The following is a 144,179-nucleotide window of genomic DNA, read 5'->3' as shown; positions in this document are numbered from 1 at the left end:
TAAATTGTTTAAACTACTCTGACAAAACAACACTAGTGTGTGGTAAGGTTGTCAAAAGTATTGATACTTAAGTACCTTTCAATACAACGTGTTTCAAAACGATAGCATATCCGCATTTGAAAATATTAGTACCAAAGTATCAAATCTATACCTCATTGTGTATATGTGTATATATTTATCTTGATTTTTATATTTTACTATTTTTGTATTTTGCTATTTTATATTTTGCTATGTCCAATCCTTAAAAGCAGGATTAGATCAACAAACAGATTTGCAACCCAAGTCTACACAAATAAACAGGGAGAAAATCATGTGTGTGTTGGTATGTGTTCAGTGATTGTTTTTTCTTTTTGGTATCAAAAGAGGTATAGAGTATTGCTTTTTTTTCCCAGTATTGTATCAAAGTTTACAGCGTAAGCCTCTTTGGTTAGCAGCATACCCAGTGTGGTTTCATCCTTAAAGCACATGCAGCCATAAGGCAGTCTCAGAGGCAACTGGGGTCTTGGCTGTAGGCTGCAGGCAGTCTACGCTATAGCTGGTCCGCAGGGTGCCCGTCACAACACTGGCCTCTTGGTGCCTCAAGCCAAGTTTACCACAATCAGTCCTTAGTGTCATTTCTCTGTCATTTGCATCCATTTTAATGGACGGTTATCAGGACTTGCAGATCAAGATAAGCAGCATCATTGAAAAAAAGGTATTTCACCTGAAGTGTCCATGTCCAAGATACTGAACCCTTGAGCGGCATATCAGTTTAACAAAGCGTGCAGAAGAGATGAGTGTAACACGGGATAGCAGTGTCTTGTAATGTGTAATATTGGCTACTGTTTTCCCTAAAGGACACATTGTTAAAGGACACTGAGGAGCTGTTGTGTGGCAAGACTGCACAGAAAGATGGAAGAGAACGTAGAGGAGGGGGGGCTGGCATCACAGATGTGTGTAAGAGTATAAATTTGGCCTTTGGTGCTTCTTGAAAGGGCAAACAGAAAAATACACTAGCATTGTCCCTTTTCCCATACTAAAAATGACCTTAGAATAAGCCTCGTGGGAAAGAGGATAAATGTGAATTTGTGCCAATCCCTCAGCAGACTATTGTTGTTACAGCACAGCTGTTATGGTCTATAGACATTACAGTTACGTAACCTCTCTCCGCCTCTCTGTCCCCACATGAGATACAGCTGTTGTCCCTGTTAGCAGAATGAGGAAGAAGAAGGTTGTCTTTTTTCTTTCTTTCTTTCATTTTTTCTTGGTGACAGCCTCCAAACAGTGCAGCCTCGTCAATGATGTGGTTTGCACGTTGAATGAGGTCACTAAGGCTTTTGTTAACTCAAAGCACTCAGTTGCTCTTTCCAATATGTAATGATCACATTTCTTGTCTCTGTCTAAAAATGGCACCTTATTTTTTATTTTTTTTGCATTTAATTGACATTGTTTTATGTATTTTGTTTTCTAAAGCTTCACAGCAAAAAAAGCTGAGGTTGAACTCAAATCTATATTTTAATCTCCCAGCAGTTCAAACTCCTGTATTATATACTATATATATATATATATATATATATATATATATATATATATATATATATATATATATATATATATATGCACATATGACTTCAGGGCAGCTTGCAACAATCAGCCTTGCCCTAGTTCAGGTACAGGCTGTACCTGACATTTGTGATTACAGGAAAAGGGCATCAGGAGTCAGTTGACATACATGGGCAACTCCCTGCATTTCATTTTTTCCATCAACAACCTACCATAAGGTTTGTTATTCTAAAAGCAAGTCAATTGATCAATTCTTGCAACATAGTAAAACTTAAAATGAGATTAAATCCAACACCTGGGGTGCCATTTGACAAGATGGGACTTGACAGGCAGGAGGTATTCTTACAGATGGGAGCTGCAGCTGGAGGCAGAGTGGGCAGGGACCGGGGATGCACTACTGCTCAGACGTGTGTAGCAGCACGGAAGGAACAGAGTGAGCTGTGCAGGTTTTGACAGGAAGGATGGGTTTGCCTCTGGAGTCCAATTAAAGTGTTGAAGTTTCATAAAGCAGTACATCCTAGGATTTGGTCAACAAGTCATTGGCAGGATGTGAGCCAATGCTTTGGCAGGATTTAGTCATACCAGTGTGGTGTAGCAGACAGTTGAAAGACAATAGCTACAAAAATACAGCATGTAAAGAAATTGTGTTGTTGCGCTTTATTTTGTATGAAGCGTGAGTTTTGTATTTTATTGAATAGCTTTGTATAACAGTTCAGTGCTACCTGCATGGCCATCTAACCACTGCCGTCTGCCAGGGCTACTGCACATGCTAATCCTTGAGGGTAACAGAGTTGGAGTTATTCAGCTCATGTCACAGAAAGGGCGTTAACAGGTCTTGGATTTGGATTTTAAACACCTTCCTGACCCTGTGCATCACTGTGATGCTCCCTGAAGTGCATAAACTGCCAAGTTCAGGTGTCAGATTTAAGAATGTCATTTTTTCCAAGCTTTAGGTCAGTTGAAACTCCACTATACTGGAACTAAAGGCAGATGCAACACCGACAAAGTGTTCCCATGCTGTCAGAGCTGGTTGAGGAAGAATTACTTTATTTATCCCGCACAGGGAAATTGAATTTTTTCACTCTTATTATTAATCATGTTACACACAGGCCCGAAATACACGCATGCACAATACATGCAATTAAGGAGAGATGTTAGAGCGAGGGGGCTGCCAGTGACCAGCACCCCGAGCAGTTGGGGGTTCAGTGCCTTGCTCAACAGCACCTTAGCAGTGCCCAGAAGATGAACTGGCACCTCTCCAGCCACTAGTCCACGCTCCATACATGGACTTGAACCAGCGACCCTACGGTTCACAGCCAAGTCACCTATGGACTGAGCTACTGCCGCCCCGATTATGAACAGTTTGTCATTTAAAGTGGCTCTTGTAGCCCAGGGTTAGTGGTATACAGTGCAAAGCCACAAGGAAACAGTCAAGTCAGTTTACTTTTTTTTATTTTGCATATTTAACAAACTTGTGCATTCCAGATTTTGTTACAAAAACACTGCTTGCCAAGTGAACATTCACAAGTGGCCAAAGAAGGGTTACAAATCATAAAGTGTAGGTCCCTCAGTTGTTTCACATCTGCTCTTAAACGCCACAGAGACGCATCCACAGCATAGGATGACCAGGAAGCCATGCAGTCATCAAGCCACACTTCCTTAATTGTACAGAGGGTTCACCAAGAAGTGCAAGTGGCGTGGTGGTTTTACAGACAGTGTTGTCAATTAGCAAGTACCTCGATTTGGAATACATGTTGGAATAGCTTGAAAAAAAGTCAAAGCTGGTGGACTGTACAATTCACAGGAGGACTGGTCCTCATTTCGCTGCCTTCTCCTGGTCAATGGCTGCAAGAGGAGGAAGCACAGTTTGCAATCATTAGTTCAAAAGATTCCCTACAGCATCTAAATTGAGGAACATTAGATTAAAGCACATACTTTCTTTGGTTGGCAGCGTGTTTTTCTCTTGAACCTCAGTCTTCTTCAGCTTGGACTTGTCGAAGCTTTCGACTGCTGAGACGTCTGGTTTATCATCCATATCTGCAAGTGCTCTAAACAAGACAAAGGAGGAGGGGGATAAAACATGTTCAATCTTACACACCTGGGCATGCAGACAGCTAGGTCAGAAATAACAGAGCTAGAAGGGATATTTAAATTGATCTGCCTCATGAAACAACGAGGGCTGACAGAGAGAAGGACCTCTCTGCAGAACACGCAGCATGTCAAACGCCTGACTTGAGACACGCTTTGTGTGAGTGAACGTGAGCAGCTGAGGAGCCACCGCCCTTTAATGCAATCTGGATGATCAGACTGCCTTCAGCTATAGCGATCCCCCAATTGAGCAATTAAACTGTCAAAGACAAAAGGCAGCACGTCCTGAACATTAGGTTTACCGTGACTGATTATGATCAAGTTACTGACAACATGCGGCATTTTAGTTTCACAGACTACATAACAGATACCACACGTTGTGCCCTCAAGTGGTTGTGTAGCATCTTTGTCTTAATTAGGCAAGACTTCCTGATTTAAGTCCTGCCGTTTTTTTAAACACACTACGCGCAGCTGACACTCATAATGAGCCCGGACACGAGAGACGACGGGATGAAAATGTGAAAAACGACAACAAAATAGTCACCAAATAACGCAACAGTAAAGCTAAAATAAGAGCAGGCTTAAAGACATAGGCGCATATGATGAACTAACCGCTCACCTGGTTCTGAGTCAGAGGAAGTAGAAGTCTCGTTGGCGCAGAAGCAGAGTGATGACTGCAGCTCAATCACTCTTTATATACTGCGCGGTATGCAAATGAGCATCTGACGTCACGGCCGCTCTATCTGAAGGCTGCTTTAGTACAAATGTTTTTTTTTTTTGTTTTGTTTTTTTTTGCTATAAGAGTGACAGGTATGTTTCAAAGGCAGCGTATAGTCTACCGTGCATTTATTTGAGGGGAAATAACCGATGAGTGCATCTGATAAGTCAGTCAGTTTCCCTAATGTCTTCACAGAAGGTTGTCTTTATTATCAAAGCGGGTCCAGGTGTTTGTTCCTGCCAAAAAGCGAACACAAATGTAGGCTGCAGAGTGATTTATGTGAGTGGGACAAGAGTCGGCTGGTTTAGTTTCCGCGTGCACAAAGCGCCCTGTCAAAACTGTGTGAGGGGCGACACCTTGCGGTCAAACAGTGATAACCAGGAAGGGTAGATGGGGACCTTATATTTATTTATTTTTTTTATTTTACTTATATAATTGATGATTTTTTTTATGTGCAAATCTCTGCATTTTTTTAAAAATTTAATTCAGACAAATTAGCAATAAATACTTTTTTTAATGACATAAATGCAGCACGTTTTTTCTTTCTTACAATAAAATTGCCATAAGCAAATGAAAAGCATTCAACAGAAGAGCTGTAAGGCTCACATGAATGTACAAGGCTTCTTTTGTGGGCTTAATTTTTCTAGTTTCTAAAAATGTGCTTGTTTAGCATGTGCCTGAAACACAACCTACACTACACAAGTTAAAACGTGTCTCAAAAAAGTCGGTCCTCATGTATAATAATTCATATTTGAATGACAATAACTAAGACATGCTTTACACCACACCATGCAAATCATCAAACATGCATTATACATATTTTATGGTTAAGGACGACATGACAGATTGAAACATTTGCATCTACAAATGGCACAGATTTTAAATGGATTGATTTATTTATATACTTTGATATTTGCACATTAATTGCAAGACATTCAGTATCAATGTAAATAAAAAAGAATGAAAGTACTTATTTGTCTTTTGTTAGGCCCCAGACAGAGTGATAAAAGTTGCGAAGAACCACGTCAGTGTTGATATAGAACAATATTAAAAAAACACATTTCAAAGTTTTAAGTCATTCCCAGACTGTTGTCATTGTTTCACTTGCTGGGGAAGTACTTTGAATAAGTCTTGCTGTACATCGACTCGTTGTCCACTCTGACCACATTCCTCAGGTTTTGCCAAAACCAGGGCTCTGCGGCAGCCGTTCTTGGCCACTCCACGACACTCTTCCCGCACAGCCTCCTCCTGAGGCGCAGGAAGTGAGAGTGCTGCAGGACAGGTTCCAGCATCAGCAGCACAATCACATCTACGTTTTCATCAAGCAGTCTTTGGTGGGCCAGATACATCGCCAGCTTGAAAACCCCAGTCTTAACGTAGCCCTCCGTTAAGACGAACAGGGTCTTGCGGCTGTACTGGATGCTCTGAGTGAGGTTGTCTACCAGTGGGACTCCAGGGGGCCAATCCCTCTCCTCCAGACAGAGAGGAAGATGCTTCTCTCCTTCCTCTTCCAGTTTCACTCGCAGATTCCTCATCACCCACTCAGAGACACGTGGATCTCCGGTGTCGTAAGTCACAAACACATTGTAAGCACCGTCTAGTGAGTTCAAGGGTCTGTATCCCTTTAGCTTAGCTTTCATATAGTGTAGGACATAGGAAGCATCCCAGTAAAATAAGTGAGCCACCGTTGCCACAAACATAAAAACAATAATAAAAGAATTTGTGAGAATGTAGATCATGAATGCCTGACTGTCATTTACACACTGGTTGATGTAAAAGTAGATGAGAACTCGACCCTTCTGGTCTGCTGGTGTGTCACATGTAACCATGGTGGTCAGTCTTGGGATCTTCACACCACTGTTTTCCATCCACAGAATGAAATCTAAGGAATCGCAGCTACACTGGAACGGGTTCCTCTGCAAGAATAAAGTCTGAATTTGAGATTCGGGTTTCGACGGGAAGGTGGATTGATTGATAATAGTCAGTTTATTGTTGCTTAGGTTAAGAGTTGTGAGGCCTTTTGCACCCTTCAGAAAACCATTGTCCAAGTGGAAAATGTGATTGTGACTCAGGTCAAGGAAAGTCAAATTGTGGCTAAAGTTTGTGGTTATACCTGTCACATTAGATAAGGAATTGCTGCTCAGGTCTAACATTTGAAGTTGATGGAAAAACTTGAGTTTGTCCCATGTAAAATCAGTAAGCCTGTTGTGACTTATGCGTAGTATGATGAGGTTACGTGGCAAATATTCACTAATATCACCTGGAATTTTTAAAATGCTATTGTAGGATATGTCTAATATTGTCAAATTAGTAAGATTAGTAAAAAGCCTTTTATATGAGCCGTCCTTTTCTTTCCAAAGTGTCCCGAGATTATTATGTGTAAACTGGAGCTCTGTTAATGATTTGCTACATATCTGTTTTGTTGTTAATCTGGAAATGGAGTTATGACTCATATTGAGCACCCTCAGAACAGGCAGATGTTTGGTAAAATCTAAATTATGCGTTACCCCGTATGCTTTAAAGTAGTGAGGATTGTTACTGAGGTCTAGCACTTGTAGCTTCTGTAGTTCTTTGAAGGCGTAGCTGTAGGCCAGGTCAATCTTATTGAATGACAGGTCCAGGTATGACAGATTTGGCAGTAAGGAGAACTCTGTTCCATTAGGTGCTGCTGAAAATCCATTTCCTGAGAGGTTGAGACACGCAATATCTCCATAGCCCCTAAATTGTTCTGGAGAAATGAAGAACAGATTATTTGAGCTGAGGATTAGGACTCGTCCGGAATCAAAGCACTCTTCCTTGATAAGGCCGTGTGACAGCTCATAATCAAAATCTTTCGGATGGGAATTCATGAGCGGCGAAATAGAAAGGTTCGACCTCTGATTGTATCCATAACTTAGATGTGGGGGGCTTTTCCCTGGAATGGGATACAGCCTGTTTTCTGCAAGGTATATCATTTTCAGGTGGAGGAATTTGTTGAATATGGTGGAATCAGAGTGAATAATGAAGTTAGTCCCCAAATTCAGTGCAGACAGATTTTTGAGCTCGTACAGAGGTCTGAGTGTGTCCGGTCCCATATTCTGAAAGACCAAACCCTCTAAATGCAAAGTTTTGAGTGACACAAGATTTGAAAAGTCTTTTGAGAGATTTACTGTCACGGGGTAGAGCTTGAGCGCAAAGTTGAAAGACAGATCAATTACTTCTAACCTTGGAAGATATCTTAGAAATGTTGCCTCTCCGGTAATTGTCTTCAATAGGAAGTTGAATGACAGTAACAATTTTTTAAGCTTGCTCAGCCTCTTAAACCAGGAGGGATTCAGGTGGTCTAGTGAGTTTCCTCCCATGCTCAGTGTCTCTAGCTGTGTAAGATTGTGAAGTGCATCAGGGTGGATAGCAATAGAACCATTTGGGCAAGGAACACAGGGAAATGGAGCATTTTGACATCTTGGACAGTTTCCCTCTATTTTCAGGACCTTTAAATTTTGTAACCCAATAAAATCGTCTTCAGATATGTGCTGTATGGCGTTCGAACCCAGGTATAACACACTTAATGATGGGGGTAATCCTTTAGGAACTTTAGTTAAGTTGTTAAAGGACAAGCCCAAAGACTGCAGCTTGATCATAGCTTTAAAACTGTCTTCCATAATTGTAACTGATTTATTACAAGGATTCCAGAAGTAGCAGTTTTTGGATAACCATAAATGTGTCACGTTTGTTAAGCCAGCAAGGCTCCTGTTATCCACCAACATAATCTGGTTAAGCTTCAACTCGAGGATTTCCACGCTCAGAGGGAGATTGGCGGGAATTTCTTTCAGATAATTTCCACTCAGTCTCAGCTCACGCAGTTTTGTCAGATTTTTAAAAGCATCCGCAGCAATGATCACTGCATTGTCCTTGTTTGCCCATCTGAGATTGAGCTGAGTCAGATTCAGCAGGTTAGAAAATGAATCAACTGAAATTTTCTCAATGTAATTTTCTGATAAGTCGAGCCCAGTTGCATTACTGGTGATCCCGTAAGGTACATGGTGCAGATGACGCCCTTTACAGTCAAACAGGACCTTAGAGGCATTGGGTGTGACATCACAAGGGAAACGCGGTGACATCCATGCAGGTTTACATGCGGCAGGTTGGATCTCATGATGGCAACACAGACAGAACAGCAACAATGGTATCCACCACGTGGCGGTCTGTAGATAAACAATAGATATAGTGAAACGCAGCAACTTAACTTATAGTCAGTAGATCATAAACATACTGTTTATATGAGGTATAATTAATGCAGCTAGCAAACCCTTTATCAGTGTCCATTTAGGCAGCTCACTGTGTTTTAGGACAGACATGGCAATTAGTGAACCTATTCTAATATCCTTATATGATAATATTGAAAACTGCTTTTCAGAATGGTATCCAGCAGGTGGCAGCACTCTAGTTTAAATATTATTCAAATGGCAATACAGGGCTTGGTATTTTGAATTCTGAATTCTGTTAACCCCCTAGTCACTATGTGACTTTTGTAATGGCTATGAATACTTAAAGCTACTGCTACCCCTACCCCCTTTGTTTACTTGCTTAGTATGCTCATGAAATCATGACTGTGTTATTGGATCCCATATATACTTAACAATTAAGTCAAGATAGCTTAATATTGCCGTTTGACATAACTTCACACTACAACAGATAATAAAAAAAGTCTATCCTAAGGAAAAACAGTAACATTTTCCCCAAACTACTGTATCTCTTTACTTTCTCTTTAATCACACACAAAGTCTATTCTATGTGCTCTTCTTGTGATAACTAATGAAATAACTAATGTAATATGTTTCTCTTCCATTCACTAAGCCTCCCCTGAAACCGTTTGAAGCCCTCCCGGAGAGGCTCACCTCCCACTTTGAAACCCTCTAATCTAAACAGTGTTGGCCATAACCATAAACTACTGGTCATACCAGACCAAGTAAGGCTGTAACAGCAGACCTCCTGCGTGTACTGAACTAAGCAAAGGGGTGTTGTCTTACATAATACAAATTCAACTTTTTTTATTATTAAGTAAGTTATCTATTCCACCAAAAGCTACACAGTTTCACTTTAGCATCAGTGTTTCCTTTCTGTAATTCAAAATAAGCATCTGTGGGTTTGAGCAATGTGTGGTTGCACATCATGAGTTTTTAATGTCTAGTAGAGCGATAGACTAAAAAGATATATTATAAAGTTTTTTGTGAGTAAACTTTAATGTATCATATTCACTCTAGAACGTTATTAAAATTACAGTTTTCAATAAGTCAAAGTTTTCAGTCAAAATAATTGCATACACAGTTAATCTGAATATTCTCTTCTTGATCACAGCGACACAACATAATTACAGAATATACATCTGAAGGATTATATATTACAGAAACATCCAATTAGAAAGAACATGCAGGTAAGTAAATTCATAGCAAACGCTGACGAAGAAAACTGAATAAAACATTTAGTTAACTTGCAGCAGGTACATACAGTATTATCTGATATACATAGAGCAAAGCTTTAAAAGGCATATACAAACTTGTATCGATAAAACTCACCATTGTGCATGTATTATATTGATTCCTTGTAATCCTTGAATAAAAAAAAGAGGTGACTCTCTGGCAATCTTTTTTTCAGGTTAAATTTGTAAAAATTGTGCCTATCTTGTGTGTCATGAAGTCACCACAAGTTCAAATATCCTACTGGCTATAATATTTGTATTCTTCTCCTTTAATATACAACACATAAAAAAAATGATGCACTGATGCTGAAGTCAAACAATAGCAACAAACTCATTAGTTCTCACAAAATGGCTCTGGGGCAGAAGTAGCATGTCAGTTGAAGAAGTGCATCTGTTTCATTTCCCTTTTTCATGATATGCTGGCAGTTTTGTTGCCGTGCCACTACTAGATAAAGTTTAAATTAGAATTCTGTGAAGATGGCAAAGAGTGGCAGCTAGTTCCTTATTGGCTGTTGAGGAATTTAAAAGTTGCACACAATTAGTCGTTCATATTACAACCATTTTCTTTTTATTACATTTAAATAGTGGGATGTTAGGACGCTGTAATTCATAAACAGAAGTACATCCAGAGTATTCTTACATTAAAGGAGGAACCACGACAGTTTATTGTTTCACAGTGTCTCTCTGAAGAGATTGTTGTATTGTTTGTGACTTTCAGTGGCTAAAACACTCCTCAGGCTGAACCAGAAGTACAGCTGGGCTTGAGGGTTTGTTGGCCACTCCATCACAGAGCGCCTATACAGTCTCTTCCTTAATCTCAGATACCTTGAATTGCAAGGCATTTTCTCCAAGAAGATCAGTACAATAACGTCATTTTTTTCATCCATTAGCCTTTGGTGGGCCATGTAGAAAGCTGTCTTGAAGTTGCCACTTTTGATATACTTGCTAGTGAGAATGAACACGGTCCTCTTGCTGTTGTGGATGCTCTGAGAGAGGTTGTCGATCAGAGGGCATCCAGGGATCCAGTCTCGTTCCTCTAGACACAGTGTCAGGCGGCGATCTCCGCAGTCCTCCAGATGACTGCACATTTCCTTCATCACCCACTCTGTCACCGCCAGATCCTCCTTGTCATATATCACAAAGGCATCATAGGTGGATGTCTGGGAGTACAGGCGGCCATAACCTTTGAGCTTTGCCCTGCAGAAGTGGTAAATGTACCAGACATCCCACAGGAAGAGATGGCTGGAGATTGACACGGTGAGGAAGCTGAGGACGAGGGAAGTCATGAGGGTGTAGAGGATGATTGACAGGTAGCTGTGCTGGCAGGCGAGCAGGTCCACTGAGATCACAGGATGACCTCTTTGGGCGCCTGGGCTAGCACAAGTAACATCCGTGGCCAGTCTGGGGATATTCACTTTTGTCCTGTTGAGCCATCTGATAAACCAAGTGGCATTGCAAGTGCAAAGGAATCTGTTTTTGTGCAGAAGCAGCGTATCCATTTTATCAACAACATCATCTGGAAAGCTAGATTCGGCAAAGTATTGTATGTGATTAAAGCTAAGATCCAGATATTTTAAGTTGTAGGCATCCTGGAGGAATTCTGGCGTGAGTTTAAGGATTTGGTTTTTATGTAAAAGGAGCTTCTTGAGAGTTTTGGTACAGACTGACAGCATGGGTGGAACAGTAGTTAAGCTGTTCCCACTGAGATCTAAGACTTCAAGAGAAGGTAGAAGTTGTAGTTTCTCCCAATCAAATGAATTATCTTTTAGTTTGTTGTTTTTGATGTAGAGCTCAGACAGTCTGTCTGGCAGGCCACCGAACACTTGCGGTGGAATGAAATTGAGGTTGTTATGAGAGATGTCAAGGACAGTCAAACTAATTAATTTCTTGAAATAATTGACATACCTGATGTCCCCATCCCTCCACAACATATCTAACCGGTTATCTATGAACTCTAACCTCTCTAGAGATTGACTCTCCAGCTCCGTGTTAGTGGAAGTAGAGATCTTGTTGTGGTTCATGAGCAATATCTTGAGATTTTTCAAATTTCTAGTGAAGTTAAGCATGTGAGTCAAGCCCTCTGACTCAAAGTAATGGTTGTTGTTACTTATATCTAAAACCACCAGATTTTTCAGCTCTTGAAATGCAGTGGAGTAGAGCAGGTCCAGGCGATTTGAGGAGAAGTCTAGATATTGTAATTTAGTCAGATAGCTAAATTCAGAGCCATTCAGACTTTGGCTCATTGCATTTCCAGACAAATTGAGGCACCTCAGCTCTCTGAGATTTAAAAATCTTGAATGCAAGAAGAATATGTTGTTTCTGCTCACATCAAGGGTTTTGCCGAACTCACTGCATTTCTTCTTGACAAAGGAGGTGACAGTTCCAAGTTCTTTATCTTTGTATTTGCAGCTGCGTGCATATTCATCATATCTGAAGTAATGAATCTCTCTCACTTCCTTACTTTGGTACTGAGCTGCAGCTGACATGGGAGACCAGTACAGGGGCTCTCCCCCAGAGAAACCGACAGCATCTTGGCCGTCAGAGGGGGAAGATATTTTGTTGTCAGACAGACTGATTATTTTAAAGCTTTTCAATTCCATCAGAATGCTAAGGTTTGTCATTTTGATAAAGTTTGTGCCCAGATCTAGAACCTCCAACTTTGTGAGAGTTTTTAAAGGAGCAATGCTCTCTGACCTCAGCTGCTGAAACACATAGCCCTTCAGTCTGAGAACTCGGAGGGATTTGAGGGAAGAGAAACTGCAGCTCAGTCTCAGTGTTTCTGGGTACCTCTGAAGCTCATAGTTAAATGAAAGGTCCAGTTCTTCCAGTTTGCCGAGGAAATGCGGGAAGTCTGTGACTCCTATCTGTTTTGCTAAAAAGTTTGACGAGAGATCAAGCACTCTCAGCTCTGTTGTGCTGGCAAACCACTCAGGCTGCACGCATGTCAAAGAGTTACTCCGCATTCGCAACGTCTTTAGTTTGGTCAACATTTTAAAAGCTGAAATGCTGATTTTGAGCGGGGAATCATTTGGGCACGGGTTGCATGGGAAAGGAGAGTTGTAACATCGAGGACAGTTTCCGCTAATGTCCAGAATCTCAAGGTTAGTTAAGTTTTTGAAATCCTCATCAGTGACTTCTTGAATATTGTTGTTATAGAGATACAACTCCTTCAGACTAGTGGGTAGTTGATGTGGAATAAATGATAAGTTGTTTGACTTGAGACATAACAATGTTAAATTACTAAGCTGTAAAAATGCACCATCCTCTATAACATAGGAAACATTACATGGGTTACGGTAATAACAGTTTTGACTGAGGTAAAGCATCTGAATATTTCTAATCTCAGAGAGGTTTGCTTTTGAAATATAATAAATGTGATTCACTTCCAAACTCAGCAGGATCAAGTTTGGAGGGAGGCCTTTAGGTATACTGTAGAGCTGATTGCCGTCTAGATACAGTGCTCGCAGGTTCCTCAGGCTGGTAAAGGTGTTTTCCTCTATTACCACACTCTTAGTGCACATGCGATCCTTGGGTCCGATTTTAATGGGCACACAGTTGCACCTCATGTCGATCTCAGTCAGGTTCTCCAGACCGTGAAAGGAGGTGGAGTTTAAAAGAGGAATATGGTTGATGGTGAGCGTCAGATTGGTAGTGTCTCTGGGGATGCCATGGGGAATATCTTTAAGGCTTCTCTCAGTGCAGTCCACTGTCACCTCGCTCCCGTTGATGTCCTCTCTGACGTCACACGGCAGAGTTTTGGGGTAAGAAACTCTAGCTGTCGATATGGCGAGACAACACCACAGGCACAGTAGTGCCACACATATCTGTACAGAAACACAGGCAATTCACTGAAAAATGTTTGTAGGTGGAAAGGTGATAATACAGTTACATTACTGAGAAAACCCACAAAATGCAAGGATCACATCAACCAACATATCCAGTAAGGTATGTACACATACTGTATGCTACCTCATAATACATTTAGGAACTGTTACAAGCTAGTGTTTCATTTTCACCTCTCCATGCAGCTTACAGCCCTCCTGATCAAAGCCAACCTGTCATTTTACTACTTATAAATACAATATTAATACAGTACTAATACAGTACATGAAAACAAAGATAAATGATACTTACCAGGTGGAAGAACATTGTTCATACGGGAGATTTATAAGCGATCGTCCGATGAGTTCTGTTGAGGTCGAGTACTAAAAGAAGTGTAACACTGATGATCAGCTCTCAGGGGATGAGATGAAAGTAACAGGTGGCTGGGTTATGCCATTGTGTATCATTAGCCAGCATCACTTCCCTATTGTCACAATAGCACACACATTTCAATCTTCCACCTTTTATAATGTGTGTTTACAAACTGATCATGTTTTAATAAAATGGCGTAGATGTGTAGATTACTATGAAGAAGTGTCCTTTTTGAATAGAAGGGTCAAGGATGATATCTCTTTCTTAATGTACAGTATAACAGCACAGCTGGAGAATCTGTGGGTTATTCAGTGGCCACTAAAAGCTGAAAGACTTTCATTTCTTATTATCCTGCAGGGGAAAGTGAAACCTACACTTGGGTTTTAGGTTTACCACCTCACATGGTAAACATGCTATTTTGGTACCAGGCAGAATCTTCTTCCTTCATCTTTGGTGATTCTGCGGCTGTACAGCTGAGTAACTCTGGCCAGGCAGTATGTGTGTATGTATGTCCCTTAAACCCAATGCAGGAATAGACACTGATCAATTTGATTTAATCATGATTACAAAGTGGCTTTTTAGCCTTGCTAGTGGCAGGGTTCTACAGATGGTAATGTCGGTCAGTCTGTCAGTCCACCACTTTGGTCCAGACGGAAGCTCCTAAACACCTACAGGATGGATGGCACCGAAAACGTGTACAGAAATTTGTGGTCCCAGTAGGATGAATTATAATGACTTTGGCGACTGTCTAACCTTTTCATCCCACACCATCATCAGGTCAAAATTTTTATCCAATGCTTTGATTTAGGATTAGGCTCATCTTTACTTTGTGGCTTGTGCCAACTAGCTAATGTAAGCATGCTAACAACTTGAACTTGATGGTAAACATTAGCGATGGGTACTGAACTTTGCTACATTTAGGTTCCAACCAAATTGCCTCCATGGTATCGATGATTGAAAAACGCCTTGTCACTCTGTACTAAATTTCAATAACTAAGGAGTAAATCTCATCAGCGTCAGTGAGGGAATAAGCATGCAGCATGCACGTACCAAGATCTAATAAAACTGGTGATTGGTCGTCTAACATTACACGTTGTAGAGGCAGCCCTGGTAACCAACAGCTCGTTAGCATGCTGACATTAGTATTTAGCTCAAAGTACAGCCTCACAGAACTCCTAGCAAAGGTGCAGACTCTGAGCAACATGTGCATGAGCTACTCATATGTAACAGTATGCAAACACTCTTCCGCCCCGTAAGGGAAATGGGCCATCATCATTATTAATGCAAAAAGTCTTACCACCACTCAGGCTTGAGTATGTGGTAGAAAAATAAATATATATATATATAAATATATATATAGTTATAAGACTAAACATGGTTCAGGCTCATTTTCTGTATGAATTATGCAATTTCAGGGGCAAACTTTTGAAACTAGAGAGGCCATTCTGTTTTTTTGTTTTTAATGCTTCAGAGATCAACTGAAAAGAGAATTAAAGATCATGAATTTGCATGTAACACTGCACCATACTCATGCTAATTAAAAGACAAAGAAAAATAATTTGAGAAGACTTTTTTTAAAGTTTTAATCTTTTTAATGATGTTGACAAAAAATAACAGTAAAGTACTCAGTGTTCATGTGTAAAGTATTCATTAAATTAAGGTGAATCCAGCAAATGTAAAAGTCATATGCGTTACTTGATTGATCACGTCTTGTCCTGTGCAATGATTTGTCTAGAGCTGTATATAGTGTATGCATTTCTTCAACATAATATATATTCTTACAATATATAAACAACGTACTTATAAGATTGCAATAATCTACATGTTAAACCCCTAATATAACCAATAAATCATTAAAACAATCCCTATTAGATAATATCAGATAATATACTTGAGAGGAGGGTCATATGCTTATTTATAGAGGCCTACATATAATCTATTTAAAACTTTAATGATTCATATAATTTCATTTTTACTTTACATAATAAAATATTGTATACACAAGGCAAGTTTTTTTTCACAGCAGTTCACATTGGTTGTTAAACCCATGTCTCTTATGTATGGCTTCAAAAATCAATAGTTAGGACAAAATAACAACAGTTTATTTGTTGAGCAGTGTTTTCAGTGATTGAGTCAGTGCGTTTATAATAGCAGACATGGTGGCAGAGTGATGTGTCAATGCATTCACACTTTGGTCACTGGGGGAGCGCCCCGAAGCTGACTCAGCAGCTTTCAGCAGCCACACATAGTTCATGACGACCGCATCCACCTTGGCTACCACCTCACGCCGCTCGCTCTCGGTGCTCAGGCCTTCCACGAGTGACATGCAGGCTTGCGTTAGGCAGCAGAGTGTGTGGAAGCTGTGCGTCAGAGTGAGCAGTAGCTCCTCTGGGCTGCTGTACTCTACACCCATCTGACTGCAGGCGCTGCTCAGCACTTTGGCCTGCATGAAAAGCAGCTGGGAGAATGTATCCGTGTCAGCCTCGTTGACCTCAGATTTCTCGCCTCTGGGCGAATGGCCGACGCTGGAACGCAACACGCCAACCATCTCTAAGGCATCCTTACGTGCAAGTGCGAACCCTGTGTGAAGGCTGTAGGTTTTTCCCTTCATTGAGTTTACACGAGCTAGCCTTGCTTTGAGGCTCAAGTCATTCGTAGCTGCAGCCCTGTTACTCTGCTCAGCTTTACGGTCAGCTGAGTTTTCCTTGCGATTGAAAGAAACTGAGCGGAAAGAGAACAGAGGATGTGAGGGCATCTCTCCGTCTTCATCATCACCTTCAGTGTTTTTCTTTCTCCGCAGGAAGCAGCGACTGAACGTCCCACGGCACTTCCACGTACCCGCATCTAGACTCGGTACTGCTGACCCTGGCAGCAGCAGAGAGGCTCCTCTTAGCAGCCCTCTACTAGAAGAATTAGAGGGGACTAAACCCTGGGACAAGCTCTTGGGCAAGGTTTTTGCAGAGAATTCCCTCTGTATTTTGGGGGGATCTTGAGACTGTAAATTCTGACCACCACTACTCCTTGTAAGTGTGGCTCTGGTCTTCTCTAACAGCGTTTCTAAGCTCCTGGAACCTGGCATCACGGTACTCCAGCTCCTTCTGAGCATCCGATCCCTGCGTGGCTTCCTGAGGCTGCTTGTTTTATGGTCACATGAACATTCGTTTGAGGGGAAAGCCAGGGCGTGTGGGTCGGGCTCGGGGCTGGCCTGTGTTCGCCCGCTGGGCTCTGTGCTACTTCTTAATGATGATGGTGACGTGGATGTGGTGGTGGTGGTGGTAGTGGTGGTGGTACTGGTCTCATTACAGAGAGCTAAAGATGACTCTTCTTCAACCTTCTTCAGCTGTGTGCAAGCTACACTAGGGGTAGTAGGAAAACAAAGAGAACTGTTAAGCATCTCCCTGACAGCACACATTCATCTGCAATAAACTGTTTCACACAAGTTAATAATCATAACACTTATACGTACATGTACTTTTTCTTATAGAAATGAAGACATGCATCTTTCCCTGAATTTTCATATTCAAAAAAAGGGCAGATAATTATCGTATTTGTACGACAGAATATGAACATTCTTCCAGTTGTGTTGTGTTATTTGATTTTGTAAAGGTAGGCTATTACAAATACTGTCAAATATTTGGGCACATCCCCCCTTCCACACATTAGCTTGCTTTAAAACGACAACGATGTGGGTAGATTTCTAGGCGTGTCAAAAAGCTGTTTAAATGTCTTTTGTGAAATTTCACATTTACGTCTATTTGTTCTTTCTTATGTGCGATAACTTTCCTCAAAATACGCCTCTAGTATGATAGTTTAACATTTAACATCTGGCAACCCTGGCAGGAATATATTTGTTGTGGTTTGTAGTGGTTCCCAATGTTTTTTAGCTTGTTACCCCTTAAAAAATCAATATGTACTTGCGAAGAGGTGAAGGTATTTTAATATTTTCAAGAAAAATTCAAAGCAAATGAAAATAATTGTGCGCAATAGAAATGTGATACAGCTAACATGCTAAACCAAAAAAAAAACATAGTAAGAATTATACTTTATTCACATCAGAATGTTAGGATTATCATAGTGAGAATTTGAGCTTCAACAGTACAGCCTCACAGAGCTGCCCGCTTGGCTCTGTCTTGTTTTTTTAAGTAAAACATATTGATGGCGGATGCCATGAGCTGATTGAGAAAATGTTGTGATTTGTGAGTGACTATAGTAAATGCCCCCTTTTGTTCCTTTCATGCTCTTAGACACAAATAAGACAGAGCACCCTCCTGTTTAGTTTTACCTGTGGTTTCTTTTATTTTGGGCATTCGGTGACTGCCATCCCGTGTAATCCCAAACCCAGGCTCAGCACTGGTAGCTGCATGGATCTTCCTCAGTAGGGTGGGGTCCATGGGATGACCGACCCTCCCTTGCCCCGGGGGCCCATAAGCTTTCTCCTCTGCAGTTACGTAACTCAGCCCCTTGAGCGAGGACTCTGACAGTACATGCATATTTTCTGTGGCACAAAGAGGAGAATCCATGGGGGTGACACAGCTGCTGCTGCCTGTGCTACAACCGGCATCTATAGAGGAACATTGTGAGCTCTGGAGAGAATGAACCCCTTCACTCTGTATCGACGACATGCGCTTGCTCACGTGGTATTCGTATAACCGCGTGACGTCTTGCTCTGATGTCGGAATCTTAATTTGTTGCTGCTCATTGACTTGTGAAGCGGCATCATCTTCTGCAAGGATCGGCCCTTTGGACGGAGAGTGGAGATGAGTATTTAACTGCTGGCTTCTTTCATCTGAGTCATGTTTCTCTCTCTTTACTGTCAACATGTCTGCGTGGGAGGCCTGTGACTCATTCACACATTCTGGAGAGAAATTTTCTGCCATTTTGTTTCCGGGCGTTCTCTGTTGCCATTTTTGATGCCTCTCTTTCAAGTGAGTTCTCCCCAGGTCGAGTTGATTCATGTAGTAGGAATCTCTCACAGTGAACGCATTATACTTCCCAACAAGATGAGGAGGCTCCTCTCTAGGTGAGTCGTGAGAAGTCATGTGAGATCTGTCAGAGGATTCAGAGATATCTCCTGGGATTTTGCTCTCTGCCTCCCTCTGTTTTCCTCTCTGCCTGCTCATTACTGGGCCCATGTGCATCTTAGTGAAGTACTCACTGACTGATTTTATTTCCATTGTCTCTGGCTCCATCTCACCACCATCAGAGTGAAACATCTGTGAGGAGGTGACAGCAGATGATTTCGCCTCCTCATCCTGATGCCCTTGGGGGTTGTACTGCATAGCTCCCGCGCAACCATCAGTGGGTGCAGTGGCCTCTGCCTTTTCTTCGTTCACAGCCTGGTATCCTTCTGTCATGGCTACATGCATCCTCGGGTGGTTCTCCAAGTGTCTTTGAGCGGTAGCCAGCTCAGAGCTCTCCGTCATCTCGGAGGAATTTGTCTCGTTGCCAGAATCTGAGGACTCAGGACTAAATGCTCGTGATATTTCTACACCTGTGTACCAAAGAAAGACAAAAGCTTCATTAACAACTCAATTTAAGGCACGAGAAATATAACAGATTAGTGAATGAGTCAAATACAGTTTATGATGACAGTGTAATGCAGCATGTAGGGGAGAAAAGGACTGAATAATGACTTTGGAATGACACCGTCAATAATAAATATAAATCAATATATAATAACCACTTAAAATTCTGATCAAATTACGGCATCAAGAAAATTTTGATAAAGAACAGTCAAAGGCTTAAAATTAGCGGGCTATGGGTGGCTATTTAAAAATGATTTGTTTTCATTAGCAACAAACATCTCACATTGTGCAGTGTGCAATGATCAAACAAAATGATCCACAAAACAACACATCTTGACAAAATAAATGATAGTGTAATGAACAAATGCATGAAAAATGAAAAAATACTCACACAAATGGAAACATAGGACAAAATGGGCTTTATTGAAAAAAAAATCAGCAACAATGACAAATCAAAAGTGAATGGCTGGAACATGTGTGGTGTTAATGGATGAACGTTACAATAGTGTAAGGAGAACCTGTGCTACTCTCTGACTGAGCCGGACTCTGTTCCTCAGACGCAGCCAGGGCCTCGAGTGCCTGTAAGGTGGAAACCACTGCATCGTTTAGAGGCTCCACTTGGCCCTCTGCTCCGAGGGCTGGCACTGAATCTATGAGAGATACTGGGATATCATTGCAGGCCCCCTGAGCCCGTGTGCCAGCCCCGTGCTGCTGCTCCTCCTCATCAGAGCTGTCCCTGAAGCCGGGAGGAGGAGCAGCGATGGCCAGGTTAAGAGAGTGCAGCAGTACGTCATTGTCCTCTTCGTCATTGCCCTCCGGTGGGGGAGGTAAGGAGGTCAAGTCAATGATGTCATCACTGGACCCTGACAGCGAGAGTAACATAGGCTTGTCAATGTCACTCATCATCATGTCCTCCTCGCAGCTGACGTCATCCTCATCCTCTGCGTCGTCTGTTGTCTCTGCATAGCAGATATCGTGCAGCAGCGGCTCCTCGATGCATTCAGCTGGACCAAAGATTTTTGTGGAGTAATGATACCCATCCCCGTCTTCTATGGCATCCATCATCTTATAGTCCTCCTCGAGGCGCCTATACATGTGGCTGTGATTATCTAGAATCTCTGGGCTCTCATCCATCAGTCTCTGGTAGCCCAGGTTTTGGGGGTTTATGCTGTCTAATGGAGGATCACCAAATATGAATGAGACCTTTGCACTCCTGGAAGAGTCTTGGGGTTTGGGCCTGGGAACATTGAGGTAAGTTTGGGAGCAAGGGATTCTGCAGCACTCTGCTCTCTCTGCCACGTGCATTGAGTGCTGGGGCTGGTGCATCTCAGTTATGTAGACTGGTTGGCCATCATATCTCCCGTGCTCGAGGTATTCACACTCCTGGTCAGAATAGTCTTGGCTGCATCTCTGGTTGTTTCTGTCTTCACATCCTTTATGGGGTGTGCTGTATGTGCACTCGATGGCCTGGTAGGTCTGCTTTACTCTTGTTGCATGGCCTGCAAAGAGGAACCAAAAGATGAAACAGGTCTATTTTAACACATGTTCCGATGCATCATCTTGTGATCATTTCAAACATACTTGTTTCTGTGTTTTTGGCCACATTGAAGATGGAGCGCCGAGAGTCCACCAGTAATCTGTAGTAGCCAGCAGTCAAACAGGCCAGATTCATTGCATCAACAGACTCCATTAAGAGAGTGATGGGCTGTGAAGGAGGCAGATAAGCAGATGACAATGGGCGCAAAATAGATGGAAATACAGGGCTGTAGAGTAACGTTACTATGACTGCCAAACAGACTTGGTATTGTAACTGTGAAACCATAGAAAATATCCACAAAGCCAGTCAGCAAAGGTTTTATTTTTAAAAAGAAGAGGGTTTGTTAACCTTTACGTCCAGAACATGTAGTTCCACTCTAACCCTCTTCTCATCTTCGGTGTACATCTCAATGCGGTTGACATGACTGAAATCAGCCAGAAGTGCCACCAGGTTTGTTTTGGTGTTAATCACATGGCTGATGCCATATTTGGGCCCCACCAGCAATGTCACTTCTGTGTGCTTCTCGCCTTGCTGTGAAAGGGAAGAGAGAGTCATCACATTTATCACTTTCTGCATACAAATGCACAACGTGTGAGTTTTTGTCACACCCTGTTACATATATTGTGAGAAGAGGGTTTCACTTACAATTAGTGTGGATTTAAAGACCCGTCCTCCGTACAGCCTCAAATCACTGAGATACTTCAGATAATGGACCTTTGCCTGCAAGGCAGTCAGCTGGAATGGTGGGGAGGGGGGGGGGGGCAGAAAGGATGAGACACAAGCTAAAATTATTGAAACCAGGTATTCGCATATATTCACATATTTATATCAAATATAATGTGTTCAGAAGGGTAAAAAAAAAAGAAAAAAAAAAGAGTGCGACATTGTCTGTTCAAGCAACCACCCAGCATTTTAAAACCGAACACTCCACTGGGTGGTAGTAAAGAGTCTTTCCTTTAGATGAAGTGAAAAGCAAAGAGAGAGATGAAGAGACCTAACAAATACAAAGAGGGGAAGAAAGCACAAGGACTCTACCTTTTTACCAGGCGGCACCAGGTTCTGGTTGGTTTTAAGGATGTGAGTGAGGGCTTTTTTGATGTTCTTCTCTTTCATGCTAGACAGCACTGCAGGAGGCAGGAACAACGCCAGACCCCACTCCTTCCTGCAGACGCACAATTCATAAAAATTAGAGAAGGTCACTCAATCCCTATGAAAAACAGTCAAGTCATCACTCTTGAAAGCTGATCGATTTACTTCACCCAGAGGTGGTACATTGATTAACAGAGAGTGTACAATCAGAATCATTAAGTAACCAGTAAGGATATATCTTCTGGCATTGCAGTGACAATCCTAGTGAGATCATTGTTTATTGTATGAGAGCATTCTGGACTTAGCAACCAAACAACAAAATGAATCTACAGTTACACGGCACAGTGTGAAATCCAATCTACTTACTCAATATACTTGAGGGAAACTTTCTGGGACTGCTTGGCATTGATGGTTAGAATATACATTTGCAGAGCAGCCAGATGGAGGGCCGTGTCGTATTTCAGCTCTGACCCAAATCTCTCCAATACCACATCATTACAGCTCTGAGGAGCCAGAGGATAAGAGGACAAGGAGGAGGTTACACTTCAGTTACCCTTCTTATCATGAAATGACAGGACAACAACACACCTACAGAAACCATGTGTTTTCTAAAGTCCTGACCAGGTCTGAGTTCTGAGGAGTTTTCAGATTAGCATTGTCTGGTTCTTTCACCATAAACTACATTGTATGATATCTTTATCTAGTGATATTCACCTGAACATAGAGGTACTCAAATGCTACTGCGTCTCTCCTCAGCAGTTCCACAGGATCCTTTGGGACAAAAGTGATTCGAAAAAAGCACTTCATCTTGTTTGACCCTGGCCTCTGTGTCACCTAGAGCAGAAGTCAGAAGATAAGAAGGGTCCCATTAGTAAAGTTTTTGCCTCGACAGCATATCTAACAACAAGCGCTTAGAAATTTTTCTCCAGCCATCGCCATCTTGACTGCCTGATGTGGCCGAACTCCCAAAAAACAAAAATGGGCAAAGAGGTGGAATGTGGATGCAGTTGAAGTGGACCAAATGTAGCCTACAGTCTCCTGTGACAGCAACACCAGCCCTTAATTACGGCCTTAATTTAAGCTTTAATACAATTTAAGTGGGCAAGTTGTCATTAAGGGTAATAAAGGTTAACATTTTTTTGTTGAAGGCAGTAAAGTGGGGCATTTTCACATGGGGGTCTTTGGGAATAGACTTGATTTTGGAGCCAGACTCAAGTGGCCATTCAAACTTAGTAAGCTTAGCTTAGCATAAAGACTGGAAGCAGGGGAAAACAGATGGTCTAACGCTATCCAAACATGAAAAAGAAAATCTATATAGCTAATTAGCATCATGTTTTATTTCTTTTTTTTTTTTTTTAAATCAATCTGTACAAACATGCAATATAAAAACAAAAAGTAGTGGCTTTTCAGATATGTATTCATCTTCTCTAACTCTTGGCAAGAAGAGAAATAAGCATATTTCCCAAAAATGGGCAAAATATAAATGTATTCATTCAGCCATTTGTCATGTATAAGAAGTCAAACTGATAAAGAGCCTGCAGTGTTGCTCCTGTTGTACTACAGCATGAATACAAAAATACTTGACTGTAACTGAAGACAAGTGTGTTATTCTTCCTCAGTTTTGTCACCAAGTCTATTATTTAACTGCCTCTCCCCTGTTTAGCAACACTCAAGAGCTGTCTTACCTGAGTTAGCATCTCCTGCTCATGCAGAAGCATGAGTTTGCTGGCAGACCCCTCAGCTCTTTGCTCCAGCATCAGAGAGAAGTGCTCGATGCTCTTAATGGATAGCTTTTCTTGAAGGGTCAAGATGACATCCTTTCACATAGACAAAGTGATTATAGTTAATACAATATGACAACCATGCAGATGCAGCAGCCTGCTCGGGCTCAGCTCAATGCCAAAATCATGAATCGTTTTCATGGCTGAACACATGCAGAAACATGAAATGAAACTATAATCAGAATTTCAACTGCAATAGAAAAAAAATTAAGGACGTGAATTGCTGACTGTTAGGAGACAGGTCCTCTGTGTTTACTTCTTTTTTTTCCTATACTTTCTGTGTGGGCTATTTTTACATTGGAGAGACAGTTGAAGGTGTGTTTATACAATGTGTGATAAAAGACATCACTACTGGAGCGTAGTTCGCCCGCTTCAGAAGGCGCTACTCAGACCACGCCACAGTCACACCGCTCCAGCCCATGGGCACCTGCACTATTGTTTTTTGAGGATCCATCCAACGTAAGCTGAACATAAGTTACACAACAAAGCTTGACACTCACATTAGCCGAGACCAGGGCAGGTGGGCCCCTGTCGGAGGAACGAGATAGGCTGCTACTGCCTGACTAACAGATTCCATTCATGTCTCAACTCTCAATACAAGAGATCTTGCACGATCAAACATGACTTTAGAGCAGGGTTGGGCAAACTTTTTCACTCAGGGGCCACATTGACTTTTAAAATTTGACAGACGGGCCAGGCCAGTACCAGATGCATACATATCAAACATAAACATAAAAAGGCATTGCAGTATTAACACTTACTGACTTTTAGTGGGAGCAATGTTGTTGATCACCCTTTTTTTGCAAGTGTATCGAAGTCTGGTGTTAGTTTTGTTGTGGCCATTCTCAGAACAGTTCTGAGGTGCTCATCACTCAGCTGGGATCTGTGTGGAGCTTTGTTGGTGCACATCATGCCTCAAAGTCTGTTCACAAACATACGGAGAGCCAAACAACACCAGCATCCTCTGTGCCATCTTCTGAATGTTTAGAAATGTGTCTGTGCTTAATGAAGCATACAAGTCATCCAGTTTTGAATAGTTGAATTTCTCCTTTAAGACACTGTCACATTGGAGATCAATCAGTTCTAACTGCATCTCCTCTGGTGCTGTTTCGGTGTCCTGTGTGAAGGGACATGACACCAGTTGAAGTGACTTGTCAATTTTTCCAAAAACAGAGAACCGGCGGCAGAATTTGTATGCGCAGGTCGTCGAGTGATTTTACTGTATTTTATCACATGTCGAGGGGCCTCTTTTAGCGTAGCCAATGTGGGGAAATGAGCGAATGACTTGTTTGCTCTTTTCTTTGAAAAAAAAGCTAGCTTGGTTTTGAATGCTCTGACATTTGTGTACATGGCATGCACAAACAGGTCTTTCCCTTGAAGCTTCGCGTTCAGCTCATTCATTTGTGTCAGTATGTCCACAGTAAAAGCTAAATCACAAAGCCAATCTGCAACACTCAGTTCAGGAAAATTGTCAGTTTTCTCAATTAGCTCCAAAAATGAAATAATCTCCTGTTTGAGCTCCCACACTCGTTGACATACTTTCCCCAAACTTAACCAGCGGACACTGGAGTGGTAAAGTAGGTCCTGGTGATCAGCGTCAGTTTTTTCAAGAAACATAATAAACTGCCAATGCTGAAGACCCCTCACTCGAATACAGTTAATGAGTTTCACAACGGGCTTCACTACATGGTCAAACTGCAGTAAAGATTTACACAGTGCTTCCTGGTGGATTATGCAGTGGAAAAAAATTACCTCCTCCTCAGGGTTGTCCTCTTTCACCCTGTCCTGGATTCTTTTGTGCAACCCAATGTTTTTTCATCGGATCGTCAGATATGACAGTGGTAACATTGGCGAGCGTACTCCATGGTAGCTTTTGATGACCCCTGGCACGCTGTCATACAAGTCCTTTCAGGGATTCCATGGCCAAAAACTCCTCTGTTATCTCAAAATTGTCACTAATCCCTCTGATAAAAAATCAAAAGCTGAGCGTTGTCCTTTATGTCATTACTTTCGTCCAGCGCCAAGGAATATAATGTAAATGACTTCGCTTTTTTGTTTAGCTCATTAGCTAAGTCTTCGTCAATGGGCTTAACGCGGCGAGTCACTGTACTGCATTATAAGCTCACATTTTCCAATTTGCTGTTGGGCACAAGATACCTGCTGTCTCTACCATACACTCCCCCAAAAAACTCCCCTTTGGAGAAAGGTTTGCTGGTCTTTGCCAATTTGAATGCCAGCAAATAACTTGCCTTCGTGCTTGATTCTTGGATAGCAGTTTGTCAGCAAATTAGCTGCCAACCTCTGAGCAGTAGCCGTCCGTTCTTGCGTGGACTGTTTGTTAGCATAATTACCATGCTTGGTAGTAAAGTGACGGCTTACGTTGTATTGCTTTAAAACCGCAGCGGTTTCTTGGCAAATAAGACACACAGCCTTAGACCGGACTTCCATGAAAATGTATTCAGTTGTCCATCTCTTATTAAACACTCGGCACTCACTGTCGACTTTTCTTTTCTTCGGCCCACTCACTGCTGTAGATGGGTTCAGAGCAGTGTAATTCACAGTTCAGTATTGAAAGTAATGACCTGTATGGCCAACATGATGACCTCGCTCCATCTGTTGGGGCGCCTGGCATTACAGTACAAGGTCAAATGAATGCAGTCATAGTTATGATAGTTATGATTTCTGTACCAATCTTCGACGGGCCGCATTAAAAGGACAAACGAGCCGGATGTGGCCCGCGGGTCGTAGTTTGCCCACCCCTGCTTTAGAGTAAACACACATTTTTGCTTTCCTGGGTCTAAACCGTAGAATCGGCCTTCTTGAAAAGTTGAATAAAGATGTAAACGAGTATAACTAGTTGAGAAAAAAAAGGGTTTGTGTTACCTAAACAGGAAATTCACAAAGAAAAAAGATAAAAAATATGGATGAAGTTATAGAGACTAAGGACTATGAAGAACATGAACTGCACATGTTACAGTGCAAGCTGGAGGTGATCTCTTCACAACCGTTACAGTTGTGGGTGAGTATATAACATGCTAGCAAGATATTGAAAGTCAATAACAGCTGACAAACGATAAATACTGTATCATTTGACGGTATGGTGTTAGTATGCTATCGTTCTTATGTGACTGCATCCTCAGTGTTTACCACTCAACAGGATATGAAAGTCCTCAATACTGAACATGTTTAATATTTGCAATTTGAAATCGTTGTTGCAAGAAAAGACCTCTTAGCAGATTGGGGGATAAAAAACACTCTTAATCTGCAGCTGTTCAGCTCACTCAAGGTTAGGACTAGTACTAAGAGCCATAGCTTTAAAGCCTTAGACAAAGCTAGTTTATAACACTGAGCATGTTCATGTTTCAATTCAGATAAGGTTCTGAAGGCCGAAGTGAAGAGAAGAGTTTGATCCTTTATAATGTGCAATGCAAGTTTGACTAACATTCAACATTTAAACTGAACACCACTTAAGATTATACAACTGCATTTCATAACGAGGCAAGGTTCTTTTTGGCATCTACCTTAATGGATGTGCTGCTGTCAAATTTAAATGATTTAGTCTGCCCGTTCTCCAGGTACACCTTCAGAACATTTGGCATAAAGAGAAGAGAGTTGTCCTTCACCGTTTCCTGAGGATGGAATAAGAATCATTTGATCAACAAATCTCACATTTTCTGATTGAAAGATGTTTGTATACTGTAGTTGAAGTGCATAGGAGGATTCTGTAATTATGGATACAATAATTGCACAATCAAGAATCCAATATTACACTTACACCTATTTAATTGCTTTATTGATACACTCTAATATCTGTACAGTAATTGTGAAACTACAACCAGGAGATGCTTAGCTTAGCTTAGCTTTGAAACTTGTAGCAGGAGGAAACGGCTACCAGCCAAGAAGTAGTCCAACATGTGACACACGTAAACTCACAACATGTCCTTTTTTCATGTTTTTTTTAAACGAATAATACATGACATGTAAGTAAGTGAGCTTTAAAAGGTGCTGGTAGAAAGATTGTTTTATTACCGTTGGACAGATCTAGGGCAAGCTGTTCCCCCCCTGCTAACAGCTCTTATGCTAAGCCAAGCTAAAGTTGCCTGGCTGTAGCTTCATGTATGAAAGATACTGTATGTATGGTATAGTGGCATCAAATCTCTCAGCAAGCAAGTAGATTATCATATTTCCCAAACTGTCAAACTGTTTTTTAAATCATGCATGTATCCCCTTTAATTTGATTTCTATGACAATTTTCATTGAGCTAAAACTGTAATGAAAGTAATACAATGTGACACTGATGCATCCTCTTAATAACCACTTTAGGGTTTTATGTATGAGGATCTCCTTTTTAGCTCAGAGGATGAGACTGACTGATAGTCTCCTTTCTTTGTGGTTGCTCTCTAAAAAAACCTCTTCTGTGTGACACATCTGAAAAATCGGGGAAGCTCTCTGTAAGAGTGTTCCCCTAGTTTCTGTCAATCTTACCCACATGCTCTATATTTCATCACAGTGATGAAAATAAATAAGAGCAGGAGGTGCATTTCTTGCTTATGTGTGTCTTCATTTTACCATTTTAACTCTGCGCTACTGTATGCTCACATTTAGAGTTCAAGTCTGCCACTGTCGTATCTTGTTCAGAACCTTGATGTGTACAGAATGAATCGGTGTCCAGTGTGACTTACAGGGACCTGGCCATTGACGATGACCTCTTCAGCGAAGCGGACCTTAACAGGATTAGTCTTTAACTTGGCCTTTTTGGCTGCGCTGATAAAGGCCGATTTGGGTGACTTTTAGAAGGAAAAAGGGAAGAAAAAAAAACAGATTCAAAGGACAATCAGCTCCTTTAGAGATGAGTCATGTATTTTTTCAGCTCCACACAATTCAAGGACATGTTCCCCTGAAACATGACAACCTCCCATTTCTCCACTCAGTGCTGATGCAATTAGGGAGGCTCTGTGTAAGCATAAGAAGGAGGACACCCTCACCGCTGGTGTGTCATTGAGGCTGCAATGAAATGCCTAGCAAAAAGAAGCAATTACAGGCTGTTTTATAATCTGGAATACTACACCCATGTTTTTCTGCAAATCAAATCCTGTTTTTTACCGATCATCATGATGAGCCTCTAAAACACCATGATACTGAATAAACTGATTAATTGATATGCACAATGAATGAATGTATTTAGACATTACTTTTTCAAGTTTAAGGTAATGTTGCATGTTAGACAGTGTACAGAGAATTATCAGATGGCACCCCTGAAAAACAGCATATTTGTTGTTTTCTGTGAACACGCACTTACGAGTTGATCTCCTTTTGGTGGGGAGCATAATTCACATTTCCACTGACACTTCCACTCATGTGAACTGCAAACAAAGGCCAAATATGTATATGCTCCTGGCACAGTGTGTTCGCAACCATATGGTGGTGCGTGACGCTAGTTAAAGTAGTTCATGTGAAAGGCTCATCCGAGGTCTTGTGAGGATCTGACAGCTGCAACATGAGGAGACTGAGACTTGAGCTCTCTTTGAGTTAGCGGGGTTCTCACATTCAGCTGATACAGTGCCAGAACAAACATATGGCATGATTAAAGATTGGCTTTCATTGAGTCAACAATGAGCTCCAAATCAGCTCCAAACACGCAAACAGCCTATTGGAATGTACTTGGTTTCATTCATACAAGATGGAGAAACTTACTGGGTACGGCTGAACCACGCTCAACAATATGGACTCCTTGCAGCACCTGCGAGACAGAAAAAGTGTTCTTATCCAGTTCTTATGCAGTTATTTTCCCCCGGTTATTGTTAATAGGACATCATTGTGGACGGTAGCATAAGGAACATTGTGTCCAATTGATGCTCCAGCCCTGTCTTGCCTCCATAGTGCAGAGTTTTACTGCAGACACCGAGCTTGTTGGGCCACAGGAGCTGTGAAGAAGCCACGTGGGCACTTTTCCCCCTTACTAATGTACAATTAACAGACTGCCGCACAGGTCGTATGAGGATCAAACACTCACAGCCAGCCACTCAGCTGTGTCAATGATATTAATTAAATTAGACGCATGAAAAAACAACACCAGCATACAGCTTAATCATGGTGACTAGAGCAGGTGGCTACAATAATGCACCATATATACCCTGAAGAAATATTTGGGTTCATAGCAAAAAAGGAAGAAAAAAAAAAGACTTATTTTTGATTGCAAGTTGAGGTATTTTTTTTCAAATCTGTGGACATCTACAATATGTCCATTAACAGTAAACCGTGAGAAGTACTTTTTTTAGAAAAGTGAGCTACAGTGCCTATATAAAGTATTATACTTGAAGTGTTTGGAAATTTTGTATTGGATAACAGGCATTGAATCGTGCCATTTTGACATCTTCTTGTCATGGTGTACAATACAACACAGATTGAGAAACTCCAGACACAGATGTATTTATACTATTGATTGAAACTACTTGACTGAACAGGTTTAACGCATGTGACTTCACCATTGGTGTGCCTAATTTATGGGGTGAATACCTATGCAAACGTATTTTATATTTGTAATCTATTTAGATGAACTAATTTTATTTAGATGAACTAATTTTCATTTCTGTCGGATCAGTGTAAAAAGTCATTAAAGGGGATATACGGTAATGTCCAAGTTCACTCTTTTTATTGTTTTTTACTAGAACATGTTAACCTGCTTTAATGTGAAAAAAACATATTATTTTTCTCATACTGTCTGACTATACCTGTATTCTCTCTGTCTGAAACGCTACATTTTAGCGCCTGTCTCTTTAAGCCCTGCTCCCAAAAAAGTCTGCTCTAATTGGTGAGCATTTCCAGGTCTTGGCGTCTCTGCACTGTACTTGCAATTGGGGAATGACTGTAATGGCACTGTAGTGGCACTTTCTACCTATATATATTTGGATGTTCTGGAGGTTTGTTCAGTTTGTGCATATGAGCTGTGTATTTTTCTGTGCATTGCGTGTTTTGATGCTTTCTCAGTAAAAGACCTGTAAATCTATTTTTACAATAAGGAACATTCAAATCTACAGTGATGCAATGTTGTGAGACAATAAAATATGAAACAGGTGAATACATTTCATAGACACTACAATTATCAACAGGTCCAACAGCAGGTAAATGACATCTCACCTTAGTGTTTTGTCATACCTTACAAGGTCAATAACCCTCTCCCTGGGTGCTGAACTGACCGGCTCATCGTTAATCATGATGATCTCGTCTCCTGGGATCAGCTTGCCTTCTGATGGACCCCCTGCCAACACACACCGAACATGGGTTAAGTGGTACAAGCTGTGTGTTCACATTAATGCATTTTTTTTTCTTGGTTTCCTGTCTTATGACTTAAGCCTCTAATGAATGCTTAATCACTGAGCGCTGTTAAAATGAATGAATCATCCACGTGAACTACAACTTGGGTGGGTTTTCCTCTCTCCTTTCTGGCTTCTTTTTTTTTTTTAGAAGGATTTCATCTGCTTCAGGGAATGTCTTGATATTGGCCATGGAGCGGATGAGTCACTGTTATATTAAAGTTCACTGTACAGCTGGGGCACTTTACCTGGTGTGACTGAGCGGACCACCACAGGTTTTTCACTGCCTGCCACAAATCCAAAGCCAAGCACTGGGTCTCGTCTCATCTCCACCTTCCGGGGCGCTGGTGGCACAAACCTGTCCCCGTCCAGGCGAACCTCCTCCAGGGAGCTGCTCTGGGAGACGTGGCTGTGGGAAGGATAGGGAATGAACAAATAGGAAAGCACTTATGCATTTACAACAGAAATGTAAAATTTCACTTTTATAAATTCCAATAGTAGAAGAATATAAAAATGTTAATGTTGTATTGAAATTACACCATTACACCACATGAGTGATATATTTGATTTTGAATATTGGTACACATTAAACATGTGAAAGAATAAGTGGATTTGGATTTTAAGAAGTTATGACGCTAAATATGCAACAATTTGGACTTCAGGTGAAACAATTAATTGATAAATCAATAAGTTGATGACTCACATTATTCATTGTTTAATTTGAAAAATATTATGTGGTTGTGAGGATATGCTGCTGTTAAACAGTACTTGTAACTCCTACTGTATAGAAAATGGTTGTTTACCTTTACCTAAATCCCCAAAATGTTTGAAGCAAGGTATTGTCTTGAAATAAGGAACTAGAGCAATGCTGCAAAAATAGAAAATGTGGGCGATGGTAATCAAGCTCCAATGTTTGTATTCTCACATTGCAGAAATCCACTGTGTGCTTTACCAAGGAGCAGTGACAGTTTTCTGTAGTACTCACACTGTTATATGTTACAGAATAGGCCTCTGCTTTAAAGAGGTAGAGTGTCATGCTGTTGAAACCTCTTGCCTACCTGAGTTTAAGATTCGCTATCTTTACGACTTGTAAGAATCCTGCATCAATAGTTGGCTGCAAACCAAGGCGGTAGGGTTTGCAGCTCGTCCGTTTTTGCAACATAATCCTTATTCTCTTCTTGAGCTCAAAAAATGATGATGAAACTGAATGTAGCTTTCACATATTCCATGATGAGAGTTTCTCCACTTTCTCTGGCTGCAAAGGCAGCAACAACAGCAGCTCCGCATGGGGCCAACAATGTTGGTTAATTAAAGCCGTGGGCAGACAGTGTGTAATTCACAGTTATTCTTGACACATGTACTGTTCACCACTAAATACTAACAATTATTCTTTCATGGCACAAAGTCACAGAGAGATCTGTCATTTGCAATCCCGATACTACAAAAAACATGTTCGACAAGATGCTCATAGCTCAGTTATTATCAAATCAGATTTTGGAGGAGGATTCAACAATTCTCTCCAAGAGATTTGAACTTAAAAAAATCCTGAAAATCTTTCATAAGAATGTAAAATACAGCTGCTAAACAGATAATGAAAGATGACAGGTGGTAATAAATTCTGTAAACATTGACGTTATAGCCATTTCTAGTAAAAACAGAGCTTTCTTAACCACACCGGTATAGCCAGTGGGGAAAAGACATTGCTGAGCCTTAAAATGAACCATTATCATGAACCATATTATACAATATATGACAAAGAGTACGCTCTAAATGAGCCAAATGGTCTCCTCTTTTGGGTTCAGACAATAAAACAAGAGCCTGATGTTTGATAAGCAGATGTAAGAGGAGCTTCAACAATCTATAGAAGGTAAACAACGGCATGATATCAGCTTAAGATATATATATATATATTTTGGGGATTGGTATTGTCTTTAATTTAAGAGCTGTACTTTATCACAATAATAAATTGTTAGTATGATCTTTGTGGAAAAACTTGTCTTTTTAACAGTAGGAAGTGTTTCTTTGTGTTAGAAAAGAATCCAGGAAATATTGTGCAAAATCTGACCAGCTGGCACACGGATGCTGGCAATGTTTTTATTTCAAAGGTCATTAAGTTAAAATTAAATACATACCTCAGAAATAATGTGCTGTTCAGTTAAGTTCAGTTCAAGGAGGAAAGTATTGAACTAAACTCCAGTGCATTCGGCAATCAACTTGCATGGACTGCCTCTCAATATGGACTTAAACTCCGGGTTTGCTAACTGCATTGTTGTTTTATATGGACTGTTATCATGCTACTGCAGAGGTTCGGTGCTATTTTGAGGAATATTAGGGCACACTCACACTGTCCATCCGTACCGTGCCCAAGCATGTTTCACGGCTAAGGTCTAGTTCGTTTGACCAGTGTGACCAATTGTTGTACGCTTGCCGGCCAAGGACCGTTTGAGAGAGGTGGGCTTTTGTAAAGCACGTTTGCACATGTACGAGTGTGCGCATGTGTTCGAGCACGAGGCCTACGGCAGTTCTGACGTCATTTGATGTTTGCCTGTTCAGACATAGAAAAAAGAAGGACGGATCATGTGCGGACATTTAAATCAATGGCGGTGAAAGGTTCACGTTGGTGTGATGCGGAGGTGGAGTGTTTACAGCAGATTTGGTCGGATGAAAATATTCAAAAGCAGTTGGACAAGATTTTACAAAAACTCTGAGGTCTATGGAAAGATTTGTTTACACCAGAATTGTACTTCAAACAACAAATTCCTCAAAAGTAATGTGCTACCGATTCAGTTCAAACAATAATACTTCCATCCATCCATTATTTGTAACCATTTTTCCCGGGTTGTGGGGGCTGAAGCTGATCCCAGCTGACACTGGGCGTGAGGCGGGGTACACCCTTGTCAGAATGCAAGACTATCACAGGGCTTAGAGACAGACAGCCATCCATGCGCCCATTCACACCTACGGGCAATTTAGAGTCACCAGTTAGCCTTTATTAGGCTGGACACGGCAAGAACATGCAAACTCCACCACTGGAACCCAGAACGCTCTTGCTGTGAGGCGACATCGCTAACCGCTACACCACCGTGCAATTATACGTACAAGCTAAAATAAAATTTTCTGTGTGAATACTTAGCAATGCTCTCTTTTTCAGGAGCACCGTGATCAAACACACACCTGGAAGCTGCCGAGTACAACCACAGTCTGATCTGTATAAAAGTCTGTAAAGAGGGATTCAAAAAAATGGCAACCAAGAAACTTAGGACAAAAATACATAAACCTTATAGCTGGATTCTTGTGTTAGTTTTTTAATCACTGAATCTAAAATATCACAATGTGTAGGAAATGTTCAATAACTTATAACACACACACACACACACACACACATTGATAGATTTAATGCACATATTGTGCCTCAGCATTAGGGTTGAAAAACTATTAGAGTGACATCCTGAAAGTACAACTATAATGTATATAAAAGGAAGGCATACGATGAACAGAGTAACAAAGAGCTAAATTCCAAAGCCATTAAAAAACAATTTTGCACATCCATTTAAAAATTAATTCAATTAGTCATAGGAACACAGAAGGGCAGGCAGAAAGGCTGGCAACAGTATGTGCAAACCCTGCAGTAACGACTTAAAAGGTGGAGCTAATTGAGAACAATGAGCTGAGTGTCCCCGAGGTCAATGAAGGAAATAACACTCATTCCATCATCTTATGTATAAGAAATCCCGTTTGTGTCAAATATATTACAGTACTTTTGGTTTCCTGGTGGCTCATTTGACTAATTTCCATGTAAAAATAATAACTTGCCCTGGAATTTGTTATTATATTTCTCTGACATGAAAGCGGCAGGAGGTGTGTTTTTTTATTGAACAAGACGGCATAAAAATGTTAGGTTGGGAAATGCTATTAACACGTTAACAAATAAATACATAGCAAATACCTATTTAATTGTATCATTTAAATGCAACAGGCATTTGGAATCAACCACCAGTTTCTAAACATATAAGTTAAATATCTGATAATAATTAAACATTCAAGTCCATAATTATTTCAGTTGCACACTAAAACCTCCATACAAAAGAGACAATAAGTGTTTATCTTTTCGGTTTTCCCCCCACATTCTTTAAAAGGAACATATTAGATTCCAATGCATCTTTACACGACACACGTTGTCCTCACTCTTGTCACCCCAACATTAAAAGAGGGAATTTGCTTGAGTATTTTGACAGAAATTCTACAACAACTCATAACAACAATTACCACACAATAAACTCTATCACTTTACATTACTGAAGGTCCTTCTGAGACACATTTAGTTTGGATTTATGTGTCAGTTTTATCTCAAATGACAAACTCAACAGATTGTGCACAAATCCAAACCATATGGACCTGTGCATTCAGGAAGAGTACGCTCTCCTCCCCTGCACGGCCACCTGCTAAACATGGCTGGATTCCCATTGTGCAGACAGTCATGCATCTAATGGTCCCTAATCATACTCATTAGCTGCTAGTGTAGCTCCACAACGCTCTATACAGCGATAAGAAGCCACACTGTAAGCTGTACAGTTACCACGATGAAGAAAAATGAGCGGTAAGAAATGCTGGCCTGACTGTCACTGTACAAAGACTATTATTAATCTTGTTTCTTTGAGCATATTTTTGGGCAAAGTGGAGTCATTACCAAAAGCAATACCCTCTTACTCTTGTTCTGAAAGGCTGCTTTGACATGGCTTTATATTTATCCTGCCTGGAACAGAACCTTGCATTTTAAATTATGCAATCACAGCCAATTTGTATAGCCATTTTTGTTTTTTGCTGCATCACTCTGTCTTTTAGGGGACTGGCTACAGTGAATTTTTTAAACCTCCAAAATGGAAAATGTAGCTTTGTCTGTTAAAAGTGGTTTAATGGAGTCCATTTAAGTACTTATGGAACCACTGGTCATTTCCCTTTGACATCTTTGTGTACGGTGAAAAGAAACTGCCATCCTGCCATCTCAAGCTTATAGTCTTGACGAAGTAGAAGTTAAAACAGCCATTTTCTATTTATCTACTCTGATCAATCAATTAACAAACGATTTGAACAATCCTCCAGAATACAGTCACAGCAGTCTCTAAACTCCATCTATGTTAAATACCGTGTGCCACAGTATAAATGTTAAATAGCTACTGCTTTATTCATGTGCACCTGCCATGCAGACTAGACATGTGTTCCACTGAGAAATACAACAATTTAGTATAGCACCCTGGAGCCTTGACAAAATCAGATGACCAGGGACAGTCACAGGGATGGACATTTGATTATTCATGAGTCCTCCTCAAATTTAGAAAGCTAAAGCTGGAGCCAAAACAGCCTCCATGATCTGCCTCATCCAGACACACTCTCTGCATCCAGCACTTTCACTGCTCCTTACTTCTTATATAACTCCTCTGGCATCACGCTTCGCCTGCTGTAACCCATGTGTGACAAGTGCTCACCTCCTAAGCCGTATACCAGACGAATAAACACATTTTTTCACATTATAAAAATGCATCTAGGACACAAACACTACTATGCACATTGTTGAATTGTATAATAAATGGTAAATGAGAATAAGTTACACATTTATGTTAAGTGAAAGCAGAAAACATTTATTAAAAAACAATCATTCATGGATTTCGTAAATGAAACAATATTTTTAGATCTAGTATAAAAGCTTATTACACATCTCATGAAAAATAGCAAAGTCCAGCCGAATGAACAGCATGGATGAAACAACTCACTTGTTACTGAAATATATAAAGAACTAATGCATAGTTTCTTTTTACCTGCCTGTACAGATATCCAGCAGTGCCAATTACGCTGTCACACTATAACCCAGCATCCTCTGGGGAACGCGTAGACTCTCAGATTAACACATGCCCCCTCACAGGTGAATTTCTTCCTCAGTGGCAGCATACACACACACTCTCATAAGCCCTCTTCTGCATTTGGGAGACTGCACGAGGAGTGTTGTGGGTGTGTGAGAGTGTGAGAGAGAGTGAGAGTAGGCAGAGTGTGCGCAGCAGCGCAGGGAACAGAGAATCAGTATTCCGAACGCACAGATGGAGACAGTGTGGAGGCAGTGACGTGGCTGGAATAATCACAGGTTGGCAAAGCGTCTGAAACATCTGGGACAGAGAAAGCTCCCCCTCTGTGTCTTTAAACACAGGGCACTTACTTGATGTAGCAGTCACGCCCCTCTCTATTGGTGCCCATGTCCCATCCATTTGGGGGTCCCTGTGAAGAACTCCAGGTCCCTGATGGGGGCGGCCAGCCTGAGGATTTGGTCCTGTGGCTGTGGAGAAAGAAAGGGGATGAAAAATTAAGCATTTAAGCACTTTAAATCACAATGTGCGGTTTCATAAAAACCTACTTGCATTATACCTGTTTTATCAAGCTCCAAGGTTATATGATAAATCAGTTAATTCTCCAAAATATTTGTCATAGAAGTATTTAAGTCATAACAAAAAATAGATGAGCTGTGGGCTGATATGAAAGCAATTCAAGTGATAAGAGAATGTCTGATCCCAGCGTGATAAACAATGTTCCATAGCCACAGTTCACTCAGCGAATACAAATCAAATTAATTACGTAAGCTAGACACACAGGCGGAGTTGTCATGCCTCAGTCTTGTGCTTTGAGAGGCATGAAATTGGTTTTATTTCTAGATGTCAGCATGTTCTTTATTAAAGAAGCCCAGAGGAATTTTCTTATAAAGTGGATATTTGATTCGCTCAATGCCGTGACGATTTGATAAAGTTTATCAGAGAACAGAACCAGCTAAAACCATCGTTCACAAAACAATTGCAGTCTATTGTGTGCGACCGCGCCTCTCTAAATCAAGATTTTCTGATTCTACCAACAAAACCCAGTTCTGCATAGCCTCTTCCTGTGCTACAAGTTGGCAAAATGCAGGTATCCGGACGAACTGTAATTGGCTAAAATGTTTTCATGTGTCTTTTTGTCCTCCCTTTATCTCTGTCTTTGTGTCTGCACACTGGTGATGCTATGAAAGCGGTGGCAGTAAGTTATGTCACTTCAAAGGCTTGTCTGCCGTGTAACAGGGCTCTTCACATTCATTATTCAAAGCTCCTCTTTCTTTCCCTCTAACTGTTTCCCCAGTTACTGTACCGATGATAATAAATTGTGTGCAGGGGGGTCGCGTATGCATGAGGGTTTGTGAGTAAGTGTGGGTGTGTCCGTCTGTATGGGTGCACGTGCCCAGTTCATGAGGTATAAATAAAATATTGCCAACTCATCAGCACAGTGCATAAGCTGAGAGAAAGGTTAAAACATACTTTAAAGCTACTCAGCGCAAGAGTTAGGAGCTTGGTTACAAAATAATGCAACCTAAGCTTCAGTGTATTCTGGGGTGACTTCAACTAATCAACAAAACCACATAAGTGCTACAGGATGCATTAAATCATAACTAATTCATAAAAGAGCACGTACTTTAGATGAAAACATTTTTTTTTTTCTTTTGTGCACTACCTTTTAAGTTTTGCTCTGAACACAGGGAGCAATCTTTCCTTATTTCTCAATACAGTGGTGCGTTTGGGGGATATTAGTGTTTCCACATAGATATGGATTTTTTTTGACCTACAGTGCATTAGCTGGGAGAGGCCTCGATGGTGTATATTTAGAACACATTTCCTGCAGCTGAAATGATGTGTGTGGACACAACTGGATACTGTCTGACACTTTTGGAGCCATGTTCACCTCACTGATGAGTCCGACTTATACCCTCCATTTCAGCCCCTGGCATAAAGCTAACCTAATGTTAGCAAGAGCAGTGTTTGATGTCGCAGACTTACACATCTTAGTCGAGAGATGTAATGCATAAAAGGTCAAAGAATTGTAGCATATGGATATTAGTCTATAGTGATAGTATCTCTGCAGGATTACACCCTTGGCAATGGCATTTCTACAAAAGGTTGACAACATAATAAAGCATATAGTACTTACAGTTTCAGATGTTCTGCCTTCACAGTACGTTTCTGAACTGAGAATATCTACGAAATCCATTTCCTGTCCCTGAGCTACAATATGTCTGTTTTAACGGCACAGTCATAGATAATGTGATCTTTGATTTCTTTTGTCTACAGACGAGAGGTGCATCGTGCCATCGAGTCACAGCACTCCAGCTTACAGAGAGGCTGAAAAGGTTCAACCACTGGTGGACAGTGAAATTGATCTTCCTCAGCAAGCATTAATAAATTACGCCTGCACAGTGGGCAAGCCATGCTGCACAATTCATGAACAGTTACCCAAGAGTCAGAGGGAGGACAATTAGAACAAGAAGTTGAAAGCAAATGTAATTTCTCTCAGGGAAACCGCAAAATGCAAAGCGACTTTTTTATGTATATGTTTGAATTAAGCTTACTATTCAGCAGCAACCAAAAGACTCTTATAGTCATTAACAACAAAAGGAAAAGAAAAAAATTACTCATAGTTCATAAAAATGAATAAGTGCATTGCAACTACATGGAAGTCAAAGCCTTTGTTACCACAGCAACTAACATCAAGGTTGTATATCATCTAAATTGAAAGACTACAACACATCATATTCAGATACTTAATTTTTCTTTTTTTGATATATTTGTTAAGAAGAAAATTGTCTGTCATCCAACTTTATCAGTAGCTATAATTTGGAAGAGATTAGTTTAATTGTACTGTCTGTGACATGGGGGAAATATCACTTTTCAGTCCTTCATTAAAATTGCATGAACAATGTGATCCTTGCTTTATCACAGTAGTTCACTTTTACTTTCATCTCTCTGAATACATGCTAGTTGCAAAGAAGCGTTCTGGTGTGTTAAGGAGGCTGAAATGCTGTTAATGTAGGGAGTAACTATGCATTATAGACAAGCTGCAGCTAAGACAAGCACATTCCAACACAGACACTCAAGTTAGTTTAAATAATTTACATCGACAATCTCCATGAGGGTTGGCTATATGAAACCACCCTCTGGTGCCACATTCCTGCCATTACGCATACGGAGAATTAAACAAGTGTAGTTTTTCACCAGGTATTTAGAAATTGAATTTCTTTTCCTGCATGTCGTAAAACATTTTTACTGACATTAGCTTGCTCATTACCAGAGGAGAAAACTTTCCGATCATTTCCTTATTGGCTCTCACAGCTTTCCCAGCATGCACAGGTTGAGAGAAACAGGGAAATATCCCGTACCGGTTCATGGAGCCGTATTAATTAAAATGTTCCTTTACATATGCCATCATCAGTCAATCATCACATTATTCTATTCCAGTGCAGCGTGTTTGGTGTGTGTGACTGAATGTAGCTGAGAGCCAGTCTCATAGGAGCTAATGTATTAACAAGCTGTTTTCCAACTGTATGTCTGAGCAACGTTCAGCACAGTTTCTGCTGCATAAATACAAACTCAGACACATACTCAATACGTTCAAACTGTCACATACATTTCAAGATAGAATGATCAAAATCTTTGTGGATTTCTTGAATCCACTGCATGGCGTGGATATGTTATCAGCGGTAATTGTTGTGCTTGTCACTCGACTATCTCTGTTATTACCCATCAATGAATAAACACCCAACTCTTCACAAAGTCGAATAAAAATAAGAAGGTATTTTTTCAATCTTCTTGTGTGACAGGTTGCCAATTGTGACTTCAGATGCACAGTGTGGCGCTGAGTTAAACAGGGACTTTTATGCAGAGATAGGCCGCTAATGTGATTCTGTTTGGATATGAAATCTGTAAAGAGACAGCAGATGAGATGACCATCTCCTGGGAAGAGGCCAGGGAGTGGAGCAGAGCAGAGAAGTGGCTCAGACAGAGAGGAACCTCTCTGATTAAAGGCCTTATGCGTATGCCTCTGGTCCTGGTTCGACTGCCTCCATTATCCTGCTGTAGCCACAAAAGCACTGCCTTTTGTTTCAGACAGCATCTGCCCTTTACTTGACTTCTCTAGCCACCACATTGGTTCTAATCATCTGCTCAATATGGCAGCACGATAGAACATGGTGAAATCTGCTATTTGTTATTATTGTGAATATATTTAGTTTAACTATATAGTTACACTAAAGTGCTCAGTTTCATGCTACAGTTCTCGCCCATTATGCGACTTAAACACTCTTTTTTTGTGTTTGTTTGACACCAGATAAGGAAAACACTGCGTTTTCCTGATCATTTCCAGATATGCAAGGAACCACTTTCATAACCAAATCACACAGCCCGGATGACTAGAATTAGTACTTACACTCACTTAAGAACAGGAGTGTTTATTTTCCCCTTTATTCCAATTGAATATTGTATTTCTGTGTTTGTCTTTGAAAGCACTGATATTGTTGCCATGGGCAACTGCACTATCCTGAGCAGCTCTCTGGTGCCTCTATGCAGAAAGGGTTTTGGTTAGTTAATCTCCTTTGGGTGGGAATAAAACAGCATCTGGGAAACAGGCCACCTACAATGATCCTCCTGCTATTTTACAGTGAGTAAGTAAACCTCAAAGTCCCCCTGAATCTAGTTCACTTGTTAAACAGCAAAACACCATTATCTTAAAGAGTTATCACTCGGAATCTGATATAAAGCCTGCTGCTACACATGTACTGCAGAAATGAATTAAAAAAAATACATCTGTGTTTTCATAGTTTCCCCCTCTTTTGCTCCACAGTGCCCTTGGTAAAACATCAACCAAATACAGGGGTGAACTTACCCGGTGGACACTGAGCTAGACTTGGATTCTCCTTCACCTCATTGTGTTACTCTCTGCTTTTATGCTAAAAGCTCTAAAGGACAGCACAAATTAAATGGTTGCCTGAGACCTCGTCCACCAGCCAGCTGGCTCCCATTTCTGACCCTGAGCCATATTCTACTCTTTCCCTGAGAGCTTCTGATGTGAACGGCTAAGAATGACAGATCTTTTGGTCTTTGTGTACTCTGATGAACATTTAGGCTAATCAATTTGTGTCCAGACCAGTGATTTCCTGTGCAAAAAGTTTGCAGTCAAAACATGTCGAACAATGGAGGGCATAATAGATTTTTTGGGAGAAAAAAACAGCCAGGAATGAAATAACGTAGTTCAACTAAATTTCCTTAAAATATTCTTCCATATTATCCATGTCGAAATCTTGCCAATGCAATCCAGAAAAAAAAAGATTTTCACTCATGTTTAATGAACACATGAATCTTTTACATAGGGATGACTAAAAATAGTTGGATCATCACACAATAAAAAAATATCTAGACCTCTTTTGAATGCATGCAATGCAAGCATGCTGAGCAATCAACTACACATAGACACATTTTAGCAACCCTACTGAGTCCTGCAATCACTGTGATTGAGTGGTAATCGACACTTTCTTACATAAATGTGTGATGTTCATGCTCATTATCTCCACAGTGCTGTTGCCAACAAACCATTGAAAACATCCACAGGATGTACAGTATTAAAAGTGTAACAGCACTGACTTCCAGCTTAGTTGAGACAAAAAAAAGATCAAATAGAGCAGCTTTAACAACGCTGGTCAAATGGTTTAAACTTGCTTTTTCAGATACAAGAAGAGAGGGTGGGAATTAGTTATCAACAAAAGAACATCAAACATATGTTAAATGCTGAACACAACAAAGAATGAAGAAAGCGAAAGCAAGAGCACGCTTTTGTTTCTGACAGCAGACACGTCTTGAGCGCTGTGATGCAGAAAGAAAAGACAATGAGGGAAATGTTCCCTTTTTGAACATCTTTAAATACATACAGTGGGTTTCTCTGTAGCCTTAGCAAAACAGCATCCTGCTGACTTAAATTCCTGCTGGCAGCTGAGAGAGAGAAAGAACAAAAAATAAACAAACAGCCAGTGTAGCAGTGGTAACTTATAATTGGGGATAGCACTGTGTGGCATGATTAACACTGACATGATTCATTTATGCTGCTCCTTTGATCTTCTTTAAATATAAAGTTGACTCTGGGATGTGCACAAAACTTCCAGTGCACCTGTACTGCCCTGTGCTTGTACAAATGGCAATAAATCTCCTGGATCTTGAAAGGATGCAGTGATGTTTGTGGTCCACTGGGAGCTGCATCATAAATGCTGCCCTGGCGGGATACTAACTGGAAAACAATAATCCTATGATCTGATGGAAAGCCCCTACTACCTGCTTGCTTTCCTGCAGGAATGTTAAAAAAAGGAAGCTTTGATCTACATACAACAGGAAAAAACAATAGGTACAATAATATGCTTTATTGCTGCAGTAAATCGTTGTAATCTTTCTGTTTATTAAAAAAATGCCAATGCAGTCTGTTGATGACTCATAAGTAAAATGAAAAGCACTGAATGTGCATTATTGTGACACGTACAGTATCTGATTTATTAATTCCCATTTATAATCAGCTGTTCCCACAACCAGTGGTCTGTAGTATTTCTAAAGGAGCCAAATCCTCTGGGAGGATTACTGTCCACTGGGGCAGATCAACTCAATCTAGCACACCCATGGGTGCATAAGGTGAGGTGTCTGCTTTGGCAATTAATGCATTTCCCGAGACTATATACTTTACATACCACATACTTGCCATCAGTTCTTGTTAAAAATTACAAAAAATATGTATTTTCAATTTTTTCTTATAACAAAATTTGCCAAATGAAGAAAACTGAGAATAAGGATGTAAACTGCAATGTAGTGGGTTTTTCTCTAATTAATCTACGGTAAATATATTCATCTTCCTGTTCTGGCCATATGTATGTGAACTTGACCACTCATTTTAAATGACCACAGATATCTAATGATTCTAATGACCAAAGACAGATGTTTACATTATACTCCCACAATATGATATCTAAAAATGACTAACAACTCTACTCTGAAGTGGTATTCATTACCCGATTAATTTAAGATCTGAAACAAATGCAGTTTATCTCCTAGTGTTTCAGAACACGTATGGTTTCATGACACCACATAAAGCAACAAACCATGACTACTGTCTGCAGTGCAGTATAAAAAATGTATGAACTTAGATGCAGACAGTTTAGATGCATGAACCGCAACAGCTTTTGCATCCACCCCAAGTCCCCTCCATCTCACTTGCTCACTCATTTCACATCATACATGACTGCACAACTTGCTCTCTTGAGCAATCAATAACTCAGCATTTTTAATCACCCCCTTCCACATGTGATTCCCATGTCACTCTCTAAATCGTGCTTACATGAACATACAAAACACCACCTACTAGATAACAGCAGGCACATACAGTACATAGACAGGCAAATACACGGCAGCATCCCTCGGACTCACCCTGACAGCTTTGGCATCTTCACAAAGCTGAACACATCCATGTGTGCTGCAGACTGCAGTCAAATCTAAAAATCATCTACTTCACTCCGGCTCCATTGTCCCACACTGTCTTTGGCAACGAGGAATAAATAATTCAGGAGGAAAAAGTGGAGCTTCCATAAGTCAGGTGGAGCGATTAGTCCTGTTGTCTGAGCTTCTGCATGGCTGAGTGATTGCTGTGTCCTCGCCTCAGCAGCGCAAATCCACAGCCCATGGAAAAGGATCTGGCAGAGCAGCTTCCCCCAGTTACATCCTTCAAAGCATGCCTCTGTTAGCTACGTTAAGCCACCTTCATTTAATTTCCATCGCGGTGGAATGATGTGCGGGAGCCACACAGTAACAACAGCTTTAGAGAGAGGCAGAGAGAGCCAGAGCCAGTAGCAGAGAGAGGGAGGGAGGGACAGGGGTGGCGATGGTGGTGGGAGATGACAGTGAAAGAGGAATGCGAGAGGATGTTGAGTGTGTGTATGGTAGCAAGGGCCATAAGAATTACTACTTAATGATGCAGCCAGCTTCCAAGAATTCCCCAAAGGCTAGCCTCATCAATCCTCAGACCATGTGGTGTGTTTCCAGAAAACAGTGAAAAGTTGATAATGTTTACAGAGATGACATGACAGCTACACACTGCGTGATGTGTTCATTATGTGAGTGCAAAAGCAGCAGAGGAGCACTGAGAGCAGCTGGAGAGACGGGACGACTCCCCCCCTACACACACCCACACACACCCACACACACACACACACACACACACACACACACACACACACACACACACACACACACACACACACACACACACACACACACACACACAATCCCCACCCCCCCATCTGAGGTCTGCCTCACAGCTGCACATTAGGATGCCCATACTGTACCCTGCATCTGTTTTGACCTTTCAAAAACAGTTCAACTGCTAAATGCTTTCTCTCAATGAGGCGATTCATGTAGAGGCCTCCAAACATTTTAGAGACAGAAACAAACACGGAGCTGATGCGATGTGTCAAAAGAAGATCAGGATTGTTGGCTTGCCTTATACAGAATGTATTTCCATAGCTGATGATAATAAGATTTGTGTGATTAATGAAAGTCCAAAGGGGAGAAGATGAATGCTGTTGTGATTCACAGGGCTTCAAGTATGCTGCATGTTAATAGATGCTTCAAGCGTCTTATTTCCTGTGTGATATTTTTTAGATTGAAATACATCTCCATAAATTTTCATATCTTTCTCAATCTAGTTCAAGATGTAGGGCAATTTCAATATGTTTGTGACTTTCTGTTTCATGTTTCAAAATGCTGGTAAACTGAAAACGGAGCAGGAGATTCCTGGACTCCCGATTTCCCTATCTCCAGATGAAGAATCACCTTGTGTCTATTATCCCAAAGAGGAAGAATCACACTGCATAAATCAAACACTGCAGATGAGGCACCTCTGTCGAAAAACCGCCAAGATCCAATTAGCCTCCTCTCTGATCCAAAGAGGTTTGATACTTTCTCATGTGGCTCTGACAGTTTGTGATAAAAGAAGCTCACAGTCTTATAGACAATTAACACTGCAAACACACAGCTTGACAAAGCTGTTTAAATACAGCTGTTTACTGTCATCAATAAACAGAGCTCAACAAGTCAATAAACGGTGGAATTCTTATTCATTTACTACAGTCAAAATAATATTTTACTTTATTTTACTATGTTTCCCCTACCTATTCTATCCAGTGTGAATCTCTGCTGGGGTATTGATGGCATAATAAACACTGTAATCAATAAAAAATGTCAGGTAGTAATGGATAAATAAATACAAATACATAGAATACAAATACTAGTTGAGGAATTTCAAGCTACGATTTGTTACAGCGTCCACAGCCAAGTAACAACCATCCTATATTAAAATGCCACAACTTGTAAGGCTCTGCAGGGTGAGTCAATGTGCCTTTGCTGAGAGTGATACATGCAGTAAAGAATGTTGTCACTTCCACTCAGGATCAAATTTGTTTGCTGCCATAGAAAAGATGCAACTAGATGGGTAAAAAAAAGGTGAAACTCACGATTTTACTTAAAGAGGGGATTGATCCAATTGTTTAAAACAAGAAAGTGGATCGTTATTTTAATCACATCCTGAAACACAACTCTTCAGCTGATGATATATCTCTATAAAGGGACAGGCAGTTTTTTTAAAGTTAATTTTTTTGTGAAGTACACACATAACATCAAGGAGGCACTGATGAGACAGGAGAACATGTCTGACAATTTGCTTCAAACGCAACCATGGTGTCCTGTGGCGGGAGGATTGAGAGACTCAGCGTATTCTGGACAGTTATGTTTGTCCATTTGGGCTTGCATCCCAGAGGCCAACATGAGTGGCAGAGGATATTAGGGTCAGACAGAAGCGTGATCTAAGGAGACTATGGCTGAAGCTTTGACCAATCAAACCCAGCTGCCCTGCTGATCCCTAAGTCTCCTCTCTTTCTGAGTCCCTTTTGAAATAGCTGATTTTAGTCATCCTGGCACACATGGCCACTTAAAATCCAGCAGTGGTCAAATTTTGCAAGTCCTGCCTTTTAATCACGTTGCTTGCCTTTAATAGCTAAAATAACAAGAGCATAACAAATTTACTTTGTGCATAACCACTTTGCTATCCATGCTGGATCCAATACCAGTGTGTTAGAAAAATTGTGTTTTTTCACAGCTGTACGCTAACCCTGTTTGGAAGTGATATGATTGCTATCATTGTTGTATGGCATGACTAAGGTTATACACAGCTAACGAATCTCACACGACTTTCTTTTATTATGTAGTTTGACAGTCAGTCATAACAGAAAAGGAACGTCAATAAATTACTTTAAAGTAGATTTTTGGGGGGGGCTACAATGTTATGGTATTGGATTTGTGCAAAGATACAGATAGCAGCATTTTAGGCAGTATCGACCGTCTTTTGGAGGCAATTTTACTGTTTTCACACTTTCCCAGTGTCGGAAACTAATAAATGTCTTAGGACAGACAGTTGGTGGGGTCTGAAGTTATGTCAAATAGCAATATTAAGCTTTTTGAAAACCCCTGCTATAAAGCCTCAGAACACATATTTTGAAAGTGTTATACTGCAGATTGAGCAGCATTATCGACTTCACAGTGCTGTACAGTAATGTGACTTTGTAGCTTTTACTGCCAACTGATCTCAACTTAGCATTAGTGGACCTTGGACTTCATCCAGATGTGTATAAGCGGTCACAAAATCAAACTGCCCTCAGAAACCTAATTTGACCGTGTCATCCGAAGCATTTTGTCTGTTTGTGTGTATTTGTCAGCATGCACCTGTTTATGAGCCACCTCAGTACCTCAACTTTCCCGAACCGTTAGTGCGACACTAATTATGCCTGTGCCTCGGCTGATTTATTCACTGAATTAAACAGCCTTTATTAGGGAGTTTAAAGATCTGAATGCTGCTTTGCCATGAATATTCAGTGGTGTGACTAATTGGAATAAGAAGTAAAGTGTTACCTGGCTGAGTTATGCTGTGCTTTGAAAAGATTATGGATTTGGTATGCCAGTTTCACTACACCTGCTGATAAAGTTCAAAGTAATAGCTGAAATCTTTTTTTTTCAGTTTTATTTACTGTGGAGTAAATAAAACAACATATTGAGGACACTGCCAAGATGCTCGACACCTACAGTTGCTGTGTGCCTGGTTAATGTGCAGGTTATCAAATATGTTCATGTGGGTCAAACAAAGGTCATGTTTAATATATTCATCCATGTATTCATCTTCTACATTGGCTTATCCTGTTCAGGGTTGATGTGGGCTGAAGCCTCTCCCAGCATGGCTGGGCAGGAGGCCGGGAACACCATGGGCATAAATGAGTCTATCAAAGCTCTATATATGTTCTCATCTAACTAAAATTGAAGTCACTATCTGCCCTTTTTCTCGACAACCGTCTATACGATCGACTTCACACTTGGCAGGTTTGTTGCTGAGAACCCAAGGAAGTGCAGTGTTGAGTGTAAGCTTGTGAGATCTATGGTACATATTTAGTAGTGTGATGTACATTTTGTGTAGTGTAGAGAGAGGGAACCCCGATTGACTATTACACTATCAAAGGGCCTGCTGGATACATCTCCTGCTTTGTTGCCCGCTACAGCACATGAAAGAACAGATGAAGAAAGAGAGACCGGAGATGTTCCATTGTAGCAAACTCAAACATTTCAAGCATCAGCGATATAGCTTTACGGAATTAACATTTTATTCTTGGTAATACAGTAGCCTGGTCCCAAAATGCTGTTAGCAAATGACACATATACTCTAGCATTGCTAAGGGACACAACTATACCATGGCAGGTGTATTCCTCAGGACCAAAGGTAGCACAGTTGATTGTGAAGTTGTTTTTAGAGCAGTTCTCAAGAAAGCTGCAAGCCACAAAACTGGTCAAACAATGGGGCACTACATTAACCTGACTCTCGCCAGATAACTTTCACCCACGCCTTGCTTCCGTCTTAACTCCACCTAGCTCCACTCAACCATCTGGATTCGCTCCATTTCAAAGTGATTTCAGGGTCCGCAAAAAATGGTAAGGCCAATCAGGAATGCCGGGCGGGGTTTTTATGTGACGTAGCAGAGAAACGACTGCCGGCTCGCATCGAGGAAGCAGACGTCAACATCGTTGCTGCTATTTCATCCGTGTTGTCCAATCTAGTGAATATTTCTTTTTTAAAAGAACACCAAAGAACAGGTCTAAAGGCTTTTGTTGGTGGAAACGATGTCGGCTGTTTGGCTTTTCCCTGCGTCACTCATCAGAGTCACGGATTGGTTTCGATGTGATTGGTTGAAGTAGCACATCAATAAAGATGACGGACAAGTGGTTCATCCAGTCATATGCAAGGATTTTTGATAAGGCCCACCCTCCTGAGATCACTTTGCTATGGAGCGAACCCAGATGAGGGAAGAAAGGCAGAATAAAATTCATCTGGTGAGAATCAGGTTAGCACTACAACACTTTTGTTTCTTAATTCTTATGAACATTATTCTTCTGACTACTAACTTTCTGCATGTTGAACTAATCTATATCTAAGGGTGTTTCCATTCCTATAGTACATTTGCTCTGGTCTGAAATCAGTGGATGAGTTTCTAAACCTGGAGCGTTTTCCCCTTGGTTCAGTTTGTTATCACAGAGAAAAATCCAGGCAAACTAAAATGCCTCACTACAAGCCACACAAGAGGGTTCACTGGACTTATTGGTCAGATAGGTCAGGGATGGGAGCAAGAAAGTAAAAACAGGAAGAAGGTCCTGGGTTCTGAGTTCATGCATGACATATTTCTGACTGCGGTCAAGCTAGTCATCTCTTGGAGCTCCATCCAAAACATCTAATTTCTTTGAAATATATTTCCAAACATTGATTGATCCTATGTCTTCTCTGCTCACCAAGACGTCGCTCTGCTCTGCCTGTGTCCGTCTCTAACTTTAACGCTGACTGCTTTGACAATGGAGATGCGAGTGACTGCTAGCTTTCTACATCTAGCTGCTACTAGTACTGCGCAAGCTGCTGCTACAGTTTGCATGCTCTGACGCATCACAGAATGCATAGCAGACCTGGCTACAGCTGTTTAGCTCAAACTTGCAAAGTACAACTGGAAGTTGGGTCGGATCATGTTCTCACCAAAACCATATCAAAGCATCGGAATTAAAGGGTCACCCTTGTTGCTGTTACTATTGCTGTTTGCTCATAGCAGAATTGTTGAGTCTCTGTAAATCATAAATAAGTCATATAGTGTGTTCTAGACCTACTTTATATGTAAAGTGTCTTGAGATAACTTTTATTATGATTTGGCACTATAAATAAATTACAATTAACTTTACAGGCTTTAATATAGCACTGTATAACCAGTAAGACAGATTACACCTGTACCTAAATGAACTGCACCAAGGGGGTTAACGCTAAGGCATTTTTTACTTTTTACGTTTTTTAGTAGAATAAGCACAGGTGTTGTTATAGATTGCCGTGTTTAATCTAAGTAAGCAAAGCCAGAATATGAGTAACATGAACCTTGTAGTGAAATATCCAAATGGAATACAGCCATCAACAGTTATTAATTGCAGCTGTGCTTTTACACCTATAGCATGTCAAAATCTTGCTGTGAAAAAGGCCTTAACCATACATTGGTTTCAGCATACTACTATCGCTCAGGTACGAAGATATAAAAGGAAGAGTTCCTGTGAAAGTTGTAAACACCAATTATTTTGAAGAAGGCTGTGAAACCTGAAAAACTTTGCAAGCCCCTCAGGAACATACGATACATCGTTACAGCCATGCCGTGGTAAAGACTAGGCTGGTTTAACAACTCAGTAAGCAATGTGCATCACAACAACACAAAATCAATGATTTGTCTTTCAAAGGCATTAATTGAGTCAATCATTAATTCTCATCAAAATGTCCAATGTTAGGCTGAAGTGAAAAGCTAAACCGTCTCTGTTACCCTAAATGTATATATGGTCTTAACAATCAAAACTTTTTGTGCAATAACTAACATCAGTGCACTCATCCTTAGAGATATGACAGTTGTGAGTAATCAGCTCTGACTGAATTATAAAGTAAGCACAGAACACCAATCCACAGCACACTACTCACTGAATGACAGTGAAGACGCCAACTTCATTGTCGTCTGGGTCCATTGCTGATGACAGGTCTTTAATGCAGTACTTGTTTCTGTTTTTCTTCTCTGGGCCTTTCAAGCCTCTTTCACTGATGCGTGTTCCCGTCCTTCCTCCTAACTCTAAAGTTTCTCCCTGCTTGACTTGGACTTTCCATAGGCAACTGAGCTCGTCTGACTAAGCCATTCAGTTATGATTACATACAGTGCCCCTATCCAAGTGAGTGGCCGGTGCCCTGGGGGAGGAGACCAAGCTTGTCGCCTCTGCCTCCGTAATGAAATAACATCACATTCCAGGCCAGTGCATCAGAAAACACAGAGGGATCAATGTTGAACAGCTGGCCTCCAATGGGTTGCTGTGCTGGATACGGCTGCCTCAATGAGCAAGGCTCTTGTGAAAAACATGTTCTTTTTGGATGAAATTCACCTGTGGTGTTTTCATATTTCACGGTCAGTGCAAGAGTGGTAAAAAGTATTTGAGTGTATCCAAGAGTTTTATCTTGATGGTATTATTTACACCATTTCAGCACACAACCAAATTGCAGTATCTGAAATATTAATCCGATCCCTGCACGATGCATTTGGAAATGCCATGTGTTTTATCATCCATGAGAGCTTAAAAATTAAGCTTCAACGGTAATCCAACCTCTATCACTATCTGCCTGCCTCCTGTCACCCTTGACTGAGCCAAACCTAGATCCTATATAAACCACAGAATTAGACCTTAACCTAAATTCTATACAGTAACATCAGATTTTATTTTATTATTCATATTTGCAATGTTTATGCACCCATCTATTGTCATATATTGCTTTTTTAAATCTAATAAATACATTATATTTAATATTTCTATCTAGCCATTTTTTTGGGATATTCTCCTATAAAGCCATGCATGGCATTTTAACATCATGATAGTTCACGCTGGATTATACCATGCAGACTCTCTGATGCATGAATGGCATACACAGTCTTCCATTAGTTATGAACCGAGGCACGTGTCTTTGCCTCTGCAAGCAAATAGCACTGCTTGCATAACACATCCCATGCCATGTACACACAGCAGCCTACGAAAACTGAAAGTTCAGCTTCCTATATAACAACAAAGTGTTTTTTCGTCACAACATCACAGTACAGTACACTCACGTGCTAGTGTTTCAGTAATTTGTGCACTGTGCAAATTGTGCACAATGTTTCTCTTCATGCATATACAGTAGCTGTGCATGGCTATGTGGCCACAATGGAGCACAGTGTGTGGTTAAAACAGACAAAAGCAGACCTTTCTGCGAGATAAATACTGCACATGAATCCATCCAATCATGTGGCCTGACACTCACCCCTGGGCCACAGAGCTCTGCATCAGTGGCCTGTTTTTCCGTGACACACAGGTCGCACCACTTAGAGTAGGGACAGGGGATGTTCATAGTGCAATACCCCTGCACAGTGTAAGCAACTAAAATAACATTTAGCATGATGTCTTAGGGTCAAAACAGTGATGATTTAAGATGGTGAAGATAGGCAGTGTGTGTTCTGTGACTCATCTGATTTAATGTGCCTTTCGCTGTGCGTGGGGGGACGGCACATTTGTTTCCTTAGAACAATGTGTGGCTGCATGCTTCATCGCAAATTTCTTTGACAGTTTATAAGGCAGCAACACGCACTTCTGAATTTCTGATAAATTAGTAAAATACACTGACGGTTAACAAAAAATTCCTAATGCAAATTAATGCAAAGTTAATTTGCAGCCCATCACAGCAAATATAATGTGCCTTACATAATAACATGAAGTGAAGTTACTTTTTCATTACTTTATGGAGCAGAACAAACAGTAGATGCAGTCATTTGCATAAAATGATGAGAGTCGCACCATGCAGAACAGGAAAACTCATATTAGAGCTAAAAGAGCTACTGCTTGGAACTCACTTAAGGTTACAGATGTATTTGTAGAAGCCACCGACTGCATTCATTCCCATAATATTATTTATACTATTTGGCTCCAAATCAGAATCTGAATAATTATCTTTTTTTGCCATCAGAGAAGAATAACAAATAGGTAATTTATCATAATTAATTAAGCGAGTTGGAAACCCATTAAAGCAGCTGAACAAAGCAATTGCTCTCATTAAAGTCTGAAAGGTGTTCTTGCTTGCTTTAAATCAAACATTAACATGAAAGTGCACTTGTTAATGAAACATGTTCAGACTATCATTCATCGTTATATTTTTGTGGTAACAATTAACTGGCAGGAAAAAAAGAAAACTAACAGGCATGAAAACAACTGTCCTAATACGCTGTTAAATATACTGATACCATAGACAGGAAGTACACAGAAGTCAATCGCAGTCAATAAGATTGCAGGATATCACATTCCTCAAATCAGATAGCTACTCTCGTGTCAACACTGCAGAAGCTCCTCCCTGCTGGCCTGGGAGGATAGATTTCACAGCATCCAGCAATTATCTGTAATGTGGGAGAAAAATCAATGTGCCCATGGAAAGCTGCTAAGGTCACCAAGCAGACGTTGTCACTTGAATCAGAAGCAGTGCGTTGCTGCAGGCTGGGCTCCAAGCCTATCAGCCAGCATCTGTGAGAACACGCATGATTTGGTATGCCATGGATTACAATAATTATTAGCCTGACAATATGGAAGATAATTGGTTTTTGCATGTAATCATGGTAGAATGACAAATGAATATAGATTTAAGTAATCTATTAACACAGATGAAAACTTTAAATAATAATCATTATATCCAGAACTTAGTTAATTAAGACACATTTGTATTGTATTTTATACTCCATATTTAATATTCCTTTCATACATAGTTATAGTTTAGTTTTTATACTAAATTACTTTGCAAAAATTGCATTTTTCATAGTTGGAATGACACATAACCTCTTTTAACTTGCTATTACAATCTCTACTGGTACAGTTATAGTCTTGTTTGTAAAATATAATACAGATGAGCTGGGGACAAACATGTTTTAATCCGAAATACCATAAATTGCAGTGAATAATTTTCACATTTGTGGGAAAATAAAGAAGTGAAACAGCCATAGACTCACCTCTGCTTTTCTTGTTTTTTGTCCAAACTGCTGCTAACGCAAATGTCATTTTTGTCTGTATTGTCAATTTCCATGTCTTCTCTCTCAGGTAGATACTCACAACTGGAGCTAATGGAGCACAAGCATCGAGTGTGCGCTCTTTGTGGGTTAGAAGATCCCTGCAGTACCGTAAGGGGAGGGGAGGCCTCCTTGAAACATTGATAGTCTGGTGTAAATTCTATTAACGGCAAGGGGATATTGAGAAGAATGAATAATCAATACATTGTGGCAAGTAATGTTTGATGGATCAGGCTAAGTGGAAATGTGAGATGGCATGGCCTCACCCTGATGCAGAGACTGTTTCTGTAAGTGGCTGATCAAATACTTGTCTAACACCTAGATTGCATTTTCCTCTCACCATTACTCCAATTTTTCTCCTTCAGTATCTAGAAGATGTGCTATCAAATGTACGATGGTAATCGGAGTAATAGTAGCAATCACCCATCTGATATAGCTGCACTCTACTAAAAGGATTGGAAATTGTGTTCTGTCTTAACATCAGATTTCAAAAGACAAATGCAATGTTTTTCAATTTTACACCCAATTCATCTACACAAGGGAGGCATTCACATGTTTGAGTCGCAGACTGTACAATCTCCTGTAAATGATGGGGTGTCTGCGATGACTCACTGAGTAAACATTTTGCATCTCCGCTGTGTTAAAATTAGGACTACCATTTCGTTGAGACCTTAAATAAAGAAAAGGAGACATACAGCACAATGATGTAATCAAATTTTATCTCCCGCCTACATAGCACCCATTTAAATAAAAAAATCCTCCTATAACATTTGAGTAAGAGGACAGCCTTTTATGTTGAAACTTATTAGGGTTGGTCGGTGCTCAATATCTGCACATGAACTAGCGGTGATAAACAGAATGGCAAACTCAACATTTCCAAAGGCGCTGTTTCGCTCTGTTTTGGTGGCCCACTAAGACAGATTTGTTCTTTAATGTGTATCATTAAATGTTCATAACACTATGATGCCATGGGCTGCTTGCACTAAATCTGTGCCTGACAGTACACCAGCACACTCAAGTGACAGAAATGAGGAACTGCATTTGATCTTGGCTCAGCGAAACTGGGCTAATGACGCAGTCTTCCTTCATGTACATGCTGTGAAGCAGCTACACACGAATTTGTCCGCAAGAGTCTCTAGTTTGGTCTCTAGTAGTTCAGTATATGTCGTTTGATTTTTCAGTTACAGGGCTACCTACGGGAAATCTAATCAAATATGATGAAAAAAATGTATTGTTTTTTTTAGACATGTTTTGATTCATCTCTACATTTGCAGCATTGTTTTATTTATAATATTATTTTATATTGTACAGCTGCTTTGGATTCTCTTGTCATGTTATTTTGTCCACAAAATGTAATCTAACAAACCCACAAACCAGGGCCTCAACCATGGGTTGTAAATCAGTGCATCTCACACGAGTTAAGATAATATAAGCTATTGTATTGGACTGCATTGTAGGTATTGCTTACAGTGTGTTTACTCTTTACCCTGCATCACAGCCCCCAATCCCCAAGTGCCCCAAAAAGCCACAGGTTCACTGTGTGGCCATATGGGACTGTCATAGGCAACACCAAACTACAATATTTCACTCGAATAAGACTGGCCTATTTTACTCAATTTTAGTAAAAAATCATGCACTTATGTTCTACCACAAATTTTATTTTTGTTTAATTAAATAACAAACCTTGAGCTGTAATATTATTGCATAAGAATACTGTAAGCAGTGCACAGGGAAGGGGTTGACGGGAGGTCAACAGTAACCCAGCAACTAATTTTTGCTCCCGGACTTAAAGCAGCTTAATCTGTTCATGGCAGCAACCCAAGAGTAAATTCTCCATATCAGTCATTAGTGACTCCGTTAATGCTTAAGAAACAATGCGGGTGTACTACCGCCATCTAGTGGCCTGTTGTCTGGTGGTTGGTTTTCCACAAAAGGAGGATACTTTCTCTTAGCTTATGCCATGCTGACTCACAAAATTAGCAGTGCTTATAATTAGGAGGGGGGGGGGGGATTCTAAGCACAGCCACCCCCGCAAAGATGTTCAATTATTTTTAATATGTTATATTCATATTATTCCCCCCTCAAGACTATTTCCACCTGATGGCACTGCTGTAGACAGACACTAGTCATCATATTCTCATCACAGGTCTTAGCCTCACATAGAGAAGTCTACACGGTAATTCAAGTACTCCAACAGAAGCTGTTTTGCTTTCATCAAATAGCCCCCTCAAAATCGAATGGCACTAGAGTATGGAGCTTATGAATCACCAGCAAAAATTACCTCCCATATCTATCCCTAGAAACCCATATAGTTGCAGTGAGACATCAATCTTAACAGCAATGCAGCCGGCCTGCCAGCAGGCTGCACATTGCACTGCTATTATATTCCTACTGTTAAATTTGCAATTTACAGCAGAGTGCCTCTTGGAAAGTTGTTCAGGAGTTCATTACGTTCAGAAATATGAATTGCATTTAACAAAAGCTCATTACTTTTTAGCTTTCCATTAGAACTATAAATGCAAATATATCTAAAACCAAACCAAATACTATTTTGCAAGGTAAAGCGCATACCTACATTTATTCTGACATCCTTAACATGGTTAGTGGATGTGTGCTCTCTAGGCTGCACTTATGCCACTGAGAAATGACATAACGGGAAGTCTGATGAGAATCTGCTGGGAGTCTTTCCCAAAACCTCACCATCACCAAAAAAGTGGATCAAACGCAAAGCCGCCCTCTTATCACCACTTCCCCTGTCTGTTTGGTAGACTCTGGTATCTGATGAATCCTTATCGTGGGCATACAGTGCTGGTTCACATGTCATGTTATCACACAGGTCCCTTCCCCAGGGCTCCCACAGGAAATATGTGTCCCAGAGGCACTACATGCCAAGTATCTCAACTGCTTTACGGTGAAGAAAAAATGTGTGGTCAAGAGAGGACTGTGGATTTGGGCAAAGTCTGTACAGTGTTTCTGTCTATGAAAGTTTAAGCTAAGTTAAAATAATCTAAAGGTTAAATTTGATCGTTTTAGCTGATGTTTGTTTGATGTATTCTGGTTTCTGAAAGTGCTATTCTAGAAATCCAGATGCAACAACTGCCATATATTAACATCACATCAAAGCTGCCTGAAACGGAAAGTGATAATCTCATATAACCAGATAACAAAATGCAGCAGCATTACACACATACAGTGAAGTGAGTGTCCTAGAAACCACATGCATCTTTACAACATCAACTCTTTAGATTGTTTCATTTTTGATGTCTGTTAATTTAACTGTTTAATTAGTGACTTGGATAGGCTAAATATGGAACAGTATATATTATTCAGATTTAAAATCTAGTTTGCGATGTATTGTTTTGTGTATAAAAGGAGTGTCAGTTATGAGTGGCTATATTTAAATAAATAAATACTCTGCTGTAAACTAGAATATTTAACTTGTTCTTAATGGGTCATTGTTAGTGTGTGTTTTTAATAAACTACAGAGTCATATTTGAAAACTGAATTACCTTTGTGCATAATAGGCTTACAGTAATTAACCATTTAACTGAACTGCGGGACTAACAATGTGCCACATAAATAAACAGTTTTTGCCCTAACGTCCCGATGCACGCTTTATTGTTTGTTTGTTTGGGGGGGTTGCGGGAATTAACATTCATTTTGTCGTTATTAAGATCGTGGGAGGAGGAAGCACTGAGTCAGACCTATGTGGGAGGCGGAGGAGGTGATCAGGGACTTCGGGCGCGGATTTCATAATATGGTGACGCGCTGCGCCGGGGACCTGCCGCTGCTGTCAAACGGTGCTGCGCCTTCGTTCCGTATGGACTCGTAGCAGAGATATGAATCTCTTTTACACATCCCTTTAATCACAAGTTGACCAGCTATAGGAGATATGTCCGCGCAAGGATTGTTAAGCAGCGTTTTCTCATGCTCACTAAGCCCCAAGATTATTTCCAAGCGGAGACTGCGGCAGACCAGGAGCTTGGACCCGGCGTTGATGAGACATTATGGTACCGAAGCTGAGGAGTCGTCGCATAAGGTTAGTGACCCGAGAGCGTCCCGGTGCAGGTGATTGTAGTTGTTGTCGCATTTGATTGGCTGAAATATCAGACAGGAGCGCAGTGTTACCAGAGATGTCTGGACTTGTCGACCTGCGTCCTGATGTTTGGTAGAGAGATTTTTACCTGGCAGTGATGATACGAGTTGTAGAAGTTATTAGTGTCATGATTTTGATGATTCTGATAAGTGGAATTAAAGCAAAACGTTTTTTTTCCCCCATAAATTTAAAGTGTCCTAAAACTCAAGGTCTCATTCAGAAACTTAGACTACTTACTTAGTATATTTATTAAAAATAATCACTTCTGAAATGCTGTTTTATTTTCCAATTGAATACATTACGTACTACAGTATTTGCACGAATAAAAGCTCAACAGAAAACAGAACTTGCGCTCGTTTTACAAATACTGCATCTAGATCCCGGAAGTGGCTGGAATTCCCTGAAGGATGATGTAGCCAAGTACATGGTTGTGATTGCCCTTTGATCTTAATTGAAGACATGTTGAAACTTTGCTGAAACATGTGATTGTTATTTGATTTTCTCAAACAGGAAATAAAAAAAAAAGGGAATCGTTTTTTTCCCAATTATTGCAACATCACTAAGCCCGTGACTAGTCTATGACAAATACACTTTATGTGTGGAACTGATGCCATATAGCTCTGTAGTCACGTCACTGGACAACAGAAGTGATTCAACTCATTCCTTTTGGTGAAATTATGTCAGCAGTAGGCTTTGCTTGTGCCAACTTGCTGATGTTGAAAGAGGTGTGACTGGAAAACATTGTCACATTTGGCAAGTGTCTAGTCAGACTGAACTAAAAAAATTGTTATGCATTTTCCTCACAGACTTTAAGGTGGAGTTTGGGGAAAAAAAGAGTGTGAAAAAAGCTGTGTTGATTGCATGATTTCCTGTGCTGGAAAGCTTCCAGCCTGATAATAGTGCAAACATAAAAAGCAGCAGGATGATGAAATTGAAAGAATGCCCCATTATCGAATGAGAGCATTGTGAATATATGAGTATAGCCTTTAGAGCAGGAAGATTACTCTTAACCCCTAATGAGCCTAAAAACGCATTTTCATGGTCATTCAACCTTAGTAAAAAACTGTTTTTATCTTTAATTCTGTGTCCTTTTTTAGTGTGTTTACAATGCAAAAGAAAAAGAGATGAATGTATGAGCAGTAGCAGAAGCAATACAGTTCATTAAAAAAAAAACAATCACGTGAGTTGTTAATGCATATTAGGGCTTGGACACATGAAAAAGGATTACTGTCCATGGTGTTCGTCTCCATAAGGAGGTTCCTTGTTGTGTAATTGAATTAGCAGGAATAAGAGGGAAACTGCATATTAAAACCCATTACAATGGACACTTGAATCTCTTCTTTTATTTAAGATAACTCTATTTTAGATTCATAGTACTGCCACAATACTGTTGTGCTTAAGTTGGTCCTCATGGAAACTGTGTTTGTTGAGTATAATGGAAATATATTACAGACTTGACATTATAATAGGCTTGTAATGAGTACCAGGTATCTGTTCTCTCTTAAAGTAATCAACAAGAACCCAGATCCTACAGCCAGACCCCTTAAAAATGTAATCACAGTAAATCTGAATGAAGCTGATTCATATTGGAGACAGCTCTGTGTCAGAGAGGATATTTAATGTGATTTATGACTTAAGAGACTGCTTGCGTTCTGCCTACACTATTATGCGCAGAGAGCTGCAGTAAAGCCTACTGTAGTTTTTTCCAAGCATTGTTAAGATGAAACATGTTACCTCCGCTGCAGATTACCTCAGTGTGTCACTGTGAAAATGTAGCTGTTATAGATATTCTCATTAATCACTGATTATTTTGACTACTACTTATACCTTTTGGGGTATTTGTTGAAGGTACAGCCCTACTACTGTCTTTCTAAAGCTCCAACATGCCATTGAAAAGAACTCCGGTCAGTTGAGTTGAGGCCTGAGCTCTGAGACTCACATGACCATGCTGTCGGCTTAAACTGACAGTAAGTAAGTGCCTTACTATATACAAAACTCACTCCAAATCCTAATGAAAGTCACATTTTCTGGGTATGCGAATATCCAAAGAGCAGTTCATTCAAGGACAGTAATGTCTAACAAACTGTTGCAACGTTAGTTAGGTCGGTCCGACTTGCTCTGCAAGACTTTCCCTTTTGAAGTTAGTTACTGTATTTAGTCTCTTTAAGTCTACCTAGTGTATCTTCATTGTGCTTATCGCAAAGGCAACCACAGGTTATGTACAAGACATATATGGTGCCACAGCGAGCTAAAGATGAGTCAAAAAACAATGGAAATCCATCAATGCAATGTGTTTGGCCATAGTGTATCCTAATCAAGGTCTGTTATCTAGCCTAAGCACTGATGATCACCAAACGGTAAGTTATAATAGCATGATCCTGGCTTAAAGCATATCCTTTCCCTTGTTTAAAAAGGAGTGTCAATATGGTATTTTTGATCTATGTTACAAGTGACCTTGTATTTTCCATAGGTTGAATATCACTGCACTTTATTAGAGGTGTACTCACTTGGGGTCTCAGTCGTCTGAGCTGAGATGGAAAGCAGAGACATCTGGTTTACATGAAGAGAGCCTCAACTCTTATTTCTCACAGTAGAGCAGCATGACCTGATCCTTGGCTACGGTCCCTCAGGCAAATATTTCTTCCCACAGGAGACTGTCCGTTTGCATGGCATGGAACTGAACCTGCTGGCTTGAAACTGCAGCACCATGGCATCCAGTCTGTGTCTGATATAAGGACAAATAAACAGTGGGTTAGTTGTAAACGTAGGTGGTACAATATTGCTTTAAATCAATGCCATTGAATAATGACCGACATTTGATCAGGTTCTGGTAAGACAAAGCCACAATCCGGCTGTTAAATCTGATGTAACACCCTTTCAAAATACAATTTCTCGGTCCAAACGTTCCGTTGAACCAGACAGACAACAACAGCCGAACCCGTAAACAATTAAGATCAGTTCTTTCTTCAGTGAGACACCTTTTCTTTCGATAGGAAGGTGGTAAAATGACAATTACGTTGACTTTGTTTTTACTCAAATCTGCTCAAACAACGCACTGGATCATACCCATGCGGCATTGTATTAATATGAGGCTTAGACCAGGGCCCGGAAATAGTATTTTGAAAGGTTGTTAAGTCACAACTTTACAGCCAGATAGCTAGATACCTGCGCTGAATAACCATATTCAATCTCAATTAGAAGAAGAAGAAGAAGAAGAAGAAGAGGAAGAAGAATTACTTTATTTATCCCGCAACGGGGAAATTAAATTTTTTCACTCTTCATGATACACACACATGCACAGACAGGACCTATACATGCAATTAAGGAGAGATGTTAGAGCGATGTTAGAGCGAGGGGGCTGCCAGTGACCGGCGCCCCGAGCAGTTGGGGGTTCGGTGCCTTGCTCAACAGCACCTCGGTAGTGCCCAGGAGATGAATTGGCATCTCTCCAGCCACCAGTCCACCAGTCCGCAGTATGTGTCCCCACTCCAGTCAAAACGTACTGGCATAAAATACTGCAAAGGCGTATGACAGTCTTGGGTTTAGTTATTATACTGGCAAAGTGGCCATCTTTACTTTTCCCCCAGTTCTCCTCAGTGTATCACACTAAACAACGCAACAGGTCATTAAATAAAACCAATATATATTTATTAGAGGACATTCAATTGATTTAAACTTTGTAAATTAAATTAATCTGGCTTTTAAGGTAACATGAACAAAATGTACATTAAAGTTAATGGTATTTCCCTAGCAACCAGCTATAAGTTTGATCTGCATTGATCTCCTATGTACATATGCAACATATTGCAGAATATCACAACAGTACGAATGAATGAATGTCCCACTGCAAGTCAATTACTGTTTAATATGACTGGTGGATCCCTTCTCTGATCCATTTAAGTGCTTAGCATTGGTTACAGTCATGTTAAGGATTCATGTCTGCTGATTTTGCATTTCATTTTGGGCTGTTATTGGACATGCTTCTGGATATGAAGACCTTGTGAGGTATTGGTTTCTATTTGGTTAAATCCATTATGTAAAAACCTAACTTTCCACATGAAATCTTGTCCATGGAAGACGGTGATTTTGAAAGGACCCAGGCAGTATTTGATGTAATCTTCATTCATTTAAAGTAATAATCAACCCTTTAGAGTCATAACTTTGTGAGTCCCTCTAAACACCCAGATCAGTTTTGCAACAATACAATATATCTCCATACCCTCCGGTTTCTCTTAGGAAGCTAGTAAATTGCGGGAACTCCCAAAGCCTTTAGAGGGAGCCATTCATTATTCTGTTGCGGTAATGCAGTGACCAAATGAGGACATTAATCACTGGGACAAAGTTTAAGGCTCGACAGCATCCAAGGATGTGTACATTAATCTGTATCAAGCAAATACTTACTCACAATTGTAAGTTCTTCTTTTTTCTTACAGTTAACATTATGTTTTATTCTGTGATAAAGCAGCACTGACTTCTGGCCTCATATTTCAAATGCCATTTTAAACATATTCTCATTTCTTTTATGTCAGGCTAGAGGAGGCTGAATGTATATTTGACTGAAAGATTTTGGTGCATTTTTATATATATACTACAGCTTGTCCATGGGCATCACAATCTCTCTTAACCACATTTGGGTTTCTTAATTTGCTATATATTCCACATCATTGATGAAATGTGGCTTTAAGTGTACACTGAGATTTTGGGCATGTAAGCAAAGCTGTGAGTTAAAAAAAGGAGAGATATTTGCAACATTTCAAACTGAAAAACCATGAAGTGTCCCATGGCTCCTTGCATATGTTGGTGTGGAATAATTTGATGATGCAGAGAAAGAAAAGTCTGAGAGAACTGTGCTGTTGGAGTGTTTAGAGGTAATCTTCATCATCTGCATTCCTCTGAGCACCATGGAGGAGAGACGGCCTGCAGGAGAAAGAGCTTGGAGAAAACTGAAAACGTATCACATTACACCAGTTGTTAAGTCGCTGCATTTGCTCCCTGTGCGCTTTAGGATCGATTTTAAGGTTATTTTACTAGTTTTTAAAAGTCTTAAAGGTCTCGGGCCTTTTTATTTATCTGCAACACTTTTACCCTATCAACCTTCACAAACCCTGAGGTCATCCGGTGCTGGCCTTTTAAACATACCACAAGTAAGAACTAAAACAGACGGGGAGGCGGCATTCAGTTATTATGTCTCCCGATTGTGGAACAGCCTGCCGGAGAACCTCAGGGCTGCAGAGAATGTTTTTAAAAAGAGGCTCAAGACCTACCTTTTTAATCAAGCTTTTAACTGACTTGTTAAATTCTTTCTAATTCCTTTTATGCTTCTTACATTTTTTTATTATTAATCTATTTTATATTATTTATTTTAACCTATCCTGTTTTATAGATTTTTTTATTGTTTTATTTATTAGGTCTATTTTATAAATCTTACCGTTTTTACTGCTTTTATTGCCTCAGTTTTTAGCTTCTATACCTTTTTTTCTTATTTTACTGTTTTAGCCCCTCGGTTTTCCACACCGGGAGTTGTTTCTGGTCCAGCCGTGGGGGTGCTGTCCCGTGGACGACCCTGGCTCGGGTGGCTAGGGAGCTCTACCCCTAGGTGTGGAGCCTCCTCTCTGCCTGGGCTGGGGTGGTCCCTGTGGCGTCGCCCCCTGCAGTCATGGTCCATGATTCGTCTCTGTGTGCACGGCGCCCAAAGGTAGCTTCTTCCTCACCTCAGATCTCGGTGCCCAGCCATGTCTCCTCAGCGACAGCTAGTGTATGTGTGTGGGTGTCTGTATGTTTGTGGGTGTGTATGTCTGTGCGTATGGCTATGTACAGTATGTGCATGAGTGTGTATGTCTTTATGTATCTCTGTGCGTATATTTGTGGGGGTTGGAGGTTTGGGTTTTCATGGTGGTTCTTTGTTGTTGTTGTGTGGGTTTTTTTTCAGGCTACACATGTTCTAAACATCAACCACAGGGAGGCATGTCATCCTCCCTGCTTTCACTGCTGTCTGACTATTAAAGATCTCACAAAGCCACCGCCCACCTGCACAAGTGTTTTCACTTGTTTTGCCTGATTAGACCTCTTCTCAGGACTGCAGGCTTAATTGACATCTTGCGCCTGTCAATGACCAGTAACCGGACCCTCTGAACTGAAGTACCTAAAAGGAATTTACATATGTTGCATCCTACTGTAACAATGTCAAAATGTCTTCAATGAAAAAGGCCTTTTGGTACTTTTTGGTGATTAGTTGTTGTTGTTTTTTTTACACAGAAGACATTTGTGTTATATCACAGCAGGAAAAAATGTAGGTGTAAACAATATAAACCAGGGGTGTCCAATCGTGCTCCTGATGGCCACTGCCCGGCATGTTTTAAGGTTTCTCCTGGCTCTAAGGGCGTGATCACACTATCCTCCCGGACCGAGACCCGGACTTTAGGGTACTTGTCCCCCCTCCCTCTCCCCCCCGCGCCCCAGCCCCGTTTGTACTCACACTGCCTGGGCCTCGGCCAATACTTCTTGCTGTCCATACGCCATCACGCCGTAACACGTCACACGCATTGATCGCGTGTGTGGCTTTGTTTACAAATCTTTCCACAGACCTCGGAGTTTTTGTGCGTCTTGTCGACTGTTTTTGAATATTTTCATCCGACCAAATCTGCAGTAAACACAACGTGAACCTTTCACCACCATTGTTGTTGTTGTTAAATGTCCGCGCATGGTCCGTCCTTCTATTTACATGTCCGAACAGGCGGACAGAACGCTACTGCCGTAGGGCTCGTGCTTGTGCTCGTGCGCGTGCACGTGCGCACGCTCGTGCTCGTACATGTGCAAACGGCTCCGCTAAAGCCCACCTCTTTCAAGCGGGCCGTGGCGGCCCAGCTGGCCCCAGTTGAGCGCGGAGCGGGTGCGCTCACACTACTTAAAGGTACTAGACTTTAGCTGAAAAACCGGTTTTGGCCGCGGCCAAAAGGACAGTGTGAGCACGCTGTAAGGGCGCGCTCACACTATCCTCCCGGACCGAGACCCGGACTTTAGGGTACTTGTCCCCCCTCCCTCTCCCCCCCGCGCCCCAGCCCCGTTTGTACTCACACTACCAGGGCCTCGGCCAATGCTTCTTGCTGTCCATACGCCTTCAAGCCGTAACACGTCACACGCATTGATCGCGTGTGTGTGGCTTTGTTTACAAATCTTTCCACAGACAGTTTTTGTGCGTCTTGTCGACTGTTTTTGAATATTTTCATCCGACCAAATCTGCAGTAAACACTCCACCTCCGCATCACACCAACATGAACCTTTCACCGCCATTGTTGTTGTTGTTAAATGTCCGCGCATGGTCCGTCCTTCTATTTACATGTCCGAACAGGCGGACATAACGCTACTGCCGTAGGGCTCGTGCTCGTGCGCGTACACGTGCGCACGCTCGCGCTCGTACATTTGCAAACGGCTCCGCTAAAGCCCACCTATTTCAAGCGGGCCGTGGCGGCCCAGCTGGCCCCAGTTGAGCGCGGAGCGGGTGCGCTCACACTACTTAAAGGTACTAGAGCCGTTTGCACATGTACGAGCACGAGCGTGCGCACGTGCACGCGCACGAGCCATACTGCAGTAGCGTTATGTCCGCCTGTTCGGACATAGAAAATAGAAGGACGGACCATGCGCGGACATTTAACAACAACAACAATGGTGGGGAAAGGTTCACGTTGGTGTGGTGCGGAGGTGGAGTGTTTACTGCAGATTTGGTCGGATGAAAATATTCAAAAACAGTCGACAAGACGCACAAAAACTCCGAGGTCTATGGAAAGATTTGTAAACAAAGCCACACACGCGATCAATGCGTGTGACGTGTTACGGCTTGAAGGCGTATGGACAGCAAGAAGCATTGGCCAAGGCCCTGGTAGTGTGAGTACAAACGGGGCTGGGGCGCGGGGGGGAGAGGGACACCTGAGTAACCTGTTTGTGCAGGGCCTATCGCTTTTTGTCACCACAATAGCATCACGACCGTGAAAATTACAGCCACGAAACATTACAGGTTGGTAGTTTAGCTCAAAATGAAGGCCAAGTTCAAATGGGTGTAATCCGAGCAAGGGGCTGCAAGTAGGGTCTCAGGTCTAAAATGTGCACTGAGCAGGACATTTTATAGTTAAATCCCCTTTTAAGTGCTCTTTTGGATTAAAGAACACTATAACTCAAACATACAGTTCTTGACTGACATTCCTTGATACTTAATACTGTTATGCTTACGTAAGTAAAACCATTGCCAATATAATATTGCCTGGTGGATTTCAGGGTATATTAACTCTTATTTTTTCCAGGAATGCTCTCAAGACAGCTGAACCATACAGCCTACATATTAAAAAAACAATATAGGCAGATAAAGACTTATGAGACATCCAATATGTGTACTAACAGGAGTTTTTTTCACCACTTACCTGGATTCATGTCTAATGCATATAGTCGTGGTTTTGTTACCAATTTTGAGCTTTCATTCACCATCCCAAAATAATGGAGGTACGGTAACATTAAGGATGAACCTGTTTAGACACGTTATCTAACGTTAGCTAGCTAGTTGCATTTATGTGCTAAGAAACATCCAAAGCTAAGAATTGAGCCGGCTAAATTGAAATATGTTCACTTGTGTTTTTTGGATAAACGTTACTTCCCCAATTGTTGTAGGTTACAGTACAGTACACTAACGTTAGACCAGTAACATTACACTTGTACGCTTGTTTGTGTAGCCTCTAAAGTACCTCTACCGCGCGCGTGACTTGTTCCCGCTTGTTCTCCCATGGCAACGGTGGCTAAGGCTCATGGGTATTGTAGTATTTAGAGTGATTCAATCATGGACGTAGACAAAAAGAAGGATTCAATGCTGCTGATCAAGTTTAGGCTACACTTATCAGTAGCTACACTTAACAGTAGCTTACAGTTAGCCTCCCAGACGATACATTGATTTGAGAATACGTGAATGTGATGTGTAACCATAGAAACTTAAATATCTGTACGTGTGTAACGTTTCCTAACGCACGCCAACAGGTAAAAACGTCCTTTTTTTAATTTATTTTTTTACTTTCCCATATTATTTAACTTGGTATGCATTACAAATATGTATAAAACGAGAGTCACTCATTTCTAAGCAGATATAAAAATTAAATAATCTAAAATAGATTAATTGCGCACGTCAGACGGCTGTGTTAACTTCACTTACAGGGAGCCCTGACCCGTCAACAACCCCTCCCAATCCATTAATCAGCATAATGGGACTGCGTTTGTCACCGTGATGCAGTTCAGCGGCTGAGCTTGTTGCACTTTTGACTGCTGCGGTCAGACAGACCTGTCAAGACTGTGGAGCATGTGGACTGTAATTAGGTCGGACGTTCAGTCTGACGTAAAATGCCCTCGGTTATTTTGACATTAAGTTGTGGCTCACAGAGTTTAGGGTGAGTCCTTGTCAGTGGCGACCCGTCTGCGTAATGGGGGATCCCCTTCTTGGGCTACGCATCTACACCTATCTTGTGAGTTGCTGCTTTTTTTTTTCTTTACCCCTTCTCAGTAATGGTAACATGGCACTGTGAACGTTGTTGACTTCCTGTGATAGTTTCTCAATGTATCACAAATAGTTTACATCTGATTAAAAGAAAGGACGCAAAATATGTAATTCTCTTCTATGAAAACAAAAACACCTCTAGCCTATCAATTCCACAAGGACAATTTCACATCCACAGAGCTACATTTTCAATACAAAAATCTCGATTAAATTAAATAAACATTTAATTAAATTAATTTTGAGTCTGTCCAAATGATTAATAATAAGAAAAATATGTATACAGCTGATATACTGCAATACTTTTGAGGTAATGTGATTACATAGCCTACATTTCATTTTTTTTTGTATTTATTTATTTACTTTGTATTTATTGTTTTATTTTGTACTGTTTATTTGAGTACAAACTCTTCTTAAATTTACTCATGCTATGTCATATAGGACCATAATGTTCATTTAAGGAAAATATGACTGACTGTATGGCCATATAGCTATAGCTATATAGCTATTTTAAAGTATGAGGCTGAACAGTTCTAAAATTGTTTGTGAGAGTATGCAAATACATTTGTGCAAGAAAGTAGCCTACCATTAGTTCAGTCATACAAGGACCATTTGTCAATACATTGTAAATTGATGTATAACATTACCTTGAAAGCCAAGGAAAAGAAGCAAACTACTCCTTGCATCTACAGTGTGGAGTGTACTCTGTACATTTGAGCACAATCATAGTTTACTTATTTTAAGAATAGCAGGATGTGAGTAATTGAATGAGTTTTTTGTTAGTGCTGGTCATTGTAAAGCCTTCAAGGACCCCCAAGTTATTTTGGCCTTGTCAACCCTTCCATATACTTTAGTTGTAAAGAATAAAAGCCTAATAATAAAAAAAAGAGACGACTAATGGGTCAAGTGCAGTCGAGTGCAGTTTTTAAATATCTGATAAATTTACTATATAACTCAGAGTGAAGCTGGGGTCTAGTAGAAAACTCTTTCCTCTATGTCTCCATTGAATGGCTTCCTGAGCGCTGAGGAATATTCATCACCTCGCTGGATCTAGTTCAAGTGTGGTTGATTAGTGTAATCTGAGTTTCCAATCATGCTATATTGTATAAACTACCTTGCATGTTTCCTCCCATTGTATTGCAGGGAGCGCTTACAAAAGTGTTGCGTTTCAACAAGACCTTGACACAAAGTTCGTTAGTTATTATCAGGTGGCTCATGATGACATTGTAGAGAGGCAGCTGGGACCAGTCTGGTATTTTCTTTTTAAGGTTACTGGCTTCATCAGTGACCGTTGTAATCGTGAGCTAATTGTGAATATGAAACAGTAACTTCATCATGACACTGACTTCTTCTTTAACAACTGAAGCAGCTGTTGGGTGTAACTTTTTTCAACTGTGACAAACATATAATAAATTGCGGTGTTAGAAAAAGCCATCGGCCAATCAAAAAAAATAGATTATTATGTATACTTATTATATAGAAGTTTGTTTGTTTATTTTCTTATTCACTAATAAGTATAAACAGAAGAAACAGTGGATGAATGAGTTCCAATATTGTGCACTCAAACGTCATGTCTGAACATGATACACTCAAACCAATTATAGCTAAAGGGCTATTGCATCAAAATGCTGTACATGATTCTTTGAATGCCACAGGAAAGTATGGCAGCTTTCATTTGAGAATGTTGCTTCACTGACAGAGAGAAACAGTGCGAAGCCAACTCATTCATCATCAGATAGGGGAAAGTTTCCACTCCCATATTGTCACACAAGAGGAATGTCTAGACCAAATGGGTAGATAGCATGTGGTTGCATTTGTCACTGAACTTGCAACACAGTGGCACACCATGATTGTTATTACTAGAGATGGGAATAGATAGGCAGATCGGTCAGATTCCTGATCAATTTTCAAAAAGTAGTCCCACACATGTTTTCACCATTAACACAACTGTTTTTATTATCTGAGCCTGGACACAGTGTAGATGAAATGAGAAAATATGTACATCTTGCTCTTTTATTTAGGTTTTCAGGTATTTCAAAAAAGGAAAAATCTGCTACGCCCTCATGTGTGGTGCTAATGTTTTTGTCACACTTACTTTAGACCATTGGTTCCTCTCTGCCATGACTCCTGTTTGCAAGTTTCAAGCAATGTATATGCAGGACATGATTATTTTGCAAAGTGCAACTGTCGGATGCATTGATAAAAGGAATTGATAAGCGGGGCATACAACAAAAAATAATATAGAAAGGGATAACATAATATACAGATTTATACTGCGTGTGCCCTACCACCCCGTGCCATATCATGAGACCTGTGTATATTTCTGTGAGTGTTTAGGTTTATTCAAAGCTGTAATAAAAATCTGTAGAAACAGAAATAATTTCTAAACATTAGAAGTGAGTCTTTAAATTAGAATAGGAAATGTGTTTTTTTAGTATAGAGTAAATGAATAGCCAACAATATGCACACATATAAAGCAGAGATGAAGCCAAGTGTTGCATTTCTAATAATGGGAGCTATTATTTGTCCAATAAAGGACAACAGGACAGGGTATACTTTTTATTTCCAATTATCATCACAAGTCTCCTTGTGTTGTTCTGTGCTGAAGTGGTGAAATAAGAGTTTCAGTGTCAGGAATTCAGTCTCAATATTTGTTGGAAAACACTGACAGCAAACTTATCTATACAATATATGTAGCCCTTTATTACTTGTCACTTTATTTTCTAGCTAGTCCCTGTCTGACTCCTTGATTACTCAGTTGTTCCAGCAAACTGACTGATCCTAAATCAGGTTTTGTGCAGGATTTAATCTCCTGCTGACAGTCCTGCTGATTGGCTCCTAAATACACATATAGTACATATACGGTCATATCACGCTCTCTGTGCATTTTTATACTGTACTTTATCATACTGTATGTGTACCAGAAAATAGTATGCTACTGTAGCACAGTCCTAATTCTCATTTAATGGGAGTGAGCCACTTTAGTGTAAGCCTTATCCCGATAATGACTTACTAAGCTTCTTTGGAACATGGCTCATATGATTGGCTTGTCCGTACTGGATCAAAGCACTGTAATCTCCAGCATGGAGATGCTCAAAGGTTGAGGATTTCAGATCAGATTATTTGCCTCGTCATTACCACAGTACTAAATCTTCAGAATGGCTCATCTGTAGCAATGTTTTCTAGTGAAGTATTTCTGTATATATATATATATATATATATATATTATTTTTTTTAATTTAGATTGATGATAAATTATTCATAAATCAGTGGAGTGTGCACCCAAATTTTATCAGTCAGAATTAAGATGTAAGGAGCTTATGGTAAAGTGTTTTTGCATTATTTATAAGTATGTTTTTGCTACTTGTAAGTCAATCCTCATAATCAGTATTCATACTTTTTTCTTGGGTAAGACAACTGGCCCATTCTTGGACACAAAAAACTGCAAGACAGTGTTACTAATGTGAAGAACTCACAGTCCTTGCTACTACAAACAGAAAAAAAAAATAATCTTAGTAACATCAAGAATTTAGATATATCTGAAAACAAACTGTCTTCACGGTGCTAGCTCTCAGTTTTTGAAATGGGGGAACAGCAGGTGATTAATGTTGTCATGTTGTCAGTTCATACAAACTGAGCGTATTGTCATTTGTGTGACCTCAGGGTGACTTCACCTGGAACAGCGTGTCAGGACGTAGCGTTGGCCTGAAGCCCGTCTCTCTGCAAAGCCTCTCAGAGTTGGAAAGGGTTCGTCTCCAGAATGTGGCCTTCAGGAGATTGCTTCGGGATCGCGATCTGGACTGCCACATCACCATCCCTAAATGTATTAAAACACATACACACACACACACACACTCCGCTATTGGCCCCCTTCCTTATACACCAAGTTGCTCTTCTGTCCTAAGCAAAATTTTTCCACGCCATATTCTGAAATGCAGCAATGTGTTTTTGTTTCTTGCGACTTAATTGATTTCATGGTACATCATATAATGGGGCTGTGTAATCGCAGAACCCTGTTTTTTATGGGGTTATTTTAGTATATCGTTTTTATTCTGGTTTTATAGTTATTTGTATGTCTTTGTAGTCTCATCTTATTCTATACATTAGTCAGATTAGGGGATTATTTTTAGATTAGATTTTAGATTATTTTTAATAGGTTTTAAGAATTGAAGTTGTGACACCCCTAGTTCATGTCTAACACAAATGGCAATCAAATGAAATACATGTTTGAAATATTTGATGTTACTGTCTAGGACAATAAAGTTAAGGGGTTATGAATTAGGAGTCAAACTCTAAGTCATTATCTTTATTATCTATGAGCAGTTTGTCAGCATCTGCGTGTAACATTTGGGAAATGAGCCTCAGAATATCAAGTGGGGCAAGCAAGAGCAGGGGCATAATGACCTGAGTTCTTTTTTTAACAAGACACCTCTGCCTCTCTTCAGATGGCCACAAGCACAAGAAGTTACTTAGGCGGAAGTTGGATTCATTTTCGAAAGAAAAGAGCAAAGACAAAGGTAATGTGGGATGCACTGGATACACACTCCATATTGTAGGGGGAATGTTAGTGCTCTCCCTTGAAAACGATCCTTAGATAAGAATTTCTAGCAAACTCAGTTATATTATTGTTAGTCTTTCTAAACCAGTAAACAGTTTTTTTAGGGCTGTCAGTGTATTTTCCTCCAGTTTCTCCTCTAGTCAGCCTTTGACACCTGAAAAGATACTCTTTGATCCTTTTGGCTGAAGCTGTATAGACTCACTGAAGCAGACATTCACAGCTGTTTATACTCGTGAAGCACTGACTGATCAGAATCTACAGTACAGTGAAGAAGTCTCAGAGGAAGCTGTGATCTTCAACCACCACACTGCCCCGCCCGCTGCAACAATCTGGCAGCAAAGTGATGTTCTCTGTCAGCCGGGCAGTCGAGGGAAATAACAAAAACAATCTTAAGTGGTGGCTCATTCATTACAGCCTATCCACCAGCACGGCCAGCCCCCTCTTTCCTCTTTTCCCCTTTTGTTTACAAAGGCACTTCAGAAAGTATGTGCTCTCGGATTCTGAATATTCAGTGTGGACTGCAGAACACAGTTCTAGGCATTTCTCGTCATATTTATTTTGAGCAGCACACATCAATTATGCTAGTTTTCAGGTTCATACTTTTATTTTGGGTTGTGCTTGTATGGTATAAAGAACACATTGGGCCCTTTTAGACAACCTATTGTGCATACTCAAACTCATACTCACACTAAAGTTCATGGTGCAAGTGCATTTAAGGCGCAGCAAATTAACCACAGGCCACAGATATAACTGCAGTCTGTGCCTCACTAGCCTTACTATCTGAATAATGTGTCCTTTCAATCGTAATATATTTGATATACTTTAGGTCAGGTTTTTGTTCGTCAATGGTGCAACCGTTCTGCTTCCTCATGGTAGCCATGGGCCTGCACTGCGCCTGACCACAACTCTTTTTAAGACCAACACACCAATGGGTGCAAGTACACTTGCTACTTGCATAAAGTTGGTGCTGGGGCATGAAGATGACAACTGCGTTAGTCTGAATCTAGCAATGACAGCTGATTTATAATAAAAAAAGACATGGAAATCTCACTCTTTACAACATGGGACATTTTAAAAGACTAAGGTTGAATATAAAGATGAATGCAAACATAAGACAGTTCAAGGCGCTTTGTACATAAAAATGCAAGCTCCAAAGGTTATATTATATTATATGCTGAGATGAGTGACACATCATAAATCTACTTCAACATCTCCTAGTTGACTTGGAGCCAACAAGATGAACTTTAAGTCTCCCTGTCTTCCCCCTCCCCCTCACACAGAGACTATGCCCCAGGCGTTTGGCATACCGCTGTCACAGGTCATATCCAACGACCGCGCACACAAGCAGCGGCACGAGCCCCCCCGGGGGGAGCACAGTGACCCTTCTGAATTGATGCTATCCTTCCTCCACTTCAACTCCAGCTTCAAAAGGGGCAACAAGGAGCTCTCCAGCAGCAACTCATCCCTCAGCTCCTCCTCTGAGACCCCTAATGAATCACCTTTGCTCAGCACACCAGACACAGACCCACGGACACGCAGGAGGGTAGGCTTTTCTGTCGATAAACCTGACACACGGTTGAAGAGCGACATGAAATCTGTCTATTAACACTTGCACACTAGATTTCTCTGGGAATGTGTGACCTTTTTGGATATTCACTCAGTGGGTAGCCATTTAATGATTGCACCGCATTTTTTCACAACAGTCACTGTATGGTTGTTGTCCATCTGCTTGACAGGGTGGAGTATCTGTGGATTGCATCACAGATCTTGATGATAGCCAGTCTCGGCTCTTGGAGGCCCTTCAGCTCTCTCTGCCAGTAGAGGCAGCTGGCAACAGGAAGAAGCGCCATGACAAAAAGCTCAGCCTTAACCCTATTTACAGGCAGGTGCCCAGGGTAGTGGATCTCTGCTGCCAACACCTGGAAAAATACGGTACACACACTCAAAGTTCAAAAGTAGAACTATATAGGAATAGTGCAAATATATGCTAGACAAAAATGTCCAGCTCATCTCTGTGGAAGTAACAAATGTAGTTCCTAAACATGTGAATCGTATAATTTAAACGTCTTTAAGGCTGAATAATTAAAATAATATTTGCGCTAAAAGAGAATCTTCATTTTTGCTTACAGGCCTACAGACGGTTGGAATTTTCCGTGTTGGGAGTTCAAAGAAGAGAGTTCGTCAGGTACAATGTTTATGCTTTAACACACCTCTACTAAAAGGTATAATATGTAATGCTGTTTACTGTTAGTAAACACATTCAGAATCAGCCCCTCCTCTCCTCCCCGGCTCAATGGCCAGAGAGAGAGAGAGAGAGAGAGAGCACACGCAGCTATGGTCGAAAGAGCTAGTGTTGCTTTTGTGTTAGTATTTATTTTTTTTAGGATAATATTACATATTAATAATATTATCATTCAAAATTGTATGAACTATAAGCAACATTTTTGCTGAAAGTGTTGCCACAATATTTTCTCCAGCTTCGCAAGGAGTTTGACCAAGGATGTGAGATGTATTTGGGTGAGGAGCACAGTGTCCATGATGTAGCTGCATTGCTGAAAGAGTTCCTCAGAGACATGCCTGACCCGCTGCTAACAAGAGAACTCTACACGGCCTTCATCAACACAATGTGTAAGGAGCACACACATGGGCAAGAAATAACAACAAATCACCATGATTGTGTTTAGTGTGGTCGGTAAAACATTCTGTCACGTGGTGTTGACTTTTCTTTTAAAAACTGATGTCATTGTGATTGCCTTTTTTCCCCCCTGCAGCGCTGGACTATTCAGACCAAGAGAGTGCTATCCAGCTCCTGATATTTCTGCTTCCTCCGTGTAACAGCGACACACTTCAGCGCCTCCTCTGCTTGTTGTCCACAGTGGCTGCACATGCTGAAGACGGCCTGGACGATGATGGACATGAGGTAGAGAAACTGTACATGATCGGTTTTATAGCAGTGTTACAACTGGTGCAAACACCTGTTTTATTCATACACGTGAGGTTGCTCAAGAAAAGGTGGTGTTGTTTTAGCATTGCAGTGGAATTACAGCCATGAACCAGGTTTGCTGAGAGGCTGAGAGGTCGCACATTTTCAAACATGTGATTCTTCCAGCGAATGTGTTAAAAAAATTAGCAGCCATCAGTGAAAAACATAAAACAGTTTACATGTTTTATGTGATTGTGATGAATGGCTGCAGCCATTCGAAGGCAGTAAGACAGATGTTTGTTACACCTGCAGCCTCTAATTTGAAGAAAGTGATGTGCTTAAATGCAGCCCATTATGCATGATGATCCATTGTGGTTATCTTAATTAAATGATTCCTAACCAAGCACCTCACTACACTAATGCTACCTCTGACTCACACTATGTGTCCACAGCTTCCACATACATCATACTGTGTTCTGTCATAAACAACAAAAAGTGTAAGTAAATTGTGACATAGTGGGAAACAGTTCATATAACAGCTACATATTTGCACCTGCAGAAACCAGTATTTTCTTCTTTCTCCATGACGCCAGTCTGGCCCCCACAAAAGTCATTTTTGTTGTAATGCTAACCTTTTCATATTAATCTTACTTTTATCTACTTATTGTCACAATAGAGATATATTGTTTCCCAGGGATATGAGACCAATTTATTTTTGGCTTCAGTCCTGGACCGTACATACTGTTTCAGGGAACAAGAGGTCTCTTTGATCAAAAGAAGGCAAAGGCAGCCTATTCATGGTGGCAGGGCTATGTTAGGTGAGCACATTGCTGACATTTCCTGGGTGACAATAAAATACTTTTAATACCATAATTACGTTTTGCGTGTAAGAGTTTTAGTTCCTGTGTGTAAGCTAGGGTTACACACAGGAAAATAAAAAATAAAATCTGAAGTAATTTAGCTCTGTTGTTAACTTCCATATAACTAATTTCTGTCTTGAAAACATTTCTTGTAATTGCAGGGGTCAATTATTGGTCACATATAAAAATGTGGCTGCGATGTGAATGGTGTGCTAGCAAAGCTGCTGCATCAGATTAGTTTTTGATTAAACTGAAAATTATTGGTTAAAAATGATCGTAGAAGGGTTTAGTGATGTCAGTCACAAACATTAAGAACCAAAAATGGTGCGACTTTTGTATGTTACACGGGTAACTTAGGCAGTAACAAGGAAGTCACATGTGTATAGCTTGTTACGTTGTTTACATTATTTAAGGTTTTAGTAACAAACACACATGCAAAATGGGGATGTCTAAGTTGGAATCTGATCAAAATCTTTCCCTTCATTATAGTGATTATTTCACAGATAAGCATAACCCCTATCCCTTTTTTTTTCTCTGAAAGTAACGGATCCAGCTCCCTTCAAAGGGCCGTAATTCCCATCGATAGGGTTTTTCTGACACTTTCAAGGTAACACTTTCAATGTTGTCTAGACAAATAAAATCTGTCCTCTGTTTTGTTTAGGTCACAGGAAACAAGATGACATCACTCAATTTAGCAACCATCTTTGGACCCAACCTCTTACACAAGCAAAAAAACTCAGACAAAGAGTTTACTGTCCAGAGTTTTGCCCGTGCAGAGGAGAGCACAGCCATCATCGGTGTGCTCCAAAGGATGATCGATACATATGATAAGCTATTTATGGTAAGCCTTTCTCACTGCAAACCAAAAGGAATTTAAACAGTTTAAGACAGTCCTGGGCTTTATCAAACAATCTCAAGATCTCACCCAGGTCTTCTTTTAGGAGCGATTCTCCCACTTAATAGGGTGCAGCCACCTAATGAAATGTAAGCATTAACTTTATAGGTTCTGAGAAAGACTAAGCTTTTACAGTCACCTATAAAACACAGTAGTGTCACAGTCCAAGAGAATATCATGGAATTAGTTTTTCTCCCCTGAATCTTGTGAAATTAAGTGAATCGAAGACTCTTTTTATTGCAAAGCAAATGAGAAGCCTCACTGGAAAGGATATTAAGTGTCATTCTAGCATCTGTTTTGTTTATAGACAATGATTGGGAGCAAGATCCTCATCTGCATCGTGTTTTCTGCTTTTTGCCAGAAACTTAAGTGCAGATTCACTTAATTGGAGTATCTGAAAATGATCTGTTAGGGAACCCAGAGGGCAAAAACAGTCCATCAGACAATTGCCCTGCGTCATTAGTCGTAGTGTTGTTAATTATTTTTGCCTTATACCATAAAAACAACATGTTGTCTCTGTAGCTCATTGCATCATAGACACTATGTGAATGCTGGGGACATAAAACTGTTGGTGTGAAAGAGCAATTCACCGAATGGGATAAACTTTAAGAAAAAAAATCTGCTCTGATGATAATGCTGCTATTTGTATGCAGTGCAAATGTGTATACGCTGCAGGATTATTTGGTTAATTTAAAGTGTGATTAATTATTGAGGCACAGTGAGATTAATGTTATGCACTTTTGAACTGGGTTTTAATTCTTCCAGGTCCCTGCTGACCTGCAGAATGAGGTGCTGATGAGTGTGCAAGAAACTGATCCTGATGTTGTGGATTACTTACTGCGTAGGAAGGCCTCTCAGCACTCGTGAGTTTCCACCCTATTGTCTCAGTGTGTTTGTGTGTGTTGTCCCTCTGTCCAAGCCTCCAAATGATCAAACTGAAGAATGCAGTGCGCCCCCTAGTGACATTCACTATATCTAAACTCTTTACTGTGTGTTCTTCAGTTCCAGCAGCGAGCCAGGCCTTCTTAGAGCAGGAGAGTCCTTCTCTCTGACAGAGAGATGTTTATCCAATGACTCCATCAAAGCATCTAGTGGAGAGGTCTCTCCCTATGACAACAACTCTCCTGTCCTGTCAGATCAACTCTCAAACATGATCCCAAGACTTTCTGGGCAGTACAAACTCTGCAGCCATTCTAAAGACGGATCTGGCAACACTTCTCCTACATTTTCTATGGATAAAGGTGAACTAAATGAATTGCAATATATACTTATACTGGCATAACATGTTTAACAAGATATCATTTAAAGGAATAGTTGGACATTTGGATAAATACTTCACTTTCTTGCTGACATTTAGATATGAAGATTGACACAGCTCTCTTACAGTAGCTGGATGCAGCAGCAGCCACTTAGCTTATCTTAGCTTAGCATAAAGATTGAAAACAAGGGGAAGCCTGACTGTCCCAAAAAATGTTTATAATACATATGTATAATATATAGAGCAATTGTATATGTATGTACATGCAGCACATTAATTTACAAACATTCGCAGATTGTGTTACCTTTAGACAGAGCCGGACTAACCATGTCAAAATTGAGCGGGATTGATTTTATATCCATATAATAATTGCTAAAATCCAAAGCAAGTAATCCTCTTGATGGTTTTGTTCCTGTTAGAGGCCTCAACTGATCGATTCTGGGACACCTGGCATGAACTGTTCAGCAAGGAGTTTACTGGCCATCAAATTAATGGTAATAAAATCCTCTGTGTATGTTGCTTTTTAAGATATGTAATAAATGCTGGATGTTAATGAATGGTTTTTCCCAGGCTCCCTCGGAGATGTGTCGGAATGTGAGTCATATGGATCTTCAGAGGGGCTGAGCAATCACCAAGGTAACAACAAGCTGCCTGTCAGACCAACACAAACCTCATTGGGCGGGCTGGAGATCAGGCCACACCCCCCGGTGACTCGCAGCAGCAGTGGTCCTCATGACCAGAGAGGACCGAGGCAACCTCAATCATCATTACATCAGGGATTGAGCGGCCTATCAGGAGCCCTCAGCTCACACAACTTAGCAGAAAGGACAGGACACCCCGCATGTTCATTACTAAAGGTCAGGACGGATGGTTTGTCTCCCCTTCACTGCTCTGGAAAGCTGAGGGAGACCCATATTTCTTACTCCACACCTTCCCTCTTTCCGTATCCGTCTGACCACCAAACTCCACAGCAGTCCCAGCAAAGCTTTGCCCCCCAGACTGTAGATACTGCAGATGCCTCTGGGCCTGTACAAGAAAAGGGACCTGGTACACCAAACTGGCAGGCGGAGCGGTGGCATATATGGCATATACTGTCAAAAGACAATGCAGACGCCCTACCTGAAACCTTGGTGTGATGCACCGTTTGACTATGTTGAACTCCTCATAGGTTGAACTATACTGACGATAACAATAAGAGAAAGGGGCCATTCTCCTGCACATCATCAGACGCTGAAATGCTTCTGTCTGTTCGTAAATGCAGTACAGGTCCATCAGTCTCTTGATAAACTGACGGAACACCAACCACCATCTTAGATGTGTTGTTATTTTGCAGGGTTTTTTAGCTGTATAGTCAATTTTGTTGTGCATGTAAACATGATATGGCGCTGCAATTTCGCTGGTACTTGTGACTAGTGACAAATAAAGGGCTTCATCATCATCATCATCATCATCATCATAATATGTCGTTTTTCTCCATTATTGTTTTGTAGTTTGTTTTTTTATCTGTTGTCATTTGTTCAATACTGAATGTAAAAATATAGATGTTTATATTGTAATATTGCTTTAAATGTGTAGTACCTTGATATGTACTATAGCTGCTGTAACATTGAGTTTTGTTACAGGCTCCAAATAATCTACTTTCTTGTAGAAATGCTGCACACAATGTTCATAGTACCACCCATATACATATGTATGTAATAACACTATTACATATTAATCTTTGCACCTTTTGGATGGTAATTGCATAAATTGCTTTATGTACATTGAAATTAATTGATACAGGATTTGTTGTTGCCAGTACTTGTAATCCTTGCCTATTATGTGATGACCTATATCTTTGTGTCGATACTCTTTAAAATTGGCCACATCTTCTAATGTAAAATATGAATGTTAAGGTAAGAAGGGTGCATATTGAACTGCTATAAGGAGCTGTGTTTTCTGGCACATGGTAACAATCAAATTAGACCCTTTCCACTAGAAATCAGCATGGATTTGAAATACTTTACAAAACAGTGAAACACGGCTGAACTGGCCACAAGAGGGCAGCATAATACCAGGGAATGGGTTTCTCTTTCCTTGCCTTCTCAAACTGTAATCCTTGTAAATAGTGGGAATAAAGTGGGTTTTTAACAACTCATTACGCATTGAACAGCTATTTGATCAGTTCTCATTAGACATCTTTTCCCATCATGATAGTGATGGTGGTGATTTAATGTGTGGATGATGGCTTTTTATATGTTTGTAAAGATCTAATTTCTTGTATTGCTTGAATACATTTTCTTGCTTTAACTGAGTGAAAATAAGAGATCTGATCTGAGACAATAACAGTTACATTTGCCACTAAATACACTTTCAAAGTACTTTAATTACAAGAAGTCCCCACAATAAGTATGCAATTATGCAGGAGATGGCGACCATTGGAGTCTGTTACAGATTACAGATAGTATATAAAAATCTGGGAATGTATATTTGAGGATACTGCAGTCTGTTTAGTTGCCTTACCGTGATGAAAATTATTGAGATTATTGAAATTGTGTAACTTAATAAATTGCATTATAAATTTGTGTTATAAAGTAAGTAATCTCATTATGCTGTGACAATAAACGTCCTTACCTTGATAATAAACTTGTCCTTTGTTAAGCAATGCCTGGGGATTTCCTCAGCACAAAGACTAGTGGTTAGACTTTCTAGGCCATATCTGTTTCCACAGCTGTGTGAGCCAAGCTGCATTTGGCCACCACACAATCCCATTCTGACGAGACCAAAAAGACAGAACAGGATGTCTGGATGTGTTTTACAGAGAAGCATTGCCGTTTGCCTACACTTCATCTGCACCACAAATGTAGCCTTGACGCTATCCCAATCAATGAACTTACCGCTAATTGGCCATGCATTGGAAAAAAACAACCTGGTGATGTTTTTTTTTCTTCATTTGTGACCTGCGGCCCCAAAGCAAACAATCAAGATCAAATATTTAATTTCACATCTTATCTTTGCAGCACTGTTGGATGTAAGTTGATTCTTTGGCAGAGAGCTGCAACTGCTCCCAGCAGGAGGTCCATCCTTTCTGAGTCCATTCACTGGCATCAGGAGTAGCTGCAGGGAGGGCAGAGCAAGGTCACAACCAAAATTAGGCTGAATGACTAGAAACAAGAGAGCCCTGCCTGGGTGTTTCAAGGTCAAGATTGATACACAAATCTCTACAAAGGAAAAAATAGATCTCAGTGGTGCTCATTAAGATGTTGGTTAAGGAAGAAAACACCTTGAAATCAAATGCCACAAAGCTGCGGTGGATTTTTTTTGTCATTTTAGATAAACACTCTGGGTTACCTAATATGCTGATGTATGCGGTTCTTAGTGTATTACCCATAGATGGCAGTCGGCACGCCCTCAGTTTGGAGAAGCAGACAGGAGTCCTGGCACGTATGCTATAAACAAGAAACTGCTGTGGATGGGGACAGTAAACAGTAAAACCTATTTTCACTTCCTGGAAAAAGGCCCACTAGAAAAAAGCCTTGTTTAAGTGTATATGGGGGGAACTGAAGCTGTTATGTATGATCTCTTCAAAGCCACCAGACTCCATTGATAAAAACAGTAATTTTACATTGCAGAACACTGGAGTTGCTGATCTACTGATGCCTCAGTTGGTTAGTTTGTATGTTGATTTGCAAATCCCTAACCCTTTGAAACCCCAAAGTCACAAAATAACACAAACAAACCAACCATCCGAGGAAGGGATAGACCAGCAACTCTTGTGTTCATCAAGGTGAAATTACTGTTTTTGTCAGAGGAGTCTGGTGGCTTTGACAAGAGCATAGAATGGCTCAGTTCCCCCGGTAAACTTAAACGACTCTTTCCGACGACAAGGTAAAGTGGAGAAAATATTGTGTGCACATAAACTGATATTGTTTTTGGGGGGCATGACTTTTATTTGATGGCTGAAATACGTTTAGCTGCGGCCTCGGCCCTCAGTAGTTTCTTATGGGGTTCATATCCAGATCTCCCAGGTGAAAGTGTTTAACCACTCATCCATCATATCCTCCACCTTTTCTCCACTTTTTTGCTCTTTATACTTCTAGGAAGAGAGGGGAGTCTAAAGAGCGGAATTGATGCTGCGTGACTATTCGGCTGCAAATAAACACAACAAATATTTCCTATGTAAAGATATAGTGGAGTAGGCCTAATGCCACACTGAGCAGGGAATGAAGTCACTCTCCACCTGTGTGTGTTATAATTCGAGTTGAATGTTGTCTGTTTGCATCCAGCCATGAAAAAACGTTATTTGACATGATGGGGGACAGCATGTGAGAGCTGTGTGGAGGCAATCGCAGTCCACTTTTTTTTTAGTATTTCGAGTACAGCTCGTATAAGTGCTTACTTAACTGACAAATTTACTCATCCGGCTTATTGTTGATGTTTATTCGACTTTATAACAAAATCAGGGAGAGCACGTTTGAGTCAAATACAATTCAATCAATCCCTGTTGAAACAAAAAGCTATATTGTGCTGATTCATGATTCCACTTGTCCGCCAATATATCTGAAAAAACGTATTTTCGAAGCATTTAATAGTGAGGGACAGCATGCAGAAATATGAAAATAATGATTGGAGACAATCTACCTATTATTTCACGAATGGAAAAATGTACAACACAAAGGGGAGCACAGCGGCTATTTATGAAAGCAAGAGTGACACAGGACCCAAATGTAAATAACCGTGGTTTAAAGGAGTCATGGTCATGACTGGGTAATGAAGTTTATTTCAAGAAAAAGAAGGTCAAGATTAAAGGATTAGCAGTGATTGTATTAAGCCTCTCAGCTTAGTCCAGTTCAAGACTTTATGAATAAAATGAAAAGTTTTAGATACCAAGTATTTCGCTGATAAAACAAGTTTAAGCAAGTTGCTGCAATTTTCGACTGGATTGGATTCTAGGCAACACTTTCCCTCTCTCTCCTATGGATGGGGGGTGTCTGAAGTAATGCTTTCTAGTTAGATTTCTTTCATCGTTAATATAATTTCAAGGCTTTCCGAATCGATTTCTTTTTTATCTGTTTTGAAGATTATCAGGCCAGTTCACTGAGAAAAATATTCTCCTCTCGCTTGTTGTCTATCTCAGTGAAGCAACACCATGGCTGTGTATATGCAGCCCCCAGTATCTCATTTCATTCACCCCATCTGTTCCGCCTCATGCTCCAATTGGGATACATTTGATAGATATTTCTCATTTTGAAAGAAGCCACACATTGTACCCAAAATATTTTGGAAACATGTGGAATTTATTCATTTTGATGTTTGTTTTCCATTGATCAGTGTACACGTACGCTGTGCAACTCAGTATGTTAGTGGACGTTCATGTGGTAACGCTGTCCCAAATACACCAGGGCTTTTAGGCAGGGGTGGAAGGTAACTAGGCGCCCTTACTCAAGCGCTGTACTTAAGTTGAGATACTTGTACTTTACATGAGTAGTTCCAATTTACTTTGTACTTCTATTGCATTATATTTTTTGAAGCTTTTATACTCCAGTACATTTATATGATCTGATTTTGATGATTTTAGTCGCTTTACAGATTTGGACTATCAATACAAAATAAAAATAAACACATAAGCTATTATATACACCCATTATAGATGAAACTACCCAACAATATATTAATAATTAGCCTCATTTCAGCTGCAACATTAAGTGAACACATACATCAACCATTATTATAAAGTTATATATTATTCTGAAATGTGACATTCTGCATGAGGAATACTGTTACTTTTGGAACTCTAAGTATATTTTTGTTGCAACATAATACTCAAGAACTTTTTCTGAAATAAGATTTTGAATACAGGACTTTTACTTGTACAGTAATAGAGTATTTTTACACTGTTGCTTCTTAGAATGTGCATATTTCCTGCAATGTTTTCCCCTTCTCTCCTTGAGTCCACATGATGCAGCACAGCATGTCAGTTTGGATGCAGTCCGTGTATCAGGGGTGACAGCGGAGGGGTGGCAGGACAGGCAGGGAATGATTCATTGTTAAATTTGTGTTGGTAAAGCCACCAAAAGGCCGTTTTCAACAGGGAGTTTTGGTCAGCCATCAAACTTGCGCAACTAACAGAGAATTATGTTACCCAAAGCAATGACGCATGCAACATCAGGGATTAAAGCATCCAGATGTTTTCCTCCAAAGCACATTGTTACCTAACTTGTTTTATGGGAGAGCTATGAACACATACTGATTCTATCTGATATCAAGATTATATTTTTATTTATAAGTCACTTAGCATACGTTCTGACATGTATGCTTGGTATCTGTAGTGTTTGGATAAGGTTGTCAAGTTAAAGTACGTCCAAATGATAAGAGACTGCACTTTCAAGGGAAATTAGTTCCATATTTAAGGAAATATCAGACAAATGGGTGAAGGCTAAACATTGTATATACAGTAAATGCCTGTGCAACTCTGTGTTATGTTTTAATATTTTGTAGCAAAATACAAGCAAGTATTACCAGAAAATATTCAAGTTGTTAATTTCTTGGAGAGAAATGCAACATGCTGTGAGCTACATTTGTAAAAATGCCATGTAATTCCCTTATGCACACTGATTGCAAGAATAGCTGCTGCATAGTAGAAGACACGGAGCATTAAATCAAGCCTCAGACATATAATCATGTTTTTTGTGCTTCAAAGAAAGTGCCAGCAGTTAATAATTAAGCAGAGGATCAACCCAGGTAATTATCATAGAATAACTTCAAAAATGAAGACTTAAGATGCAAACACGCAAACACTTTGGCAACATGGCTGTGTTCCCATGATGAAGAGAAAGGCTTTAATAAGCACCTGTAGGATTTTTCCAATCCGGCAGATTTTTCCTTCTGGTTTTGCCTTTATTCCCTTTAGTTTGAATGTGCAGATATGTTTTCACAAACGTGCTGATTTAGCATATTCCCATAATGGGCTGTGTCATACTTTCTTCTACTTTAGGATTTTGGCCCCCACTTATCCCACAGTTATCACATTACATACACAGTGCACTGATATGAAGGTCATTGAGGAGAAATATGACATTTGTTCGTTAGTGATCTGTTGTAGCAACCACCCTAAACACCCTAGCAACCACCATTAATGAGCAAAACACCAACCACTTAGAAACGCAGAAACAATCTAAGTTTTGAGGCTTTTTTTTTTGCTCTGCTACAGATGTTTGTAAATCACTCACACTCACACACCTTTATAAAAAACCCACATCGTCAGTAAGAGCAATCAAACTAGTATTTACAGGTAATCCAACAGTAGCTTAAGAGTTTGAAAGGGAAAACAAAGACAGTCATCGACAAAAAGTTAATGTGTATTAAGCAAGCATGCAATTTTAAAATCTTTAGAAGTTCATCCCAGGTTTAAGGATCACAGGATTTAAAGTTGAGCATAGTAAGCTGCTATTGAATTACTGTCAATGAAGATTTACTTTCCAATGTAATGGAGTTCAAGTAGGAAGGCAACTTACAGCATATGAATACAACACAGAAGGTCAAACCTGAGAGCAAAGTGGTGAACACTATGACTGAACTTAAATAACTAGCATAAATAAGATACGTGTATTCACCATATGTTATTGATTTCATCATTTTTTGAATTTGAATGGATATCATCTTTCCATTCTAGCACCGAAAGCATGATATTAGTCTTAAAATTGAGCATCAGATTTATGACTTTCTGTCTCTTTGTTCTGAGCAGGCCAAAGTGCTGACAATCGTCTCTGTTTGCTGTGATCTTTCAAGGCAAATTATCAGAAAATGTTCCATTGTGCCATCAATCGCAGCAGCGACTGCCTCATTTGTGTATAATATCTAGATAAAACTAAATGTCAGGTACCAAGGACAGATGGGATACTGTTTATATGCGCATATATGTTGTTTTAGCAGGAAAAATAATACTAATAACAATTTCCGTAAACACATATTTTTACCACTCTTGGCCATATATGGCACAGGATTTACTGCTGCAGATTTACAGTAAATGTGTCAAAGCTTTGCCCACCCAAACATTTTAGTCATCTGACTGATCCAACATCTGCTGAGGTTGATGTTGGAGGTTATCTCTTCCGGAAATTTTGCTGGAGTCATCAAACTCCATATGAATCATACTGTAAAGGTGTAATCATCCCAACATAACAGGTGTGTAAAAAGTCCCTGTAATACCAACTTTTTTTACCCCCTTCATGATGAAGGCGGACCAGGGCATCTTGAAAGCTGCAACAAAGTCTCTGCCCTCAAAAAAAGCAGGCTGTATGTGGATGCCACTTATTCTCTTGAATAATTTAGACCGTATGAAGGATCAATGAAAGGATGAGTGAAACACGAAACACAGGAAGAAAGAGGGTGTTAGCACAAAATGATACAACAAAGGTTAGAATCCAAAAGGGGACATTGCAGTTACTTTGGATGCCCCCAAACACAGAGGTAATGTCTGGGATGGGTTTCCCCTAACAGGAACATAGGCCATAATTGCTACTTAGCATGATTCACTCCACGTTGTCATCCAGTGATGTATAAGTTATAAGACCTCAACCACAGGAGAACACAGCAAAAACATTGACCACATTTCGAAGGAGTCCTGTGTTGCGACTGGGATGAATAAGGGGAAAGGTGCCTGAAGCTAGCTGTGATTGGTTCACAGAATGAACAAATGCGACCGGCCTTTGGTGTTCAGTAGTTTGGCTCCAAGCAGGTTTTTATTCAGTGAAACAGGCAACAACCCTTGTTTTCCCAAGAGCTGTCCATCTGTCAGTTTAGTTTTTTTGTGTGTTTTCGTTGTTGCTTGGCCATACCCTGACTTCACAAGCTTTAAAGGTGGTGCCCCTGTAGAAAATGATTTTATCTGTGTAGTTTTCCTCAGTGGTGACCATTACAGCCTTAGAGTACCTTTTTTGTGGGTAGATAAAATGAATGTTCAAACTCAGTCATTTTATTTTAGTTAGGGGGAAATACAATAGGGAGAAATCCCTCACTGTAAGGGATAGGCCTCGCTGAAATTCTTGGTAACCTTGACTTATTTTTCACTTGAGGGATGCACACCCAATTCCTCAAATATGATCTCATTATTGCAAGTATGGAATTGTGTTTTCCGACTGACTCATCTATCTCACAGGATGAATTCTCATTAGGATGGAGAAAACCAATTCTCTGTTGCTTAATAGCAAGTTTTTTTCCTTTGCTGCTCACTGCCTGGCGGCTGCTGTGGATCCTTAAGCTTGATCCTTATTTCTTACTGCCTGGTAACTCAATGGAGCTACCTGCGGTGACAAAGAAAAGCCCTTTATCCCTATTATCTGACGCTGACTTACAGTATATCAGTACTGGGTCCAGACACATTTTCACCCATTTTTACTTCTCTTACCTGCACCAAATGGGGATACCTACTCATTAGCGGTACCAGTTGCCAGTGCTACTGATACTGGTGCAAGAAATCCAAGGTCTCTGTCTGATTTTCATGGTAATGCATGGAGATAATAAAAGTCTTCCCTTATTATTCTATTCGATGCCAGCCTGTGCAAGGGTTAAGTGCTCTTCTCAGGAGATTTCCATGCTCCTGTGTGAACCTGTAGATATGAGAAGCAGAGTGTATGTCAGTGAGGTATGTGTGTGTACACACCCCAATGAAGGGGAGTGTATGTGCAGACAGAACACCTTCAACCTCCTGTCTCCTGTCTGTTTTACCTCAGGGGAAGTACAAGCTGCCTAAAAGTCATACTTCTTCTTCTTTAGCCTAGTATTTATTCACAAGGAGAGACACATATCATGGCAGCCATGGGGAAGCAGGTAAGATCGAAGACTATTGAGGGCTAGGCTGTAAATTTTTGTTTCTGTTGCCCAGTGTAGCAATGCTAATTGTCTCAGACTGAGCAGTGGGAGTACTTTTGTGTTGAGTCAGAACATGTGTCTGTGGTGGCCTGAATACTTACTTAGAGTTTCTACTAAAGATGAAGTCTTCTTGAAATAGAGTGAAATAATTTTATAGTATTACACATCAATCACTGCATGTTATCTACTGTACTCTGATGCTGATTTCTCCTACATGTGAATCAACATGCTGCACATTAAGGAATGCATTAGACACACATGGATGCACAGGGGTGAACAACCAGGTTTGTACGGGAAGAAGCACTGTCTGTGTTTCTCAGTAAGAATTTTAATTTAGTGGTGAGCCGGATATGTAGCCTTAACAGCGAGTTCAGTCTTGTATGCACATGCATCACATCTGCTGACAGTTGAATATCAGCTTCCTCATAAAACAAATACTGGCAAATTATTGAATTGGCAAAATAAATGGAGATTTCCTGTGCACAGGAAACAATTTATTGTCATGCTTATGTTGTCCAAGATTTTACGATTTATGCATTTCCACTAGAAAGTTTACGATTTTCAATGAGTAGCATTACTGTCCTCCTAACTTTTGTTTTGGTGAGAGGCCGTGTTGTTCTCAGAGAGAACAGAATGCATAATTGTGCCAAATAACTCAGAATAGGGAACTCTGGTGAATTCATTTTGGTTTTCAGACAGTTCTTTCTCTCATGCAGGCATCTGGTTCTGCTATTGCTCTAAAACGCCCCCATTCCCTCTGTTATAAGAGACTAAGGCATTCTCGATTTTTTTGTGCTGTAGGTTTTCAATTATTTTAGTTTAACCATCATTTTAAATATCATAACCTGGATGGGACCACTGTATTATCACTATTTATCAATCTCACTCCCACTCTCTAATTACAAAGACCTGTTTCTTCTATCTTCATGTCAAATGATAAACAAAACTGTCTCCATCAGGTTAGCAGTGCCAGCTCCTCTGCCAGCAGCTGTGAGCTCTCTGGGCCTGCTTTGTTGTGACAGGGAAAGAGCCAATGCTGTTTCAGTCTCATTGTCAGAGCCAATGAGTGTGGATAGAAACGGGGTACTTGTATATTACGACCACACTGTGCAGCTGAAGAATATTCATTTTCATCAGCGATACCTCTGTGAGAAAAGTAAATGTTTTATCCATCTCAAACTCTGAAGAATTTGTGTCACGGGCCAAGATTGAGGAATGTGTCCTAGGCTGTCTTGAAGGAATGCTTTGTTGATATGTAGAAGGAGTGAGGATATTTAGTAAGGCCACACTGAGCCAAGGCTCACAGCAAAAGCAGAAAACTGATCAGTTTGACTGCCTCTTAACCTTCAGAGCATCTGTAACATGGCAGACACGGCCTCTTATATCTCTGTGCTTTGGTGGTTATCAGTGATGGTGCTAACGGCAACAGTGACAACCCCGTCAAAAGGGTCTTATCCTGAGCAGATAGTGTTTTGAAAACATCCCTCGGCCCGGATGCAGCCGACCCAGATCCCAACAGCTGGGCTTCTGCCTTTGGCTTTGACAGTCTCCTTGGACACACGTGCTCAGCCTACCACAGCAGATGTTCAGACCTCCTCCAGCATTTCTTGGTGTAAAGGTTTAGCGTTTAGACTCTGGCTGCAGGATTGAGGAACAGCACAGGTGTTGTGGAGCTTTATATGTCCTATCAATACTATAAGAAGTGTCTTTAAACTTTGTGTGCTATTAGTAAAAAAAACCAAAAAAGTCTATCTATTTGGTGGTTGGGTTGAGGGGAGATTGAGTGCTTCACTTCCACGATCTCTGATAAGATAAGTCCAGCGTTGTTGAAGAGAGATGCTTGATAAAGATGTGACACTGGTTTTCTCCTGTGGATCCCTCAGAAGCTGGAAGCAATTACAGACTTCTCGAAGCAGCAAAGAATGTAGCAGGCGTTCACCGCACCCTTTCAGAGGGATTCATTTTTTCAGGAAAAAATAAAAGCCAAGACTTTCAGGCAACGGGGCTGTGGTGTGTGGACTAAACATAACACATGAGCTTACTTTCCCCAAAACTCCTCCACTGTTTCAATGAAGAAAAGGCCAGACATTGCAGTATTTCATTGTGTTGCTTTTAACCACATAGTATAACTGGTTTTACTTGGTGAATGATGTTTCCTTTGGCCTTCTTCCTTTTTTTTTCTTTTGATCTATTGTCAAAATCTTTATATTGCTAAGTAAACTATTTCAAAACCTCTCTTGGACAGGCTGGAAAATGCATCTTCACAAAGTTGAAAACAGGGCTGCTTTTGTGACCATGAAGTGTTTACTTTTTAGACAAATTTACTTAACATATTTTGACTTAAGTCAGGTTTTAAATGCAGGACTTTTATTTGTGAAGTATTTTTTAAACCAGTACCTTTACTTTATTAAGGACGTCTTCCGCCACTGAATGGTATGTCTGTCTATACAAATATTTTATACTACACTCAGTCACACCAGTTAAGATCAAAGCTTTTATTTGTTGGCTATGCTATATCAGAGAAGAGGTTGACAATTGATTCTGTTGCTTGTGAAACCACTGACACAGCACCATTAAAACGGCAGGATTAATTCCAGGTCAGTGCTCACAACAGTCCTATATGTTGTTGTGGGCTAATCATAATAACCCACACTAGATGCATGTAGACGGCTGAAGTGATGTGCACAGCAGATATATTTCATACACTTTAGCATGCCTGTGTGACTAATAGCTTAAATAGTTAAAAGGGGGAACTTTTCTTTTAAATTGCACCAAATATCACCTTTGTTAAACATTAAAGATACATTGCTGTATGTGTTAATTGGCTTGGCACTAACGTGTTAATTTATTTGTGTGATGTTTGGATTGATTGTGTGTTGCTTTGTTAGGGGCAGTTTGCCTTGGGGATAAAAGCAATTAAAATCTTGAACCTTTGCCATGACGAGGACAGACTTTGCCTTCATCTTATTGTTTACTGGCAAAATGAGGAGTGGTTTAAAGAGTTGACTGTCCTAGATGGGCTGAAAACAATCAGTGCTGCCTGAATCAGTGTTCAAAAAGACAACATCGATGCCAAAGCATGTGCCAAATCAATCATGCACATGCTTTAATTACAGCAGTTTCTAAGGGCTTAATGGCAAGCATAACATGATAAAGATTTTCTGCTTTGTGTTGCCATGGATGTGGTCTGTGATCTGATGAACAGCCTTTAGTGAGCAGTGGCAATACAACATTTATTGTTAGGATGTATGGAGCTGTGCATCAAAAGCAACCATGCAGCAGAGCCCTGGAGACTGATCCCATCTGTTCGGGGGCCTGGTTGTGTAGTCAGAAACTCATCAAAATGTGCTCCCCAAGGTTTTGCAACCCCCTTTTGTCTCTCCATTTGCTACATCTTTGTCTTTTTGCTGAGAGGGTGGGGACCCGCAGGGGCAAGAGCTCACCCCTGAAGAGGAGGGGGTTTGATGGTGACAATATCCATGAAATGACCTAGTGGAAGTGACGCTTCCTGGGCATGTTTTACGGTCGCATGAGCATTCGGCTGGGGCTGGGGCAGGGTGGGGATCTCTAGCAATGACGGAGAGAGTGTGGAAAGAGACTAGCCAGGTTGCTACTGTATGTTTTGTTTAGTCTCTCATTCATGTGCTACTGAATGCTGTGCCTTCAATGGGAGTTGCATCTTCTTGCTGTGTTTTAGAGGATCACACTGGACAATAGCATGTAAGTCAGGCTAACTGCCTTTTATTTGGCTGCTGATCTGAATGCAAAAGTTACGATGCTTTATTTTGGTGAGCAATTTAGATGTTTTGATCACCTCTGTCCTCTTGCTGATAAAATTTAATTCTTGTCCAGTATGAAAGTGTTTCTTATGTTGTTGTTTTTTGTATAAGGTAGATTTGGACATCTAATGATTACATACAGATTTCAGAATTTCTTTGTTCAGAGAAAAATAAGCTTGCACTTGCTAGTTGCTGAGCACCAAAGTGAAGCATGACCTTCTAACATGATGATGTATTTAAATGTCTTTTAGTCTTCTCCCTGAGAGAAATCCAGTTTGTTTTTTTGCCCATCAAAAATGATGTAAAATGAAACGTCACAGTCTATTTTGTTCCAACTTCTTATCTGCTCCTTCAGGAAGGCTTTTCTGGCCCTTTTTAGGTCTTTGTCCAATTAATACAGCTTGATATGCCAACCGCCACCAAGAGAACTGCCTCAGGCAGCAAATGGCCTTATTTACAGGAGATGAATATTCATTTGTCTTGAATAATTATTTAGACAGTGCTGTTACTTATTGATAAGGGGATATATGTACAGTATAATTCAACATATTATCTGGAAGTCATTTTATTAGGATTACACCAACGTCAACATCTTGACTGCCACTTATGCAAATACATAAACAAGAAAAATAATTGTTGTCAGCTTCCCAACTTCTGGACTGGATTAAATTGTCATTTTGTGTTAGCTATATGGCTGCATTATGAATAAGCAGATGTCACATATTTGGATTTGAACAATATATCATATTTATTTTGATTTGTGGAAGTTAAATTGATATTAAGGCACGTGCATACACAAAAATAAATGTTTTATGTACATGTACATCTTCCAGACTGAAAGCCACCGCAACTGCATGAGTTATTCTGGATCAAAGTTCAGGTTGGATTTCCAGTGGGCGAAGTGGGAACAATTGCTAAGACCGCAGCCCAGACAAGTTTTCTTTTTTGGAATGGTGAAAACAGAACAGACATTTTCCACTTAATGTTTATTGCAGTTCAGAAAAGTGGTGCGACTTTGAATTGACCCTGGAGTGGCAAAACCATTTTCACCTTTAAAAAGCACTGGCCTCAAATGTCATTGTGACTCTATAATCCATGTAAATGTCTAGTTTTATGGCATTTTAGTGCACTGAAATGGAACTTGGTGTGTGAGAGTGAAGGGGCAGAGTCATTATTTCACAGGCAATTTATGGATGTATAGCAATGTGTGGCCTTGGGCAGCGGCAGTAACACTGTCCTTTAGATTTTCCTTGCTGTTGTAAATTAATGGTGGGTGCATATATCTGAGGAGCGATGAGAGAGTAATGCGACACTGCTGTTTGTGTGTTTTACATAGGAAATGAATGTGTTTTGTGCTGTTTACAAATCCATTAGTATGTGGGGAATGTGTGCGAAGTGATTGGAAGTCATGCTTAAATTAAGTCTATTGTCTCTCCTTACTTGTCAGAGTCATAGTTGAGTCGTGGTCACTGGGAGCAAAGTGACCCCTCTCAGGTATTGTTTGCCTGCTAACAGTGTCTTTACACATTTCCTTACAAAATGCAGCAGACTTGTTGAAAGGAACTGGAGAGTGACAGACAGCAGTAGGCTTGACTGAGAAACAAACAAGCTGTGAAGAGAGACCTGAAGGATTGCCAATGAAAAGATTAGAGTGGCATTTGGCTCAAGCACCAAGATGCATCCTTGCTCTTGCCACACCGCCATGGCAACGGGAGCTTTATGCTTTTCCCCCATTTCCCCCCACGGAGTGTCCAGACTGTACCAAAGACCCATTTAAACATTTGACCTCAACATTGATAGCTAGTTAGTAAAACATAAATGACATTTTCATGAATTCAGCTGTGTTAAATAGACATTTTCTATGTCAGCTTTTTGAATGACATGTAAATGAGTGTGCTGCGTAAAAGTCCATTATAAATGTGCATGCAACCTCAGCTGAGGCCCATCCATCCCAGGGCTCTCATTTGTCATGCAGGACACCTCTGTTCCCCGGTGACCAATCAGGAGTGCCTCCATGGCTGCTAAAAGCACCCCTCTCACCACCTCATCATCATTTGTGATTGACAGCCTCCCACAGGAAGGAGGGGGGGTTATTTACCTCCTTATGTTCTCATGGGACTCAGTTAATGATCCCAGCCAACAAAATAATACAAAGAGGGAAAAAGCCTGAGAAGTCGGTGCCTGGTTGAACCATTTGCAGCAGTTTCAGCTTCCTTTATAGTGGATTAGAGGAAAAGAGGTTGTGTGAGGAGAATTTCAGAGATAGCGATGAGGCAGACGAAGCTGCAGAGCCCAGACAGAAAGTAGGCGCTAAAGAGAGGCTTCTGAGGAAAGCTGGTGTTTTCAGAAAAATCTCTTCCCTCGCTTTATTTCTATATTCATCTGTCACTAGGACTATGGACTGTCTGCTTGACTGACTTACAGACTGCAAGGTAAGGGATCATCTGTTATTCAAACTGGTGACGCCTCTAGGTTTCTTTTAGACTTTTGAGTTAGGCTTAGAGAAAGTTTTGATGTCCTGAAATAAATATGCTTTGCAGTATTCCGCACACTTTTTTGTCTATATGTTTGAAATTCCGCAAATTATTTTAGGATTGACAGAAAAGTAACGATCACGACAGAGATATCAGCGGTGATGTTGCTGCTGTCTGCTTTTTTTCCAATGAATTTTCTCTGCAGCTAAATTAAATTAGATTTTATGCTTGATTGTACATGCACTGTACATACTGACATAACCTTTGCATGTGCACCGGGTCTCATGCAGTTACAGGTCCCATATGTTCATTTTCAAGTTCAGATTTGTATTTGGGGTTCCTACTAGAACATGTTTACATGCTTTAATGTTCAAAAAACATATTCTTTTTTCTCATACTGTCTGTCTGAATATATCTGTATTCTCTCCATTTTTGCCCCTGTCTCTTCAAGCCCCCCTTCCAAAGAAGCCAAATCAGCTCTGATTGGTCAGTGCCTTGAGGTCTTCTGCATCTGCGTCCTCTGCATCGTTATTGCAGCTGGCGAATTATTGTAGCTGCACTTTCTACCTATATATACTTTCATACAGTTGTGACATCATTTAAAAGCACAGTTTCTGAATTCGGACTGTGTGCATTTCTCTGTGGAGTGTTTTGATACTTTCACAGTATTCATATGGCACCTCAACCTGCTTTTTGATTAAAAAGAAAGACAATGACAACTGTTTTTTTATGATAAGGGATCTTTAATACGTTCATGTTACTTCAAGTCATTATCTGCCTTACCTTCAAACCTAAGTTGTTTTTGTTGCTCCCACATTTCTTTTTATACTTCATTGAACCCTGCAGGCTAAACTGAAACACAAGGAGGCCTGGCAGGCGTTCAGGATTACCTCTAATCCAAATCAATTCATGCCTTATGTACTGTGGTTTTACCACATAACATAAACATTTGCTTTACACAGAGATACCATCTCAAAATCACCAACGCGGTGTTGCTGACAAGGTCATTTGAGGTAATATCTTTTTAACTAAATACTTCAAATCCCATCTTTAAATAGTGAGCTCAGATCCAGAGCTGAGAAACTGATCAATCTTTCATGCGATCGGCAACGCTGTTTGGATGCCAGCCGTGTCAGTCAGCACATGTTTGTGCTGGGAACATTTTCCACGTAGCCAAAGAGCCAGTGACCAGATGCCAACAATCTGAGACAACTTTCAACACTATCTAAGTCAACTGTTGCAAACCACAACACATTCCTGTGTGTTTGCATTTCAGTGAATATATTCACATGGAAAAACAAAAGGGGTGTAATTGCTTTGAGAAATAAGGTTGCTGAACATAGGTTCCCAACTAAATGTGGTTTGCTTGATCAGTCACCATCTGTGCTAATGAGTGCGACAACTGCCAGCAGAGTATGGTTGTGTGAGAATATATTTCTTCATCCATGTTAGCATGTGAAGTGGGACATTGATTGACACAAAGCGTCACTATCCTTCCTGTAGAGTGTGATTGTCATTGATTACTGTGTTTACTTATACACTATTTCATTTGGCTGTATGGAAGTAGTAGTCCAAAGTTTGCCCGAACATGGTTGATATCACTTGTAAATATCATCACGCTGATTATGCAAAAATCAAGAGAGAATACAACACTGAATGTTATGCAGCTTATTTGGATTAAGTTTACTTGAGGATGACAAAAAAAGCTTTGTTGAGAGTTATGGCAACACTCCATCCTCTGATAGCCTCCAGTGATAGACCAAACCAGAAGAAGTCCTGCCCCTTTCATGTGATTGGCCTATGCAACAATTTGCAGCCCACTGTGTGTTGATGGGAGAGGTATAGTCCTCAGTGAGAGGAGAGAAGAGGGTGGAAAGTTTCAATCCTTCAACTGCTTTAAAGTGGGCTTAGAGAATACAGTTAGAGGGTCAGAAACTCACAGAGGGTCGGAGAGACCACTGCAATCTATTTAACACTGACTGACTTTAAACGTGGCTCTTCCCTCTCTTGGATATAATCATGTGGCGGGTAAGTCAGAGTGTCATTCATAACGCTGTCTTTCTCTCTGTCTATATTATATGTTACTGCAACTCTATGTTTTGCAACCAAAGCATTGAGTCATCATATGTTTCCAAGCCTCCAGGCAGAGATCTGTGACAGAGCCGGTTGTTTAGCCCTGTTGTGTTCACAGATTCCTTCATGTTTTCAACTGTGGATAATACTTGAGGGAGAAGATGACTAAGTAAGAAGGCCAAGGGGAATTTTGTGATTAAAAGGCGTCAAAGAGAGTGGGAGTTACTAAGTTTCCACTGTCAAAACAGCTATTCACTCAGTGAACGCTTTGTAGAATTCCTTAAAATATATGCATCTGCAAAGGGTCCATCTAAAAGGATATAATATAATTTATGAGAGCAATCACTTGAGTGTACCTTGAAATACTATTTCTGGATCTCCTTCCTTTACTCAGTCATCATAAAAGTTTTTTTTTATTACCTTTTACTCAAACAGAGAGATCTTCTGCAGCACTGAGGCAGATAAACCAAACCTTTCATCCTTAATCTGGTAGCCTCATGACCTACAAAATGCCATTTACTCCACGGATAACATAAAAGATGGAGATTTTTCTCCCCTGCCACATCCATATATGCTCTGGCAGTACATCTGGACACAGTTTGTGACAGGCCTACATGCATAGGAGTCATTTTACATAAAGCTAATGAAGAGTAAAACTGGGACATTGCTGCTGGATCTGTGCTTTCCCTTATTAATTAGTAACTTATCTTGTTCCTGAGAGGAGGAATGTTCGACATCTTCCCACCAGAGTGTGCCACCTTTGATCACAAGAGTGACAAATAGATAGCAAGCTGTCACCATGGCAACGCGTGGAGGTCTTTATAAAGAACAGCTGCATTGGATTTAGTTAAGGTGACATCTTTGAGTGAGGTAGATTCATTTTATTATTAGCACCATATTATCATTATTAGAATCATTATTATTATTATTAGAATTATCATTATAGTCTGTAGATGTGGACGGAATATAGAATAGTATATTAGGCAAAATCAAATATGATTTTTTTCAATCATAATTTTTTTTTTTTAAATGGCTAGAAATGTCCTTTGAAGAAGGGGGGATACACGTGTTTGCTGTGTCTCATTTTATTATATTAGACTATTTGTTGTTGTTGCAATTTGTTTGCTTGTAGAATTGTGATAAATATACAATAGTGGGCTGTAATGAAACTAAGAAAAATGCAACTTTTTTTTAACTATAGTTATAGTACTATAGTATATACTATAGTTATAGTCGGCCAAATGCAAGGACAGGTAAACGTGTTCGCTGCATTTTATAAATCAGCCACACGATGTCGCTACTAGCTCTTTGAATGTCTTCCCCGGCAATAAAACATCATTATTGTCGTATGGCGTTTACAAATCGCTTATTCACACACGAGGTAAGATGGATAAATGTGTTAAGAAGCGCTTTGTGCCTTTTGATGTTAACGAACCTGCCTCCTCACGGTACTTTTTGGGGCTCAGTGACACATTTCTTGCAAGCGGACTAATGAGCACCAGGCTGCGGCCGCATGCTGCATGGGAAAGTCACATTCTGTTAAGTTCCTGTGGTTGTGGAAAGGATGCAGTGTTTTCCCGCCGATGCCACCTGCCAAGCCGCGGGGAGGAAATGAGAGTTTGTCGCCGGTGATGCGGACCAGGATGACCTGTAAAGACAGACAGTAAGAAATGAAAAGAAAGCTGGAAAAAACGAGTTCAGCTCACCTTTAGACCTCCATTTCAAGCTCTCAGTCTGTTTAAAACTCATTAGCTCCAGTACAAACATTACATGCATTAGTCCTATAGATTTCCAGTGCCATATCCTCATCTGAAGCTTCATTATAGAACATCCTGCTCACTCATGGAGGAAACTGGAGCCTCTTAATGGAAAGTTGATTTGAGTCATCTTTTACTTGCATAATAATTTTAGGTCTGCTGACATCAGTTTGCCAGATGAGAGCACATATGACAGTCATACTTCTCTATAGTAATCCTGTTTGACACATCAGTTCTAAAAACAGCATCTTAAATGTTTTCGTAATGAACTTGGCCTCCACAAGCCTTTAAATATCAGTAATAATGGATATGTTCAGGGCCAGGCTTCATGCAGCTAATCTTAGTAATGTGTGCAGCTGCAGATCAGGTAGATTTGTCAGTTTAATCAGCTGGCTTGTGCTTCCACAGCTGTAAATCACATTAGGCCTGAGTGGGCCGCTGCTGAGCTGGCTGCTTTAGGGAGCAGCAACAGGCCACGCATTGGTCACAGCCACGCTGTGAAGACAGGATTACAGATAAATATGTTAGGTGTCTGCCCCAGGAAAGAAGACAAAGAACAATCACACTCCCGGTCGCTGAATACATGGTTCGGAGCCATCATTAAAGGTGATAAAACACCATAACCAAAAGGATTAGAAAGTGCTTGAGCAGGAAATCGTCTTCCAATCTGAGGCAATCTAATTGTTTCATTTTAAAATGAGCCATTACTTTCTAATCAAATAAAACTGCAAGTGTTACGTCGGTGCTCAAGTTCATCATTTGATAAAGAGCCATAGTTAAAGAGCATATGCCTCATACATGCCATATCTGCTAGTGCTGAACATTAAGCATTTTAAATCACAATTCTGCTGTGCAACATAAACTACCATCTACAATTGTGCAGATTATTCATCAAACTATTTTCCCATAGCAAACCTGGCTGTTAAAGTAGTATAAAGACATCATATTGGTTTATGTTTTGTGATGGTTTCTTTTCTTTTTTTGAGATCATATGGGATTCTGGGTATTATATACATTCACCATGTTAACATCTCTGTGACTGTCTTGTCTTAAAGGCTTCATTACAGTTCTCAGCTAATCAATATGGGGGGGGGGGGTTAGGGTTAGGGTGTGAGTTAGAGTGTCCTTTAATCACAAACACCAGCTCTTTTACCTTGCATGGCAGCTACATATATTATTCTACAGACCTAAAGGGGACCTATTATACTCTCTTCGAGGTTCATACATGTATTTTGTGTTTCTACTAGAATATGTTTACATGCTTTAATGTTCAAAAAACACTTTATTTTTCTCATACTGCTCATGGCTGCTGCACCCTCTCTGTCTGAGACTCTCTGTTGCAGCTCTTTTAAGCCCCCCTCCAGAAAAGCTGCTCTGATTGGTCAGTCACTTTCTGGTCTCCGCCAAGACTAGTAGAAAGAGGTGAAGTCACCAAAAGAAAAAAAAAATTGCTTGAGCTTTGGGTTATATGACACATGTGCAGTAAAAACTGGTCTACAATTGCCAAGAGGCTCAATAGCTGGCACTCTATCATAGAAAATGGAATGATTAATGTTCTGGAAAGTAGTCGTACTTGATATGTATTGCACTGATTTATCACTGTAGATAACTTGATTTGTGTTATTAATAAAGATGTAAAAAAAAAACAGAAAGAAAGAAACGGCCCAAACGCATCAAAAGAGCACCTGTGCGGAAACCATCACTTTAATTCTAGCGCCATCTGCTGGAACCCTCCAAAAGGGCAGCTCCAATTCCACTGCACATGCGTCATACCCCAAAGCTCAGACATTTGTTTGGTGTCCTAGCCTCCTTCCATAGGCTTTGTCTCCACTCCGCTCTTCCGTCTCGTATTACTGCAAAGGACTGACTGCCAGAGTGTATAGTGGGATTTTCTACTGTCAAAAGTCACAAATAAAGCCTTCTGAGCCATACACTACACAACCGGACATGTTGCAGCAGGACTGTGATACGGAATTATGGCGCAATGAACAACACAAGCAACTGATATTACAACGTTTTCTGTCATTAGCATGTAGCTACATGTAGTGAACAGCAGCACATTCTACCGGAGATGTACGAAGATGTACTTCATGAGCTAACCGGCGTGTTTTTCCTGGAGCAGATGACCTTATTTGAAAATCCGTGAAGGCTTGATGTCAGACTGCGAGAAAGTAGAAAAAAACGTCTGAAAGAAGGCGTTGATAGCAGTCTGTATCCTGAGCAGATTGGCTCATGGGAGGTTAGACTTAGCACACGTTTACCTCATTATTTGAAACTTTGGTCATGTGTAGCATGAACATCCAACATAATAACAATATATACAGTATATGACAGAAAATAAGGAAAAGCATAAAACGTCCAGTTTAAGAACAAATCTTTTTTTGGTACAGACCCTCGCAAAAATCCTACCATCATCATTATATCATGGTTTTCAATGAAAATGAGAATTTCATCCAGTACCTATTAGTAAAATGAATCTCAAGTAGAAGAGTATATCAAATATCAATTCACTGCACGGTCTAGCAGTATGAGGTATGCTCACAGCAGGCTTCCTAATACACTGATTGTTTGTGAGTACATTGTGTTTGATTGTGAAAGGCAGCAGCAACGGTAGAACAGCAAGCAGAAAAGAGGACGAATGAACAGAAGTTTCATGTTTTCAAACTTTCTATTTCTAGTTCCCCTTAATTATGTGTACTGAGTTTCAACTCCTCTTGCTGATCTTGTGATACTAAATTCCATCTCAGTTGGAGACCGTACAGAAAAAAACCCCGGGAATGCCTGTCACATTCCCATGTGCATCTCCCATGCAATGTAGCACACACACCCACCGCTTTGTCTGAACTTTAGCGTGTCTTTAATATTTACAGTGTGTGTATCTGTCTCTCAGAGAGGATAGCCACTCAGGGGAATCCTTTTGAATGACAAGAGGATTCAAATGAAGCACAGCGGGTGTTTGTCTGGAAATAAAGGCACATGGTAAACAGATGGTACATCGGTGATTCCCACATGAGAGCCAACTGGGACAGGGTTCTTTTACGTAGCAGATGATGTTTCATGGTGTCTTCATTTGCAGTCTTACCTGTCAGCTTAAACACAGAGGATGTTTAGTGACTTTCAACTGTCGCTGTCGGGAAGTCGAATGGCGATTTTGTAAGATCAACAATGGACCTCATGCATCAAGTGATGGACACACAAATGTTCTCTTTTTTTTGTTAGTACCCACTGGTTTCTTTGACTTACCAATGTTTTCTTATTTTTGCTCCTCTCTTAAGTAAGAGAACTATTTATGAATGGTTGAGAGCACTCCTCCCAAGATAAGAAAATAAAACAGTCCACATAAAGTTTTAAGAAGGTTTTAAACTTGAGGAACATAAAAAAAAACACATGAATATCATATAATCACATTTAGATTATATAATTTAGTACTTATACATATTTATAAATTAGATTTTGATTCATTATTCAGCACACCTGGGTAAGAGCAGAATTGGATGGTTAAGAACATTTGGTGTTATGTTTTCTAAGGAAAATATAAGAAGATATTGTTGCTGCAAGAGGCCCATAGTTTCACTCATAGATCTGTATGTTTTTTATGTTTTAAATTGTGGCACCCATGAGGCGTATTACATCTAAAACGCATCTGGAGCCACAGATAATAGAGAGGATGTAATCTGCTTATTCAACGTCACCTTGGTTTTTTTTGGATGTTGAGGGAGTTGCCGGCCTCTGTTCCATGTTACAGATGACTCCTGCCGCCCTCTGTTTGTGTCCTCAGCTTTTCTCTTTGAATCCCTCCTGACATAGCAAAGAAAAGTTCCAATCCACACAGCATTGTGCTGCTAGAAGCGAGAGGGATGGTCACACAAGGAAACTTGAAACTGATCCTGACGCTTTTGAATTCTCTAAATGGGCAGGGCTGAGAGGACACTAACCTGCCTGTGAGGACATGGGCTGGGGGCTCAATCTCTCTCTCTCTCCCTGTCTCTCTCTCTCTCTCTCCCCTTTCTCTCTCTCTCTCTCTCTCTCCCTCTCTCTCTCTCTTTCTCTCTCTCTCTCTCTCTCGCTGTTGTCTGCTTTCTCTCTCTCTCTCTTCTTCCAGTACTGGCCAGCGCTCCAGCTGTAGGTGGAGCTGGCTTTCCTGGAATTGTCGGGCAACTTTTCCTGTTGTGCTTTCTACCTCTTGCTCAATCTCTTTCCTTAATGACAGCTCTGCTGCAGGATTACTGGGGCTGTGAAGACTTGTGACATCTGGATGCCCATCTCTACAGCATTCTTGGGTGTATGGCTGGTGCATTTGTTGTCATAAATATGTTTTTATAATTTAGGCCAGAAGTTTTCCTTCAGCAGAAATGTCTCGGCATTGCAAAGTGGGGCGAAATCCATCGGTGGGTATAGTGAATTGTGTATGAATGGGAGAGCTTTCAGGACAGGAGTGCGTAATGTACTTGGAGCTGTAATGCAGTTTGCAGTGGCTCTTTGCCATAATGTTAAGCTTTTAGGGCATTTTATACCAGAGGCGATGACATCAGAGGATTAGTCTTTGCATTGTGTGTGTCATACAAAGCTCTTTATTCATTTTGTATTGAGGACATCCTGGTTGAAAAAACAACTTAACCTGTTTGACGGGACCTGTGCGAGGACAGTCACTGCTATATTGTTGCTTTGCTAAGAATGTTATGACGTTGTCTCGTGTGTTAAAGTGAAACAAACTAATTTGTCAAACAAATGGCTTAAAAAGTTGGACATTTAATATCGTAGTTCCCTGTTTCACAGTTTGATGGCTACTCTTCAGAGATTAGTTTAGTTTTAGGCTACTTATATATGCATTAATTAATAATATGCATTATTAAGATGTATTCACTTTCAGTATCTGAAACTTTAAAGAGAATATGGTAATGGACGATAAGAAACAGACTTTTAAACAATATCTCTGCCAAAAGGCTCGATGTTTAGCATATTTTGTTTAAAACTGAAGGGTTTGCATAGCGAAGAGGTTGTGTTTGATCCTCCGTGATAACTTCTAGACACTTGCATTCGCTGCTTTGTCTTTAAAGAACCAAATAGCAAAGCAACAAAAGCCCACAGATGCATCACAGTCACTGGGGACAAGTGCAACAATCGCCAATTGTCTTGTACAGTGCAGTGGGATAGCTGCATGTCTGTGAAGATTAGAATAAAATGGAAAGAACAAACCCCGTTCTGTAGCTCAGAGGTAATTGCTGTATCCTCACAACTTCAAAAGGTTACTTGTGCCCGACTGTTCTGATAATGAGCTTTTGCCTTCTTCACACATAATGAGTGGAGGTAGAGAGTTCACATAGAGACGCTGTGAGCACAGTGTGTCCACTCGCAGCTGGGGTGTCTGACTGGCCGGGAACAATGGCTTAGTGTCTGTGTGATAGTGTGGAGCCCCAGCCACCAACAAGCAGGCCAATACACTTCTGCTTGGCTGAGCTGTCAGTCCTCACTGGCCTGCTGGCCTATGGACTACAGTATAGAGAGGAACACATGGGGATAGACTAGACTGTTCCTCTGCCAAATTAAAATGAGCTGCATTGTAAGTTCAGCCAAATAAACCAGTCTGATGTACGCATAATATGCAGACATTTGTTTTCGTTTGAGTATTTTCCTGCCTGCTCGTTGTGTTTTCCCAATTTGCTTAATTTCCATAATTGGATATCTCTTTATTTCCATGTTTTCATATTCAGTGTGCAAATGAAATTCAAGATAGAGATGAATAATTTTGGTTTTATTATCATAAATATTATGTTACAATAACATATATAGACAGAATTTTAATTTTTCCTTTTATTTTATTCAACTTTCTTTTTGAAGTAAACTTCATTTTCATTAAATAATCTGGTTAATGTTTTCTTTATGAATAGTTTGGTCAGAAAATAGTTAAAACCATCAGTCCAAAATCCTAAAATATTCAATAACTATCACATAAGATAAAGTAATAGCTGTTACTCTATTCATAGTTGTCACCATTTCTCCTTCTGTGTCATCTTTACAGATAGCTGATCAGCTTCCCTGGATTTCGCTGACCACCTCACTTGCTTGAAGATGGAAACGCTGGAGTCGGAACTGACCTGCCCAATCTGTCTGGAGCTCTTTGAGGACCCGCTGCTCTTGCCCTGCGCTCACAGCCTTTGTTTCAACTGTGCCCATCGTATCCTGGTCTCACACTGCACACCCAGTGAGCCAATTCAGTCCATCAGCGCATTTCAGTGTCCAACCTGTCGCTATGTCATCACCCTCAACCAGAGGGGCCTAGAGGGACTCAAACGCAACGTTACATTACAGAACATCATCGATCGCTACCAGAAGGCTTCTCTGAGCGGACCTAATTCTCCTAACGAGACCCGGCGTGAGCGAGCCCACCCCGACAGCAAAGCCATGACTTCTCCTGGTGACAGAGTGCAGTGTCAGTTCTGTGAGCAGGACCCTCCACAGGATGCTGTGAAGACCTGCGTCACCTGTGAGGTGTCCTACTGCGACGATTGTCTTAAGGCCACCCACCCCAACAAGAAGCCGTTCACGAGCCACCGTCTAATCGAGCCCCTGATGGACTCCCATCTGCGAGGGCTTATGTGTCTTGAGCATGAGGATGAGAAGGTCAACATGTACTGTGTGACAGATGAACAGTTGATCTGTGCATTGTGTAAGCTGGTTGGCCGACACCGCGACCATCATGTGGCAGCCCTCAGTGACCGATTTGACAAACTCAAGGTAAGAAATGATCTGTAGTTAGAGGAATGCTTGGAGATTAAGGATACACTGGGGAAAACTATTTCTGACAATTGTAGTCACAGAAGTTGGTTTATGTATTTTTTAACCTTATACAGTATCACAGTATGACAGGCACACAAGTGAGCTTTGGGCAGTTTAATTTTACTTATATAGAAACATGCACAGACACTGAGATAAACCAGTTCATCAGCAGCTTATAAAAAGTAACCAAATATATTTTAGCACAGGCATTTCAGTTTATCTGAGATTTACTGTAAAATTGGTCCTTAGTTGTGTTTCAGTTAGCTAAACCATTGTTTGTAGGGTTGGATTTCAATTGCTGGTTCCATTTTGGATCTGGTTCCCGCTCAAAGTGAATTTGATACTGGATATGGATTCTATAAAACACCATCGAACCCCAACTCCTCACTGTCACTTGATAAATACCATGTAATCTGCCTTGCAAGTAGAAATGAATTAAAATTGCATAATGTGATGTTATGTCTGTCCATCAAATATGAAGCAAGCATTACCTTTTAGCAAATATACAAAGGTACTTCACAAACAGTATATTTGAAAACTTCCTCTGATAAACAATATGAAATAACTAATGCTACAAATGGACCTCACTCAATCAGATCCAGATTTTACAATAATATGTGTGTCTGTCTGATGATATTCTGCATTTTTCTTATCGTGAACATATCCCGTGAAAAGATAAAACCAACCCCACTGATCTTTCTAACAAGTCTGTGTCTGATGTAGCTTATCCATCTGTGCCACAGACCTCTGTTGTTGTCCAAAAACACATAAATGAGCCACACCATGACATGTGCCCGCATTGCGATGAACACGGGCACTGCAGTTCATTTTGAGTCAATCCCACACAAACTGCCCTTCTGTAGTGAATACTCATCTACATAACAGATCCGCGGCTGGAAAGTGTCGTTGATAATGACATTTTTTTTTCTTTTGTCTGAGTAATGTTTGATAAAAACAGTGCCCAGTTGTTTAAGGAAGGTATCTTGACTTAAAAAGATTAAAAAAAAAACTATACATGCATGGGTTAGGGCATGAATTAAAGATTTATATATCCATTATGGGCTTGGTTCCCGATTTTAGTCTTTTCAGGGGATTTGCTTATAATAAAAAAAATACAGAATATTGCCAGCCTTATCCTTTAAATCACTTCTATTTTAAAACACTCTTTTCACCAGTCTTACGTTTAATGACGCCCAAGAGACTGCAAGAGACTGCTTTCACAGTTTTTAGGTTAAGTGGAAGTGCTCACTTCAGGAGATGTGCTGATATCAATAAGGCATGAGAAGATGCAGTTAGCTAGAGCGTATAAAAAGGTAGCTCTGCATTCTTTCCATTATAGACGTGAATCAGCTTCTATCATAAGAGTGAGAATTTGGCTTAGCGGGTCAGTGCTTTATCAAGACAGTGTTGGTCTCAATCATGTCTCTGGCGACCTCAGGGGATCGCTTTATGGTCCATACAACAAGGCCATCACGCAGCAGTGGAGCTTTATTGTGAAGCCTTTGACATGGTAAAATAGCATGTTAGCTTTGACCAAATATGTAACTAAATTTAAAGCGAGGTATACTCTCAAATAACTTCAGGACAATGTTTTTAGCTCAGTTGTTTTCAACTTTTCAGTTCCATCAAAGTTTGTCCTAAGGGCATTCTGAGAGTTGCATGGCATCCACTGCATGAAATAAAAATGAGGCTCTGCTTTGTTTTCACAAACACTCACATTGTCCATGCATGACTCACAAAAGAAGGGGTATCACAAGCAACACTCGAAACCCCTTTGTGTGCCCGTTCCTCTCTTTCACAATGCTTGGTCATATTATAGTGAAACTGGGATTGCAAGCGGTCTTTTTCAACATTTTTGGAAAGATAGGTCAGAGGGACCAGTCTTAACCTGTCTCCTTTGTTTGATCATGCTGTCATTGTGCAGAAATCGCCTGGCCGCTTTCTCTGTGTGGTGGGGCGTGGTCATTCACACCAGGAGGCAGACCAGGTGATCAGCATCATTTCTTTAATTCCACATTCAGGGAGGGATTTATTTCATAGACCTGAAACCTAAATCTGTATGTTACTTTTCAAGGGCCGAGATAATTGCAACTGATCCGCCACATAGTAATGGGACATGGTAGTGTTGCCTTGGTGGTTACTAATGTGACTGAATTTCATTATACTGCTTTGTGTTTTCATTATTCAGTTAAGCAGAAAGTGTGTTGTTCTATCGTTTAATAAGCAAATTGCATTTGGTAATTGACTTGAATGGACTTTACTATGAGAGGAGCTGGTACCGGGGCCAGTTGGTAAGTCTTTCAAAGCACCAACAAACACATTGTTGGTGCTTTGTTTTATGTGTAGGAATACTTATCATGCTACTGCAGAGGTTTGGTGTTATTTTGAGCAGTATTAGTGGTTAAAGAAGCCATTTTAATACCTTCACCGTACTGCCCCAAGCTAATCAGTATTACCCGTCTGTTAGCGTCTCTGGTATATCTCCGTTAATTGTTGTTACACAAAAGAAAAACTGTTTTGGGGGCTTATTTGATGTATGTAAGTGCCAAAAAAAGACTATGGGATGATTTTGCCCCAGAATTACACTAAGCTATGATCTGTTTTTCCTCCCCTAAAATATCCTCTGTTGCTTGATATAATTTTAAAGTGGGGGATATTCTACCAATCTGCTGTTGTTTTCATTTGTTTTTATATCTTGTTGACCTCAAAAATATGCACTCAGCTGCATTGTTAGAAGCCCCGAGTGACGGAAGAGGAAACAGCAATTCCCATCTTAGAGAGAAATCGTTTTTCCCCCTCTGGCACGCAGGAGCGGACCCAGGTGGCATGCAGCTGAGCGTGTTCATAGTTGCTGGTTTTTCCAAACACATGTTTACAGCCACAGTGCTTCACATTTCTCAGAAATTCCCACACAAGGGGATGTTGTGACATTTGCCGTGTGTGTGTGTGTGTGTGCAAGCATGTGTAATGCAGTAATTCATTCCGTCTGGTTTTGGCATTATTTGAAATTATCCTGGTCTGCTATTCTATTTGTTATTATGTATCCATCAGACATTGTTTACATCAATGTATTCCTATTTACGGTCAGATGAGAGTCTGGAGAATATACCATCATGCAATGGGGAAATGGACAAGATGATTTTGCCCATTGCCTGTTCAGGAAAAAAACTGCTTGCCAGTCTGTTTTCTGTTCAAAGATCATGTAAAAGGGAAAAATATTATTACATTATACATTTAACATTAAGAGTGTATAGCGTATGGTTCCCAGGCTCTATTCCATAGCCTAGGAACCATACAAATCTGCAAGCTCATGTTTTATTTACCCTGGCACTGCTCAGACACATTTCCAGCCGGCCAGATCCTGGACGGCCAAGCACAACTGTTCTCATGTAGGGCGGGTTTCTGACGATGACTGACAACCTGTGAAGCCTTCGTGCTTTATGCAAAATACGTGATGATGTTATTTTTGGCTTGCTCACTTTTGCACATATAAAACGCATTCATCTATCTTATTAAAGAGGAGCCCCAATGAGGCATTATGCTGTAATGTGTTTCCATTTGTTTGTAGCTCAGCGTGTTTTAGTTATCTACATAGAGGCCAGGTGCTCTTCCACCGTGTTTTACAATAGCCCAGAATGGACAAACCATACACTGGCTCTAGAGAGCAGAGATGAGCAGTGGATATAAATATACATTTAGATAACAGAAGTCTCCTCAAAACAAACATTTTGACTTTTCATAGTAAGTAGAGCTAAGGTGTTACTTCTAACATCAACAATGGCTCTATTCTATTAAAGCATTCCAGTAAGGCATGCCACAGTAGGCCTGCTAGGAGCCTGTGAGGACAGTGTGAGTACGCTCTAAACAGAAGCAGCTAAATAGAATTCAGCCATTGTTAACCTTTCTTTTTCCTACTGGGACTGTGAAAATGTCCTGCATAGTCTATCACTAGAGAATATACAGTAAAGGTTAAGGTACGTTTAGATGATAAATGTTTATAAAACCGACTTATATTTGGAAATACAATCCAGCAGGTCAAACTATTCAATTGTACCTTTAATGTGCATAAAAAGTACAAGTGCATTGAGAGTGTTGAGTTAATAGATCCTAGATAACAATGTATATTTACACACTTGAATAACACACTTACACTATGGTGTGTTCCTGATTCAATTAAAGCTTAAACAGCCCTCAGATAAGTAAAAATCACAGATGTGTAACAGGGCCTGTGGTGTTCACAGGATGAAGTGGCAAACTCTGACAATGGATACAATTTCTGATGTTGACACAGGATAAAACTCCAAGTCCTGTCAGTGACCTGTCAGAACTGTGAGAGGAAGGAAGAGAGATTGGCCAAAAGCAAAGGTGTGGGACCAGAAGCTTTCACATACAAAGGGAAGCTGCTATTCTTTCCTCTCATCAGCTTTAAATGACTCTAGAAGAGATAGAGCCATGAGAGAGAGCCATATGAACACATACAGTATTAATGTTGCAGGAGAAGCTGTACTTAGGCATATTTAAGAAATACATTACACTAAAATGTTTCTTGCGCTTTTCGCCTTTTCCATTTCCTCTTCCTCTCTCTGTTTGGCTTTATGTGATACTTGTTATATATTCAGACAACAACATTGTTGGGGGAGAGTTTCAACCGTATTCGTTTGGCTATATTAAACATCAGTTTGATAGTTTCGTAAGTCCACTTTAAAAGTTTTGAACTCGCCTCACCTGTACCTTCAAGTCAGCATCTGAAAAGGCTTTCTTCACCTTCTCTTCCATATAAATAAGTCATATTTGTGAGAGCGGTTAAATAAAGCCGTGGCTATTTTAGCACACAGGGACGCTCCCACCTTATGAAATCACAATGTGAGAGAGACGTCGGACATGAAAGAGATCTACGCACAAATGCTATTTGCCACAAGCCTTGGATTTTTAAAGGCTTCTCTTAACAGTTTGTTCTCTTCTTTTTGTATTTTGAAAGGTTTGAAGGGGAAAGTTTTATGTTTGTGCCCTCAACATATGGAGATGGATTGAATATCTAATCCATATTGTAGTTTCATACATTTTACAATTTGAACTAATCAAACATGAATTAATTAAGATTAAGACTTTCAATAATAGGTTAAACCTAGGGATAAACCGATCCCATACTGATAAAGGATACCGTTCAGATACTGCCGGTATCAGCTAATAGCTGGATCATGTGTCAGTGACAATAGGGCCAAACCATTCAATTCAGTTCTATGTTTATACATTATATACTGTATTTTGAATTCCTATTTCTGTTGCTGCATTTAAAAGATTTACACTGGAAAATCGTTTAACCAAGTTGCTGGTGCATGATTTATTGTTTTTAATAATAAATAAGAATTCAGGAAATATATCAATGTGTGTATTTATTTATCTTCAAAAAAAGAAAGTGTATTTATTACATTTTGTTTTACAAAGTTAAGAAAGCAATGTTTAAGGAAAGTCTGATGCTTTACAAAAAAATAATAATCCCAGTCACTTCTACTGCAGTACTCTGTATCGGCCGAAAAAAGTGGGATTGGTGAATCCATAATTAATACAAATATTTTTCATTTTTTTTATCTGAGTCAACTAAAAACATGGGCTTCTTGTAGCTTTACACATTATTGGCTGGGATGTATTAAAACACTTGTCAATCAACTTTTGAGTTACAGCTTGTTCCGGACCCCTGTTTTTGGTGTGAATACGCTTTTGTATTCATTGAATTAATTGATAGCACAGTATTACGCATACATTTTCTATTTAAGAAGAATGATGCATGATGTGCTACTACCACAGCACACAGTCATCATGCTACCCAATTACAGTAAGAAATTAAGCTTGAAACACAAGTCTTTGATCTGAGTCAGTGATTAACACAGCCAGGGTTTAGTTGTCCAAATCACAGGCAGATGCTCTGCTAAGCTCCGTGGCCCCAGCAGGCAGTATGATGGAATCTCTAGCGCACAGGGAGGACGATCGGAGCCCAAACATGGCCAGTCATATCCATTGGAAGCCTTGTGTGTCCTCCCCTGTGCCCATTACACTCCAGCCAGATACGCTCCTTATGTTCCCATTCACCTAACTCTCCTCCAAGATGGATTCAGCTGTTTACAGATTGATGAGGGGGACAGTGTGTAATGAAATACTGATTTTTTTTTTTTGCAGCAAGCTTTGGATTCCAACCTCAGCAGTCTAATCAAGAGGACCAGTGAGTTGGAAAGTCTGATGGGCAAGCTCATTCAAACCTGCCAACATGTGGAGGTGAGGCTTGTTTATCTGTTCGCTTTCAGGTGGAGCCTTCTTACTTCTGTGGCCTGTCATGGGCAACAATTCATTCAATTATTAACACAGTGATGAATTACTCTATCTGGGAGTGGCTTTTCATCATGTCAACAAGATTAAGTGCTCATTAGTCTTATACGCATGCAGTTTGCCGCAAGTAGAGTATATTGCGATTAAATATGTATGCAAGGCATTTCAAAATAAACACATGCAGTAGATATTAGGTGAATTCTTAAAAAGTACATGAAATGAAACAACACCATATTGTGTACATGTTCATCACCATGCATGTGTTTGGGACATTGTGCACAAGGACATAAGAACAAGGCACAACTACCCTCTAATGTGGCCACCTGTCACACAGGGTTCAACATTAATGAATTTTCCGACCTGCAATTGTGCAGCAAAACATTAAGTCAAAGCAAATACAGAAACACTGACTGTCTCATATTTATGCTTCCATCCTGTGTAGGTAAATGCGTCGCGGCAAGAAAACAAGCTGCTGGAGGAGTCTGACCTGCTGATTAACATCATACAGCAGCGAAGACAAATCATTGCTACCAAGATAAAGGAGGGAAAGGTACTGTTTATCACCTTTTGTGTCTTGATAACCTTTGTTTGTTTGTTTATCACCTTGTGAGTGTTGATAACCTTGCCTCCCCACGCAGCTTACAAGCTAGCATAAAACTCAACACCTGAGCATGTTGTTTTTATTAGAAGACAAATCACTGTTGTTGGGCAATACAACTTTTTAAAGTGAGACTGTGCCACCTTAAACGAATCAATAACACAAACAGCAGTTTATTTAAAGAACACATCTTTCTTCTTACAAATAAAACATTTTAAAGCATAAGCAAACACTCCTACAGCCTTACATTGTCTGATATGAACAGAAACTTATACTGTAAGCAAACTTCTGTGCACACTGTATAACTGGCATTACTGAAGCAATTTCATTGACTTTATTATATCTTTCCTCTACTTGTGCTACTGTTACATGACAGTCTATCATGTACTGAATTGGCCCCAGTTTGTTCCTCACTTTTATTAATTTAATTTTACAGAACTAAGCATGCAATTTTTCTCAAAATAATTTCCTGCCGATCTTTGAAAAACCTGGTTTATTTAATGTCATTTATTGCGGTTCTGAAGGTATATCTTCTTTTTGGTTTGGATAACCTAAATGGCATGAATGCATTCCTGGCATCATACATTTCATGTGCTTATTCTGTGCCTCTTGAATAGTTTCCCGTTCTTTTCCCATGTTAGATGCCATTAGAGAGGCAGTGGCATGCTGTGCCATGCTCAGTGTCAGAGTAAGGTCAGCCCTCCTTCCTGTGATGGCCCTCTCTGGAGGAGGACTCTTTCCTTCCTCACCCCGTGCCTCATGTCAGGTTACGAGGTTGCTCTCAACCACTAAGCCAAAGAGGCACAGATGTGGGATAGGAGAGTCCGGTTACTTTGACAGTGTTATGGGGGATGTTTCATAACTACACAGCTCTGGGAACAGGTTGTAGCTCACAGTCTTCTTATTGCACAACTGAAAAATCAAATTGTCAAACGTGTAAATCAGATTTTCCCAGTAATATTTTGTAATTGGCGAGGTAAAATAAAATCCAGCATCTGGCAGGTTGGCGCCTCATAGAGCAAGTGGGACATTGGTTAGTTATTTACCAAGATTTCCATCTATCAACATTTTTTTTTTCATTTATTTCCCCCCAGTCTGTGCGACTGAGAAAACTAGCCCAGCAGATAGCCAGCTGCAAGCAGTGCATCGAGAGGTCCTCCTCCCTCATCACTCAGGCCGACCAAACTCTCAAGGAGACGGATCACACTCGTTTCCTCCAAACAGCTAAAAGCACCTGTGAGAGGTGAGGGAACAGAGAAAGCAGACACTATCAACGAACAACATACAGTATATGGGGTATGAAACTGTCACCTAATCTAACCTATCTAATAATATGATTCTTTATTACAGAGTTTCTATGGCAACGGCCTCCTCCCAGATCCTGTTACCAGAAATGAACCTAAATGACACCTTTGATACTTTTGCTTTGGACTTCACAAGGGAGAAGAAAATGCTAGAAAGCTTGGATTACCTCACAGGTGAGTGAGTGCTTGCAGGTAAAGCACACAATATTATTTATTTTTTGTCACAAATCACACTATAATTACCGTGTATTTAAAGGTTTCATAATATGCTCATTTTCAGGTTCATACTTGAGGTCCTAGTCCTGACGGCTCGTTTAAAGGCACAGTTAAATACAGGCTGTGTTCATTTCTCTGTTGATTGAGTGTTTTGAAACTTTCTCAGTATTTATATAGCACCTCCACCTGCTTTAGAATAAAAAAGGATCATGGAAATATTACTTTTTTCAAAATGGGACCTTTAATTACACATTCACACAGTTCAAAAGGTTTTTGCATGGATAGAAGAAGCAGGGACTTTCAATTTCAACTATGTGCCTGTGAGTGACAGAAAACTAAAAAGCTCACAAACTGTCAGGCTAGAGTTAAGCTTTATTGTCTGCCAAATGAAACAGGTTGGATTTCTAAGGCACTGTTCCCATTGTACAGCATGTGTTTAACTCTGCATGGGGGCTGTAGCTGTAATAGCTGGGGGAACGGCACACTAGCTTAATTACACTTCAGAATAAAAAGACACAAATGGATGGTGCTATTTACCACCACTGGTCTCTGCAACGTATTGTGAGGTTTTTTGTTGTTGTTGTGCAGAATAGAATCCACTCAGATTCCATTACTTTCAAAGAAAATAGAACATTTGTCTTTTGTTTTTCAATTGCAGCACCAAATCCACCAACAATCCGTGAGGAATTATGTACAGCTTCATACGACACGATCACAGTTCACTGGACATCAGACGATGAATTCTCTGTTGTATCATATGAACTTCAGTACGCCATCTTCACCAGCCACTCTAATGTTGTCAGTAAGTCTATATGCAGCTCTCTGCACTGTAATGTTTCGTGGTGGGCACGACAATGATTGAGGAATTTGAAAGGGATTTCACTCAAGGACTTTAAATTGTTTGGGGCTCTGTTACAATATCCAAACATAGTTTTGTATTGTAGCAGAATAGCAGGAGAGCTCTGTCCTGGCTTTTATGGGCAATGAGATGTATCAAAATACATTGCAGTTTTTGCAGTGTATTTTGGAAAAAATAATAGCTCAGTCAGACTGGATTTACATCCAGATGTACATGTACAGCTTGATATTATCACAGGGTTGAAACCGGCAGCATAGTTTGAATTGATTGCCCTAACAAGGTCACAGCATGCTCAGTCAAGCAATTTATTCCCATCTGCCTCAGTCCTCTAGCACACTTGGATGAGTGGTAATGTGACTGATGAGTCAAAAATAGCAGCTATTGATTTAAACGCTGCATACAATTTCACTATATTGTGCCACTTCTTGATTGAATGAGGGTCTAAAAGAACATGATTTTTCATGATTAATTGGTTTGTTCTTTGTCAGTGACTCTCTGTCTCTCTGGCTGCAGGTTTGTGTAACTCTGCTGAGAGCTGGATGATTGTTCCAAACATCAAGCAGAATCACTACACTGTGCATGGACTCCAGTGTGGCACCAAGTACATTTTCATAGTGAAGGCCATAAACCAGGCCGGAAACCGCAGCAGCGAACCAGGGAAACTCAAGACCAACAGTATGTCAAGACTTTATTCTATAATTCAGTTTCCTTGAGAATTGTAATACATGTTAGAAACCAATATTTATTTCGCCCTTTCTATAAGGTCAACCATTCAAGTTGGACCCAAAGTCGGCTCACCGGAAGCTGAGGTTGTCCCATGACAATCTGACGGTGGAGAGGGACGAGACTTCATCCAAGAAGAGCCACAGTCAGGACCGCTTCTCCAGCCACAGCAGCTACGGTGTCACAGGAAATGTCTACATCGACAGCGGCCGCCATTATTGGGAGGCTCTGATAGGAGGAAGCACATGGTAAAAACATTTACCTGTTTTCAGTGTGGCTCTTGGCAATATATGTCTGTCATTTGGTCTACCACTTTGGTCCAGACTGAAACAGCTCAAGGGGTTATTATTGTATTATTGGAGAACTGAATGGATTGCCATGATATGATGCACATGGCAAAATGTAGGATTTGTGTTCTTTGCTACCATAATATTTACTGTTGCTGTGCGACATTTTTATCAGTTAGATCTGCCTCCAGCTTTATTGCCATCAAGTCCCCTGTGAGGTTTAACAAAGAAGAATATAATAATTCTTTGTTTGTTTTTCTCCCTGAATATTTATGCAGACATGCATGGCCTTTTTGTAGGATGAATGCTAGTAAGTCTAGTAACCCTCTGACTTGCACCACTTGCAATTATCATAAAATTTTGTCCAGACATTCATGTTCACCACAGAATACGTTTGAAGAGTCAAACTCTTTCTGGTTTATGACCAAACACCTGAATAAGGGAATTACCATCACCCTCAGCTTTACTGTGTGTTTATTTCTAATTAGCAAATGTTAACATGCAAACACGCTAAACTAAAATGGTGAATATGGTAAGCATTATACCTGCTACACAGCAGCATGTTAACATTGCCATAGCACAGCACAGCATAGCATTTAGCTCAAAGCACCACTGTGCATAACTACAGCCTCAAAGAGCCTCTAGCATGGCTGTGGTCTTGTCTATTTGTCGATAATGTTTCAGCTTTACAATGCTAGAAATGTACTTGTATTTATGAAACGTCTGTTTTTTCCCATTCCCCCGCATGCAGGTTTGCAGTGGGCATCGCATACAAGTCAGCACCAAAACATGAGTGGGTAGGCAAAAACTCTGCCTCCTGGGTACTGTCTCGATGCAACAACTCGTGGGTGGTGCGTCACAACAGTAAGGAGATGCCTATCGAGCCTACACCCCACCTGCGCCGTCTGGGAGTGTTGTTGGACTATGACTCTGGATCTCTGTCTTTCTATGATGCCGTCGGCTCTCAGCACTTGCATACATTTGACATCGCCTTTGCTCAGCCTGTCTGCCCCGTGTTCAACGTGTGGAACAGGTGTGTGACAGTCCTCACTGGACTGCCCATCCCAGATCACTTAGAGGGGACAGACTACAACAACTGACTAAATTGATCCTGTTGGATTGTTGGGTGTTTGGTAGACCTTATTGACTGTGACGCCCACATACTGTTTACAAAATAAAACAGTAACCGAACGAGATGCAATTAAATGCCCAGGTGTACATTCCTAATCAGGTCTATGTTGAAATTCATTGGGATTTTTTAAGAAATGATTTACAAGCATCTGTAGATTTATTTCTTTGCTTTGCACATGTATGTACATAACACTGCTGGATGGTTTTAAGGGTTTGCTTAGAGTTTGAAATTTATTTTCAGATTGGCTCCAGAATCGTTTAATTTTGTAAAGTCATATTCCAAGCTTGATAGACTGGCGTCCTGTCCAGGGTATACCCTGCCTCACGCCTGATGTCAGCTGGGATCGGCTGCAGTCCCCCCGCGACCTCGATAGGGACAAGCGGTTGAAGATGAATGGATGGATATTCCACGTTTTTCCATTCATTCAAACCCTTAAGGACAAGCTGACTCTCTGACTCTTATGTTTCTGGAGGTTGTATTATTGTTTATTTTAAATGTTATGTTTTGAAAGATTTTTTAAGTCATAGCACTTTGAGAAGTTGTCACTATAAAATCTACTTCTATGCGACTTGTACCGTAATGCAAATGTTTCCTTGTCGTTTTTTTGTAAGGAAAAAGCACTTAAATAGATCAGATAACACAAATAAACAACAGTTTCACACAAAATTAAAATCAGGTATTTCAGCAATTTTCAAATATTTATTGCCTGTAAATGTGTGAGTAAAGTTCAGCATAATCTTTTTTTTCACAATTTTCAGTTAAGTTTCTCTCTGACAAGATGTAATAAAAGTGACTTAATTTGATTTCCTGTGTGATTTATCCTCCTTGTTTAAAAATGTACAGCATGCTCAAAATGTGTCCCAGTATGATGATGATTTAATATACTGTACACTTGTTGTTTACACTCATTTATACTTGATCTCTCATTAAAGCTTGAACAAGCTCTCACAACACCACAGTGAAAAGAAAACAACACCACCGCTCACTCTGACGCACACTGAGCCAAAATACAACTTTTGACAAGATTTGCTCTGACATCTCTTTTTGTTGTTGAGTAATGTGGCTTGGATTCTGAAGCATCCCCTATCAACTAAAGTAGACAAGAGCAGAGAAAAACCTGAACTCTGAGTGACCTCCCCGTGAGACACCCTGCAGACAGAGCTGCACTACGTGAACACTACCTCCCCCATGTCATGCCACCAGGATTTTGTTGAATTTTAAGAAATGAGTACACTTTAGTTTCTCAGGAAATGCTGAAAGCCATTTGTGTATTGATCGCTACATAGTTCTGGTTTTGATAACCGTTTTAGCTCTTTAAAGGCCGTTTTCTCAAAATTAGGTTCTACTTATACTCTGAGACAGAAATATCCACGCCAATAGCACTTACATACACCAAACTTTCCGGATTTATTCCTATCTATAGGTCCTTACAGGGGGGTTTGCTGGTATGTCATCCATTGCCTGATTTTTATGAAATTTTATTTCTAAATACATGGCTTTTTTGTATGGCTTACAGTATTTGCTTTTCTATGGAGTGATAAAAAGAGATTCCCTCTGTAAAATCCTTCCTTTTGTAACCTATGCATATTAGCACATAAGATTAAAAAACAACAAAAAAAATGTGTTCTTCTGTGCTTTATCTTCTAAATGCCTAAACAAAGAGGACATTGCAGAGTTGCCACACATTAAAGATAAGGCTCTGCGTGTTTGACATATTGTCTTTGTGTGACTGCAGCACTTACAACCAGAAACCAGTTTGCAGACAAAATGAACAATAACTGTGCCCCGCGGCTCCCCCTGCTGGATTTGTATTTTCTGTGACAAACGATTGTGCTGCTAGAGGCTATATCTGTCTCACCCACAAATTACATCTATCACATCGGTCTATTTGTCTCGTGGCTTTAGCGTTGTAATAATGCTATAGTCTGCTTCAGATACACTAAGATAAGATAAGAGAGACTTTACTACCTTCCATCTGTATCCTACAGTATGCAGTAGGTTACATTGAAGGATGAGATGCGTTTCACTGGTCCATGGTGCAAAACAGAAATAATGAATGTTGCAACATTCTGTGTCGTCCAGGTGATATCTGATATCTGATGCAAACTCAAGGTGAATACAGAATAAATAGCAAGTTGATCAGGACAAATCAGAGTAAAACGAATGTGTCAATAATTCAATTACTTATCAAGATATAGCCTAATATATAAGATTATATAAATAATTACAGCCAAATTTTGTTCCAACATGTTATTTTATTAAAACTGTTAAACGCATGGACAGTTCATCAGAGGTGATGAAGTGACTGATTTGATTTGAATGTGTTGAAGCCATAGGCTGTACAAAAAATGGACGTAGCATACACACCGAGGTCCGTTCTCTCAACTTCAACTCCAATCGTCCTAGCCTACGGGAACCGCCATCTTGTCGGACTTTGACTCCGTCTTATTTCCTCTTACTGAAAAAGGACATGTATGTGACGTTGGGGGGAGGGACATACGTCTATCTGGCTGACATATACCTCAGAGGAGAAGTGAGGGCCAGCGGCTAGCTGTCACTCAAGAGGCTGCACCCCTAACTATTCATAAACTTTAACCTCCAATAAAATAAAAACTGACCTGGCAAAAAAAAAAAAAAAAAACTTTAATGTTGGAGATGAAGATATGACCTAAACATACAGACTAGAATATATTTTTTACTAGGCCTTAAACAGGTTTAATTATGCTGTAAAAACGGCCTTTTTAACATGGGAGTCAATGAGAAATTGCTCTATTATGCAACCTGCTCCTAGTGGACACTGAGAGAATTGCAGTGTTAGGCACTTCCATATTAGATCAACCAGGAAGTCGCTGTGGTAGGGGCTTGGTTGAAGCCAAAACATAACACACATACATAACAATTATAATACTAATAATTAAAGGCAAAGCCAGGAAAGTTTATTTATATAGCACCTTTCAAGAACAAGTTCATTCAAAAAGCTTTACGTGAAACATAAAGAACATTTTAGTGTCCATCTAGTGTCTCAAGATCGTAATCGCAACAACAAAAAATAATTCCAGCAGTCAGGTTGCCAGGTTTTTTGCCGAGTGTGTCAAGAGATCAGCCTGCGCTATGTCAAGTGAAGAATCATACAGGGTAACCACTAATTCCGACTAATCATTTAATTTTACAACAGTATTTAACGTTAGTGAGTCTTCAACTGGAAGTCTTTCTTTGAGTGGTGTGTAATGGATTAGCTAGCTCTCAACTCAAAATGATTCCTTATTACTGTAGCCTAGCAACAGACAACCCTTGCAACCTGCAATGCTGACCGCTATTGGCTGGTACAATGTAAACGTGACAGAAAGTCATCGTCAAACCCGTCAAAAAAAATTACATATTAATAAGTAGTACGTTTTAAAGGAAAAACAATACTTTCATTCTGTACTCCTCAAAACGCCCCCTGGGGGTATTTTTATTTATGTTTTTATTTTAAATATAGCTGTTTATAAAGATTCTACATATTCAACCTAAGTAAATCCACCTTTTTTTCAGACGTGATTCACTCGGATTCAATCATGGACTTAAAAAAAAAAAAAGATTCACAAAAATTCACTGGATCAGATCATAGACTGTTTAATGAATAATTCATTATACAGTCTATGTATCAGATCAGCTACTTCACTAAGCTCCGCCCCCGATCCCGGAACAGGAAGTACCTGCGCGTTGCTCCTGCTGCTGACGTTGATTGCTGTACAAAGTGACGATGGCGTCCACAGATCTGTCCCTTCTGGACATAACAGATAAAGAAACCCGGGAGAAACTGTCACTATGGGATCGCCGCACCGATGCCATGGCTCCTCTCACGGAGAAACAAATGGACGCTCTCCTGGAGATCCGAGCGGCGGCTGAAACGCTTTCTATCCCGTCAGAGGTGAGGTGTTACTCTGGAGCCAGCTAGCTTAGCTAACAGGGTTGCTAACTTACTTTCTTAACGTCAGTGAGGTCAGCTAACACCACTGTATGAATTTAAGTCTACTCTCTGCCATGTAAACAAGACAATAAAGGTGTTATATCACAGAATTATCGCTTGTAGGCTTGTTTGGTATGTTTAGAAACAGAGAGTCCTGCTTTGTTTTGCAGTTTTTTAATTTAATTTACATTTTAAAACAATTTAATTTCAACTTGGTTTCCATTACATATCAGAAAAAAACGATAACACATCAGGTATTTTTAAGTAGATCTAATAATTCGCAGAAATATGAAAACATATACACAAAAACAAAGGAGTAGAAAAGCAAAACAATTAATAAATAACAAATCATGCCAGGGATCATTAAAGAATTGAAAATAAATTCATTGAAAACATGAAATAGGGAGCACAATCTTACAGTTTTGATGGCTTTTTTTTTTAGTTTTTTGATTAAGTAATTGTCTTAATATATAACCCCATTTCTTTTTTGAACACATTAAAATTAGGTTTTACTTTGGCAAATTTACATTTATGAATGTAAAGTTCTGCAAAAAATATTATGTGATTGATAATTAAGTATTATTTCTCATATTTAGCATCGTATCTGACAAAACCAAATATTACATTTTCCATTTTTCTTTGTTTTGCAGTTGCCCATTGAGGACTTGTGCAGCCTTTCGTCGCGGTCCTTGCAGTCCCCCTTCACGGCGACTGTCCCTGCGTCCACGGAGGATGTCCTGCTCAAGGGTTTCCAGATGCTCGATATGGAAAACGACAGGATAGAAACGGCACAACAGGTGACTGTCTTTGCCAGCAGTAAACCATGTGTTAGCCGGTCAATTCATACATACTAAGATGTGTGGTTTTAATACAGTGCCAATTTATGTTGCAGTTTTTTGCCTGGTTTGCCAAGTTACAAGCAAACATGGACCAGGATGAGAGCGCAAAATACAGGTGCATCCATGTTTTAAGTGCTTTACCCAACAATGTACTGAATGTATTGGCCATATGCTTGTTTAGAGGGGGTCCAGGCTTAGAGTTAAGCTTCTTAAAGTGGTTAAAGGGATAGTTCAGATTTTTTTGAAGCTGTGTTGTTATGAGGTACTTCTCCATATTCATTGTGTTACTACAGTAGATGTTGGTTGGAACGCCCTCAGTTTGGAAATGCAGGCAGGAGGACAGGCATTGAAGCTAAGCAATGTACTGCTGTGAATGGGGGCAGCAGGTCAACATATTTTAGTCACCAAAAAATGTCCCACCAATATCAGTATAAGTGTAACTTATATGTACAACATTTTCACCACTTAACCTGGCAGACAGCCCTGTTTAAATCTGCTGCTGCTTAAGCCACTCGCTGGACTGTCATGTCGCTTGTGTTCCACCAGCACGCACCATTTGTGCTTCTTGAAATGGCCACTGTCAGTTAGATACAGTAGAGTAATTTCATATACCATTGCCGATATATACCCAATATTATTGCCAGCCTTAGCTAACTATAGCCAGTCTGACTAATCAATAATAGAAATGTAGAGCAAACTAACGTTAAAAATGCTAACATTACTTGTATTGTTATAGTCTTTTTTTAATAGTAGAACGTTACATCATATAAAACTCCATGTCGCAGAACATTAACCAGCCATAAGTAGTATAGTAGTTATTACTGGTAATCACCATAAATAAGCTTCTTTAAATGAGTGAATGGTTGCTATCATTGTGGCATAAGCACAGTCTATGGGCATAAGTTGCTACGGTGGCTACGCTCACAATAGCTATGTTAGGCTAGCTGTAATATTAACATTGTGTACATAGGAAAATATATATGATTACTTTACTGTATGTCGTACCAGTGTAACACAAGCAGGTTGCAACTCTGGAGATAAGAGCATGCTGCTGTACTGACCGACATACCACTCCAGGTGTAGGCTTATTCCACTATACCACCGTGGCGTACCATCAGCCACTTTTCGATCTCCATGCTGACCGCTATATACTGTAGGTAATACACTGACTATGGATAAGTACCTCATGCAACCCCATTTAAAAAAACAAAAAACAAACCTTGAACAGCACAACAGTAGTGTGTACAGATGATAGAAATATATAATGACAATGTGCTTGCTCGTCACACATCCCACACCCGTCATAAAACTAGCCCGGTTTCATACCTATGACAGCTGGTGGAGCACAGCCTGTTTAAAGTGCGATCACAAGTGCAACATGCTTGAATGTTCCAACCCATTAATGAAATGTATCGACTTTTCTGCTAAAACATTGTCAAACTGCTCTGGAAACCCCTTCCCCTCAGGAAAACCAGAGATGATCTAAACTGCTACCAGGAACAGTGTGATGCTATCCTGAAAGACGTCAGCACTGCTTTGGAGCATTTAAACTCCCTACAGAAACAGTATCTGTTTGTGTCCAATAAGACCGGCACCCTGCATGAGGCCTGTGAACAGCTCCTAAAAGAGCAGGTAAGCTGCACATTTTTTCCTATAGTCCAGGGCAAGCTGAATATTTAGTATTTGCAAACATGAAAATCAAAACTAAGGAACTACAGAATTCACTCTCTGTATGGTCTAAAAACTCTGCATCTGTTTTGAGTTGTGTAAAAACAACTGTGGTAACAGCCAGTCACCTGAGATGACTGGAAATACCGTACAGTATCTAGTTCAGAACAGCTTGGAAAAAAAGGTTTGCTGGAAAGCATTCTGCAGGTCAAGAAAATCAGTCTGCTGCTCAATTTTTCTGTGGAATTTAATATCTTAGCACAGCAGTTTTCCTTCTTTTAGATAGCTGCTTATGGTCACAAATGTATGCAGATTGGACCATTCAAGGTGCTTGAGCTGAACTGAAATGAAACTGCCATGTCATATAAACTGTGTTTGTTGTTTTATCTCTTTGCAGTCGGAGCTTGTTGACCTGGCAGAGAGCATACAGCAGAAACTGTCATATTTTAATGAGTTAGAAAACATAAACACGGTAGGCTGGGTTATTTTGTTGTCTGCATCATGAAACATTATGTGCATGTAAATCGCTAATTAGATATTAACTTAATCAATATTAAAGATCAGCAGTTATATACAAGATTAAAGAACATTATTCTGAAGAACCTGGATGTCAAAGCACATTTCCTACGTCATTATTTCGCAAAACGTGTCATAAAATGTACTCATCAAATTACCTTTCATCTCCTGAATCTTTCAAACATCAAAGTGAAATCTGAAAACATGTTTCTATAGCTTTGACTTTGGCTTGGTTTCAAAGTAAAAATGCCACATATCTGGCAGTGTCACTGCCAAATGAAAAAAACAAAGTTTTGATATCAAAGCTGGGAGATTATAATTGTTTGTTTTTTGAATTACTTAAAAAGCTTTTTCTTTGCCTTTACAGAAACTGAACTCACCAACCTTGTCTGTAAATAGTGAAGGCTTTATACCAATGCTGTCGAAATTGGATGACTGCATTGAATATGTTTCTTCACATGTAAGTAGCTTGCACTCTCAGCAGAATGTCAGTTCTGTTTGTGCAAATCTCATTTTATTACCAACTTTAGAATAATGAAACAAGGATGTAACAATATGCTGTGGACTTGGTTTAACTGTATAAGCTATGCATTTCAATGTGTGGTATGTGATCCCAATTAAAGTGATCTAACTTGCTTATCTCTGATAATTGCAGCCCAATTTCAAGGACTATCCGGTTTATTTGGCCAAGTTTAAACAATGTCTCTCTAAAGCTATGCACTTCATGAAGATCCACATTGTAAACACTCTGCAGCATCTCACAAGCCAGTTAACGAAAAGGGTAAGGAAAAGTCACATTTCCTCCTCCTACAGAGGCATTCATACTGTCTAGTCCAATATCAATACTTGTTTATTTTTTTTGTCCCTCCCAGGATCCAATGGGCTTGACCAATGCGGACAATGCCTTTACTCTTTACTATGTTAAGTATAGAGCAGCTGCACCTAAAGTTAGAGTGAGTATACTATTTTTATTACCCACTGAAATTATGCATGGATCATTTTTATCCTCTGCGCTGGCATTAGTTGTGGCATGAGGCATTATGTTTGGCGGTTGTCTGTCTATCTTGGATGCAATATCTCTGGAATCCCTGGAGGGAATTTTGGTGCAAATGTCCACTTGGACTCAAGTGTGAACTGACTAGATTTTGGAGGTCAAAGGTCAAGGTCACTGTGACCTCATGTTAGTCCCATTCTTGTAAACGCGATGTCTCAAGAAAGCCTTGAGAGAATGTCTTCTGGGCCTCAAGGATGAACTGATTACATTTTGGTGGTCAAAGGTCAAGCTAATAAAACAAATTTTTGACCATAACTCAACAATTCCTAGGCTTATTATGACACGTTTTCACACAAATGTCTAAGAGGATACAAATGATGAAGTGATGACATTTTATATCCAAAAGGTCAAAAGTCAACATCACTGTGCCATCAAACCTTTCTGCAAAAACACTTTATTTAGCACCATAACTATTTCATATTCACATTTGGTCAGATACTGAAATAGCGACACTATTCTTGGGTGGCCACCTTGATACTGTGATGACTGTATAGAGCTCCCGTGCTGCCAAGTTGAAGATGTATGTAAAGCATCCACGTTTTCCCCCAAAATACACTTAATACCTATTTTATTCAATTCCATTCAAAGTCTTCACTAAATGTTTTATGTAAGTCTGGACAGTTTGGCTGCAAGTTGACTGTTTTGCGGCGTCAAACAACTGCATGCAGTAATTCTAGTCTTTTTATTGGCACTTCTTCTTCTTTCAGTCACTGATCGAACAGATAGAACAGCGAGCAGAGAAGATTCCAGAGTGAGTGTCTACATTTCTACAGAATAAAGTAGCATCATTCCTGTTATATTTTTCCCACAGTTCTTGTGCCTAATTAACTAATTCCTTTTTATTGATGTGAGCAGATACCATCAGCTCCTAGATGAAATCCATCAAGTCTACCTTGACCAGAGAGAGCTGCTCCTCAGTCCCAGCATTGCATCCACCATTACTGACCTGACCAATCAAAACAGCAAAGACCACTGCGCTCTGGTAAGGCATGAATTGTTCAAACAAAGAACTGCCCTTTAGGTGACATTTGAGCTTGCAAAGAATGCACAGTATGCTCCCTCTAGGATATTTTCTAGATGTTTGTTGCAGACACAAAGCTGTGCACATGATAAATGAGATTCTGCACAGCAGGCAATCCAAAACAAACTCTTGTTTTGTTCACAAGAGAGTTACTGTGCAGATTGTTGTTTGTATACTCTTTCATACCTCAGCAATAAAGCTGTGACTATATTCCTCTAGTGTTTAAAAATGTAACTGACCTAAAGGTTTGCACAGTAATTCATGGTATAAAATTTTTATTCTAATTTGATACTTCAGAGATATTTTTTTGGCACCTGGGCAGAGTATGTATTTTGATGCTGTAGTGGCATTTAAAAACACTTAATTGGCTTAATAGGGATGCTATAATTAAAGGTCAGAATTTAATACAACAAACGTCATAACAGCCGCACCACCTGTCCGAGGTTTTCCTTTTAATGAAACTTGAAAGGTTATGTATCTTGTTTATGATTGCTGTAATGGGCGCCTGCATCACTTATGTGGAAGGATGTTTGCTTGTTTAAAGTGAAGTCAAAAGCAAAGTATTGGTAGACACCGACGCAGGTTTTCATTATGTGTATTTGTACAGGTTCGCAGTGGCTGTGCCTTTATGGTCCACGTCTGCCAGGATGAACACCAACTGTACAATGAGTTCTTCTCTAAACCTACGCCTAAACTAGAGTGAGTACCAACCGCCTCCTTAGTAACATGATCAATGAGCATACAGAGAGCCTTTGTCTTGTAGCACACATGCAGGCAGGATGTGTTTGTTCAAGGCGTTATGCTTCAAAATGCGATAGCTTTGCTTGATATGTTGAGTGCTTAAAATGCTAATTTCAACAGCATGGACAGTTTGTATTACCATTTGAGAGAATACTTGTGTTTAAGAGTTTGCAAAATTATTTTTAGTCATTACTTTATTCCTTAACTTGATGGAAAAGTCATAGGTTGAAAAGAACGGAAAGTATAATTTTAGACTTCTCTCAGTTGTACAAAGCAATTAAATGCTGTTTAATCCCTGACAGTGAGCTGCTAGAGAAGTTATGTTTGTCCCTGTATGATGTCCTCCGACCTTTAATCATCCACATCATCCACCTGGAAACCCTCTCTGAGCTCTGCAGTATCCTCAAGAATGAGATGCTGGAAGACCATGTTCATAACAATGGTAGGTAAAAGCTTTTGTTCTCCTCAAAGCTTCTCCCTTGTCACATGGGGGTGTTAAAAGATGAGTCACTAAGATACAGCTGTGCTGGAGTGAGGAGACAGATCTATTATAAAAGTTTGGAAAAACCTCAACTTTTGGCACATATTGTATTTTTTGTTTGAAATAAAAATAGCTAGACTTATTTGCCTGGAAATGCATATAAAAACCAAAGTGTACAAACGCCTAATCTCTTTTTTTATTAGGGTTATGTACCAGACTACTGCTTGTTTAGGACTAGTTGCCCTGCAGATAGTGAAGACAAAAGGACGTTCCTACTCCCAAGAAATAGTCTGATGCATAATCCCCAGGAGACAGAGATTTGTTGTTTAAACCAATGGTTCTCAACCTTTTTTGAGTAAATGCCCCCCTTGACCTTACCTTGATCCACTGCCCCACTCCTACACGTTATGAGACTTGACGTAGACTGGATCTTTGGATGCTTTATCAGGATTCTTTTTTATTTAATGTTCCTGTAACCACAAGGGTTTCAGCATTGACATTGTACTGTTGGCTTTTTTTCTTGCTAATCCGCCATGTTTGATTGTGATGTGTTTATAAAAGTTGAGAACCTCACAGTGAATTGTGTGAACTGTTAACCCGCGAACTTGGGTTATGTTAATCGCCGTCTCTATAGAGATCATGACGATAACTGATGTAATGAGTCCAGGCCTGTGCAGGACGGTACTGCGCTGTATGACCACTGTTATTCTAAGCATAGATAGACAGTAAAATGTAGTTGAGACATTACAGGGTTAGAAATCCCTAATGAAAAAAGGCTATTTTTGTACTAAATAGATTTAAAAACTATGAAAGTTTAAAATAAAAAAAAAACTTGTTCCCAGCACCACCCTATGTTGTACGAATGCCCCCCAGGGGGCATTACAGCCCCCGTTGAGAAACCCTATTTTACACTTTATGTTTTTGTACAGATGCATCATGTTTAGTGGTGCTTCCAGGCTTATTTTGTTACCCTTGACAGGGCCAGGCTAGCCGTTTCTTTCTGTTTCCGGCTGCTAGCGGTAATGTTTACCATGCAGCCTTGAGAGATGTATGGATTTTCTCACCTAACTCTGTCTCACGGCAAGAATATTTAATGTGCAAAATGACAAACTTTTTCTTGAAGGTGATCAAAAATTACACCAAGGTTTTGTGAAGTCGGCAGACCACTCTAGTGAGTTGGTATGTATACAAAGTCTAGTGAAAGTTTACATTTTTGAAAAAAACAAACCCAAAAGGAAGTCTTTTTCTTTCAAACATAAATACTTTGATGGAAAAGAACCTTGCTTTTAGTTTTTTATTTAATTCTCAATCACCTGTTCTGATTTCCCATCACATACATCACATTAGTAGACCCCATGGGACTTGTATCTGATCCACCTATTAACAGTTAAGTTTTGAGCTAGAAAGCAAGTGTTGTGATTTTGACATAGGTTCAACCATAAACTGGCTGCTAACCTTTTTTCATGAAGCTACTCAGTTGGGGGCCTTTGACGCAATGGTGAAGCAGATGTTGGAGGATGTCCAGGAGAGGCTGGTCTACAGGACTCACATTTACATCCAGACCGATATTACAGGCTACAACCCAGCTCCAGGGGATCTGGCCTACCCTGAGAAACTGGAGATGATGGAGGTAAGTCCTTAAAGGGAGGTCGTTCTTCGTGTCTTCTTACTCAACCGGCTTTACACAACATGGATGTAATTACAACTGCAGCATGTGTCGATTCTTTTTTTGGGGTTAATTGTCTTGTCTATGAAATGTCAAAAATGAGGAAAAATGTCTGTCCAACATTCCCAATGCCTCGGGTAATGGTTTTCAAAATGCTTGTGTTGTCCGCCATGTTTTAAGTTGAAATGTACATATATTTATGCCTTGTAAGGTCTGCACCTGAAGTTAAATATGCCTTTGAGTTTGAAAGCTTCTAAGTGCGTTGCATGTACACTATTTTCTCAGTGCCCAATCTCCCTGGTAGTGCAGGGCATATTCTAGATAGATAGATAGATAGATAGATAGATAACTTTATTTATCCCCGAGGGGAAATTAGGTCATCGTAGCAGCGGTACAGAGCAATCAGAAGTACTAAAATAAGATAAAATATAAAATGATATTTCTGCCTTATGTTAAGCTTTTTAAAACATGTAGACTTCCTATTGAAGCAAAGGAGAAAAAAAACTAACTTTCTGCAGTTTTCTTTAAAAGCATGATGCATTATTCAAATGTAAGGCCTTGGAAGGTCTTTGTGAATGTCTGATTTAATACCTTTTGAGTCTTAACCGACGATTAACAACCCCTAAATGTGTTGCGTCCACACAATTTTGTTAATATGAAATCCCCGGAATGCCCTAGATATTTCTTTAGATGTTTATCTGGCTCTCTGTCTTTCTTGAGACTTGTTTAGAAAGTAAATCTTTTTTTTCCTGTTGATTTAGCTTTTGAAACCTGTTCTTTAAGCAAAAGGAAAAAGAAGAATCTGACACTTTCTCGCTCTTGCCTACAGAAAATTGCTCAGAGCTTGAAGGAAGAGCAGATAAAGCAGATGTCCCAAGAGTCCATGTTTTCTGATGTTCAGCTTGAAGATCCTGATAGCAGAAGAAACAGCAATGCTGGTCTGTTTTTCCAGATGATGGCACCTTTTCTTTACAACTTTCGGTGTTGTAGATGCCTGATGGCTATTCCTCCTTTTATTCAATGAATACAGGGAGTGTCGAAGCATCACGCCTACAGCCATCTATTTCCCCTGCTGATCTGCACGGCATGTGGTACCCTACGGTCAGACGGACGCTGGTTTGTCTGTCCAAGCTCTACAGATGTATAGATGTGAGTTTAAGTTTTTACTGGTTGCTAATTTATAGTGTCCTATCCTAAAATATGAACGGATTTGGGATGTATAGTTTTTCTACATTTGCATTTCTTATTCTTTTTTCCTTCTGTGACTTGGTCTTTTTCCAGAGAGCTGTCTTCCAGGGTTTATCTCAAGAAGCCTTATCTGCCTGCATCCAGTCTTTACTTAAAGCTTCAGATATCATCCTTAAAAACAAGGTTGGCACCCATGCTTAGCAGTAGAGTATGGTTTTTGTATTTACCAAACTTTCCAGATTTTTATTGTTCTAAAAATAGCTGTAAGTGTGCCTTTCTTATGACATAATAAATAAGATAAGTTCCCGCTTAGATAAAATGCGCTCTGTTAGTCAAAGGCCTTCCGGCTACGGGATCCTTAACTAAAGCAGCTGGGATGTCGTTTAAAGTTTATTTTAATGGGTGCTTTATTATACTCTACAGAGTGTTCAGCAGACCATCCTTTATTTATGGACTTCTCTCACCTTCAAATTTGCCGTCTATCTGTGCTAACTGGCCCATTTCAACCTAGTACTTCAAATTAAAGCAGCAGCATCAATCTCAGAGGATGTGTTCCCACCCCATGTTGATTATGTTTTTTTTATCCCAATGTTTTAGTCGCTAGCTAAGCAATAAGTGATTTCAGCTGCCTTTTTTGCCACAGTAATATGTCCCTTTCCAGCTATGGTTAATCAGCAGTTATCAATTAGACATATTCCCTTATCGTCTCTAAGCCTGTGCTTTTTTTAATGTTCTCTGTAGTTTCGATAGTCAGCAGATGTCCTTTTGTGTTGGCAGCCTGCAGTGTGGATTTAACAGTGTGCTATCACTTCCTGTAGACGCAAATAGATGGACAACTTTTCCTGATCAAGCACCTGCTGATAGTGCGTGAACAGATTGCCCCATTTCACACCGATTTTGCCATCAAGGAAATCTCACTGGACCTGAAGAAAACGCGAGGTAAGATAATTAAAGGTGGAGGGAACATTGGTGTTCAGCTCCATAAAGCCAGTCATTACATTCTCATGCTCATTAAGCAACTTGTGCATATCACATGCACCGGTGGCAACAATTAATGTGGAAATTACAGTGTAATCCAACACCATAATGTACATTAACCGATGGCTCACAGGGCAGATTCGCTCCTCCTATCACCCTCATCTCAGTCAAGGTCATATTAAACTTGTAGCACTAGAGGGCACTCTAATTCTACACCAGCCCAGATTTAATCTGTCTGCTTTGTGTGAAGATGCTGCCTTCAAAATCCTGAACCCTAAGGCTGTTCCCAATTTCTTCCGACTTAACAGTCACAACGCCATACTTGAATTCCTATTGGAGGTAGTGTTTTTTTTTTTTTAAATCCATTTATTTATTTATTTCTTTGCCTATTTTATTAAACCTACCATACACTTTATGTGCTTTGATACCGCCCTGCCTTTGGGAAGCACCACTTGATATTGCTAAACCCTTCGTCTCTGTGGCCCCCAGGGAACGCCAGAGATAAAGGAGCACTACATTGACTCGAAGAAGGATGTGGACCGAAACCTGAAGTTCAGCTGTGAGCAGTTCATCCAGCAGCATACTCAGATCTTTGTGGGGAACCTTGAGGAGTTTCTCACCAAGGTAAGTGTTAGAAGGAAGACTTTGCCTCCGGCACTGACGGCTCATCCTGACCTTCATTTTTTTTTTCAGCTCTCACCTTTAAAACCCTTTAAAAAGTAATTTGCTTATCCACTGAAGGTCTCGGTACGTTACTCACAACCGAAGATTAAATTGTGTTGCGTGTGTTTGCGCGTGCATTTTTATATTTCATAGTGCTCTCAAATAATTAAATATGTCTTTTTGTTTACTGTTTAATTTGATTTAAGTAACTTGTTTAGTCGGTCTAATTCAACCCTCTGTTAAATTGGCCAAATTGGCTTTACAACTTCTTGTGCTTGTTTGCATGGCTTAACGTTACATCAGCGCAACTGAAGTCTTTTCAAACTTTAATGCTTTGTTTTGACCGCACTCAGGTTGCAGCTCTTAAAACTATGGCTATCCAAGGTGGTCCCACATACAGTCTGTCTCAGCAACCTTGGGCACAGCCAGGTAAGATTTGTCTCAGGAAACACCACTGACATCATGCTGTAATTGATACAAACTTGTATAGCACATGCTGGAGGGCATGTCAGTGTTTTATTTATTTTTTTAAGCTTTTCCTCAATACTTCTTTTCCCCCTTTTTTCACAGCAAAGATCAACGATATAGTGATGGCTACCTACCGGGTGATGAAGAGCAAGCTGCCAAGCACTTTACAGAGCATGTCCTTGTACTTAGCCAATAGAGACACTGAGTTCATCCTTTTCAAGCCTGTCCGGGTGGGTGGCAAAAACGCTAGGTTTTTGTATATATCATGCATGAGTCGGTCCTTGTTAAAGTGCAAATAAATCATTTGTACAGTATTTACAAAGCAGGAATAGAAGGCACTTGAACTTAAAGGTCAAATCAGTAATTTCCTGAAATGATGAAAATGAGAGGTTATTCAAATGTATCACAGGTGAGTGCATTTGCGATTCTCTACCCTCTTAGACATTGAACTAGCTGTGTGTACAGATATAGCCATGTATACGTACCTCACAGCATCAGAAACAATTACATTTATTCAATAGCCATGCTTAGTCACTGTAGTTTAAGGCCTGCCAATCAATTTTGGAGATATATCCATAAATCCTGTGTTTGAATTTAGTCTTGGCTTGACCCTTTTTGTTTAAGTTTGGCTGTGAGAATTTGCCTTTAGCTTGAAACCATCAGTGAGATTGAACTTAAATAGAGAAATCTTTGTGCTGCCTGTGTACTGTTCATCAAGGTGCCAAGTGAAGCTGAATGAGAGGGAAACAAAATTCTGCGGTTGACATGGAAACAAGATAGTGAGGGGACATAGGCCAGATGGAAATGTAGTATTAATTTCCCTCCAGCACTCAGTAATAGGATGGCTTTTTTCCCACAGAATAACATCCAGCAGGTATTCCAAAGACTACACGCTTTGCTTCAGGACGAATACAGCGGAGAAGACCTTCAAATCATTGCATGTCCATCGATGGAGCAGGTACAGTACTGCGGGATTAGCGCAGCACCAAGGGGCACCTGACATAGTTTTAATAATACCTCTGCAACATCAAAAACTGCTGAGAGCAACTTAAGTGGAGAAAGTAAAGATAACATACGGCAGCTCCAGTCACAGTGAGCACTCATCATTTTTTTTTACGGCTCTCTTTCAGATTAACCTACTGCTGTCTGTGAATAAGTAATGTCCAAATTTGGTGTGGCGGTGCTGGTGAAACACCCTCTGAATAGCAATGGGATAATTCCAACCACGACCAGGAGCTGTGAGGCTGCGGATGCTGAGAGGCTCTACCTGAGCCGCGAGCTTGACCGGCACAAGGCCAAAGATTCTCTCACAGAGGCTGAAGTAGCTACAAGTATGTTGAGGTTCAGGTATTTATCTTTATCTGGAAGTCCATAACAAACTGGGAAGTGGAGGCTATTATTTTGGGTACTGTTTTGTTTTTTTTGTTCGTTTGTTTTTTACTTAAATTGAAAGTTGTGTTGTGGTTAGGGTTGTTTTCACGAAGGAGAAATTCATTTCGACAAGGGTGGGTATGTCATCACAGTTGCATCTCTGTCAACACCAAATTGTTTTGAATAAATAGAATTTGCACACTTCGTGAGGACGGGGCGGGCGGATTGTATAAAGAGGGTTCAGACAAGGACACTTTGGGTGTGCAAAAAGAGGCACTAAAGGGTTGTTCAGCAGCCACGTAGCTAATGGCCAGTAAGGGGGCTTGCATTCAAATGCCTAGATTCCCTCAATGGGTTTGGAAGGATAACGAGAAAAAAATGCTGCAAAAATATTTTATTCTTCTATTTTAAAATGTAACAGCCTTTGAAATATTCAGTAGAACTCTATGATAGTTTGGTGTGCTACAGGACGCTCAGGTTCAATAGTTTTCCCGCTCTAATCATAGCAAAATCCACTAGACTTTGTCTTAAAGATTCTTCCACGTTCTTCTCATGAATGTTGTTGTTATTCTGTTGCAAATATGTAAAAAAAAAATGTTTTATACTTTTTTCCTTTTTATACATAGGTTGATTACAACTAATATGCTTTTACTGTGGCAAAATAATGGTTGTCGACCTTGGCAGTTTTGCACTGTATACTTTATGATTTATGGGTATGTTTCCTTGTGGTCTTTGCAAAGTAACAAAGCTAACAGGACACTGGCAATGTGACATTTGCTTTTGGTTTGTCCTATGTTAAATTGTGTGTACAGTTATACTATTTATGGACATTCTGATTAAAAAGAAAAAGGTTAATGATGTTCTTTGGTTTTATTGCTAGAAAGCACTTTGTCATTGAATTCAAATTCTCTGAACACTAAAAGTACGTGTCGCTTCACACAAATGAGGAACTGCCATTCAAGGACATCATCGGCTTTAGGGGGTCTTCTTGGCAGACTGTTGCTGTTTTGTTGGCAGCCGCCGTCTTTCCATCTGTGAGATGAGGCTTTGCAGGGGCTTGACCTTCCTTCGACTGACAGTCTTTTGATAGGTGAGGGACTGGATGTTCTGAAGCAGGACATTGATCTCTGCACTCTTCTGCTGCAGATACCTCTGAAGCATGTCAGGGCCCGGCAGCGTTGGACCTTTGCCTTGATTCGGCTGCGACAGCAAGGAAATATAAAGTAAAGCAGAATCAATGATTTGTCCTGAAAGTGGGTTTACTTTTCTCATCCCTTGTATCCGTTGCTTCAAATGAATATTCATACCACAAGCAACAATAACTTACTTTCAATTTTGACCCTACATTAAGCCGTACACTGCGCTTGCCAGAGGTGAAAGTGATGCAGATGTGCTCTTGAGATCTGATGCGGATATTGAGGTTTGGGCTCAGCGTCAGGCCGAGAGGTTGGTAGGGTGGAACATGAACGTGATGCTTATTGTTAAGCCAGCACCATTGTTTCTTCAAATCTCCGGTGTCACTGCAGTAGGTGCCTCCCCATGGAGTCAGATTCACCCTGATAAAGGGAACCAGCTTGCTGTTTTACTCTCTGACACAGACAAGTTGTTATTTCTGTCTGCAATTTTATCGACTGATTTAGTTTATGGGTTATGAACAGAACACAGGAATTCAAAGGATTAAATGTTCAAGTGAAAACACTTATTTCCAACATGGTCCCAAGATGTTACAAAACAAATACAAACTGACACAAACGTAAAATCCAAAAACACAAGAAAAAAAAAAAAATCTCCCACATCAAAAACAAGGACAGCTGAAATAACAATGCCATTGCAAATTTCATGTTTAAATCTGTTGCCCTTTTCCATAGAAAAGTCTAAACACGCCTTATAAGCCCCTCTCATAATTAGAGACAAACCGACAAACTGAGACAAATACATAACCTTCTTGGCCGGAGGTAGTAAAATACACTTGAAATGCTTCTACGGGAGTGCTGGTGATTTGGCCGATTTTATTTAATCTATATTTATGATAGAAAATATGAGTGATTAAATAACCAAACATACCAAATCCAGCCATTGTTGTGATAACAGGTACCCTGTCCTCTGCTGGTGAAAAGTGCCTGAATGTGAGGCCGCGGGTGTTTGTCCTCTAGGACCACACAACACCAGTCAGCTGATTGTGCAGCAGATAGAAGAACAGCAAGCCTTCCTGATGGATAGCTTTTTTAAATATGATTAAGGAGAGAAATCTAACATTAAGTATTTATGATATAATGTCAGTAAATCAGCAAGATTCACCGTAAAGGATACTGCACCTGTCCAGTTCCATCTGGAAAAATCACAATAAATCTTTGACCATTGTTGTAGTGTTTGACAAGTGGTGTCGACCTCTGTTGAACCGAACATATTGATTAATGTAGGCTTCTTTACGCTCAGCTGTGGTCATGAAAGGCTGTTCTACAGCAAATTCAAACATTATGACAATACCTTCTGTCCAACGTGCCCACTGAAGGAGAAAATGCTTTCAGAATCTATAATTTCTATCTCAGGGACTGAAACTTCCTTCACGGCAGATTGATTGCGTCGGATGGCAGATATTTGTTGGATGTACGCTGTAATGCAGTTAAAGGTGTTACAACATGGATGAATAATTATATAAATAAATAATGAATAAATTGAATCTGCATGGAGTGAGAGTGAGAGTGAGACCTGCTTTAGGGGTCTGGTGATCTGAGCAGCTTTCAAATTCCAAACCTTTCAACCTTTGGTGTATCATAGAAAATGTAGCATCAGAGATTCAATTGCACGGAAATTAAATTTCAAAACCATTTAATGGTAGAAGTCAATAATGGAAAGAGCGATCCTGACCTTTGATCTTTCTGCATCACTGGGTCTCTATCTGTCACGGTTTCATCAGTGATAACCGCTGCCGCCTTCAGCAAAATCTCTGATAACCTCCATGCCTCCTCACAGCAGAAAAGCTGGAACAAAGAGATAGAGAGGAAAAAAAACTAGTCAAAATGTAGAAATGATATAGATTTTTTCATATTTATAAGTATTACTCTTCTACTATGGAATTAAACAATAGCTTAATTATATAATCAAACCATCACTGAACATTCAAATATTATATGATTTATTGCCTTGAAATATTCCACTTTGAAAAGAAGGTCATTTCAGGTGGCTCTTGGAAAGAAATGATAGAAGTAATTATTTACATATTAAGTCCACAAATTCAGAGTGTGTCCAAACTTATTTATTAATTATATTTTCACGTTTCTGAATGAGTCACATTATTATAAGAATCTAAATTATCTAAATAAAGTCAAATAATCAGGTTGCTCAAATCTGATTTTCAGACACCACACTTTAAAGGAGCTGTACTCGAAATACTGAAAAAAATAAAGTGGGTTGAGAATCCTCGCCAATATGTGAAATAACAACATGCACATGCAGCCGGACAACACACACAAACGCACACAGACGGAGAGAGACTTTATTCTCTGCTCACGATGCCATCACGCCGCTGTATCTTTACATAGAAAATGTGTTTGTTGCTCTATTAATGTTATGAATGTTGAGTATGGTCCCTTTAAAAAACAAAGTAATAATAAGCATACTCTTGTATTTTAGGCAGGTTCGATGCACAGATCCCACAGCATGACTTAGATTTATGACTTAAAGGAACATTTGATCCATTCAGGCTTGATTGCTTATCCTAGAACCACTGATTGGACATCTCAGTTTGTAAACTCCAGCATATCTGATACAATAGACACACCAGTGTTTTGAGCTAAATGCTGACATTGACAATACCAACATGGGCATATTTGGCAGGTTAAATGATAACAAAGGTGCACCATCTTAGTTCAGTATGTTAAATGCCAACATTTCCTAATAAGTACAAATCACAACATACTTCTGAGTCTGCTGGGAATGTCATTCGTAATGCAGGTAATTGGTAAATAACCTAACTATTGAACAAATTAAGGGTTTAACCTGCTGGTCATATATTTCACAGCAATCCACTTGAGTTATCGAGATATTTCCCTTTGAACCACAAATGTCAGCCTTGTGATGGCACTAAAGATCAAAGTCAGTAAACGTCATCCCCTGGGGACCACAAATATCTAATGTTGAGGCATTTCAGTATGGACCAAAATGGTTGACGAAACCAACATTGGTATCCCTTGATCCATGCTCTCAGCATGGCTAAAAATACTACTCCTTAAAATTACTACCCTGGAATTTCAGAGAGGGAAATTCACCTAAATTCAGATGGCCCTTGTTAAATGCTATAAAGTTAGTAGTATTTTAATTTCTACATTACAACATTATTCAGTAGTGGTTAAATATCACAGTTAGGTTGCCAAAAAGATTAAAATAATCATGGCTTATATTTGCTTTCACGATCATCTCGAGTCCAAGCTGCACACATTGACGCTGAATGTAGCAAAATGAGCAAAGTCACTTTTGTTTTTTTATTCCCATCAGTTTTTTGAGCATTTCACCACATCAACAGATGCGTTAGATGCACACTCACTCTCTCACCTCTTTTGGGTCAACACTGTTGGCTATCTGATCACTGGTCACCAGGGGTTTCTTCAGCTGCTGGCAGTGCTCGCAGCAAATGTTCAACACAGTCTGCAGCGACTCCTCTGATGAGGCTGATCCACTTGAGGACTGGATCTGAAAACATTGTTGGAGTAGACGTATTTCTCTTTTCCTTTTTTTCTTCTTTCTTTTTTTTTTCCGTACTATCATATCACATTTTCTTTCTCAAAAAGACACTGTCACAAAAACATAGTATCAAAATATTCCTGTTAATGAGGTACTGAAAAAGTATGTTAGAGTCTGGCATGTTTTGAAACAAGCTGCAGCAGTGACAGGCAAGTTTTGATATGAGACAAACGCAGACTAATTGCATGTTCCATAAATGAATTTATATTCCTACGAGGAGAGGAAAAAGAGCAGTTTAAAAGTGGCATTTTTCTCTATACCTTGTCCAGATTAGTTAAAGACTCCTCAGTTTTTCTTTGGCAGGCTGCTGGAGTTTGGGGAGTTTCCTCGCTGAGCGATTCCAACACTTCATTATCTGGGGATATCTCCAACTCAGACTTCATGTTTTTAGGAACGCTCTGAGGAGGAAAAAAAACAAAGACGCTTCATAATTTATTAACTTCTTTGAGGTCTTTAACTTGCACTTCATGAATAAATCAAATCCGTGTCTCTGGATACCATGTCATATCATCTCTCACAAGATAAAACTTAGACTGTGACAAGGATATACAAGGCCACGAAAACTTCAGTATTTCTTTGGCAATATTAAAATTATCTCTAAAACACACAAAAGACCTCATATATGCTAATTGCATCTATCCGCCATTTGTGTAAGGTCTCTCTAAAAGGCGTGTTTCAAATGTTAGTTTAATGATAAAGATACTCAGTCAAGTTCAGAGAAACCTCTCCTTGAGCGTCCCTAGGCTTCAACTTTGTCAAGGACATCGTCTCTTAAGTTGAGACAGAGAATGAGATCTTACAAGTGAGATCACCTGCGCGTGTGTTTGTCCTTGTAAACCATCTTCTTCGTTTTTTCTGCCCCTTAACACGTTGATCTTCTCAGATGCCAACCCCACATTCTTCTGAGGAGCTTTTGATATTTCTGGGGTCAGGTATGTATTTTCTGTAAATTAAATAAATAATAATAATACATTATCTCAGATATTCTCATCCATTTACCAACCAAGGGCAGAGATTCTTAATTAGCACGGGATGTGAATAATGAATGAATAAATTAAATGTTATTGTCATTATACAGGATGTATAATGAAACTTTGTTTGACTCATCTCGGTGTAAGAAAGAAAGAAGAATAAGACAAAGAAAGTTAGACAATTTAAAAGGCACACATTGAAATCAACAAAACAAGAAAGGTGTCAAACAGTGCAACTTAAAATAATAGATATAATTATAATAATAAGTAGTAGAAAGAAACTACCTTGACTGCACTCTTGTTTAAGTCTCCAGTCCGTCTGTGTACCAATGTTGATTCTGGTGACAACTCTCCCGTCAAATGCATGAATCGTCAGATATTCAGTTGAGCTTTAACGGGAACCAATTCTTTATTATCACCTTAATAAACAAACTTGTCACGCGGGTGGATGCTATAGCTCAAGCACCTCTACAATATAATACAACAATATAAGAGTTACTTTATGGGAAGCATAATGTTAATTTTTTGAGATTGAATTACATAATGCTAATTCAACGTCATGTTTGAAGAAAGCCCTAAATGGATACAGCTTGTTTCTTTTCATCATGCTTTAAAAGATGACTATATCACACGTTAGCAAGAGTTCAGTCGCTGTTGGTTGTAATTAGTATCTATTCTCCATAATGCTGTGTGACAGAAGTCCATTTGTGGCATTTCATCCCAAACCTCTCTTTGTTTTCAAGTCCAGGATTTCTTGTCCAATCCTCGGTTGATTTGTCTGGTGAGTCAGTTGAGTCTTCATCTCCTTGATAGCCTTGACTCATTGTGAAACAGAGGTGAGTAAAGAAACCACATGAAACAAGAATATTTTGAACCAGATGCAGAATGTTTTGCTCCTCCTGTGCCATAGCAACCATAGAACAATAGGCTACTGTTTCTATGGCAGAATGATTAACAGAGATGGGAGAAAGAGAGATAACACTGCACTAAGGTTCTTCAAAATACGCCTCTTTTATTTGATCTCTTTTTCTATTGTTCTCAACACTGCCATTACATTCGGTTGTTCAAAATAAGATAAGATTAGCCTTTCATTGTCTCCCAGAGGGGCATTTCAGGTGTAGGAGCAGCAAGAGGACAGAAAGATAGTGAAAAGTAAAGCAAAAATGATTAGAAGTATATCAAATACATATTAGAATAAAAACGGTATCAAAAACTTTATGAATGCAATTCATCTCAATTATAAGGCTTGCAATACTGTCTCGAGTGACAGTGGTGTGATTAGTCTGTGGTCATAAAATTACATTGCTAATGTTATATAGCCTATACCGCATGTTTTTTTTTATATTGTCAATGTTTTGTTTTACTTCTTCCATATACTAGCTAGCAATGTATCTAATTTGTTGTATTTACATTGCAAACCATGCAGTAAGGTTTTATTTTACGCAACTATGCTCTTGCCAATTAAGCAAATTTAAATCTGACTCTAAGAGAAAGCAGGACTAAAGGAGTAAAAGGATGTTATTAATATATCTAGTGTGTTTTCACAGCTTTCAGCATATGCAACTGCCGTAAAAATCTCAAGTGTTAATCAGCCACATGCACACATCTAACTGCTGTGTGAGCTCAATAATGTAGAGGTCCTGGAATAACACTAATTAACACCCTTCCACCGGACCATATATAGTAACTAGATAATTGAAATCAGTCATGAAAGTAGTCTGCACTATTAGACTAGTTATAGTAGATCAAATAACGTTACAGTCAGCTACAACTAAACTGAAAATCTACGTTTAGAAACGTCAGTCTGATCTTCGTTTTATTTTTTAATGTAAATGCACTGTAGGTGCCTTTTGACATGCATGGTGATTGAAAAGCCTATGTGTTTGTTATCCCTGTGTGTCTTAATGCCTCTACGTCTTATTGAATGTCTACTAAATAACATAAAAGCCAACTTCTGTTTCATAAAAAAAGATCTCAATGGATTATATTATCACTTTTATCAAAAGTAATAACAACAACAACTCGCAATATGTAAATAATAGCACCTCGTAAAACTGTATATTGGTAAGCTTTACCACAAAACATTGTTAAATAATGCATGCAATTTACTTTACTACATTTGTGTTTGTTTACTTCCTGAATAAATTTGAAATACTACACAGAATCAAAAAAACTATCTTATACCATTTTGCTCATGCCCAAAAGGAAGCGTTTATTTTTATGCAAATCGAGGATCACATTAGGTTTGGTATTGGGATGCATGTCTGACTGAATGGTTATTTATGTTACAATACGGTAACATAACATGCATGCAGGCATATTAATTGTTATTTATACTACTGTTTAGTGTTTGTCTGTTGCTGGATTTCATATAAATGCCAAGGTATCACTAGTTAGATGACGGATGGGCTGTTTCAACTGGGAACATGTGTATAAGTGGGTTTTGGGAGATGAGAGGTGGGATTAGATTAATGATGAAGAGAGGGATGAGGGTGATGCATGTTAAAATCTGTGTGTTTATGTTTTGGTGTCTGTTGCTCCTGGCCCATTGTGCCTATCGAGACATGTATGTACAACTTGTGTGTTTCCATTTGGAAAACAAAGCACAAGAACTGGCTGCAATAACTAGTCAGATGTGGAAGGTCATAATTTAATTCTGTGGTGTAGCTATTCTCTGTCATTAAAAACAAAAATCCATCACAAAGGATCTTAAGGAAGGTATACCATGATATCTGGGGGAATTCATTTGTTCTTGGTGATCTTTTCAGTACTGTATTTAAGGTAGAAACACATACAACCCAGGGTTCTTCTCTGAGAATTTATGTTACCTAAACCAATTGACCCAATCTTCCATTAATCTTTATCTGTGGAGCTCAAGCTTTGCAGTCTGAATAGCTGTATAACCATGAATGACTATAAGCACCATACTCAAGTGGTTTTAAATAATATAAGGCTATGAACTGTAACACAGCCATGAATGATAGCAGCTTTTGCCAATTCTGTATTTCTCTCTTAATTTACATCGGCCTCCATCTTTTCAAGTGACTTCTCCTTTTCCATTTGTCTGCTAAGCCGCTGCATCTGGGCAATGAAACGGTAATGTGGCCTAATGTTGCTCAGGCTTGCAGAGCGGTGAGACAAGCAGGTCTGCATCTGGCCAAGCAGTGAGTAAATTTCAGAGCTCTTCATTTGGATATATCTCTCCAGAATGTCTTGCCCCAGCTTGCCATGGCTCTGTGGATAAATGAGCTGCATTAAAAGAATAATAACAAGTTGTCCCTTTTGAATATACATTTTGTGCATATATTGAAAATCATTAACTGCGGTTATCTGCAGCATACAGCTTGGCTCCTATATTTTTCATTTGTAAGACAAAGAGAAACATACAGTAAATCACTGCATGGGCATTTTAAGTGCCAATCAGTAGCTACCTACCTTAAGCTTTGACCCCACATTGAAGTGCACGCTGTTCTGCTGATGTGCAAAGGTGATGTACATGCGTTCTTGTGAGTGTATGCGCACACTGATGTGTGGACCCAGGGCAAAGGTAAGAGGCTTGAAGGGAAGGTCACATACATGGGGGTCAAGATAAAACCAATTCCAGCGCCTCTTCAAAGCTCCTGTTTCACTGAAGCAGAGACCTCCAACAGGGGTCAGATTCAACCTGCAGACACACCACAGAGATTAGCAATAGACACATCCTGACCTGTAACACCAGGGCAGCAGATTAATCAAAAAAGTATCTCTGGTCAAAAAGTCGTTAAAGAAACCTTAGAGGTCTTAACCATTTGATACCAAGATACAAAAGATGCAGTTCAGTTATGGTATTGAGAGCAAAAAACATTTAAATTTGATTTCTAACTGACTGATTGAATTAAATGAATAGTTGACATTTTGGGAAATACATTTAGCTGCAGTTGTTACTTTAGTTTAATTGGCAGAGAGTTAGATGAGAAGATTGATACCACTCATACTTGTCCACCTCTGAAGATTACTAATTAACCTGGTTCTACCGGACACTGGGCAACTGCTCCCAGTCAAGAAATGGTTTGACACAGGAAAATTCCATTACACAAATAAGATTTATTACTATTGAAGTGCTGGTAGGCAAATTTCACTATACATTCAGATAATCTTAGCTAGCTGTTTCCCCTTCATATTTACTTGAGCTTCATGTTTCATTTAAAGTTAAAATCTCGAAGATCTCAGTTTTGTTCTCCATGGCGGCATAAGCAGTAATTGTTGTTTTTGGATGTTGCTTTTACTTGTTTTGGAAGTTTCATCATCCGTAGTCAAGGCTTTTTATTTTGTTTTGGGTGGCGGTGGATCAGGAGGTAGAGTGGCTCCTCCAGTCCGAATGTCAAAGTGTCATTGGTTAAAGAACTCCAAATTTCTCTTACAGGCTGTGCCATCGGTGTACAGGTATGAATGAGAATTAGATTTTGCTCCTGATGAGCAGAATGGGTGGCATATACTGTAAAGCGCTTTGATAAGTTAGAAGACTAATTTTGTTTGTTCGGCCATAGTAACCCTTTCCTTGCAACGCTAGTAGAGACCTGAAAAACAGTATGCGTCTGTCAGCTTGGCCTATCCTCTCTGGCTGGCCAACCATTGTCGGGTAATAGAAAACGCATCACCGCTTCTGACTTCTCCCAGTAATCTACCACCAACACCTGGTTTGTAATACTGTAAATGAAAGGGCTTTGATCAGTGGGCCAAAGACTCAAATCACCATTGTGTTACCTTATTCAGCAATAGATAATGACCTAACAACTTAATTAAATGTCCAGATTATTACCGTAAGACCTTATTTAAGTAAATACTTTAAGTGATTATAAAAGCATTCATTATGGAGCAACAATTACCACATCATTCCATTGGGATGGTAGCATGTAGCGTGGCCTTCGTTTGTGAAAATGCCTTTTAAGCTGGGGGCTTTGTCCTTGTCCTCCAAGATTATGTAAGTGAAGTCAGCAGCTTCTGCAGAGGATATTATAATGGCTGCTTTCCCAGAAGGATAACTTTGTCTATTAAGGATCATTAACACTGTACAAACCTTTTATCAAAGGGAACAAATGTGTACCCTCTCATTAAGTACTTTAACCTAGTCCTTGATCTTCCACTTTGTGCACTTCTTAAAAGGATACAAAACATTACCCGTTCCATCCGGACACTGGGTGAGAAAACATTTCCCACTTTTGTAGAGTTTTTTAATTACGTCCTTGAGATGTGATACAAAAAAATAAGATATTTATTACATTTCTGGTAAATA

General features: G+C 40.0%; 7 protein-coding genes across 10 annotated transcripts; 3 read left to right on the top strand and 4 right to left on the bottom strand.

Moving 5' to 3' along the window:
* Positions 1-2,977: 2,977 nt before the first annotated feature.
* On the bottom strand, positions 2,978-4,372 carry tmsb4x (thymosin beta 4 X-linked). The gene is made up of 3 exons (XM_083921892.1): positions 4,250-4,372; positions 3,478-3,590; positions 2,978-3,387 (listed from the first exon to the last, which is right to left on the bottom strand). The coding sequence occupies exons 2-3, from the start codon at positions 3,575-3,577 to the stop codon at positions 3,359-3,361; spliced, it is 129 nt and encodes a 42-aa protein (XP_083778018.1). The 5' UTR covers positions 3,578-3,590; positions 4,250-4,372; the 3' UTR covers positions 2,978-3,358.
* Positions 4,373-5,448: 1,076 nt separating this feature from the next.
* tlr8a (toll-like receptor 8a) lies at positions 5,449-10,094 on the bottom strand (the record flags this gene model as incomplete). Its single annotated transcript, XM_083922090.1, has 2 exons — positions 9,904-10,094; positions 5,449-8,532 (listed from the first exon to the last, which is right to left on the bottom strand). Exons 1-2 carry the CDS (start codon positions 9,904-9,906, stop codon positions 5,449-5,451), a joined length of 3,087 nt encoding a protein of 1,028 aa, XP_083778216.1. The 5' UTR covers positions 9,907-10,094.
* Positions 10,095-10,477: 383 nt separating this feature from the next.
* Positions 10,478-14,095, bottom strand: LOC310952437 (toll-like receptor 7; the record flags this gene model as incomplete). The annotated part of the gene is given in 5 exon segments (XM_083921049.1): positions 10,478-13,630; positions 13,941-13,958; positions 13,961-14,008; positions 14,010-14,042; positions 14,045-14,095. Coding segments are annotated over 5 exon segments (3,303 nt in total).
* Positions 14,096-16,101: 2,006 nt separating this feature from the next.
* Positions 16,102-44,578, bottom strand: LOC310952888 (FERM and PDZ domain-containing protein 4-like; the record flags this gene model as incomplete). Its single annotated transcript, XM_083921723.1, has 17 exons — positions 16,102-17,351; positions 18,283-19,491; positions 20,044-21,024; positions 21,107-21,230; positions 21,411-21,593; positions 21,708-21,797; positions 22,098-22,224; positions 22,518-22,654; positions 22,866-22,985; positions 23,837-23,968; positions 27,454-27,561; positions 28,615-28,719; positions 29,627-29,672; positions 31,070-31,190; positions 31,494-31,654; positions 37,451-37,567; positions 44,538-44,578. The coding sequence occupies 17 exons, from the start codon at positions 44,576-44,578 to the stop codon at positions 16,102-16,104; spliced, it is 5,052 nt and encodes a 1,683-aa protein (XP_083777849.1).
* Positions 44,579-58,220: 13,642 nt separating this feature from the next.
* Positions 58,221-79,577, top strand: LOC310953047 (rho GTPase-activating protein 6; the record flags this gene model as incomplete). The annotated part of the gene is made up of 13 exons (XM_083921943.1): positions 58,221-58,367; positions 71,611-71,770; positions 72,393-72,464; positions 73,786-74,048; positions 74,242-74,437; positions 74,635-74,690; positions 74,983-75,133; positions 75,277-75,425; positions 76,950-77,129; positions 77,949-78,046; positions 78,192-78,424; positions 78,861-78,935; positions 79,012-79,577. 13 exons carry the CDS (start codon positions 58,221-58,223, stop codon positions 79,575-79,577), a joined length of 2,346 nt encoding a protein of 781 aa, XP_083778069.1.
* An 8,532-nt stretch (positions 79,578-88,109) lies between these two features.
* On the top strand, positions 88,110-118,176 carry mid1 (midline 1). Of its 4 annotated transcripts, none has more exons than XM_083921352.1 (11): positions 88,110-88,248; positions 104,393-105,108; positions 107,075-107,137; positions 111,325-111,420; positions 111,914-112,021; positions 113,164-113,312; positions 113,420-113,547; positions 114,248-114,391; positions 114,962-115,123; positions 115,212-115,419; positions 116,210-118,176. In XM_083921352.1, the coding sequence occupies exons 2-11, from the start codon at positions 104,443-104,445 to the stop codon at positions 116,556-116,558; spliced, it is 2,073 nt and encodes a 690-aa protein (XP_083777478.1). In that variant the 5' UTR covers positions 88,110-88,248; positions 104,393-104,442; the 3' UTR covers positions 116,559-118,176. The 4 variants fall into 4 exon arrangements, with proteins under 4 accessions (XP_083777478.1, XP_083777481.1, XP_083777479.1 ...); XM_083921353.1 differs by lacking the exon at positions 88,110-88,248 and adding an exon at positions 96,402-96,571; XM_083921354.1 differs by lacking the exon at positions 88,110-88,248 and adding an exon at positions 102,533-102,761.
* A 2,134-nt stretch (positions 118,177-120,310) lies between these two features.
* Positions 120,311-133,991, top strand: cog3 (component of oligomeric golgi complex 3). The gene is made up of 23 exons (XM_083921165.1): positions 120,311-120,503; positions 121,193-121,339; positions 121,435-121,496; positions 122,848-123,013; positions 123,447-123,521; positions 123,933-124,025; positions 124,221-124,346; positions 124,438-124,518; positions 125,327-125,370; positions 125,475-125,601; positions 126,248-126,339; positions 126,684-126,823; positions 128,332-128,492; positions 129,358-129,466; positions 129,559-129,677; positions 129,810-129,899; positions 130,535-130,655; positions 130,945-131,033; positions 131,184-131,318; positions 131,711-131,786; positions 131,928-132,055; positions 132,685-132,783; positions 132,956-133,991. Exons 1-23 carry the CDS (start codon positions 120,336-120,338, stop codon positions 132,983-132,985), a joined length of 2,478 nt encoding a protein of 825 aa, XP_083777291.1. The 5' UTR covers positions 120,311-120,335; the 3' UTR covers positions 132,986-133,991.
* The last annotated feature ends 10,188 nt before the right edge of the window (positions 133,992-144,179 follow it).

The sequence above is a fragment of the Echiichthys vipera genome (genome assembly GCF_963691815.1).
Source record: "Echiichthys vipera genome assembly, chromosome: 10".
NCBI lineage: Eukaryota > Metazoa > Chordata > Actinopteri > Perciformes > Trachinidae > Echiichthys > Echiichthys vipera.
This window is presented reverse-complemented; position numbering and strand designations above follow the sequence as displayed.

What these genes read in the sequence shown, in the direction of transcription:
- tmsb4x (XM_083921892.1), bottom strand. Translation starts at nt 3,577, where the DNA reads ATGGATGATAAACCAGACGTCTCAGCAGTCGAAAGCTTCGACAAGTCC. An exon ending in CACGCTGCCAACCAAAGAAA is followed by an intron (nt 3,388 to 3,477) that starts GTATGTGCTTTA and finishes CTCCTCTTGCAG; the next exon opens with CCATTGACCAGGAGAAGGCA.
- cog3 (XM_083921165.1), top strand. Translation starts at nt 120,336, where the DNA reads ATGGCGTCCACAGATCTGTCCCTTCTGGACATAACAGATAAAGAAACC. An exon ending in CAGAAGAAACAGCAATGCTG is followed by an intron (nt 129,467 to 129,558) that starts GTCTGTTTTTCC and finishes CAATGAATACAG; the next exon opens with GGAGTGTCGAAGCATCACGC. An exon ending in ATATCATCCTTAAAAACAAG is followed by an intron (nt 129,900 to 130,534) that starts GTTGGCACCCAT and finishes CACTTCCTGTAG; the next exon opens with ACGCAAATAGATGGACAACT.
- mid1 (XM_083921352.1), top strand. Translation starts at nt 104,443, where the DNA reads ATGGAAACGCTGGAGTCGGAACTGACCTGCCCAATCTGTCTGGAGCTC. An exon ending in CAGCCACTCTAATGTTGTCA is followed by an intron (nt 114,392 to 114,961) that starts GTAAGTCTATAT and finishes CTCTGGCTGCAG; the next exon opens with GTTTGTGTAACTCTGCTGAG. An exon ending in AGGGAAACTCAAGACCAACA is followed by an intron (nt 115,124 to 115,211) that starts GTATGTCAAGAC and finishes CCTTTCTATAAG; the next exon opens with GTCAACCATTCAAGTTGGAC.